Here is a 105,851-nt window from a genome sequence, read left to right on the forward strand (position 1 = left end):
CTCCCCCCGCTGGAAAGATCATAGCATCCAACTGAAAAGACGCCGCCGTCACTCGCATCTCGGCCGCACTTCGGAGGCGGGAACACCACGGCACGAGCGCGGGGCTCGAACCCGCGGCATTGGCGGGGAGGCGGGAGCGGCGGCTCCCGGCGTGCCCCGCGCGCGCTTCCCGGCGTGCCCCGCGGCCGGCCTCTGACCCCGGCCGTCGCTGCCCATCCGGGCTCTCGGCGCCACACGGGGAAGATGGCGGCGGCGGCGGCGGCGCTCCCTGCCGACTGGATAAAGAACTGGGAGAAAGCGGGCAAGAGCGAGTTGTGAGTGCGGGCCGCTGCCTCCCCTGCGCGGCCGGGCTCCCCGGCTCCTCTCCGCCCCTCCCCGGCAGCGGCCTCTGCCCTTGTGCCGAGGCCAGCGGAGCTGCGCGGGGCGGGGGCGCCCGGATATCGCAGCTGCGTTTCATTGTGTTTCTGAGCAGCCCCCTGGTGTCACCACCCGGACCAGACGCTCGCGGCCAAACGCGCGCGGCTCTTTTTAGGAAGCCCCTTGCCCCCCTTCCCCCTCGCCCCCGGCTTGCTTCTCTGCCCGCCCCCGCCTGCCCCCCAGGTGAGGGGAAGGGGGCGCGGCTGGCTCGCCCTGCCTCCATTTTGGAGGGGGGAGGAGTAGCCTGGTCGTCAGGTCCCTGCATTGTGCGAGTCCTGGTCCCGTCCAAACTTTTTTTGTTTTGGGGAGACCAAAAAACTAGACGAGGGAGAAATCGTAGGTCTCTGGCAGCACTCGGAGTCTAAAGCGACGCTAAAGTTCAAATTACTTTTTAGCTTCCCCTGTTTTGGATTACGTCTTGACAGCTGAATTCATAATCAGATTGAGCCGGATTATGTCCTGGGGTAGATAGGTTTGCGGCCCTTTTGTTACAGATCGCTTATGTTCTGCTGTCGGTGGAGGAGAAAAGTGGATAGAGAGATGCTTACGAATGGGTATAGCCCACCTGGTTGCATAAAAAGCGTAGATGTAGATATACTTACACTTTAAATCTGCTGTTCCCAAACTCTGACAGCACACCACCGATTTAAAACAATACAACCTTAAGTACCACCCAGCACATTTTTCAGTTCGACCTTAAGTACCACAAGCAAAGTTTCGTCGTATTTCTATAAAATACATATTATGATATAATTATAGTACATCTCTTAATGCGTACCATATAGATAAAAACGCATGTTATAATATGAAGTAAATATGAAGTAATTATAGTACATCTCTTAATGCGTACCATATATAAAAAATGCATGTTAAAATATGAAGTAATTATAGTACATCTCTTAATGCGTACCATATATAAAAAATGCATGTTAAAATATGAAGTAATTATAGTACATCTGTTAACATGTACCGCTGACGGGTTGTCTGCTATGTACCACACATTGGGAACTGCTGCTTTAAGTCATCCATTTGAGTTAGGAGCTGTTTCATATGACTCGATATTGAGCTAACTGACTTGACGTGATCATATCTTCATTATAATTATTTTAAGATTGTGCATCAGTTGAATTTTCAGCAGTTGCTGTTGAAGAGATCAGGTTAGCCCGGCCTTTGCCTACTGAAGAGCTCAAATTGTAGGCCATTTGTTTAACACACACTAGTTTGTCTTAACTTTTTAAAATGTACTCTAACCTAACCCTTGGTACTTGCAGATAACATGTATACAAGATTTTGGTCCATTCACGATGATATACCAGTTTAACTGGGACAGCGTTTAAACTGTGTTTAAATTTTGTTTGGCAACTGTGTTTAAGGACTCCTTTAAAAAAGACCCCTTAAACTGAAAGTGATCTCTGATTATCTGTGTGCTTGGGTAATGAGGTTGTACAACATAGTTTCATCCAGTGTTTTAAACGTGTGTAAAACTTTTTTTAAAGTGAAAAAAGACAATCAAATATTTGTGAAGATTCAGTGAACAATGAAAAAGTCTGGTTTTGTTTAAAGTCTTTACCAAGTGATTTCAGAAACTGCTATCATTTTGAAACACTGATTTACCACCTCTGCTAACAAAATTAATTATTGAATGTGTTGACACTCCAAAATAAAATAATACTAGAGATGAAGGATTAGTAACTCAATCAGTTTTCCAAATGCAGTTCTATTTTATTTCTATTTGAAGACATGATTTCAGCTTTAAAAGAGCTTGCAGCTTAAATTTAAGGCTCCTAAATTGCACTGCACTGCTTTTGCTCTCTTTTCAGTTAAAAGTTTGCTCGTAAAGGGTGGATGGCATGTGAAATTTTGAGGGTCAATATGATGGTTCAAAACATTCGGGAACCACTGACTGAATTAAATTAAATTGTGTAACGGTAGGAAAAAGAGAGAGGTATAACAAGGATTAACCTTACAATTCTAGCAGGTAAAGTTAAGTGACAGATCTTTAGTTTATTTTTTTAAGAGGAGGCTTTTAGTTTCCAAGCAGTTTGGAATTCTGTATTTAAACATGATGAGACCTCTCACAAGAAATGCAAAATATCAGCCTTTACTTAACGAAAAACCAGAAATGAACAAGATGACCAAGAGTTGGTCAACAGGAAGAAAAGCTGAGGGTAGACAGGACAATTTTAATTGCTTGTCTGTAGGGTAGCATATGAAGTCTGACAAAATCAGTTTGAAATGGTATGTTAGTGAAGTTATTAGTTATCTAAATATGTTACTTCATATGCTGTAAATTGGTGACCTTAATTGCTAAACTGAAGCAGGGTGAACAGTTCGTCTTGCTTAGTGTTTTGACTGTGACCACTTCTTGTTGATTCTGTCTCTTTGCTTGCTTTCCATAACTTCTAGCAAGGAGGTAGTAGTCAGTTAGTTATTCTTTGAAACTGAGTGGGGGTTGGTGCTTTCTCATATATAACATTGAATAAAAGGGTAGGGATCTGTTATGCTCTAGATCTAGAACTTATATGTTGATGGCTCTTATAACATTATCTTAGCTTCTACAGCTACAAAAACTTTTGTTTTTAACTTGTTTTGATAAGCAAAAATGCCAAATGTGACAATGGAGCGTTCTAATACGCTCCAAAATGCAGCACCTGTAAACTGTTTTGAACTATATAATCACCTATAAATTTTGTATATTTTAAAGAAAAGTAATATTAACTTTAGCACTGACATCAGGTAACTGATGATAACAATTCTGGACGTATCTGTGGATTGTCGCTATTTAGCGTAATAATATCACATGGAGTAGTCTGAGTGGTCACAGGCATCCATGTTTTAAAATTATTATTTAGAGTAGTAAAAAAAAGTAAGCTTGTTTTAATGAGCTAATTTCTGACATGTAATAGTATGTCCTCTTTACATTTTCTATGCTGTTTGGCTCAGTCCGTCTCTGGCAGTTTTCCTGTTGAGCTGACCAGTATTGTCTCCTTGAACTTTTTCATCTGTATATGTATCTTGTCTTTAAATTGTGAGCTCACTGGCTTAGAGACTGCTTTTTTGCTGCACTGTATCTGTACAGCACCTAGCACAGTGAGATCCTGCTCTGTAACTGGGACTTCTGGACATGACTCAAATAATAAATATGAATAATGGCATCTTGATTTGTTTTCTGATAGGCTACAATGTATCCTGCTCTTTCAGTGTAGCTTTAATAAGCCTTCTTTGGCCAGCAGCTTATGCATTTTGTTCATCTTCAAAATAAACTAAAATAATTTATCAACCCTTTGAGTCCAGTGTTTGAGAATCCATCCTGCAGACACCTTAAGCTTGTCTGTGACCACTCACAGGAAGAGTATGAATAGTCTTGGTTAGTGCTTTATGCACAGTACTAAGGGTCAGAAAAACAGAGTTCTGGTCCCAGCTCTGCCATTCTACGTAGAAGAGCTATGCTGTTACTGTGTTGACAAAAGGACTACCCGCAAAAGTAAAGTTACGTATCTTTGTAGGTTTAGGACCTTTCTGTTGATTATTTCCATACACAATTTTTCTTCAGGGTAGGCAGGAGTGTTTTTCAGTGGATAGGACATTGTATTTTGTGCTAAGAAGTCTGAGTCCAATTCTGCCTCTGTAGCCTTCACTTCTGTTCTTCATATTTGCCTGTAACATGGAGATAACAATTCTCTCTAAAAGACTTGAGATCTGTAGATAGAAAGTTATTTATAAGGACTGCTGACATCTTCTTACAAAGTTCATGGTTCTGTCTGTGTTCATGGTATCATTAAAGAGACTACCCTATCCCTTAGTATTGTTCCTCAGGGAGTCTGTGGGTTTTATTTTTTGAAATTACTGAGTCTTCTGATTTTTAAGTTAAATTCAAAATGTATAATACAGTTTTAAGACCTGTTGCAAATGAATGAACACATGCTTTAGTGGAATGAAAGCATGGATAGACTTTAGATTTGTTCAATGCACTACAAAAATTATAAAAAATTCCTAAGGGGGTTTAATGTTTGTGTGCACTGGTTGGAGGCAGTACCAGTAAATTGAAGTGAGACCTACTTTCCTTTTAAAGCATAAAAAAAATATTAAAATACTTGGCTTTTTGTTCCAAAAGTCTTGGCTTTAGTCCCTTCAATATTTACTTAACTTTTGTTACATAAAAACACAAGGTTAAAATTGACCTAGTTGGAGAAAACTTTTGGGTTTGAGTATTAAAAAAGATTGTTTATTCCACCTTCCCCCACCCTCACACCCACCTTTGATCTCCTGTAAACCTTATATCTCTTTCACACTACATATGTAATATGTTCTTGCAATACAGCTCTTTGGTATAGGTGTATTGGGGGGGAATTTTTTTTTGTGGGGGGGACTATTTTGGATTGTCAGTCCCTAAAAAAATAATGAGGTGCATCACTTTAATAGTGACACTAGGTCTTACATTATTTATGCTATTCAGTTATTTTAAAATAATTTACACATTTAAAAATTTCCTTAGAAAGGGCTTTTATCTGTCTTGCGTTCATTGCATTTATTTGACTTATGCTTTGTCTCCTGTGTTCCTTAACCATAAAAGTAACCAATTTTGTTGACATCATTTAAACCAGGCCGTTATGTGCAATTTTCATGGCATCTTTGCAGCTTCTGGACTCTGTTCTTGCTATATATGCCTTCTGTTGGCCCAGGCCTTGCTCCTTTCTCCATTTGCTTTCTTCTTCTTAACATTAAAAAAAGAAAAAAATACTATGGTGCTTAGTATGTTTTCATTTTAAAGTGTTCTTAAATTTAGGGTGCTCAAAGATGTCAAATTCAGGGATGTGGGTAAAACTTCACTTCTAGCATGGCTTTTTGTATGTACTGCTCTCCCTATCCAAAGAGTAGCTTTTCTGGTGTGCATTTGCTCACACTAGAAATACTTTGGTATATTTATGCTGGTAGAGCAATACTAGTGTAGATGTGACCTGGTTTGTATTTTCAGTGTCTTAGACTTTGTCTACAAGGGGAAGTTTTATTTACCACCCACTTCCCTGCTCTCTCTGGAATGCTCTTGCTCTAGTAAAAAAACCCCACGAAAATAAATTTTATTTTCATTTTAGCTCAAACTCCTCCCAGACATTGTAACCTAATTTGAATAAAAGGCTTCTCTGTTGGAGCAAGAGCCCCTACATGGTAGGATCATTCTGGTTTAAATTTACTGGTATAACTTTTCCATGTAGACAGTTCCTCAGAAGAGAGTTTTGTAGCTAGTAAGTGCTAAAAAGAAATTGTGGGATATTTTGTTTTTATTTTAACAATCTAAGTTGCTGTTGTAATAAGGAGTTCTTTGTATATAGTTTCTTTTCAATGTATAAGTCGGTTTGATGGTGGTAGAATATGATTGATGTTGAGGCTTCATGTTTATGTTGTAGTCTTTATCTGTGAATACTCTGTGAGATGGAGATTAAAAATCGGGTTTCTGCTTCTGCACACAATATTATTCTTAGTGTCCTGATTATTTGGGAAGAATTTACTGCTGCCTGTACAGAACAAATTGAAATCCTTACTCCTGAATTAGGTATGCTTTGGTCTGGTAGGACCTATTAACAGTACAGTTGTGACTTGTCATTGCTAATGTCAGAAAACCTTTGCGTGTGTGGGCTGAAGGTTTGCCCAAATGAATCCTGTTGTCAGATCTAGAATTTAATTTCATTAGCTTTAAACAGAGCATAGCAGTGAATGCATGTAGCATTTAAGAAAAACTTAAGTAGGCCTAGATTAGATTGAGATCTAATGACTTAAAAATAGTATGCTTGATGTACCATTTTCTGTAAAAATTTAAAAAACCTATTGATCTTAGTTTTATAATGAATAGAAAAAAAATCAGCAGTGGTGAAAGAATAAAATAGACCGCCCTTTCAACTACCTTTAGAGCTAGACTTCCATATATGTTGTGGATTAAGTTAGAAACAATCTATTGTATTCTGTTCTGTAACTGTAAGACAGTTTGGGGTAGACTCTCACTTTTTGCAGCAGCAAAGCTCCTACAACGTAGTTGCTCTCTGTGCCTGCTGCTTGCATTATATTTAAATATGAAACTAGCCATTTTCTTAATGCCTTACTCAGCATGTACACCTTTTGGTTGTTAAATGGTTTCCTTTGATTGATGGAACAGCTGTTTGGGCCAGATTGCAAGGCAGTGGTATACTGGTTACAAACAACATAACTGACTGGCTACTTGCTAAAGGAGCTCTCTGTTTAAAAAAAAAAAAAATAGTGTTATTGTTGTCATGATATCAGGCATTGTTAGTATTTCACCATATAGGTTTATATAAATCAACTAGAAGAATATATATAGGTTTATATAAATCAACTAAGAGAATACAGTGATAATTTCCAGTAGGAGAGAATATCATAATTATACCTTCTACTACAGAGAAATGGCATAGGACTGATTCATTGTTCACATTCCTAAAAAATGTTGGAGTGGGATGTACCATACAAGGACTTGTAAGTTTAACATGTGTGTGTTTCATGAAATGTCAGGAATCTGATGTGTGTAGTCTTTTTTATAGTTTTATAAATGTAGAGAGTTACCATTTTATTCGTAGGTTGCTGCTTTTAAATATAAATTACAATCCTAAAGCCTGATGTCTCAATGAGAACATGTGATCACTGCTGCCTTGAGGAACTTCCTTGAATCAAAATCTGGCTTGTCTGCAAAAGTCTGTTGCACAGACATTTCAATTAACACTGTGCATATTTTAAGATGATTTTTTTTTTTATCATCCACCATCCATTTTTGTTTTTTACAATGCATACAGGATACAATGACAATTTAGAAAGCTGTTTGGGTAGACTTGCATTTTCTTTAATGCATTTCTACAAAATACTGTGGGCATTTAGAGGGTAAAACTGATCAGTACGTACTTCTCTTTCTATATTTTTAATTTCAGGTAAACATAAAGGCTTTATCAGTGTGCTTACTGAAAATGTTCATAAGGAAATCATGCTGGTACTTTTGTATTAAAAAATAAACACATTCTAGGTATTCATATGGTTCACAGTTCAATAACATCCATCACAAGGCTACCTGCTTGTCATTGTTTAATCATGTGTTAACGTAATATTCCCTTGCCTTCATTTATGTCTTTATGTTGCCTTAATTTCTCAGTTTTCTGCTACTGAAACTGAGAAAGTATAAAGATGAGGTCTGGAAGCCCTGGTTGTATATTGGAGGGAGATCCTGTTGTTCAACACTGACTGTTCTAGCTTTGTTATCAAATTTTCTGTTCAGTTTTGAACTTATTTTATAGTCAGTATTATCCAAGTGTATGGGGCAGTGCATTTTTGTAGCTGACATTTGGTCCTGATTTTTGTAATTTGAATTTCAAACAATATTTCTCTTATTTCAGTTTGCAGCTATGCCGCACTCTCAGTGACAGTAAAAGCCATGATATGAATTTCAGAGGTAAACTGATTTTTTTTCTTCTTGAAAGAAAGCTTCAATAATCTTGTAGAGGATATGTGTATAAAATCCAATCGTTCCATGGGTACATGTGCCTTTGTGACTTCTGTGATTATTAATGCACTCTAAGGAGGGAAAATATACAAATAGCAAAAGTTACTTGCACAGTTTCACTGTACCCCAAATCCTGATGAGAGAGCAATGCCAAGCTAGTGGTAGACAACTATTCTAGTCCATGGGTTAGAGAAGAAGGAAACTATCCTTCCTGTTCAGTGCCAAGTTCCGGACACACGGCTTTCGTTTTTTAGAAAACAACTGTTCCCTCAACAAATGTTCTCTCTCAAATTTGTGTGCAAGAAATTCTTGACATGTATCGAGGTAGCTACGTAATTCAGAGAGCAAACATTCGTGCATGTATTCAGTTTACTGAATGTTGAGAAATAATTCTCAGTTCCAAATTCCAGGAGGGGAAAAAATTAAATTTAAACATAGAATTTGGATAACTAAAATGGCCAGTAACAAACGATAGCAACAGTTTTGAAACATAAGTGAGAGAAATTGCATATTTGTTTCATTTCTGCTCTCCTCCCTTGGAAGAAGCTGCTCCACGTAACTGAGACCATGAAGGTGTTTGCTTTGTTTGGATGACGTCTGGGGATCTCGTTAGAGGAGTAGTTTTAGGAAACTATAAAAGCAGAGGGAATTCTTTATTGTGAAAAGCAAAGGGTCATTATAAATAACTTAGTTGAATTAAATCATTTACTCTTAAAAAATAATTAAAATTACAAAAAATAGTCCCCATGTCTGTCTAGCATAAGACATTGTTTTAAGCTTTGTAAGCTTAATGGCCTTAAAATCTGTTGAATTCTAGGCAATCCCTTTCCTGTATTGATTTTTTTCTCCCCCTCCCCCCACCAGTAAATTTGAATTTCAAACTTTCCCTGAATTTTACCCAGTTTAGGAGCTTATTTTATGTTTGCTCTTGCCTGAAAAACCTAATTAGATTCTGGGAAGTAATTAAGCATTTGAAGTTCAAACAAAATGTACAGTTGTAATCGTAATACTACCAATAAATGATTCAAACTAGAGACTCAGAGGATAGCAGTTGCTGTGCTGGCTTCTACTTGAGGTTCATGACTGTGTTTCTGATGATGACCATTACTATGCACTTCAAAAGAAGGTGAAAGAAATATGTAGTAGGGTAATGTTGAATATCCTCCACATTAGTGTCATCTTGATTTCCGTTTTTTAGAGATTGATTTAAACCTTGATGAATTGGAGTTCCGTCATTAAAAATATTAGAAGTGCACTGATATATTGGTGGCATATCAGATTGGCACCAATAAAGGGGAAATTAACCTTGGCGATTGATATTTTTGACTGGTGTAGCTGATAATGCCACCGATAAACGCCGTGTGCGTGCACACAGCTGCAGCAAGTGCACTGTCAGGAATGCAGCCAGGCAGCTTGGAGAGCTGCCTCCTGCTGGTAAGTCTGTGGGGGGGAGGTGGAGTGGGGGATGATATCTTGAGATCCCCGTGGTGAGGAAGGGAATGGGGCAGGGGCAGGTGCTGCCCTGCCAGGGCAGTGAATGTAACCCTGGGAGTAGGACAGAGCCCTCGGCGGCTCATCTGGGAGGGTGTGGGTAGGTTGGGAGGGAGGGCGTGGTGGGGAAGAGAAGAAGGCTCGCTGCTGCTGTGCACACCTCCGGGGAAGGCATGGGGGCATGTTTCCCCCTCGGATTTGTGCATGGGGTGAGGGCATGCTGCTCACAGTGGGCTTGGGGCCAGAGGCTGCACCAGCCTCTTCCTGGCAGGGGAGCTAGGCCATGGCTGTGTTTGGGGTGGTGCTGGGAGGGGTGGCTATGGCATGGGCTATAACGATCCCATAATTACATGTAGCCACTCCATAGCCACTCCTCCCAGTGCGGCCCAAGTCAGCCCCTTGTGGGGAAGAGGCCGTTGCAGCCCCCGGCCCTGAGCCTGCAGTGGACAGCCTGCTCACTGTGCACAAATCCAGGGGGCACGTGCCCGCATGTCTCCCTCAGAGGGTGCACGCAGTGGCAGGGAGCTGCCCCCACTCCCCTGCACACCCCTGGACAAGCCATGCGCAGCTCTGTTCTGCTCCTGGACTCGCATTCACCACTCTGGGTGGGCAGCGCTTGCCCCTGCCCCACTTCCTTCCTCACCGTTCATCTGCCCATGTCCCTTTTCTTCCTTCCTCCCTGCCCCTTACCTTCACAGACTTATTGTCCAGATGCTGTTCTCCAAGCTGCTTGACTGCATTCCTGTAAATTGGCTATTGGCTCAGCATTGGCCGATATAACTGGTTAATAAATCGGCCATTGGTATCAGCTAAGAAAATCTTTATCGATGCACCCCTAAAAAGTACTGTGTCAAAGTTAAACATTTTTTTAGAGGATTTTTTTGCCCAACCCTGAAAGTAAGCCATTTCACTGTTAACATAACTTTAGGTTAGAGGTTTGCGATCCCAAACTGATTGGTTTAGTTGGGTTAGATTAAGAAGATCCATGATCTTGAGAACTCTTTCAGAATGCAGCTCTAGGTAAAAGACCATTTTTCACTGTGCAGTTGTACAGTGCCTTGACCATTGAGAGTCCACTTCTCAGTTGGAAGTTCTAGTTACAAATTCACAAATAAGCTTATGGTTGAAGGAGATTTAAAAAAAACAGCAGCAGCAAATTCTCTCTGATCATTAACTATAGTATCCTTGTTAGAAGTACCGAAGAGCTAAACCACAGATTATTTAACCTGTTCTTAAACTCTTTTATGTTTAGCAGACATCCAGCAGGCTCTATATGAGCTTGCATATCATGTTGTCAGGGGAAACCTAAAGCATGACCAAGCTGCTAATGTTCTCAGTGATGTCATAGTAAGTATCTAGTTTTGCTATTTACTTTTGAGTATTTTATTTAGCCTTGTTGCTTATGCAAAGTTGGTGTAAATACGGACCACATGTGCAAGTTTAATTCCTTAACTTTTTAATGAAGTTATTTTTAGCCTTAACATTGTAAGTAAATTGGATAGATGTTCTGTAACAATTGTATCCTCTTTCCTTATTGGATGTGACTTTAAAATTAGAGTCCCTAAACTTAATATTTTTCAGTTGGCTTTTAATGTAAGGAGCAATTGCTCTTTCACTTTTTTAAAGATTTTTTTTTTAATTTATGGTAGTTTCGGTCAGCCCATGGTGTTTTTATGATCATTATCCATTTGTATTTGACTTGCTGGACCAGTATGAATATTATGCTCCCTAATGTCTTCTCCAAGTCTGATTTCTAAAATGAAACACTATATATATATATATATATATATATATATATATATATATATATATAGCCTCTTCTTGGCATATGGGATGAAACAGTGCAATGTGCCTGTGTAAACATGCATTAAATTGCTTTTTAAAAATTCACTGCTTTAAACAGTGCCTTTAAATTGTTTAATACATGTTAAAAATTTGAAGGGAGATATAATTTTCCTTCCTACTTTTCCATTTCTTTTTCTTCAAACATTTACTGAATTGGTGAGGGATTCTTTCTTAATTCCCATGATTTTATGTCCAGCCCAACTTTCTTTTACTTTATCTAAGTTCCTTATATTACTTTTATTACCGTAATATATGAATCTTCTCCAGTATGGCATTAAGCAGTTTGTAAGTAATATCTGCCACTTATGATTCATACTTTCATATTCTTTTCAAAGACAGAGAATTGTGCATGTACTACACTATGTTGGTTTTGATTTTTTTTTTTTTTTTTTAATGAAAGTACTGCTGAACCTTAGTCGGAGAAACCAAAATTACAGATACATCTTTCAGTTGGAGTAGAACTTGTTGAGGTTGTCAGTTCCTGCTTTTTTCAGCAGAAAACTAATATGAACTATATTTCTCATGTCTGGGATGTTTAAGTTTATTTATAGGAAGTTGTCACCTTTCTTCATCTGTAAAGTAAATGAAACTGTTAAAGTTAATTCTGAACAGACTTCTGCTCAGGAAAAGAGCAGATGAGGAAGCTGAGTAGAAATTTTTAAGAAAATAGAACATGGGAGCAAGGGAGAGAAATGTTCAAAGGACAGAATGTTTTATTGCATCTGCTTGCTAAGTCCTGTCAAGAATTTAAGATCGCTCTTTGATTTCCGTTAAGCAATAGTAGCATTATGAAAGTGATTGCTAGTGATACTAAAAAGGTTAGGATGCATTAAACATTTCTTTAAACATCATGACTGACTCATTTGAAATGTTATATGAAGAATGAAACCACTCCCTCAAGTCTAGTGATAACTGGGTTAAAAATGGCAACTTTTGGCAGTGAATTATTTTCTGGTCTTGCAGTCCTTAAATTATTGATTATTAAAACCTGTATCACCATTTATTTTTTCTAGTATTCTAGATAGACTTATTCCATCCTACTTAATATAGGCATGCTCAGTTCCATTATCAGTGACACAGATGTTGTGGATTGACTTCAACAAGGTTGAGTCTGTTGGAGAGAGAACAGTTTTGTTTTGTTTTGGTGGTCAGGGTTGCTTTTTTAACTTCTCCTTTTTCACGTAAACTGTTCAGTTAAAATCATCCGTTCAGTTAAAATGCGCTGTAATCAGCAATTTCCTAAAACAAAACAAAAAAAGGTAGTTATAGAAAATATATTGAGGATCCTCTGGTGAAAAGCAAAATGTCATTTACCAAATCATGGCCTTTGAAGTGTTTACTGAATTCTGGGAAATTTTACGTGTGTAGTCCTATATCTTTCTGCTGGGTGGTTATGGAAAATGTGGTTCCCAAAGTTGTTTCCCTTCCTGGAAGCACCTGACAGCAGGCACTGAAGTGTCTTTTCAATCTTTACCAAAGACATTTCTAATACAGTGCACTTCTAAAACGTATTGCCTTCAGACTTGAGTTTATTTAAGCTGTCAAGATTGATTGATTGATTGATTGATTGATTGATTTTTACAATTTTTAATATATTTTTAGTTCCATTGTTAATGGCTGTTATGGTCTTTCATATATCATTATATATTAAACATTTTATAATTAAACTGCTTTAGTTCACTGACTTAAGATAGGCAAAGTTAGTAGATTTAAATTTATGTTTTTATCAAGTGTCAGGTTCTTTACTAAACCTGTGGGCTAAAAATATTGTAATTGCAGCAAGTGGAATTTCTATTCTTACTATTTTTCCCTTCTTGTTAGGAATTTCGGGAAGATATGCCCTCCATTCTTGCTGATGTATTCTGCATATTAGGTATGTTTGTTTCATTTCTTTTCAGCGATATAACAGATTAATGGAAATGTTTCTGTCTTAGCATCTCCATAGAAAATAGCCTTTTAAAATGCAGTTCAGTATAGCCAGTAGTGCAAGAAAGCAATTAATTTGTTTATATTGTATTCTGCATTATCGCAACTACACATTCTTAAACAATTCATAGTTATAGTACATCTCTTTCTATAAATGAATATACAAGAATATAAAAAGCACTTCTCATGCTTTCCCAAGGTCCAAATAAATTATTTACAAGTTGCCATTACCCCAAATCTGATTGTGGGGTTTACTTGGACAAGCAGATTTGAAGTTTTTACCAGTAATACTAATTCAGAATGTGTTGATGCAGTGCATCAGGCAATCCGAACTTCTAAAAAGGGGATTCAGATTACTGGCTTTAACCATTTTAGTATTCTTAACTATGTACCAAAGATTTGGTGATAGTTTCACACCCAACATTCATTTTAATACTCCAAAGGAAGAGTTCAATATGTAAACTTCTGTCCTGAGTATGCAGCCCTCATTTAATCCATAGGCTTGTTAAAGTTAGTGATACCATATGTATCAAAGAGAGGTACACAAGTTTGCTTTTAAATATGTATATCAGTAGGCTATTAATTATTATTAGAATTAATTATTTTACAGATTATGAGAACTCTTAATTACAGTTTTTTCTAACCAAAAGCTGTTATAAACTGGTAATACCAGTGCAGTTTGTAAATAATAAAGCTGCTACTATAGCATTATTTGTGTTAACTGTTGTTAATGAAGTGGGGCTTAGATTTACCTATTATTTGAAAATACCTTAGGGCAGCTGGGAAAATAGTGGCAGAAAAATGTTAGTAAGCTATTTGAGCAGACTTTCACAAGAATATGCAACAGAAAAAATAATCTCTGCTGTTCTTTTACAATATATAAGATGACCAAAAACTTCCTTCCCTTCATCCTCTAAAACTTCTTATGTTACATTTTATAATAGAAAGATGAGTCATCATTTGTCTTGTTTTTAATAAGACCTTTATTTATTTCCCCTTTGCCATCTCCCATCCTTCAACATCCTAGATAAGATATTGCATGCCTGAAAGCACATTACTGTTGCAAAGCTGAGCACAGGGGATAGGAAATGTCAGAATTTGGGTTGATTGTGCAATTTTAATGGCATTTGTTATGCACTGCAATGCAGTTTTTAATTAATTATGATCACATAAGGTTTTCCATGGGGAGTCTTGCCTCATTCATTATAGAAGATGGAAGTCATGAACAGGTGTTCATTTATACTGGTAGAAATCTTTCCTAGAGAGTGAGCATACAGGTGTACAGCCTGTGACTATCCCCTTTCCCACTGCTGTCTGTGTTTTCATCAGAGCAGGGTGATTGTGATCTGGGGAAGATGGGAGGAACAGTGGCTGCTCCATTGCTCTTGAACCCCAGGATCACCCTGGTCTAGGAGATTAGCAGGGAGGGGAGCTGTGGGAGCAGTGGAACAAAAGTTCCAAGCTAGGCAGTGCTCAGTTGGGGGAAGAGGGAAGGAGTTGTGGCGGCTGTTCCCTTACCCTCCTGGACCTGTCTGGGAGTGGGGAGCGGGAGGACTGGAGCATTCTTTCTCACAAGAGATTTGCTTGCACAAGCAACATCTTCCATTTAGACACTGGAAGATTTTTTTCCCAGAGGAATAGTGTTTGTATGCTCCTAGTTTCTACCAAAAATGTGGCAACTCTTCCAGTAGAAGCATAACACCTGTACATTTCCAGAAAGCACCTACGTAATTACCAATGCTTGTTTGCCCCAGTGATCCATAGACCCCTATTTAATATGTTGTCTTCAATCCTTATCTGAAGACAGAATTTTTTAACTTTTATATGGCCTTTATATAGTGCTCATCACTTTGGTATTTCAGGGCAGAGTCACAAAAATTAGTACATTTATTGTCACAGTTCCCACTGAACTCAATTACTGCATGGTCCTGTGTAATCTTTCAGTTATACAAATAATGAAGTGAAGGACACCTTGATTGAGGGTAAAGTATCCACAAATTTTTGGGTGCCCAGAGAGTCAGATTCCACGTATCAATTTTTTCGAGTACTTGGTATAATAATGGTACTTTGCTTTCAGATCACAGTTCCCATTGACCACCTTTGCAATGCGAGTGCTTAGTACTTCCACAGGCAGACTAGCATCTCAAATTGGGAAGTCAGATAACAAATAGTATACCAGGACCTAGTGATCAAACTGATAAAGTGACTACCTTCATGTAAGAACTCTGGCGGAGGCTAGAATGTAATCAGGCTCTCCATGGCAACATGGAACTGGGAAGCATTTTTTTACTTTCTACAATCCTATGCTGTGTTAACTGTCTTTTAACTTCTGTGACAAATAATGCTAAATTCTTAGACACAACATTCCCTATACTGCTTAGATTCACCATTCACTATACTGCTTAGATTCATTCCCAGATCTTCTCCCTGTGTACTGAATGAGGCTGGTGCCCTGCAGAAATAATACGATAATTTCATTAAAAGGTGTACCAATGCATCGGTCCATATCATATCGGCACCAATAAAAGGACAGTTGACATTATTGGCAATCATCTTGTTTTGGCTGATGCAGCTGGTAATGTTATCAATAAATGCTGTGTGTATGTATGTAGCCTCAGTGTGCCGGGGGCCAGGAATGCTGCCTGGAAGCTTGGAGAGCAGTGTCTAGCCAGTAAATCTGTTGCGGGGGGCCCCTGTGGTGAGGGAGGGAGGGAGTGGGGCTCAGGCAGTTGCAGGTGCTGCCCAGCTGGGACGGAGTGAGGTGTGGGATGGAGCCGTGAATGGCTCCGGGGGGGGGGCGTGGCTTCCGCCACTATGTGCACCCCCAAGGGAGGCATGGGGGTCATGTGCTCCTTGGATCTGTGGGCAGGGCGAGGGCGGGTAGCTGCTGGAGGCTGAGACTGGGGGTAGCACTGGACTCTTTGCGGTGGGGGGGAAGAGGGGGAGCTTGGGTTGTAGCTGAGCCTGAGCTGGGCAGCAGCGGTGCTGGAAGGGGGGCTATGGGATGGGCTGCAGCCACCCCAAAATGTAACAAACCCTCTTTCCATCGCTGCTGCCACCCTGTCTGCCTTGAGCACAGCCCTGGCCCAACCCCCCCTCCAGGAAGAACCTGGCGCTGCCCCAGCTCAAGCCCACAGCAGCAGTCTGCTCTCGCCCCACGCACGGATCCAGGGCACACATGGCCCCCATGCCTTCTCTGGGGGGGTGTGCAGCAGTGGAAGTTCCCTTTCCTCCCCGCCTCCCCCACCCAACAAGCCATTTGTGGCTTTGTCCCGGGCCTCACCCCGGCTGGGCAGTGCCTGCCCTAGCTCCAGCCCCACTTCCTCCCTCACCATGGGGGCCTCAATCTGCCCCCTAATGCCCCTTCCCTCCCCTCATGCCCTTCCCCCCAACAGACTTACCAGCCAGACACTACTTTCCAAGCTCCTGGGTGGCATATCCACAATCAGATAAATATCGGCTGATTATTCTGGCATACCTTAACTTTTAAACATTTGACCTTATAATTGTGATGTGTTGGTTTTTTCACAGTATGATTGTGTACTGTTTCCTAGCTTTTTAAAACTAACTGAAAAAAATTGGAATCCCTCAAGTCCTATCACCTGATTCGTGAATGGGGTTAGAACATTTCGATCCATTGCAGAGGCCCCCCCTACACATTCTGGTAAAGACACGATTGGATCTAATGCATGATCCACACAATCTCCTATCCTGCTATGCTACACATGTGTAGCAAGATGCATGATTGTGAGATTTCACATTAGATCCAGTCATGCCTTATTATTACCTGTCAGTCGTGGGACTCTTGGTCCCAGCTGTGTGCGAGTTGTAGCCAGGGCTGAGAGCCCTGTGTGCATCTGGCATTTCAGACACCTTCGGACATTGGGAAGCATAGCAGCTGCAATCCCCAGGGCTTGGGGGTTTCATGCTGGGCATAGTGCACCCCTGCATTTGGTAGCCCTGTTAGCTGATAGGTCTCCCAACTCCAGGGGACACCTTACTGTATGTGCAAATTAAAGTTCAGCAGCAACCAGCTATGAAGTTAGTAGACACTTTTGAGGTCTAATTTTATAGCTGGTTGGAACTTTTTATTACGTGATAACTATTTTGCATGTATTGCTGGTCTTGAAGTAATTGTATAGTTAACTGCATGATATCTGTGATGTGTAGAGGCGGTCTGAGTAACTGCTTGTATTATATGGTTATCATCTGGTATGTGGATGAGCATTAGTGGAGAGTGGAATGTTTCACAGTGCCTTCAGAGAATTATTGGAAGGGGCCATTGTCTTAAAAATAATGGGCTTTCACTCTGGAGGTTATCCAAGGAGAAAATGCAGAGCACCCTGGGGGCCAAAGGTATGGGATTAGAGTGGGAAAGATAGCATCACTTACAGGCTGGCAATTCAGAAGAAGGCAAGAATGCATCCTCTACACTGGCAGGTAACTACCTGTTTTAACTCAATTTATGTGGAGGAGAGTTGTTTTTGCCCTAAGATATATAGTCCTACTGGGAGAGAACAGGAAAGTTGTGGACAAGGGGTTAGTTGGCAATCAGTGAGCTACCCCGAAATATGCGCAGTGGTGGAAAGCCAGCCCCCCTGCTGGCCCCTGGATGAGCTGCCTGCGGCTTTGTCCTACTCCCTACCTGGGCCCTGCGTCTGTGCATTCCCATCCTGTCCCTGGGCCCCAGGCTTCTTGCACTGCCCTAGCTGGGCAGTAGCCTCAGCCCTACCCAACTCTCCCCTCCCCACACTGAGGGGACCTCAATCTCTTCCCTGCTCTTCCCTCCCCCCCCCCCCCCCCAACTTACCTGCGGGGAGCTGCGGGATCTCCTCTCAAGGCTGCCTAGTTGCTACTTGCATGTGTGCGTGCACATGTACATATGGCGCCCCCTGCCTGATTGCCCTCCTCCCACTGCTCGCATTCCAGTCTGTAAGGGGAAACCCACCATTCCCGCGTTTTTCTACTTCAAAGGGGAATATCTGCGTTTTTCTCTTTAAAATAAGAAAATCTGTGGTGAACAGAAAATCTGGATACGTGGTCATGAATACATTGCATCAGAAGAGTCACTTGATTTAAGGAATTACTACAAGAGTTTTCAAACTACTTAATAAAATATGTCGCTTCTGAAGAGAGTATGCTTTTTATCTGCATTTCATTTCTTCATCCTGTATTTGTTTATTTTTTAACATATTTGAGTGAAAAGAAAATGCTTTCCTCATGTGCCCACCATTTATTTTGCCTTTTGAAAGTCCCTGTTGTGTGTAATATCACATTTAACACATTGTTTCTTATTCTGCATTCTAAATCCACAATTATGGAAAAAGAGTTGCAGAACAATACATGAAATTTTAACGGGGGACTTTGTGAAGTGTGTTAAACGTGCTGTAATACAACCATAGATATTTCTGTCACTTGTAAGAGGTGGGTTTTTTGGGTGTGTTTTTTTTTTGTTGTTTTTTTTTTTTTTTTTAGCTAGACTCAGAAGATCATTTAAGAATAAGCTTGTACTGAGAGCAGGATAGCCTGAAGACAAAAGACAAGAATGTGAACCAAAAGATAAAGATGAATTTAGGATACATTTTTGTGGTTTACCATTACATGCTTGCATAATTCTATAATAATAAATATATCCAGTTATTCATTAATAAGATCAGAGTATTAAAGCAGTCCTCCGCTATGGTTATGAATACCCAGCTCAGACTTTGTCAAATTGAATTAACAGATTGTGGTTCTGGTTCTGAAGTATTATAATTAAAGCCTCTGTTATGAGTGAGTGGGCAGTCTGCCTGTCTGTGCCTTCTTGCCATTTTTTCTGTTACTGTGTTTGTGTGATTTTTTTTTTTTTTTGGCTCCTCTGTTTTGTAAGTTTTCCCTGTTCCTCTCCAGTAATTCCAGTAATTTCAGAAGTTTGAACTGCTCTGGGCAAGAGTAGTTTATTTTATGTTATGGATTGTTATCTTCCCACAGGAACTGATTAACTGCCTGAGTAGCATTCAGCAGCTGACTACAAAAATAAAAAATGAAAACACTGGGTTAAAGCAGAGGGAAAGCAGACATATGATTTAAAGAAACTGGCAAGCTCTTTTTCTATCTTCAGACAGTGACATTTTATTTATAGTGGCAATAGGTTTTCTCTGTTGATTTTCCTAACTCCTTCTATTATTTGCTTATCCGTTCCTCTTTATATTTACTGTTGGCTATAGGCCCTAGTCAGACATGTAGGAAGACTAGAAAATAAGGAATGCTGTTTTGTTTTTCACTCATCTCCATCTTTTCCCATAAGTACTCAGAATGACTGGATTTATAGATATGCAGTGTAAATTTCTTTTATCCAGTGTGTCAGCTTTAACCATCACAGTAGGTCTGATTGGCTAGACTGATACAAAATTAGAAAGTTACTTGTTCATAACAGAATCCTCAACGTTAATACATTATACAGATGCATTTTTTTTTATTGGTTTGCAGCATAACAGGTAGAAAAGGTCCTCTGCATTGGGGTGGAGAGATTAGAAAGAAACCAGAAATGCGTGTTTCCATGATCAGTGATATGTCTCTCTTTTTTCTCCTTCTCTTTCTCCGACCCATTCCTTTCATAGATATTGAAACAGGTTGTTTAGAAGAAAAAAGCAAGAGAGATCATTTTACACAACTGGTGTTAGCTTGTTTGGTAAGTTGCACTTTTAGTTTTTGTTCAGTTAAAAACCTGTTGTGTCAAAACATGACAGGAAAATTGGATGTTGTGTCTTTATATTGGAGATTTTTTGAAGAAAAAGTATTAATGTAGCATGTTGTTGAGTGTATCTTAAAATAACTGCTTAGAAATATTGGCAATGTACAGACAAACATTCAGTTTCTCTTGGGAGAGTCTCAGCTTTCCTAGGAGAAACCATGAGTGTACAGGTGTTCAGGATTTTTCTCCTAGAGCAAAAATGACTGCTAGGGGAGAAAAATAAATTGGAAACAATCAGGGTTAAATCATTCCCAGGTGAATTTCTTCTGCGAGAGAGAACATTGTACACCACCTCTCCATAGGCTACAGCACAGTCCTTCAGCATCACAGGATGCTTTGCTCCCCACACTGCCAACCCAGGAGACTTGAGTTGCTCACTGGACTCTACTGCTCCAGCCAGGCAGGGAGCAGAACATGCTCTCTTCACAGTTCTGCTTTGTGCTGTGGGGAGATGCAGTCTGACCCTGAGGAATCTGGGTCAATCAATCAGGGCTGCCTTGCGCACTGCTGCCATCTGTCTCTGGGCAGACTGAGGGATCCTGAGATGTGTTCATGGCTGTGCAACATCAGCACTGCAAGCTCTCTCCTCTTCTGGGACTTGGAATTTGAATGTCTGTTCAGGTGTTTCAGGGTGAGTTTTTTTTCTACCAGGAGAACAAACCTGGAAGAATTCTCCCAGATCATTTAAACACGTGTGTGCAGCTGCTGACTTGAACATTTCAAACCCCACATTTTATTGCTGAAAGAATAAGGCTACAGCTTTGGAAACGCTCTTCAGCTTTGCTGCCAGGTAGTTTTAATGAGAGTTAAAGTAGCTTACTGGACTAGATAGACGAGTTGTCTCATCAGAGATAACGAGTCTTATGAATCATCATTTACACTAGAAGACAAGTAATGACTTGAAGTGGATGCATTATAATTGCACAAAACAAGTAGTCATTAGTAAGTTCCAGTTTGAGCACAAGTGTGTGCACATTTTCTTCTAAAACTTAAGTTCTTTCTTTTCCACAAGGCAAGAATGGTAAAAGGAAGATTTGAACAATTTAATTTATCATTGTTTTGAGACCATAATAAAAATGAAATGTGCAAAACCAAAAAACTGTCTATAACTAAGTTTAGCTATAAGTATATTTTTCTATAAAGAATTGTGTACCTTCTCCCTCCTTCATGTAGCTGAACAAAAGAAAAATTATGCAGCATGATTATGGTCAATTTGTGCTTGTGTCATATGCCTTATTGGGATAAACAGCAGGTCTTTCTCTTGGTATTGTGAGTTCAGTTTATGTAAGATACTATATAATTGCATGCATTTTGCATTCAGATTTTTGCTGAGACTCTATCAGCTAATTTTTGTGTAGGTTTCTTTTTCATATTTAGGATTGTTCAAAATACCTAATTTCCTAATGATCACCTGAACACTTAAATTACTATACAGCTGAAAATATCCTTTATAGCAGTCATTCTGAGGTTTTGTTTAATTGTAGACCACATCTTGGGATCTTTTTGCAGATGCCTCTGCCTCTGATTCTGCATACTTTGTGCTGCAGATACAGTATATGATTAGATGGGATTTTTAAAGAACTTTCCTTTCCCTTGCATGGTTTAAGTATGCAGTTTTGATTTTGCTGTTGGGACAGTGAGGGTCAGCAAACTAAATTTGGATCAAAATTTAGGATTCTTATGCCCTAACAAAGTAGAGGTTTTGAGTAGCAATTTTTCTTTTTAGGTGCATCACTAATAAGTAGAAAGTTTCCCCACGTTTCCAGCATCCTCCCCTGTGATAACTCACAATAACAGACGCCTTCCCTGTCCTTGTAACAAAAGCCACCTTGCAGCTGCTCTTGCAGCAATGCTCATGCCATTAGTAGCTGCAGCTTGGGATCCACATTCTATAAGCCATGACGTAAGAACCTCTCTGACTCGGTCATAACAACATGGTGGGAGCTGTCAGAAACAATTATTCTTGGAAACAAAGTGTCTCAAGTACTTTTGATCCAGATATTTGTATTTCAATGTGGATTGAGACTTCACTTCCAAGTTCCTAATTATAGCCATAGAGATACTTTCCTTCAGGCTAAAAATGTTCTGTTTTTCCAGTAAGTATTTGCTGTACCAATAGGAACTTCAATAAAATAGAAAAGAAAATGTTAAATTTTAGCAGTTATTTTAATTATTTGTAACGGATGATTTTCTATTGATTTCCCCCCCCCCCCCCCCCCCCCCCCCCCAAATAATGATTCAGGAATATCTAGAGTAGATGTTAGCGTCTATGAATTGGCCTTCACCGCCATGTACAATAAAGCTATAAAAGTTGTAAAAAACTTCGTTGTGTGAAATTAAGCACTTGTCTCTTAAAAGCAGAAGAGGTCAATCTAGTGCTTTAGTAATAAAATTTAAAAAATCGAATCTCTTAATGCCAAATGCCTTTTTAAAAGGCTATTATGAGTGACTTCTGCAGTGCTCTGTAGATTTTCCATGTTTTTAGAATTCTAATTTTGGTTAAGTAACTCCTTAGCTGCTTTCAGCATTCTTAAAACCTACCATGCAAACTGGGTTTCAAATGTGTATTGCCTTACTTTCATAGGTGAAAAATTGCATAGATAACTCAAGGTCAGGGTGCAATGCTGTTTAGCTTAATATGATTATCAAATGATATGTAAATTACATTTTTTTTTGTGCAGTACTTCGTTTCAGACACTGTCCTAAAGGAGCGACTAGACCCAGAAACATTGGAATCTTTAGGACTTATCAAGCAATCTCAGCAGTTCAATCAGAAATCTGTCAAAATCAAGACCAAACTTTTGTAAGTGTGTGAGAGCGCTGGATATAAATATATTTGGTTATATTTCTGTTAATTTGCTTCACTTTCAAAAATGCACACCATATATTATTTCATGTATTATTAGAACATTGGAATGTGTGCGCTTTTTTGGGAAGGAAGGCAAATTAATATAAAAAATCGGTATTTTTAAATCCCTACAACCCTGCTTATTGATGTATGTTTACACTTCTGTGTGTGTATCTACCAAGTGTAATTTTCATTCTGATTTTACATTTCTATGAAATACTTAAAGGTCTTTTTAAAGCAAAATGTTTTGTGGTTAAATGTCGGATAATAAAAGAACCTCTAGCTTGGTGCATTTTTCCTAGCTCAAGTCTCATTTGTTTTTATTACTGCCAATTACTGTAGTATTTGCTAAACTGGTTTCAAATTTCAAATAAATATTTAACCTTTTTTTTTTTTTTTTTTTTTTTTGCTGATTGTTAACTTGCAAGTAAATTACTGCTATTGCATCAAGTAAGCATAGATTTGACATTTCCATGAGCAATCTAATGTAAGGGCCTTGGAATGTAAATTAGTGGTTCTGCCTCTGCATGTCTGGTGCTCTATTTTCAGTGTCTCTGTGGAACTTTTAAAATTAGTTTAGGCCTTTTAGGTTTTTAGGTACTCAACACTTTTGATCTCTTGTGAGCAAGGACCTAGAAACCAGCTTAATTATAAGCATATGCCTAATTCTTTTGATTTAAATGGGACTATAGTTAAAGGTAAATATGGGGATGTTGCAAGATTAGTATTGTAAATAACTACTAGATTTTTGTACTAGCTGGAAATCATGAAAAGAGAAGTATACCCAGAATTGGAATTAATAAGTTTTTGTACAGGTTAAGTGGGTAAATATTAACTATTCTTTATGCAGCATTGTGTTCAACTGTGTATCCTGATTTTATGTTTAATTTCTAATTGCAGTTATAAGCAGCAGAAATTTAATCTCTTAAGAGAAGAGAATGAAGGCTATGCAAAACTGATTGCTGAACTGGGACAAGATTTATCTGGAAATATCACCAGTGATTTAATCCTAGAAAATATCAAATCTTTAATAGGTAAGAAATTTACTGAAAAAAATATAGCTAAACTTTTTCCTTGCAAAAGAGTCTGGGCACATGAATAAGTTCCAGCTAATTAAAGGAAGGTGTAGCTTCATCATAAAATAACCAGCTCTTGTGCCCCCTTTCACCCCCTGGTAAATGAAAGTTGATCTGTGATGAGTTACCTCGCAGTAAGTGAGTTCTAATAGGATCTACTGAATTATTTTTCAGTGGAAAAAACTTGGACGATAGGACGTGTGATTTTTGGGATCAGGCATACAATTCCTCACATCCCAATCACATGATTATATTAATGTCTGTTAGGGGCCTCAAGGTCATCAGTGTGGTGATTTTTTCTTGGTGGACTTCAGTCGTATAATATAAGGAATTGGAGATTTCTAGCTTTTCATGTTATCTACATCTCAGTTCTGTTTCTAAATTTCAGAATTGTCATGTTTAATATTGATGTCAAGGTCAATTTAAAATTATAAAACCAAACCACACACATGATTATGTGTAAATGACAGAATATTTTCGTACGGTGTAACTGGTATCTCTTTAAAGCATGTAGCTGAAAGGATTTTCTTTTTAATAGTACTTCTCCAGTTTTTTTATTTCCTTTTTGGGTGTGTATTGGTTTATAGGAAGTGAGAAGTAGCAGAAATGAATTGAACTTTATTTTCTTCCCCATAGGATGTTTTAACCTGGATCCCAACAGAGTTTTGGATATTATCTTGGAGGTGTATGAGTGCAGGCCGGAGTATGATGATTTCTTTGTACCACTGATAGAGTCTTACATGTATATGTGTGAACCTCAAACCCTCTGTCATATCCTTGGGTTTAAATTCAAATTTTATCAGGTAATGCATTTTCAGTACCCTAGTACTTTTTTCTTTCTTGCTAGTTCTTATACCTTGTATGGGTTTGCAATATGTAGGATTTGGATGCTTGTGTTAGTAAGGAAAATAAACAAAGTACAGTTGTAATATAAAATTCTACTTTTAGAAGTAACAGATGCTATGGTTTTGAGTCAAACTGCAGGTTCTCTCTCTCTTTGAACTTATTTAATGTGGAACATGTTGTTTCACTTAATTTTTTTAACAGTATGTAATATTTCAAAATGGAAATGCAGCTCTTGAAATACAGGACTGAACTAAGTGTTATAGAATGCATTTGAAAACTGTGGACAAATTTATCCACCATGTGAACTTGTAAATGAATTCTGCAAATATTTTCATTAATGAAGAAATTATATACATTCTAACAAATAACTGATTAAATGAAATGACTGATGTTTGATACAAAATTTCACTCTTAACTGAAGATCTAGTAATCAGGATTTTCGTGTTCTTCATTCAGGATTGGCCTAGTATTAGGACTGTGTTCGCTAACTATAGTATATTCGGTAATTTGGTAGTAGAGTGAATTTCTGTTAAGCTATCTTTTTCTCTATTTAAATTGGCCATTTACACTTCAAAAATACTTTTGTGTGTGGTGTTCTGCAAACATTCCCATTTTTGGTTTTTCTATAAATAGTAATACTTTGCCTTTTAGGAACCAAATGGCGAGACACCCTGCTCCTTATACAGAGTCGCTGCAGTGCTTTTGCAACATAATCTTATAGATTTGGAAGATCTTTATGTACATGTAAGTTGATAATTTGTCTGTAACTGCTATCGGCCTGTGTCAGTGCTAAAACGCACCAATTTAAGCGCATGACATTTTAGAAAGTATCTGTGTAGCGTTTGTTTTCTAGCATTCTTTAGAAACTTCAGTTACTTTAACTTGTATAAGCATAAAGGCCTTTTTCAAGGGTTATGCAGCAGGTGAACCAAATTCCCATGATACCTAAATATTTATATTAGGAGACTTATGTAAACTTTGTGTGACAATTTGGTTTGAAAGACGTTTTAAATATTTTGTTCAGTGTGTTGTTTTTTTCCTTTGTGTTGGCTATAGAGATGATTTGTGTGTGTGTTGCTTTTAAAAATTGTCAGATATGCAACAGGAATAATTATTTACATGTTAGGAGTTTGGTGTTTTACCTTTCAGTTTTGAGAAAAGTAGATTACTTAAGTCCATACAGCTAGATAAATAAATACATTTGAGAAACAATCTGCCGAGCTTTGTTCAGCATTACAGCACACAAGAATTGATGACAGAATTTATCTAGTGATTAGGGTTAAGACCATAACCAGGCAGTGAACTAATTGAGCTATGTTGAATTCATTTTCCAGGTTCTTATTCACAGAAAAAATACTAGCAGATATGCACATGCACTCACATCTGCACACAGGTGAATACATGTGCACACATTCCCACTCACTCACCATTATTTTTTCAGAAACAGGAATTGTAAGAACTTAATCACAAAAAAACAAATTAACAGGTGTTTCTTGATTAATAGCATTCCTCAAAATATAGAGTCACTGGATTGGCTAGTATTCCTTTGTTTTGATGAAATATGAAGTATTTCCTGTATGTAGTATTATAGACTTTGTTAACAGGGTACAATTTATGATTCCTTGTAGCTATTCATTTCCTTTAAGTGACTTAATTTTTTTTGTACATTTTATCCTCAAGGAACGGTGTAGTCTTATTTGGATATTAAAACTTTTTTTGGATTATTGATGACTGAGGAAAACATACCATATAATTCCTCAATACTCCTAAAGTTTAGAAAAGTACATTGTGTCAGTGTTTGAGTGTTGCTGGGAAGAAAAAAAACCCTTCCCTTCTAGAAAATTATTTGATCTACTCAAGTGGAAGAAGAGATGTAGGTTTTTCCCTTGAAACTCTTTTGAAGAAAGCATAGTTTAAAATTTCTTTTAATTTTCAAACGTATCTAAAAGTTGTCCCTGTTATATTTTTAGCTTCTTCCAGTAGATAATGCCATTCTCGAAGAACACAAACGAGAGATTGTGGAAGCTAAGCAGATTGTTAGAAAACTTACAATGGTGGTTTTATCTTCTGAAAAGACTGAAGAGAAAGAGAAGGAAAAGGAAAAGGAAGAGGAGAAAACTGAAAAGGTACTCCTCATCCCCCCCCCCATAAGGGGTTTATTACAATTGTGAGCCAATGTAGTCATTGCTGTGAAAACAACTTAAAAAAATCCTTGTGATACCTTATATGCAATTACCCTATGAAACATAGGCTATTTATCAAAAACCAAAATCTGTACTTGAACTGGTTTGTTGCATGGTCCTGTGTTATATACACCCTTTGGCTTCTCCTGATGTCATTTTTTTCAACACTAAAAACTCATCACCCCAGAAATGATGCTTTCAAAATCTGTATCACAATTTCTGTGGTTAAACAATTTTTAGGGGTTTTTTGGTCTCATCACTGGGAGTAAGTGTTCCACAACGTTTATATATTTTTATATGAACTTTAAAATGTTCTCTTCAATTGTCATATAAAGACTGAAAGAGAACAAAATCTGGTGCTACTGTGAGCAGACGGTGGGAAGAAAAGGGATGGAACACTTGTAACTGGGAATAGAGAGAGAATTTGCATATGCTTGTTTCTAGTTAGTGCTGTTAATGTTTCTCTGCTAAGATTTTAGCAACACAGCTCCATTGTATTAACATGAGGTATTTTTTAAGTATACCTCTGTGTATTTTGATTGTGGTTCTCACCAGTAGCCAGTATACCAATAAATCTTTTCTAAACCAGAACTGATGTTGGATGAAGAAATGAGAAGTCATACTTTAATTGCTGTGAACTAAAGATTACTTTAAAACCAGGAATAGAGATGCTCATTATTTAGATTTAGCTGCCTTTTCTCATGCTAGAAATAATTATTGCCTTAAAGGTTATTGTAAAAAGTCAGTTGTTTAATGCTGGCAAAAAGCACTGTTCTACTTTGCCTGCAGAGCTGAGTTTTCTGAATGACAGCTGATTTCAGAATAAAGGTGATCGCAGTCAAATGCTCAAGAGACCAAAGGAGCTAGTAACTTGAGTTATGACAGCAACTCCAAGCTGTGAATTGAACTCCTCTGTGGTGAAAACATAAGCTGTACTGTACAGCCCTGATATTCTACTCTGTGAAATTTTGGAAGTCGTTTAGTTTCGGAGGTTTTCATAGATTTCATAGACATTAGGGCTGGAAGGGACCTCGGAAGATCATCGAGTCCAGCCCCCCGCCCAAAGGGCAGGACGTCAGCTGGGGTCATAGGATCCCAGCAAGATAAGCATCCAGTTTCATCTTGAAGGTGTTCAATGAAGGCGCTTGAACAACCTCCGGCGGCAGGCTGTTCCAGACCTTGGGGGCTCGGACAGTAAAGAAATTCTTCCTTATGTCCAGCCTGAAACGATCTTGTAGTAGTTTGTGACCATTCGTCCTCGTCATCCCTTGGGGCGCTCTGGTGAACAAACGTTCCCCTAGATACTGGTGGTCACCCCTGATAAACTTGTAGGTGGCCATCAGATCACCCCTGAGCCTGCGCTTTTCCAGGCTAAAGAGCCCCAGGGCTCTCAGCCTGTCATCGTAGGGTCTGCTTCCCTGACCTCTGATCATGCGCGTGGCTCTTCTCTGGACTCTCTCAAGCTTCTCCACATCCTTTTTGAATTGTGGAGCCCAAAACTGGACGCAGTACTCCAGCTGCGGCCTCACTAAGGCCGAGTACAGGGGGAGAATGACGTCCCGGGATTTGCTTGAGAAGCATCTATGGATGCAAGCCAGCGTTTTGGTCGCTTTACTAGCCGCAGCATCACATTGCAGGCTCATGTTCATCTTGTGGTCAATGATGACCCCCAAGTCTCTTTCTTCCATAGTGCTAGCCGGCGTAGCACTGCCGAGCCTATAAGGATGCTGCAGGTTTTTCTTCCCAAGGTGGAGAACCTTGCATTTATAGGCGTTGAACAGTATCAAATTCTTGTCCGCCCACTTGCTGAGCCTGTCCAGGTCAGCCTGGATCACCTGCCTCTCTTCTGGTGTGGATGCTTTGCCCCAAAGTTTGGTGTCATCGGCGAACTTGGCCAGTCCGCTTCTGACTCCAGTGTCCACATCATTAATGAAGATGTTGAACAGTATGGGTCCAAGGACAGAGCCCTGGGGGGGACCCCACTGGTCACAGGACACCACGATGAGTGACTTCCATCAATTACTACCCTCTGGGTCCGACCCCGGAGCTAATTTTCCAGCCAGTGGATCGTGGGGGACCCAAGGTGACAATTGGCCAGTTTCTCCAAGAGACGATCATGGGACACCAGATTGAAGGCTTTTTTGAAGTCAAGATATATGACATCAATCTCATCTCCCTTGTCCAGGTGATAGGTCACCTGGTCGTAGAAGGAAATGAGATTGGTCAAGCAAGACCTACCCGCAACAAACCCGTGCTGGCTATCCCTTAAGATGTTGGCGTGGGCCAGTCCATTAAGGATGGCCTCCTTAATAAACTTTTCTAAGATCTTCCCCGGGATAGAAGTCAGGCTGATGGGCCTATAGTTAGCCGGATCCACTTTCCTCCCTTTCTTGAAGATAGGCACCACGTTGGCCTTCTTCCAGTCTTCGGGCACTACACCAGAGCACCAAGAGTTTTCAAAGATCCGCGCTAGAGGCTGGGCTATGATGCTCGCCAGCTCCTTGAGTACCCTGGGGTGAAGATTGTCAGGGCCGGCTGACTTGAAGGTATCCAGCTTCTCAAGATGTTCCTTCACAAAGTCAGCATTAATGGAGGGCAGGGGATCACCCTCACCCGGATTTCCTGGCCCTGTAGCGGGCACGGGCGTCCCATGGGGCTGATGAAAGACCGACGCAGAGTACCTATTTAATAGGTTGGCTTTTTCCTGGGCGTCAGTTGTCAGTTGCCCCATCTGGTTCAGCAGGGGTCCACCGTTGCCCCTGCTTTTCCTCCGGCTCCCCACATATCTGAAAAAGGACTTTTTATTGTCCTTGATGCTCAAAGCTAGCTGGAGTTCAGTTGCAGCCTTGGCTTTCCTGGTCTGCTCCCTACAGGACCGGACCAGTGCAGAATAATCCTCCTTGGAGGTGACTCCCATCCTCCATCCTTTGTAGGCCTTTCTTTTTAGCCTCAGGAGGTCTGCTAGGTCCCTGGAGAGCCACGGGGGCTGCTGTGCCCTCTTGCTGCCTTTCCTCCGAGATGGAATAGACTTAGTTTGTGCATTGAGGATTGCTCCCTTGAGGAGCAACCACTCTTCTTGAACTCCCCTCTCCCTGCGGTCACAGTCCCTTAGGGCCTCACTGACAAGCCTCCTGAGCTTGTCAAAGTTGGCTTTCCTGAAGTCAAGGACTTGCGTGTTGCTGACTGACTTGCCAGCTTTTCGGCGGATGGTGAAGGTGATCAGCTCGTGGTTGCTGTCACCCAGCTTCCCATCGATCACTAGGTCGCCGACTAGGTCCTCCCCAGTAGCCAGCACCAGGTCGAGCAGCGCTTTGCCTCTCGTTGGCCCATAGACTTCTTGAGCCAGGTAGAGGTCATCCACGCACGAGAGGAAGCTCTGTGACCACTCAGATTTTGCTGAGCGATCCTCCCACGAGATGTCTGGGTAATTGAAGTCACCCATGACAACCATGGTCCTGGAGCAAGCTGCCTCAGCCAGTTCCTGGGCAAACTCCTGGTCTAGCTCAGGACTTTGGGTGGGAGGTCTGTAATAGACTCCCACCATTGTGTCCCCTGTGCCGTGTTCCCCACGGATTTTAACCCAGAGGGTCTCCAGCCGTCCACCCTGGTCGCCAATATCGGCTTGCAGGGACGCGTAGCTTTCCTTAACATAGAGAGCTACACCCCCGCCCCTTTTCTCTACACGATCCCTCCTGTACAGGGTATAGCCATCTATCCCCGTGTTCCAGTCATGGGTGGAGTCCCACCAGGTCTCCGTGATCCCTATGACATCGTAATTGTTTGCAGTGAGCAGGAGGATGAGCTCCTCCTGCTTATTCCCCAAGCTCCTGGCATTTGTGTACAGGCAGGCAAGCGCCCCCTGGGGGGCTCCTTCCTTGCCCACAGATTTTACCAGGGCTGGGGCTGGGGCGGGCTCCCTTGAGTGCCATGATCCGCTGGCTTTGCAAGGATTGCTCAGCGGGCCAGCAGTGGTGGTCGTCCCCCCCGTCCCCCAGCGGGCTTAGTTTAAAGCCCGGTGGAGCAGGTCAGCCAGTCTAGCTGAGAAGAGCATCCTCCCTAGGGGAGAGAGGTGGAGACCATCTCTTCCCAGCAGCTCGCTGCCTCTCTCGCCAAAGAGCGGGCTGTGGTCATGAAAGCCAAAGCCTTCCTGACGACACCAGCGCCGCAGTCTTTGGTTGACCACATAGATCCTCCTGTCCCTTCTCAGCCCATAGCCTGAGACTGGGAGGATCGACGAGAACACCGCCTGTGCCCCCAGACCCTTAAGCCCCGCTCCCAAATCCCTGTAGCGCCTCATGACCTGGCTGGGAGTGCTCCGAGCCGTGTCATTGGTGCCCACATGAATAAGGAGCATGGGATAGTGGTCTGTGGGTTTGAGGAGCTTGGGGATCCTCTCTGCAATGTCCCGGATGTGGGCCCCTGGGAAGCAGCAGACTTGCCGGGCTATAAGGGGTCAGGGTGGCAGATTGGCCCCTCCGTCCCCCTCAGGAGGGAGTCTCCCACAACAAACACCTTACGTTTTGTCTTGGGGAGAGCAGGGGCGGGAGTTGCAGTTAGGCCCATGTTGCCTGTGGGGGCCGGCAACTCAGCAGGCTCTGCTGGGGCAGCAAGAGGTGCATACCTGTTGCTCAGTTCTGGCGGGGGAGGGGCCTTGGTGCGGCGGGCCTTAGGCTGTTTCATCACCCAAAACACCAAATCCGTATCAAAACGGAAGGTTTCAAAACGTTTTGGAAATGTTTCGGAGAAGTTTGGAGCTTCAGAGCTGGGCTTGCAGGGAAACAAAAACTAAGCAGAGGAAGGGGAAAGAGGGCAAGAAGGACTGCTTTGATATTGACGTCTAGCTCCCTATTAGTTTCCTCAGTCCTCTGATCATTCCTCCAGCTCTTCCTGGGGCATGTGGGCCCCCAGTCTGTGCAAGGGGTTTCAGCAACCCCACTCAGTGCTGTCGCTGGCCCTAATCTATAGTGGCAGCCTGCTGAAACGTGGCGCGCAGATCCAGGGGCCCACAAGCCGCTGGGAAGTGCTTGGGGAATCAAACTGGGGGCTAGGCAATCTCTGCCATGTGACCTGGCTCTGCAGAGAGCAGAGATCTGCGCTGGGGTCTCCTCGCCACCACTGCCCACCCTGTGCAGCCCCATGTCGCTGGGGCAACTCCGGGTAGGCAGGGGTGGCGAGGAGACTCCCAGCGTGGATCTCTGCTCCCTGCGGAGCTGAGCCTCACAACAGGGACTAGCAGGCTTGCTCGCTGCTCTGCGCTGCTTCCCTATCCTGCGACCTGGCGTGACAGGGGTCAGAGATCTGCGCAGGGGTTTCCCTGCCTGCACTGAGGGCAGCGGCCCACCCCCAGAGGAGCCACCCATGGCCCCATCCTGCTCCTCGCTTGGGGCCCTGTAGCCCCTGGCCCCAATCCCTGCCCAGCTGGGTAGGGCTTTGTGAAGCTGCCCTTGCAACCCGTTCAAAACAGATTCGGAGAAGATTTGCAGAGCCGAATCTCCAAAACAGATTCAGCTGAAACGAAACAGGACAGTGATCTGATCTGAATTATTGAAATGACTCTCTGTCCTCTGAAATGGCCAAATCTGAAACCAAATCGAAACACAGCTGTTTCGCACAGCCCTACAGAATCCTGGAAAAGAACATTGATGTGAAGGCAGAAGCATTTTGGCAATACGCAGATAATAACTGCTGTCTTGGAAATGTGCTACAATTGCGAGAGAGACACAAGATGGCACAGGACTGACACATGACTGATATAATCTTGAATAAATCTTGATCGTGGATGATCAGTCCACTCAGAGACAGTGTTACAGTGACACAATTTTATGCTTTGACTTGCATGTATGCACCAATGGGTAGGAATGTATTTACCACAAAATGTATTCTCCTAATAGTAAGTGATATGCAGTTTACCTAAAATTAGGTGTATTTGTTTACTATGTGTTGACTGCTTGATTCTGTTTGGATCAGGATACCAGTTTACTAGCACTGTACACTACACATCCATTTATAAAGGACAGCCTTTGCTGTCAAACTAAGCATGTTGATGAGGTGCTGTTAATATTTTGAATTATAACACGTGAAACTGTATTGATATTCCTTTTGGTTATCTGATGCACATTTTTTATCTTGCTACGTGATTATAATATTAAAACATTAATTGGACTTTCCATTCATGTAGCAATTTTCTCTGAAGTTTCTGTCCTACGTGCAAGGGTATACAAGTGTACTGACAGTCTATCTCTACACGCGTACTGACAGTCTATTTCCTTTTAAAAAGTCCTGTACATTTCCAACATATTAAAGCATTATAAGGTCTTCAAAGTCACAAAAGCACAAAACTTGATTCTGAACTCTTACTTAACACCGTTTCCCTTTCGGCCCTTGCCAAATTGCCTACATTGCAAAATAGCGTATTGAGAACTAAAGTTTTACTTGTCATAGATTTTAAATTTAATATATTATTTCTTTAAAATGGGTGCTCATAAAAAAGCTGTTGTATGTAGCAGTATAGGAGATGCAGGTTTCATCTTCTATTGAAAGGGAAACATTCTTAAATTTAGCCCCTGGCTTAGAAAATGGATTCTTGGCCTTGTCTTTCAGAAGACAATTTGGTATACATAGTAAAATCTACTTAATGTATAGATTTTTCACGCTTTCAGTGATAGTTGTACATTGTACCTAATTTGTACAGCACCTAATGATGGGTAGCTTGATATTTATACTACTGTGGAACTGCAAATATACTCCTTCAAGAAGAAGTACAGAGTTAGTTTTTGGATTGAATTATTGTATTGTTGAAGAGGTGTTGTCATATTTTACAAAAATGTAACTGCTTTTGGGTGGGGGGGGTTGTAAAATATAATAAATATAGGTGCTATAAAAATCAGTTAAATTGTGCAAGAAACTAACTCTGCTATCTTATAGATTACAGCTATTCTGCTGTTTAAGAGAAAGTAAACTGAAAGGTGCGCTACATTTTTTCATACCGATTATTTGTTTGCTGTGTTTTTCAGCCACCTGACAACCAGAAACTTGGCTTATTGGAAGCTTTATTAAAAATTGGCGACTGGCAGCACGCACAGAGTATTATGGATCAGATGCCTCCATTTTATGCCACTTCACACAAATCTATTGCCATTGCCCTCTGCCGGCTTGTACATGTGACCATTGAACCTCTGTACCGGAGGTAAGGTAGACAAAAGCACTGTGCTACCAGAAGTTGAGAAGCTGTATAGGAGAATGTATTAATCACATTTATGGAGTCCACACTGATAAACATTCATAATACTTATGAGGACAAGAATGAAACACAGTGTGATTTTTTTTTTTGGGTGGAGAAGTTGAACTCGTGGGCAAATGCAAAGCAGTTCCCTAAAGTGAATTTGCTTCTCCCTACATAAATGTCAAGTCATTGGGTTTTATGCGCAAGGAGGAGAAAAAAGAAGGGAAATTAAGTACTAAACTCACCATTCAGGCTGGATGTATCACTCCCAAAACAAGCATTCTAATAGTACTGCAACTTCTGAGTTTGAATAATGCCTCCGTACCTCCTCCAGTAGATGAGGATTCTAGGGGTCTTGAGAATATGCAGATCTTGTACACCTCAGTTTCTGTCTAGTTGAAGCTGGCATGTAGACCCTTTTAATATATTCTTCTGGCTGCATGTGAATTGTGCCCACAGAAACGAAGTCAGACGTAAATGCTGTATTTTATCTACACAATAATACCTTATTTACCTGAATCTAAGATTACTTTGATTTTAAGACAACTCCCCAGTAATTGGAGTACATACATGGCAGATTTATAAATTTGCTATAATTTTCCATGTATTCGGAGATCATCTTAAATTCATCCCTTCCTCCACTACAGTGGGGCAAGCAGTGGCGGGGGAAGGGGAAGTAGCCTGACCCTGGCCCCTTGCCCCCTACTGTCTGCCATGGTGAGGAGGCAGAGGCTGCAGGGGACAGAGTGAGGGCCAGGTGGCCACTGTCACTCCAACTCCAATCCTGGTTTGGGGCTGCCCCCCTTCCTCCTCCATTTCTTTTTGAATTCAAGATGGGTTTTTGCCCTCATTTTGAATACCTCAGCACTGTGAAACTTTTAATCGAAAGAAAGAAATCTGTGGTTGGGTTTTACTGCCAGACAAAAAAAAATGTGTAAGTAAGTAAAATAGATGAGGTTGGTTGATCTGTTTTCCTTAATAATAGTAGAGATCATTTAGAATACTGGCTTAGAGTAGAGTTTTCAGTATATCAGTTTAAAGAGAGTAGGAAAAACCTAATTAATTGCTTTGTCAGCACACCAGTCTGTAAGAGGGTTTTGGGCAGAAGACAGTGTTTTCTTATTGATACTCACTTAATTTTGCCCTATATGCGAAGGTACAACACCTATTAGCTAGTACAGTTTACACTTACGTTCATCTAAGCTAGATTTGATCCATGTTACCTATAACCAAAGAACAACTGTTAGAACGTAGCCTACTCCACAGTCTGTTGCTAGTGGACCCAGTCTCTGTGTTTCACCACCTCCAAGTCCACTAGGTTTGGGACCAAGGCATGTCTTACTTTCAGACTTTTTGTCCAGACACTGCCTTGGGAAATGGGATTGCAGAACGTGTCTGCCTTGGCCTCCCAAACTAATGCCTCAGAGTCCCCTGCTTACATAAATAAGCTATCCCAGATTTTCACCTACCTTTGGGCACTTTGGCTCCTACTTTAATCTGCTCTGGGATAGTGACAAGAAAACAGGACCATGGTCCTTTATCTTAAAAAGAAATTAGAGTTACAGATATTTACAAAACACTGTAAGAAACCTTGAGTTCCTTAAACAAGACTGGGTAAATCAAGTTAGCATTTTAGGTTTTCTCTTCCCTATTGCATTTGGTGACAGATCAGTGGTTCTCCTAGCCCAGAGGTTCCTAAACTGTTTCTTATAGTGTTCCTTCTTACTGTATACCCCCTTCCAGATTTACCAGCTGCCTGGATACCCCTACCAGCATACATTTTATATGATAACCCCTTATATATCAATTATTACAATGAAAATTAAATCTATCATTACAGAATTTCTCCTCTGTACCCCTTTGAGATGCGTTGCATACCCCCAGGGGTATATATACCACAGTTTGGGGGAACCTCTGCTCTAGCCCTTATGGAGAAAAATATCTCGCGCCTTTTTTTTTTACCTGAATTCCAGTGGCATTCTTTTTTTTACTCATCATCACTACCTAAGTACCTTGGTTGAGAGGCCATGGAGTTCCTTGGGGATGGGCTTATGAAATCATTGGGTTGGAACAGACTTCAAGTGTCATCTGGTCCAGCCTCCTTCATGAATGCAGGAAGTGACAATTCAGTGATAATTGAAGGGCTGTCAGTCATATATTTTGCTTTACTGCCTTATCAAAGATCATCCTACATTTTTTTGAGAAAGGTAAATTAATGACATGCTATAGCCTTACGCTGGGCAAGGTTAATTACATGTTCAGTGTATCACGTTTTGACTTGGAATTATTTTGTTCTGCCACCATGCCAATATTAATTTTTTTCTAGTTTTTTCTGGTTTTATTTTAATACTTCTTGGAAGGTAAAGCCATTAGTATATTATAATGACTTCACTACAGCAGGTTTAGACAAAAAAAGTAACGTAGTAAGTAGGAGTTCCATGCAAATAATAAATCTTTGCCTTTTGATGATCTTAAGTCATTAATATTATCTGTCTGTTCTATTATAGCAAGCTTTACATTTAAGAGTTAAAAGGTCAAGTGTTATTAAAGTTAGAGAATACTTCAATTAGTATGCATTTAGATTTACTTTAAGACTAATATTAAGGTATGTCTTTTTATTTCATCATGTTTAAAAAGGAGCTTTTTCTAAAGTAGTTTGCATCTGCTTTAGTGGTGCGTGTTAATTTTTTCCCCTTTCATGGCATAGCAGAGTCCATATGCCAAGAGGATTGACTGCAGTGGGATCAGGATTCTGTCTTGGGTATTAGTTCAGTAGGAATCTAATATACTGCACTGCATTGTAATTCTGTTGAGGAATAGAAGCTAACTTATGTAAACAATGTAAGATAGGTGATTGTGTTTTGCCACGTGTACCATCATGAGTGTGTCTTGTTCTATAAAATATCAAAATTTGTGCTTTCAGAGTTGGAGTACCTAAAGGGGCTAAAGGGTCACCAATTTCCTCTTTGCCAAACAAGAGAGCACCAAAACAAGCAGAAAGCTTTGAAGACTTGAGAAAGGAAGTGTTCAACATGCTTTGTTATCTTGGTCCTCATCTTTCCCATGATCCCATTCTTTTTGCAAAAGTGGTACGCTTGGGAAAAGCATTTATGAAAGAGGTTGGTAATATGTACAGCAACTTGTCTAAACTTTAAACCAGCCTGTTCCCAAATTGTTTGCGTTGTGTGTTCATATGCAGAAGCAGGACAATGAATCCAAACCACATAAAAAAAAAAAAAAGAGAGAGAGAGAGAGATTCTTTACATCTTCCAAATGAGTTTTCATCTTTAATTTTTAGGACCTATAAAAGATGTGCTTTTATGGCAAAAGTAAATAGTTTCATTGATGTTAGGTGCTGGAAGGGACCTTACAGGTCATTGGGTCCAGTCCCCCCTGCATTTATAGTTTGGTGTCATCCACAAACTGCCAGTTCACATTTTATGAAAGATAATGCCAAATGCATGTATGCCAAGCTATACAATCAAGCTGATGCCTTGTTCCTCACTCCAGCCCTTCACATCTACCCACCAGCTGACCTAATTTGGAACATTCTTGCAATGTTATCTTTTCTATGAGTAGATTTTAATGAAAATGCATTATAAAATTGCAGTGAAGTTCTTGCATTGGAAAAGCTTCTGAGGGCAAATGTTAGCACTCTGATACAGTTCCAGTTTTATTTTTGTTTTTTCTTTATACTCTATCTGTTGGGTATCCTAATGAACAGGGGCTAGTGTATGTCTTTATATTTCCTCTGAAAGTAATACAGGCTTCCTCTATTTTCCCAGTTGAAATGCTGCTGTTTTCTAGCTGTGCTCCCTCTGCTGGTCTCATGGTGCTGACTTGCTTTCATAGTATACCTATCTGTTTCTGACTTCTAGAGTAAAAGATTGGGATTTAAATCAAAATGTGTTGCATATTATCACTGAGACCAGATATTAGGCTATCACCACTGAATTTAGAGTGAAGGATATAGTTTACTGTGATCAGAATCCCATTGGGAATATCTAGATTTTCTGTAACCACGGTTTTAAATACTGAATATATAACAAAATCCCTTTTTGTCACACACTTTAATTGAGGATTATACAGTTCACTGTATATTTCTAGCTGATCTGGTTTTAGATCAGTTACTCCCCTAACAAGGAACCAAGTTTTATTTTGGTGTCCTGAATCATCAACTTCCCTTTCACCTCTCATTTGTTGCCAGATACTTTAAAACAAAACTAGACATTATGTAGTCACTGGAGTGAGAATTCCAGTGTGTGAACATGGAGCGTTTTCTATGCCCTCTTTTCTGTGTGTAGCAATCCTATTTACTTGGGTAAAAAGCATCACTTAAATAGCTTACATACTGCACGGCCGTATTTTCGTACATACTGTGCACCCCTAAATAAGATGCCTTGTTTTTGGAAGGAAGAGGGCACGTCTACGTGAGACATTTACTGCAGAGCTGCCTAATTAGCTGTGCAGTAAACGTCTCATGTCTACACATGCGGCCCTATTAGGCCACAGGAAACTACTTAACTGCTGCAGAATTTTTTTTAGCGCACAGCAGCACACGTGTAGATGCTGGTGGCTGGCTGTGGCATGAGGATGATTCAGTGTGGTGGCTGCCTGCAGGCTAGCCCTGCACTGAAACTCCTTTGTGTTGCAGCCAGCCCCTCTGCAGCATGTTGAGCCAGGTCCGAGTAGCCCTGGCCTGGCAGGCTGACCCCTCCCCGGGCTCCCTGCCAGCTAGGGTACTTTGCCAGCTCAGGGTGCTGCGGTCCCAGGCGCAAGTTCAAATGGCATGCATGGGGACAGTAAACACTAGTACAGTATTGCTGCAGTTTATTGTCATGTGCTAATAGGAAGTGTAGACATGCCCAGAATGTAGAAAAAAAAATTCCAGTGTTGTGGCCCAAAGCTGGCTTTTTCTTGAAGATGCTGTGCTACAAGATGGCTGCCAGCTTCTCTGTCCTTGCCAGAAAGCAAGAGAGTGAGGGTTAATGTGAACCTTTTCACAGCCTCTTTCATGTTGGTACCAGTTTTATCCCATCACAAGTTTTATCCCATTACAAAAGTAGGGAGGCCATGTAGTATCACCTCAATACCCTTGAAAAAGTTAACCCTGCCTTTTCCTGCTTCCCGGCTGGTGGCCATCTTGTAGAACAATGTCTTTATCCTCCTGTGCCTCCGTGCAGTAAGTTCTGGCAAGATGCAGTACTGCAAAATGGTCTTCACCACTTAATACATGCTCCCCAGTTTTCGAGAGCTGATTTCGGTGTGCATGTAGATGCAAGTAAATATAGTATTTAGAGAAGGTTTAATCAAGTTTTCAGAGATTTGGAGATGTTTGTCATATATTTTTATGTATAAAATATTTCTCAAAAAAGTCAATACTTTCTGAGAAATGCACAACCCATGATGCTTTATAACAAAATATGAATAGCTCAGTTATTCCTACACAGCAGTATTGTGCCCCACTAATGCATTTTAAATATAGGATACTACTTGGAAAACCATGCTTTTTACTTATGGAGACATCTTTTCACATAAGGTCAATGTGGGCTCTTTTTATACAAAATTATTGATGTTTTCTGCCATCAGAACTTAATATATGGTTCAGTTAATGAATCCAGTGTTTCTTATGTAGCTCTGCTGTGAAAACCGGAGTGAAGTAGAGTAAAACCTTTTACCCGCTATTTAACTGGCAGCACAGAGGTGTATTGCAAGTAGCTGCATGGTTGGGTACTAGCCTCTCGTATTTCGGGTTCATCCCTGGCTTAGCGCACGGTTAAGCTTAGAAAAGATGCAGCGGACATACCTGCACATGAAATTAATGTGGAACAATAAACTGTTACTCATCGCACCAGAGTTTATTGCTCCCAGGAGCTGTCTCTTCATGTGTGCTTGGGATTGCAGCATGTTGAGCTGGGTTGGAGCAGCCCTGGCTAGCAGGGAGCCTAGGGGTCAGCATGTTAGTCCAGGGTTGCTCCGACCTGGGTCTGTGTGCTGTGGAGGGGCTAGCTGGACACAAAGGCACTCCATTGCAGGGCTAGCTGGCAGGCAGTCCCTCACTGATGCACCCTCGTGCCCCAGCCAGCGGGGTCTGTGTTTGCATGTGCCTTGCTGCGCACTAAAGAGCACTGCCGCAGAATAGTACTTGTATTTATAAATATCAACCTGTGGTAAAGAGAGTTAGTTTCCTGTGGCCTAATAGTGCCATGCATGTAGTCTTTAGAGTTTACTGTGGAGCTAATTGGGCAGCTGTGCAGTAAATGTTTTGTGTAGATGTGCCCAGTGAGCATAACCTAGAGATCCTTTAATCACTGACACCTGGCTGATGACACCAGAGGGGAGCGCGCAGAAACCAGTCGGATTCCAATGATCACATAAGAAAACCAGTCACTGCAGATACGCATATAGGTGTACTGTATTTCACTACTTGGGTACATGTACCAGTTAGTTGTCCTCTTTTATTTTTGCTCCTGCCTTCAAACTCCCATATGCTCCTGGAAGGTATTGCTTGACTTAACATCTTCAGTTGTGATCTGAAAGGGCCTTGAAACTCCTTGCCAGTCATATTTTTGACAGCCCAGCCAAACCTGATCCTGCTGTCTAGAAAAGGGGAGTGAAAGGGAGGAAAACTTGATTAGAAGCTGAGGCCTTATTAAACAAGAAAAAGCAGGGCTCAAGGAAGAGGGGAACCTGCTAGAACCTGAGGCCCTGTTGAGCTAAGGTTTTGCTGAAGCCTTAGCACGGGGGTGGCCAACCTGCAGCTCTTCGGAAGTTCTCTCTGCTGAAGCCATCCCAGACAACTGCTTGTTTTACCTTAAATGACAATGATAGAGATTCTACAACCTCTCTAGGCAATTTAGTTCCAGTGTTTAATCACCCTTGTTGCAGTTTAACATGTATAGATACTTTTACAGCATCACTTCTCTGAATAACATGAGTCTTAAAGCAAGCATTATATAATATCTGCTACAGTAACGTTGTAGTAGTGGAGCAGACTAATGAGCTGTAAAATTTAAGATTAATGTCGATTCTCGATAAACATTATTATACTGGAGGAAGAATCATATCTTTCTAAGTGGTAAACTTTTTTGCAACAGCTTTTGACCTTGTTCTTAAAGGGTCAGTGAAGTCAGTATGTGGAAAAAAAAAGCAAATTGTGCATCTCCATTTTACTTTTAAAACTGGCAGTTAAGAGACGGTAGTTTTTGGGTTTTGTTCTTTTTTAACAATCAGACTTTATAAGAAGACTGGTATTAAAAAACAAACAAGCAAAAAAACCCCCCTGCAGACTCCTCCTGGTCCATTCACGCAGAAAAGAAAAAGGTGCACAGTGCTAGTGGACGCAGATATGGGGTAATAATGGATTTCTGGCAGTCAGTCTAATTGAACCCCATAAACAGTAGCTTTATGTTAACTTGACTGGTAATACAAGATAAGTTTGACTTAGTGTGGCTGGCATGTGTTGAAATGGCAGATTTTATTGTTCTGGGATCAGTGTTATGAAACATGACTTTCCATTGACCTGCAAAGATATCAGTAGTAGAACCGTGGAAACAGTTGCAGTGACATAAATGTTTTTCATTTCAGCATTACTGTATCACTTCATTGTGATAAGAAAAAAATCTCAAAGCATCAGCAAAGGAACAAAGATGCTTATAACAACAGAGAAGTAAGGAAGCCTTGTTCCCTCTCAAAGCTTCAATGACATCAGGGAATTGGTCAAGCATTAGATGTCAAATCCAAAATTCATCAGAACTTAAAAGTTCTCTTGATGAATCTGACATCCTCTGCTGAAATTGAGCTGTGGAAGCAAAAATAAAACCTAGTAAAATCGTATCTCATCTACTGGTGTACTGGAGTAACTGAATATGTATGCAACCATAGAAACATACATGTGCATCCTAAATTGCAACAAGGAAGGTTTAGTTTAGTTATAGGGAAGAACTAACTATGAAAGTGGTTGAGCACTGGAACAGAATACCTAGAGAGGCTGTGGAATCTCCATCATTGAGGGAAATGTCCTTGCATGAGCTGGAAAAATAGACAAAAATGGGTGTGGGGGATTTTTTAATGCTGTGTATTATAAGCTGACCATAAGGACATTTAAGACATTTCTAGCGATGACAATATAAATAATGAAATTGAAACGCAACTATTTTTCACATGTCAAGATACATGAGATGCTGTAAACTTCGCATATAGTTTTAGGTAAAAATGTGATTATAGTAGCTTCTGTAAAGTGAGAACTTTACGTAAAGCTTTCAACTATTCTGTTTAAAAATTGATTAATTCTGTTAGTGTGCAGGTTGGTCCTTCCACAGCAGTGGTTCTCAACCTTTTTAGGCTCGAGGCACCCCTTGGTAGACTCGAGGTACCTTTGGGAAAATGTCAGCTCTAAGTTTTTACTTGCTTTTTTTCACTTCAGAAAAATAATAGATCAATTCGTCTGTTGCAAAAAACTCAAAAAGGCCACAACAGGTCAGAATTTTTTTTTTTAATGTTCTAGGGCTGTTTGCAGACATGGAGGGAAAAAAAATCCCAAACGGTGCATTACTTTAAACTGATCGTGCACCCCAAGCCCAGTGCATGGACAAAAGAGGCAACACATTAGTTGCACCTGCCTTTCCCAGCGTCTGTATAAATTGGGTACTTTAGTGGGGCTTTTTTGGCGATTTTATCTAATAGCTGATTGAATCAGCTATTAGGTAAAAGCATCAAAAAACCCTGCTGAGGCATGTGATCTATACAGATGCTGCAGAACCAGGTCAAACTAACATGCTGCTGCTTTCAGTAAAGCATTTCCAACCCTCTCTCTTCCCCTGCCTCCTCCGCGGCCCGCCCCCCCCCCCCCCCCCCAGCCAGCTGTCAGTGCCCTTGATTTTAGGAGTGTATGAAATGGGCTGTATTTGATTTAAGATTTGGATTCAGCCTGAATCAGGGACAGTGATTCGATTCACTGATTTGGATTACTGTCCCCAATTTTCGATTCGGCTGAATCTGAAGATACGATACTGATTTGGAGAAGCAGCGATTCAGCCATAAACACAGCTTTAAATGTTTTTTCTATATACCTCGAGGTACCAGGCATGGCCTGTGAATGCTGCGATGGTGGGGTGGATGGAGCGTCCCACAGGAGCGCGGGGGCACCCTCCATGTGCTCGGCAGCAGACCTGGAAGTACTTCTAGTCCACTTCTGGGTCTGCCACTGAGCGCACAGGGGCCCCTCCCATGCCCTCCCGGTTCAGCGATTGGCCGTGGGGGCACCCCCCTGTGTACTCCCTGGCACACCCAGAAGTGGACCAGAAGTGCTTCTGGTCCACTTCCGGATCTGCTGCTAAGTGCTCTGGAGACCCCCCCGCACTCCTGTGGAAAGCTCCATCCACCATCTCACGAGCTGCCTGATACCTTGAGGTATGTAGAAAAAATGTTTAAAGCTGTGTCTATGTCCGAATCATCAAATCTTTCCAAATCGATTTGGAGAGTTCCAATTTGATTCAGAAACATGAACGGGTCTCCTGATTCGATTCGGAGATTCAGCCACCGAATCGAATCAGCGACTGAAGCTTCGCACAGCCCTACTTGATTTCTGTTTGAAATCTCTATATCTATCTTGTGATTTATGTTCCCACTCCTGAGTGAATCTCAAGACACACTAGGATGCGGGGGCGCTCTGAGAAGCACTGTTCTCAGTCATAAAGTATGTGGATTTGGATCCAATATAGTAACGTTTTGGATGTCAGTCTTTTTTTCTTGGAGCGCACAACATTCATGTAATACCTGTCATAAATTATGAAAAGGTATACCTAGGGTAATGCCTGCTGTGATTGTATTCTCTGGGTGATGTTCGGAGTCATGCTCTGCTTCAGGCCTTTTATTTCACAGTTTCATAGTTTTTAGGGGCTGGAAGGGACCTTTAGAAAACATTGTCAAATTATTCCCATTCTGTCTTCTAGGTCTCCTCTCCTCCTTCTTCCCATTGCCTTCAACTTGTTTTTGGTAGTTTCATTGGGTTGGGTTTTTGTTTGTTTGTTTGTCTGTTTTTCCCCTGATCCCCCAAAGATTTTGTGCAGTCTTGGCTGCTGTTAGTGAATACCTATTTTTCTTAGTTATCCAAGTTGCTAGTCCGAATAGTAGGATAATGCCCTATCAGACAAATCAAGCAAAACTATAACGCCAACCTCTTATAAAAGGAATTCTGCAGTTATTGTATTACTTATGAGCTACTAAACATGCATTGCAATCATGAGGTACTTATTAGATATCATTTCACTTAAGTTTAGACAGAAAATGAAGGAAGTGCCAAGTCTGTTTTAATGAGCGTGCACATAACCATATAATTTAATTCTTAGCAAAACAGAATGATAGTCTTGTATAGTAAATTCCATGTAATCAGAGACTTGTTTTCTACACTGTTCATATTAGTTCTGATAATTGCAAATTATGGAGCTGTTCATCACTTAGAGCCTTGCATTTGTAAATTTGGATTTAGAATTTAATATGTATATATGATTCAGGTAAACATAACCTATGCTGTCCAAGACTTGGTGCTGAATTAATCTCCATGTAATTGAAAGATAAAATACTAAATTGTCTTCAGAAATATGGTGATATAGCATTGTTGGGCTTTTCCTTTTCATTTTTTTCTTGTAGTCAACTTTAAAAATTGGCATTGTTGATAGAAAACCTAATTTAAGTAAGCAGACTTTTTAACTGGGTAGTTTAAACAATACCTGCTTATTCTGTTGGTTCATTTGTTTGAAGAGGCTAATCATTATTCTTAAAAAGGCTGCTGGAAGGGGGGTGGATTTTAAAAAATGTAAGACTAGTATATTTTTGTCTAAGATCTGCACTTTTGTTAAATACTTTGACCTTCCTGGAAAATTCAGTATTTGAAACTTGCAAATATAATAGCTGGTTGCATAATGTTTATGACAAGGATGAGCAACATTATAGCTGTTTGCTTTAGGTGGGAACTGCGAAGAAACTCAGCAGTGATGACAGAATGGTAAAGGTAACAAAGGGAAACTTTATTTTTAATGTAGTACTTTCATCAGCATGTTTATACCAACAGCTGTAGTTATGAAATTTATATTTAACACACATGATTGAAATATTGATAACCCATGGTGGTGGTTTGACTGCCAGCTGATTAACCATACTGTAGTTTATAAAATCAAGCTTCTAATATTGCACTCCAGCTTTGGTGTTCAAATGTTAACCTGTAAAATTTTAAGTACTTCAAGGTACGTTAATATAATACACATTCCAGGTGAGTGGGGCAGAAGAAAGAAGGAAATTTGATAATGAGGGCTAAAATGCTTGACTAGCTATTAAGTTCACTTTATTTTTTGGCTGTAATTTGTGTTGCTTTAGATAGACTGTATAGTTGGAATGTTAGTTGTGTTGCATCTCCTTCCAGTAAGGCAGTTAAGTTTATTGTATAGTATTGGGACATCTACATTTTATTTCTTTTAGTCAGTGTATACCATTAATCAAAAACAATGCACAGTTCAGTTATTCTAATAGGTACGTTATTCCATAGGAGGCAGGATAGAGATGCACCTTGCAGATCTCTGATTTAGTTAGTCTATAAGCCTTTGTGAGGCTGAGCTCACTTTATCAGATGCTACATATGCACCTCTGATTTAATTAGTCTGTAATGGCATCTCTACCCTTCCTTTTGCCTGACACCAGACTAACACAGCTAATTACTTCTCTCCACTTTATTCCATATATATATATTTTTTTTTTTTAATTTTTGAAAAGATGAACCTACTTGCTGCTATTTTCTGGTGGCTCTTGTTGATTTTTCTTTTTGTCTGTGAAAACAAATACATAATTTAAAATAAAATATGGAAATCTCACAATAACTTCTATAGCATAAAAAACTGATAGGGACTAAAATTAATCTTTAAAAAAAGCTAGCATATATGCTAACTATATAAAAGGGTTTTTTTCCATTTATTAGCATGGTGGTTCTTTTGTAAACTCCTAAATAATGTACTTTGTTGTTTACCATGCCAGAAAATTTAAACCTGTGATATAGTAGAATTCAGCATGTTTTCCATATTAGGTGTTTTGCAGTGTAATGTGGAAGACAGGAGGCATGCTTCATGCAGTTTTCAAATTAGTGCAGTCTTAAACTTGAAAGTCATTGCCAATCTGAGATCTTTGACTTTCTTCTCATATGAAAGTCTTGTAAAGTTTAAGATGCTCATGCTCAGTTTTGGATGATCTTAAGCTTTTGGAAAAATAAAAGAACCCAAGCCCAGCCCATTGGATCAACACACCCACCTATTGATGTGCATGCAGCTTTAATTAACATTAGTTTGAATAACCCTATCCACTGTGTGTGGCTTTAAAAAAAATGCACCAGAAATGGTGATGCACAAATGCTTGCTTCCAATACTGGCATTTGGTTTTTGACTGTTAGCATTTTCCTAAACAAGTGAGCTGAACATTTATTCAGTGAATGTATTCATTCCTAGCAAAATGTATAGTGTTGAAAAGAATGAGTTAATTTTGGTGACACTTGCTGCATTTGACTTAAAACTTTTAAAAGGTTAGGGGGAATGGTAGATGGGAAGCATCTTTGCCACTGTGAAGTCCATGGAGTTCTGCCATTGACTATAGTAGAGCTAGGATATTATTTGGACTTCAGTGTAATAAAAGAATCTAAGTATATAGCATTAATTTTTAGGATTAGGTTATCTGGAATGTTTAGTAGTAGTTTTGAAAGTCTGGTTTCATTTTTAGTTTTAATAATTAGAGTATTTGTGCATTTCAACATTTTCTATTAAATTTTCAGTTTTCTTTAGCAGATCCTTATAGCAAAATATTTATGTAAGATGCAGAGTGGTAGATAACTGACATTTAATTTAGAGTACAGTGAATGTGTTAATGATACTCATGTTTGAGTATAAAATGAACTTGTATCAGAAGGTTAAGTTATCTGGTACACAGCTATAAAGGGAGGATTTTAACCATACACACTAGTAAGATTAAGCATTTGTGGGCCTATGTCTTCAGATATAGATTTTTTTTGGAGTGAATTCAATTTGCATTTATACCTAGTCAGTAGTAGTAGTGTAATAAGGTTTTACAGTTCTAAAATTAATGCTGTTTTCTTTATAGTTTCAGTCTGATGGAAGCAAACAAGAGGAAAAAGAGAAAATGGTGAGTTTGGGTTTAGTCCTGAAGAGTCATGTAGCATGAATATCTCTGTTAGAGACAGCCCCTACGGTTCTAGGAGTGTCATACAGTTTTTAATATACAACTCTTTAATGATCTCTCTCACTGCTTAGTACTTTTAATTTTGTACCGACCAAAGAAAAATCAGTCGCAGGAAACTTTGTACATGTTCCAGGATCTCAGTTTATCTGAGTTATTCTCAATACTGCTTTTTCTGACTCATGAGGAGAGAACTCTGCAGGAAGAAGCACATCTAATGATGCATTATAGTTGGAGAAAATGTTACACGTCAATACATTTATCACATTCTGTATGACTTGCTTTATTTGTGGATAAAAATTCGGTATACATTGTTAAACTAGTCTCTGCATTGCTCTGTTAGAATTACCATTTCCATACTTTAAAGGAAGATTCTGTGCGTTTAGCATCTGTTAAATCCACACTATGGATTTGTAATCTCATTGGCTGTGCTTTGTATAAAAACAGCCCCTAAGAAGATTTCCATCCTAGCGGACTCTTTTCTTTCCAGGTTTTTTGCACGTTCAGATGATTATTTTTAGTTTCGCTAGTCTTTCTGTAACAATACTATCTTGGCTGAGATCTGCTTTGTAGTTTTGTTTGTTTGTTATGTTTTGGTTTTTTTAGGGAAAAATACAGGAAGATCAAGGAAACAAATTAGAAATAAGAGACCATGTTATAGTTGGATGAGCAGTTTCTCTATAATAGAATAATGTAGTCCAGGAAGATTAATTTACCGTCAGATTTAGTGATTTCTCAGTAACATACAATTAGTTATAAACCACAGGAATTCACCTGCAAAATTTCTGATATTGAAACAGCTCAGTTAGTTATGTATGGTATCTATTCCTACTGGATTTTTTGCACATTTTTCTGTCTTCCTGAGGTATTATGTCAGGGGAAGGATTATGCAACCCTGCCCAAAGAGGAGGGTAAACATGAGTTACTGATAACTGTTTAGTTTAAAAGAGAAAATCAACGTTTTCTTGAGATCCTGAGGAACTCCACTAGCATTCATGATTCTGCTGTTTCTGACCTCTGAAAATGTCTGAGCTCAAGTTAGAGGAAAAGGGGATAATCATCACTTTCAAAGGAGCATTGTCAAGCTGAGTATCTTTGTCCTCATCCCCTGCAAAAGACCTTTTTGTAGAAGAGAAAATTGTTTTTGTGTTCAGTGTGCTTTCACCGTCTTCATTTCATGTAGGTTCTCTGCTTAGATTATTTGGGCTATTTCATTTTGTTTGACTTCCTCCATTATTTCCCTAAGCAGTGATATCTCGGGGTGTACCTTATAATGGCAGTATACCATTCAGTCATGACTGACATCCTGGACAATGAAGCTATTGTTAAGTTGGAGCATGCTAAAAATATCACAGGGTTTATTCTAGGTATCTGCTAATCATTGGGAAATCTGGCCCCTTGAGTATCTAACTTTTTTTTTCTGATTTAGAAACATTTTAGTGTCATCAATGACTCCTTTTGATTTAAAAAGGAAGTTACAGCCTTGTTTTGTGGTACCAACCATAATAGTGTTTTAAGAGCTTTATCAAAATAAATAATTTTACTTTGACAATTATGTTTCCTGGAGTGTCTCTGATATGCTTGTTGGCTCTCTTTTGTATTTTTTTTTGTCTCAGGAGATTTTGTTTAGCTGTTTGTTAAGTATTACCGACCAAGTGTTGCTTCCATCTCTTTCTTTGATGGACTGTAATGCATGTATGTCCGAGGAACTCTGGGGAATGTTCAAAACTTTTCCATACCAGTACCGGTGAGTAGTGTCTGATCAGTTTTCATTTTACCTGGCATATTGTTGTTTTATTGTTTTGTCATTTTTTTTTAAATTTTCAGTGTTAATGAGGAACCTTTTTTCTTTCTCTCGCTCTAACCTTTCAAGGTATCGTCTCTATGGACAGTGGAAGAATGAAACATACAACAGCCACCCACTTTTAGTGAAAGTTAAAGCTCAAACTATAGACAGAGCCAAATATATCATGAAGTAAGTTATGCCAAATTTCTTGATTTTTCAGTTTAAAAACAATTGGATTTTTAGAAAGCAATGTTCACCTGTTTCATGTAGGTATTACATATGATAAATATCACTACAATTAATTCTCAGCAAAGGTGCTCCCTTTTAACAAACCAATTGAGTCATTAAAGCCTTTATGAACAGGAAAGTACTCTTTAAATTAACGTCTTCTGGTTGATAAAAAAGTTTGTGTAAATGATGAATAAAGAAATAATTTGTCATATTAATGTCCAACAATAATGTTTTCACTGCTGTCGAGACTGTCTAGTGGAATTATTTAAAATATCCATGGGAGTACATTTCTTTGAACTAAATTGCCTTGCTTAGAAGAGCTTTCTGATTCATGAAAGATTTTTCTTTGGGTACAGTCAATTTTACATAATTTCAGATGCTCTTGATTCCTGGCAAAATCTCAGAAATCCTTCCCTGTAGGCATTTACATTTGTAATAGTTTCTGTTGTATAGCTTTATCCAAATCCATACTTGGAGGGCATCCATTTGTCGTCATCCTCAAATGAACATGTATACTTTTGAGGGGTGTAGGTTGTAGCCGTGTTGATCTAAGGACATAGGCAGACAAGGTTCTTTGAGTAGTACTAGACCATGGTGCTGTAGCAGTGTTGCTGTATGACAACGCGTAGACGAGCCCATTGTTTCCTAGCGCACGACCGATTAGGGTGTTGAACCCCCTTAGGCACAGAACATAGGTCTCCTAGGTTGTGCTTACTTGCTTTTTAAATGTTAAAAGAAATCTGTGATAGAACAGGGATTTGACCTAGTAGGTTAGCTTTCAGGCTTCGAGCCTAATTGCTTACAGGTTTATGCTAATTTACCTCTAGATTTTGAAAAAAGAAAAGTTTTATTATGATAAAGGATATAAATGCAAGAAGTTAAAACAGTACAGAAAAATCAGGAATTTCAGCTTAAATATAGTTAGAATATGAAGGACCTAAACGAATATTTTTCTATACAAGGTAGTGTATTCAGGTAGCATTAACTTGGAGAAAGCAGACTTTCTTTCTATATGCACTGTTAATTGAATAATTAAAAAATTACAACATAATTTTTTCTCTTTAAATAATTGCAGCTGTTTGCTTTAGTTTTGAGATGACCACACTTTCATTTGATTATGCCCTAAATGATTGTTTTTAGTAAAGCTAATTTGAAATAGAACAAAATAATTTATGTTAAAAAATGACTCAAACACTGTACTATGTTCTGCAATTGATTTGGCTTCGAAAGCAATGAAGTCCTTGAGAAATTAGTAGGACACTCGAACAGTAATGTTCTGACCACTAAAGCAGAAGTGATGCCCACACATTTTTGCAAGTTAGACTGGAAACAAGAAAAGCTATGGCATCTAAAGTGATGACCCTTCTGCTTTAATATTGATATGTACTATTTACTTTGTTTCTGCATAGGCTTAAGATCAGTGATAAGTTTGCAGGTTCAGTATTGGAAATGTTCTTGAGATAAAAATGCTGAAATCCAAGAATGCATCTTCAGTTAGCTGAGTATAAGAAGAGTTTAATTATGCCAATTCATTGCTTTCATTTTTTAAAGAAAAGTTTGCAGAAATGAAGCCATGACAAAAAGTTAAGTGCTTTTTTTCCCCCAAGAACAAGCTGTGTGCTTGTATAGAGTATCAGACTGAAGTGCTCTATTTAGGTGATAGCTATAACACAAGCTGTGCCAGTGTGGGGAGAATTTTAGTATTGTATGGCTCTATATTGTAGAGAAGGTTTTTTTGAGCGCAAGGACATTTCAGTCCTTCACCCTTCTACCTAGATATCAATTCAGTTATCGCCAGTTGTGATTGACATGCAAAAGTATTAGGCAGTATATTGAGGATGCCAGTTCTGTTCTGTATAGGTTGTACAGTCTATGTAAATTTCCACAGTTCAAGCTGGGTTCAGGCCAGTAGTCTGCAGATGAGTTTCCACTATTATCAAATATCCTTTTTATTTTCCATGGCACTTTTGCTCTATCTTTTGATCAAATATATCCTCTCAACAGGATTTATTTTGCATAATTGATGATTATGTTACTTTATCACCACTAAATGCTAAGTTGGTGATACACAAATTGAAATGTATAGAGAAGCAGTGATCAACCTTTCCAGTGCACAGACTGGATGAGTGGAACACAGCTCACCTGTGGGCCAGATCTGGTATGTGGGGCCAGCCCTTCATGTTGGATAGGACCCACAGATTGACCCAAAGTGCTGGGTCCAGGGCGAGGTACTGGTTCTGACTCCTTGCACTGGGGCTGGGTCCAGAAATGGCTTGGCCCTATGTGCTAACCTGATCCAGCATGTGGGGCCATGTTATCCAGCCTGTGGGACTTCCAGTGGGTGGCAGAGGGAGTGGGGGCAGCCTTAATTGCTCCAGGGCTCCCAATGCGATCATCACTCCTCTGCCGCAAAATGTCTAGACACCTGGGAAGCTCTGTGGGTCAGATGACTTTGAGCACCACTGATACAGAGGTTTTAATTGCAATGAAATATCTCCTCTTTTATAGGCGTCTAACCAAGGAAAATGTGAAGCCTTCTGGAAGACAAATTGGGAAGCTGAGTCACAGCAATCCAACTATCTTATTTGATTATGTATGTTGTTATGTTTGGAGGTATATTTAAATGATAGATTGACCCAGTCTTTCCTGATAATATGCAAGTCATTTCTTGAGCTGTCAAGGCCTAGTATAAGGAAGGGGGTTACAGAATTGTAAGTGTATGTATTAAAAGGGGGAACCTGCCTTTTTTGTGCATGATATCTTAAATCAAGGAGGAAGAAGCCTAACTTTACTATACTAAATTTATGTTGTTTTTTTATGCATAGTTATTCAATAGGTGTATGAAGTATACCCAAATTGTAAGAATTGACTAGTGATTCTTGGATCGCCAAATCGAAGCTTTAATGTGACCTAATTTTCAGCAAGTAAAGATCATTCCCCTTTCCCACATTTAAAAACTTTCAAGTTGGACACGCAGATTAGGGCCCTTAATCGCTATCAGTTTTGTTGGGATTTTAATTTAATAGCAAATGATATAAAGATAGTCCCCCATTTAAAAAAAATTTAGAAATGGTTTGACATGTTCAGTTCACTAATACTTTTAGTGTAATATAGAAACAGAGAGAACCTATAAAGGCATTCAAAATGTTGTAAAAGTCAGTTTTTAAAGATCTTGCTTTGAAAAAAACTGGAAGACCTTTCAGTTTAGTAGATGCTAGGTAAACCATGACATTTTATAAATTACTATGAAGGGTAAGTAGCCCTCTCTTACCAGTGTGAATACATTTGTATCATGTTTTTTGTTTTCAGATTTTATCACAGATACAGAAGTATGATAATTTAATAACACCAGTCGTTGATTCATTGAAATACCTCACTTCACTGAACTATGATGTCTTGGCATGTATCCTCTTTGTGTAAACAGTTACATCTGCTAGTTGTATGCCTACACTTGTGTCTTAATCCTGGATTAGCAATCCTTTCAGTAGGTATTGTTTTGTTGTGGCTGCACTGCTTTATAAATCTTTCTGTCGTTTGCTGATCTTTTGTGATAGTTCTCATTTTGTGAAACTTGCTTTCTAGCTCTTTCATCCTTTTTTCCCCTTTCTGGCATTATTAGGAAATGCTGTGTTTTGGCAGTGGTTTACTCTTTAATCATCTGCCTGTGTAGGATTCTTGTGCCTGCTAAATGATGAGATGGTAACTGCTGGTATCTAGATAGTAGTGTGTCTTTTATCTTAATGGATGTTGTCAGCAATCCTAATCCCAAAATTTATATATATATATGATTTGCTTTCTAACTACTCAAGTATATATATATGATTTGCTTTCTAACTACTCAAGTATAAGACTCCCACATTACAATTTTTGCAGCTAAATGTACCGTTCTATATAGCTCTTACTTTGATAAGTCACCTAACGATCTTGATACTGGTAGATCTCTTTCTGCAAAATGGAGATGCCTTACAGGCATGTTTTCAGATTCGAATAATGTTTGTAAAGTGCTTTAAAATATAAAGTATGATAAGTTGTTCTTAATGCTTACAGCAATTTACTTAAGGAAAAGTATTTTCTTTAACTTTGTAAAAGATTGCATCATTGAAGCACTGGCAAATCCTGAGAAGGAAAGAATGAAGCATGATGACACTACAATCTCTAGCTGGCTGCAAAGTTAGTATTTCTGGGGTTTTTTTCATAAATTGGTGTTTAAAATGTATATCACTTCTGTTATTTTGTACTGCCTATGTATTTTTTAAAGGAGAAAGCAACATGGCAAAAGCAATAGAAATGTATTCTTGTCTTGTTTATGAAAGTGTAAGTAGAAAGTTCACAATAAGTTGATTAATACAGCTTTCAATCGTGGCTTTTTGGGTTTTTTTATTTTGTCCTCCATCTTCAGGTCTAGCTAGTTTTTGTGGTGCAGTTTTTCGAAAGTATCCAATTGAACTTGCTGGCCTTCTTCAGTATGTGGCAAACCAATTAAAAGCTGGGAAAAGGTAAGTCTGACGTAGTTAAGCTGTATATTTCTGTATTCTAAAATGTACTGATTTAGCAACTGCCTTTTGCCAATACAAACACAGGCACATTTTTATTAATAAAGATGTAGTTATTATACTAGTCAGACAGATAGAGAGCTTCAAGTACCATCTCCTCTCTGCGCTACTGTCTGCTCAGGTTTGGGAGAGCCTGCCTAACGCTGCTCCAGCCTGGCTCCCGGCTGTGCTGTGCTGTGCTGCTGCTCCCAGCTGCACTGCAGAAGACTGGAGGGAAGCGGGCTGGCTCTGACCTGGCTTTGCTTGGCAAACTCGCGAGTGAGTGCCTGGTCTACTGCCACCTGCCTAGGCTGGCGCAGCGTGGCTGCCCAGAGCTGGTTGCAGCAGATATTTGGTGTGCAGGAGGCAGTGAGTCCTGCCAGATAACATAGTCCATGTGAAGCTGTGGGTAGCAGCAGCTGGCAAGGGATTTTCCCTCTTTCCCTCCCTCCCAAGTCAGCAGTGCACTGCAGGGAGAGGAAGGCAGAGCCGTATGCTGCAGCAGGCAGGCGGTATGCCTGCCTGGCTGCTTTGCTGGGCCGCTACACCACTTCCCTTCCCTGCTGGATTGTATTCCATGATAAATGCTAACTGTAATGCATTACCAGTATAAATATAGTGGTTTTAACTGTTTAACTTTTCACATTCCTAATTAGCAACTCATGCTTTAATGTAGTTAAGATCTTACCCTTTTGCTTAAAAAGAACCGCTGATAGGAAGAGGCATTTCAGCACACTTTTCTAGGGTTTTGAGATTTTGAAAATTTTCAGTCTTTTCCCTTCCCATCACACTTTTCTTTCACTGCGCACCAGTTAACACCTTATTATGTAATCTGGTGATGGCACAGTTCATTGACCACCAGAAATAAGGTAGGTAATAGTTTCTCTCGTTCCATAATATTGCACAAATATATAAGTATTAATTGTTTATTTCAAAATTTAACTTAAGATGCAATATAAAATAAAATTAAATAGATTTTAGCCTGATAGTTGGACTCAATTGTTCCATTAATGGCTGGGTAAATTAGAGTGTGTGGAGTAAGGATGCAGTTGATTCCCAAAGCTGAAATCTGGGTATATACATCATGATTGAAAAATGACAACAAAAAACATCATTAAATACTCTGAGGTTTGTTTTGGGGAGTTCAGATCAGCATTTGCTTTAAGCAATATTTCTTAGGTTTTTGCAAGATCTCTTTTAAGAAGTCTGTTTGGGACAATTATAGTACTACTCTGATTTCTCTTAAAAAGCAATAAACGCATAGCAAGTAGTCCATTTTCTTGGTTATTCAAATCAGGGGGGAAATCTAATTTTGGTAACTAGGGTAAATTGTTGATGTAAAAGGTTAAAACGAGATTGGAGTGAAGTCTTTGGAAGAAGCATGCAGTTAGTCTGCCAACTGTTTTTCTTGAAAACTAGATCATCTGATCACAGAATTCTTGATGTTAAATGTGCCTTATGATACTATATCGAATGTATCACACTGGATATAAAATGTTTTGTAATGTCAGAATTTTGGGTATGAAATGGCAATAGAAGAGTTTTATAAACATATTAACGCGTGATTTTGTACTGTAAGATGTGGTTTGTCCTTATTTGGCCATTTAATTTGCTCTCCTTCTTTTGGAATTGAGCATATCAAAATTAATCTGAAGGTGGTGGCTGTGTTGGCATTTCTTACTTTTTGCACCTTAATTTAAACACATGGTTACTACAGCAAAACAAGCTCTACACTCAGAGCAAGTACAAAAATGCTGACAGCAAGTGCCTTAGTCTGCACAGAATTTAAAAAACAATTTTCATCAGAAAATGCTCGTTTTATTCTTGGCATTGTAGATCATGAGCATTGTACCCATTACTATTTGCAGAACTGGGTCCTAATATATTACTTTTTGCAAAGATCTTTGAGGTCCTGTTCTTTATCCTATGGAAGTTACTTTCTTTTAAATGTAATTATATTGCACATGTTAACATTAGCAAATCCGTTTGTGTCAGCGTTTAAGTGTTTCTGGATCTTAATTACCTTTTGAAAATAAATTAGGTATTGCCTACTTATTACAGCAGTTTTAACATGCAAATTGCATTCCATTTGTATTGATTATTTTAAATAACAATTTATGTTCTTCATAGTAGGTCTCATATTTATGTAGTTCTAATTTTTGTTCTGTGCAGCTTTGATTTGCTTATTTTAAAAGAGGTGGTACAAAAAATGGCTGGAATAGAAATTACAGAAGAGATGACAATGGAGCAGCTAGAGGCCATGACTGGTGGCGAACAGCTAAAAGCTGAGGTGAGAAAGAAGGTTAATTTATTGCAAATCCTAGTAGCACCTAAACAGTAATGCATCTATTTAAAGACACTTAACAATCTCATTTGGAAGCAGCTCTGATACCTGAAATGTGAACTAAAAATTCAAATTTTTGCATTACACAGAGATGATCCTAGGAGGTAGCTGATACAGATCTAAAATGCCTTACTAAATAAGCAAGATCTTTGACTTGCTGTAGTCCTGTGTAAAGTATATGTATTCTGATTTATCTCCTCGGACAATATGAAGGGCAGTTGGGAGTGCACTTAGGCAGAAAGATTAAAAGTCGCTTGCTAATATATGTGCTTAGGAATGTTGAACTAGAAGAGACTTGCTGGGCCTCAGATCCCTGCAGATGGACTAGACAGAATGTAATAAGGATTTGTCCAGAAGAACATCTGTTCTGGCAACCTTGCATGGCATGACCAAAAAGCACATGATTTTAAAAAAATATATAAGAATCCTACAGTGCCACAAGACAAGAGTAGGAAGAACTAGTGTTCTACCAATATTTGGGTGAGTGCATTGGCAGAGAATTTGTTAGGTAAAGTATGTCAAGAACTGGACCATCCCTTATATTATGGAGGGAAGGCAAAAAAAAACCCAACCCAACAAACCTCCCAAAACACTACTTTGCAGTGATAGATCTTCAGGAATGTTCTATTGAATGAAAAGTGATTTGCGCAAATGTTACATACAAGGTCCAAAATCATAATCTTAGCCTATATGTGTTATTTTCTATAATAGCAGTTTTTAAACCTCTTGTTTTCTTGGCTTCTTTGCAGGGTGGATATTTTGGCCAGATCAGAAACACAAAAAAATCTTCTCAGAGATTGAAAGATGCATTATTGGACCATGATCTTGCCCTTCCACTGTGTCTGCTGATGGCTCAACAGCGAAATGGTGTGATCTTTCAGGAAGGAGGAGAGAAACATCTGAAGTTGGTAGGAAAGCTGTATGATCAGGTAAGCACAAACTATTACAAGTTTGCTTTTTTAAAGTAAGGGTTTAATTCTGGGCTGTTAGTTTGATAAAAATATCACACAGCGGTTTTTATTGGTAAATTAATCTGTTTGCTTTAAAAATAACAATAAAAATTAGGGCTGTACAAAGTTTTAGTCGATTTGATTCAGAGGAGATTCGGCCCAATTTGGCAGCTGAATCTCTGATTCCGAATTGAATCAGGAGATCCGTTAATCTCTCCGAATCGAATCGGAAGCCTCTGAATAGATTGAGAGATTCACCAATTCAGCCATAGACACAGCTTTATGTGTTTTTTCTACATACCTCGAGGTACCATGTGCAGCTCGTGAATGTTGAGCTAGCAGATGGAGTGTCCCATAGGAGCACGGGGGGGAGGGGTGTTCCCCTGTGTGCTTAGCGGTGGACCCGGAAGTGGACTAGAAATACTTCTGGTCCACATCCGGGTCTGCCACCGAGCGCGCGGGGGAACCCCTCAGCTCGGCGACTGGTGCCTCCTGAGTCTGGGGGGCACCTGGGGTCCCCCGTGGCCGATCACCAAGCTGGAAGGGTGCTTGGGTGGGGGCACTGCCAAGTGCGCGGGGCACCCCTCCGCACTCCTGTGGGATGCTCCATCTGCCCCACCATCTCAGTATTCACGAGCCACGCCTGCTACCTTGAGGTATGTAGAAAAAACATAAAAAGCTGTGTCTATGTCCAAATCGCTGATTCTCCGAATCGGAATCAAATCTTCGGATTTGGCCAAATTGAATTTGGACAGTAATCTGAATCAGCAAATCGAACCACCGTCCCCTGAATCAGGCCGAATCTGAATTGAATACTGCCCGCTTTGCACACCTTTTAATAAAAATGGCTATCTTTTTTTTATAATTAGAGAGGCAGAAATGTAATTTTTTTTAGGTTGTTTACTAAAAAAGTGACCTTGTAAATTTGTGGATTGAGATTGTTCAGTGTACTTCGTACAGAGTTTGAAAGGCTGAGGCGCCTAGTCTAATTTTGATTTTTTTTTTTTCAAATGTTTTGCTTATACAGTATATAACTATTTTGGTGTCAAAAGGAAATAATGTAATCTAGTCTAGCAGGGGGTATGAACAAACAAATGATGTACAGAAGTCCAAGAAATACACACTTGACAGTGAAGGCCTGTGAGACCTCCTAGTCTCACCTGCATTTCAGAGGAGAAGTGGACAAGTTGCCTCACCTACTTAGTACTTTTAGGAACTAAACAGAGACCATGTATTCGTGCCTTCTAAATTGATTATAAGCCAGCAGCTTTTATAATTGCTTCCAATTCAATCTAGAAGACAAGTGACTTATTTGTAGGTGAAAGATTAAAACAAGTTTTTTTTCCTCCTTATGAGGAAATCTGAACACGAGCAAACAATTTTACGTTGAAAGGTTTCAGGCTGTTCTCTGCACCCATTCCGTTGACCATATAATCCGATTCTTCGGAAACTTAATTTAAAAAAAAAATCTGTTTTTATCTTTTTGGAGTCAGAAACAGGAAGGTCTTAAGTCATCATACACTCATCTGAGATTCCACGTTTCCCACTTTGGGTCTCAGTGTTAAGAGGCATTAAATAACAATTTATTATCTACTGGAAACTATCAGATGTGTACGGTTAGAATTTTTTTATGACCTCCTTCAAAATATCTTCAGTGGACAATTTATACATTGATAAGTATTCATAGATGTTAGGGTCGGAAGGGACCTCAATAGATCATCTAGTCCGACGCCCTGCATAAGCAGGAAAGAGTGCTGGGTCTAGATGACCCCAGCTAGATGCTCATCTAACCTCCTCTTGAAGACCCCCAGGGTAGGGGAGAGCACCACCTCCCTTGGGAGCCCGTTCCAGACCCTGGCCACTCTAACTGTGAAGAAGTTCTTCCTAATGTCCAGTCTAAATCTGCTCTCTGCTAGCTTGTGGCCATTATTTCTTGTAACCCCCGGGGGCGCCTTGGTGAATAAATACTCACCAATACCCTTCTGTGCCCCCGTGATGAACTTATAGGCGGCCACAAGGTCGCCTCTCAACCTTCTCTTGCGGAGGCTGAAAAGATCCAGTTTCTCTAGTCTCTCCTCGTAGGGCTTGGTCTGCAGGCCCTTAACCATACGAGTGGCCCTTCTCTGGACTCTCTCCAGGTTATCCGCATCCCTCTTGAATTGCGGCGCCCAGAATTGCACGCAGTACTCCAACTGCGGTCTGACCAACACCCTATAGAGGGGAAGTATCACCTCCCTGGACCTATTTGTCATGCATCTGCTGATGCACGATAAAGTGCCATTGGCTTTTCTGATGGCTTCGTCACACTGCCGACTCATGTTCATCTTGGAGTCCACTAGGACTCCAAGATCCCTTTCCACCTCTGTGCCACCCAGCAGGTCATTCCCTAGGCTGTAGGTGTGCTGGACATTTTTCCTCCCTAGGTGCAGCACTTTGCATTTCTCCTTGTTGAACTGCATCCTGTTGTTTTCTGCCCACTTGTCCAACCTGTCCAGATCTGCTTGCAGCTGTTCCCTGCCCTCCGGCGTGTCTACATCCCCCCATAGCTTTGTGTCATCTGCAAACTTGGACAGAGTACATTTGACTCCCTCGTCCAAGTCGCTGATGAAGACATTAAAGAGTATCGGTCCAAGGACCGAACCCTGCGGGACCCCACTGCCCACACCCTTCCAGGTCGAAACCGACCCATCCACCACGAATCTCTGGGTGCGACCCTCCAGCCAATTCTCCACCCACCGGACTGTGCAGTCATCCAAGTCACAGCCTCTTAACTTGTTCACCAGTATGGGGTGGGATACCGTATCGAAGGCCTTCCTGAAGTCTAAGTATACGACATCCACCCCTCCTCCTGTGTCCAGGCGTTTCGTAACCTGGTCATAGAAAGAGACTAGATTGGTCAGGCACGATCTGCCTGCCACAAACCCGTGCTGGTTTCCCCTCAGCATAATTTGTCCTGCCGGGCTCTCACAAATGTGAGCCTTGATAATTTTTTCAAAGACTTTGCCAAGGATGGAGGTGAGACTGACTGGCCTATAGTTGCTCAGGTCCTCCTTCCTCCCCTTTTTGAAAATGGGGACCACGTTGGCCCTTTTCCAGTCCTCCGGGACTTGCCCTGTGCGCCACGAGCGTTCAAATATTCCCGCCAGTGGCTCTGCAATGATGTCGGCCAGTGCCTTCAGCACCCTCGGATGGAGCTCATCCGGGCCTGCCGACCATCTCAGGGTCTACGCATGGAAGTCTGGCGCCTTGCTGCTGCCTCTCTACAACTCCAGTGAGAGACTTGTCGTGCCCCTCGCTTAGGAACACTGAGGCAAAGAACTCGTTGAGGAGTTCAGCCTTGTCCCCCCTGTCTGTCACCAATTGTTTCTGCCCATTTAGCAGGGGTCCTATTCCTCCCTGGGCCTTCCTTTTACTCCCAATATATCTAAAAAACAATTTCTTGTTGTCTTTTACTTCGGTTGCCATCCTCAGTTCCATGGTAGCTTTGGCCCATCTAACTGCCTCCCTACAAGCACGAGCAGAGGACGTATATTCATCTTTGGTGATCTCTCCCTGTTTCCACTTTCTTTGTGCTCCCCTTTTGTCAATTTGGCTGCTCTGGATTTCTCTGGTCAGCCAGGGAAGCCTCTTGGCCCCTTTCCCTCTGTTGCCTTGCTCGGGGATTGTCTTGTTTTGTGCCTGAAGGATCGTTTCCTTAAGGCACAGCCACCCTTCTTTATTGTTATAGTCCATTGGCTCAGTCACAATACACTGTGCACAAAAAGTCCGTTGACATCTCCATTCAATTATGCTTCTCCACCAAGGAGCATTGTAGGATTTAAAATACGTATCAGAGTCTAGAATGGATTGTGATGGTTCTTAATGGAAATCACGTAGATACTGTTGTGCTTTTATTTGTTTTCTTAGCGTTCTTTCCTTCTAGTTTTTTAGTTCAGGGTGCTGACGAAAAGGAGAGACTTGTTAAAGACTTAATGTAGCAACAGATGACAGGTTATTTTGCTATATTATTCTAACTCTAAGAATCTTTAGGTAAGGGGTACAAAACCATTGAGTAAGCCCTAAGTTTACATACTTCTAATAGGGTAGAGTATTTGCTATTTCTTTTTTGCAAGAAGCTTATGTGACCAGTGGTTTGTTCCCCAAGCGCATGTGATTTATCTTTTTAAAAGTTGTTGTCAAACACTGACTAGTCTGTAATTCTTTGTTTTTCAATTCAGTGCCATGATACTCTGGTACAGTTTGGTGGGTTTTTAGCATCCAATCTAAGCACAGAAGATTACATTAAGCGAGTGCCTTCTATTGATGTTCTCTGTAATGAATTTCACACACCCCATGATGCTGCATTTTTCCTGTCAAGGCCTATGTATGCACATCATATTTCGGTAAGTAAAAGGATTGTGGGGGTCTATTTTCTGCTTTCTGCAGCTGCAGTGTTAAGTTATAACCTAACTGCTGGATACAACTGCATGCCTTTTTTTAGCTTCTCACTGGAAATTTGCTGTGTCTTTTAGGACAGTGGTTCCCAACTTTTTTGTGCCATGGACCGGCACGGGAGTGGCGGAGCCAGCTGCTTCCCTCCCGGGGCTGCTCTCCCCCCCAGCTTTAATTCCCCATGTTGCCACCGGTAGTGGAAGCTGCTTGCCTTTAGCTAAAATGATGCAGCAGTTTGAGCTTTTCGAGTAAAACTTTTTGTGTGGGCTTTCAGAAACTCAAGTCCTTATATCTGTTTCATTAAGAAGCTCTAGTGCCTTTAGTTTATAACAGGGACTTGAATTGTTGCAGTGGCATCATTTTGTTCTCCAGAGGTTTGTTCAGAGATCCGCAGACATTTTTTTTTTCTATTTTATGTATATAAATAAAATTGTGTGCATCGGTATTGAACTCTACCATGTAGAAAAGTTGGATTTTTTTCCTTCGAGTGTTCAGTGCCTTCATGTAAGAAATTTAATTGTTTAGAGATATTGATTATTTAGATATAGGCAAATGCTACAAATTACTAATAACTTTTTAATCCTCAGTCAAAATATGATGAACTTAAAAAAGCCGAAAAGGGGAATAAACAGCAGCACAAAGTTCACAAATACATCACATCGTGTGAGATAGTCATGGCTCCTGTTCATGATGCTGTGATCTCCTTGCACCTTCCCAAGGTTTGGGATGACATCAGTCCACAGTTCTATGCTACGTTCTGGTCACTGACAATGTATGACCTTGCTGTTCCGCATAACAGCTATGAGAGAGAAGTCAATAAACTTAAAGTACAGATGAAAGCTATAGATGACAATCAGGAAATGGTATGTTTTTTCTTACTAACTCTAAAAAAAAATAGTTTTAATATTTTAAATTTGCTCTAACATTTCAGTTCAAACCTATAAACATTTCTAAGTATAAAAATGGGTTTTCAGGAAACCTTGTAATGGATGGTTGTAATCTCAGTTCGAAGCAGCATAACATTTAGTTTTTGTATTGTTACTATTTCTTATTAGGATTTTCAAAACAGCAGCATACAGGATTTGGTTTACTGCAGGTGCTGTTTTTGATAGTGCATCTGGTAACTGGTTTAATGCATTACAGGAAATACGAAGCACATAAAAGGCTGTTCACTTTGCTTAAATGTACTTCAGCATGGGAGTGGAACAGATTTGGTCTCTGCTTGTGGTACTAACATAACTGACAGTCAGTTACATAACGTTTTTCAAATTCTTTTTAGTTCTCTCCCTGAGTGGCAGCAATAAGCTGACTATGCATATTGTTCCAGGCAGGACAGTCTTTTCCTCATGGTTTAGATGGATTTATAGTGTTGTCTAAAAAGAATAGCAGAAACCCACTTACACTTAAATACCTCATATTACCAAGATAAATGAACTCGCCCGCTTGCTTATCCAGTTTTAATAACTTTCATGAATTGAGTGAAACTGAATTAAGTCCACTGTAATTCTAAATTATTAATTCACTTCTAATTATTATTTTTAAGTTAATTTAGATTAACTACTGAGCATCCTTGCATATACAAGCCCATGGACATTACTGAATAAGGGCTATAAGGCAGGTCTGTGATTAGAAAATAAGATTGTCATTTGTGTTCTCAGTTCAATATAGAGGCCCTGAATATCATGTTTAATGATTAAAATTAGATAATGATCTGTTAATTAAAGTGGGATATGCACCCAAGTAAAGAGGCTGCTAGAGGAATACATGATTCTTATTGTGCTAACTACCATTTTTTTAATATAGTAAGGGGTAACAAAATATTAAAGTGAAATGCATTAACACTTGTAGCCTCCAAATAAAAAGAAGAAAGAGAAAGAACGTTGTACAGCTCTTCAGGACAAGCTTCTCGAGGAGGAAAAGAAACAGTTGGAGCATGTGCAGAGGGTGCTACAGAGGCTGAAACTGGAAAAGGATAGTTGGCTTTTGGCAAGTAAGTGTGTGAAACTTTGGCTGGTTTCCATAGGCCCTGCTTTTTCTGAATTAGTTCTGGCAACATTAACACTGTAATAGTTTAATAACAAAAAAACAGATTTTACAAAATAAACCATGTTATCAAGATAAATCACTTTTTTAATTTCAAGGGATCAGGTTTTATTTCAAACACTAGGTGATTATTTAGTTGTGATAGTGGTCACTTCATAGCTGGTTAATTTGCTGGACAAAAAGGCAAATTAAAAACAAAATTCTTGCCAGTACAAAATGCCTGAATACCTAACTATCCTGAACTGAAGTATTAAGGGTAAGAACCCATTTGCATAAAGTTGAAATTAATTGTGGTTTAGGAAGTATCTTTATTTACAAGATTTCTGTGGGCGTTTTTTTTAAGTGATTTGACCATAATGCATATGTTGTCCTAAACTGGTGCAGAACAATGTAGTTACCCAAAAATTACGATCAGATTTTTCCAGTTAAATTCTTTGTTAGGGTATCATTCAATTTTGTCCCAAGAGCTGCATCATAATGAGCATTTCTGCTTTTATTGAGTCTTAGGCAGTTGAGGAAGCTATATGTTCATATACATGTTTTTCTCGCTGGGCCATGGAATCCATGGTTAAGCTTTCTCTTTGCAACAATATAGACTTGTTACTGTAGTAGTTTGTTCTTGGTTACATCAGTATAATAAATCTGATTCCTCTGCTCCAGCCTAGGATTTTATGACTGCCATGGAAAGACTGTTCCATGTGGATCTACATGGGCATAATTTCCCGAGCGACCAAGTCTTGGTTCTAACCTCTTGTTTGGATTGGAGTTTTACAGATGGTCATTACTTCCCTGTAATAAGGCCGATATTTACCTCCTTTGATCTGAGGTTCAGATAGTTCTTACGAAGCAAGATGAAGTCATTTTTAGGTTGAACTTAAAAATCAGTAGATCTTGTGAACTTCCAGAGTATAGAATCATAGAAAATTAGGGTTGGAAAGGATCTTAGGTGGTGATCTAGTCCACCCCCTGCCTCTCCTCAGAAGTCATGTCTCCCAGCTTCCTCACCATTTTTGTTGTCTTCCACTGGACTCTCCCCAACTTGTCCACATCCTTTCTGTAGTGGGGAACCCAAAACTGCACACACTGCTCCAAATGTGGCCTCACCAGTGCTGAGTAGAGGGAAATAACCACCTCTCTTGATCTGTTGGCAGCACTCCTACTAATGCAACTCAGTATGCTGTTAGCCTTCTTCATCCTTGCCCCCTCCTCCCCAAAGGAGGGACACTAGCAACAGATCGTCAGTCGACATTTGCAACAAATTGTTATGGTGTTTTAATCCCTTATGTTCATTTGCTTTGCTAACTTACAAAATTTGATATTCTGTACAGGTCTTTCAGTCAGTAGAATAAATTAGCGAGGTAGTTCTGAGCCATATATCATCCGTTGTGTATAACCGAGAAAAATGTGCACAGTTAATGAATAGATTACATCTGTTAGATAAACCTCACTGAGCTACTAAAAAAAACTGTTGGATTTGAGTTTTCCTGAGTTAGAATGAGTAGATGTCTGAGATGTTAAATGTTCTAATTCACAATGTATTTCTGAAGCACATAGATGAGTGATGTGGAATCTTTTTGTGGAAGAATTTTGAGGGCTAGCTGCCTTATGTAAAACTTGATTTTGTCATAACACATTTTTATATTTTCTTTCCCTTTGTTTTACAGAGTCTACCAAAAATGAAACTATCACAAAATTTCTACAGCTGTGTATATTTCCTCGGTGCATTTTTTCTGCAATTGATGCTGTTTACTGTGCTCACTTTGTAGAACTAGTACATCAACAGAAAACTCCCAATTTTTCCACACTTCTCTGTTATGATAGAGTAAGTAGCCGGAGTTCTTAAATGGTATTTACAAGTTTTATAAAATAAGTAGTTTTTTCTTTCAGAAACTTTTGCATATTCTTCCCACTAAAAAGAAATGTCTGTATGCTTCAACAAAACAACTAGGTGTGTCCATGTTCCAGAATCTGTATTTATCATTATTACCATAGCATTTTGAAGGTCCTTATCAGGACTGGGGTGCTAGGCAATGAGCATATGAAAATGCTGTCCTTTCCTAGATCTTGATGTTGAGAGAGACCAGGTAGGCAACATAAGTTGAAAATCAAAGGAACATCATTTTAAGTATTTGTTTTAAAAGGCTTTCCTAAAGACCCTTCCCTCTCCTCTTTCTTTCTGGCTGCCAGGTCTGAGCCAGGTATTCCCTTAGTTCTGAGCCAAGATATCATCCTCCAGTTGATCTGCCCCCCATTGCATTGCAAAAGATGGATGATAGTTATAGAAAGCAAGAACAGAACAATTCAGATCCTGTTGCAAAGTTACACTTGCACTTTTAGAAACGAGTTTAAAACCTTATAGCACTGATTTTTTGTTTGGTTTCTTCTTGGAAGACTGTTTGGTCTTCTGGGTGCCCATTTGAATTGGCTGGTGTTCACAGTCCTGTTTCTGACGGAAGTACATTTTTACTGCTTATCATCCCCCAACAGAGTTGGAGAGCCTTCACAAGATTCTAGTTTTTCTTGCAAATCACCAGGATTTTTTGCTAACTTATTGTTTCTGGTGTATTCTACCTGTTGAAGGCAGTGGGGTCACACAGCATCATTGAGGGCATAATTTACCCTCTGAAAATAGACAAGTATCCTATTTAACTTTCAGAACTGGGTCGAGTTTGAAAGCTGTGCCATTTGGGAAAAAACCCCTCACTTTTAAGTTGAAAATACTTGATTTAGATGTGATCCTTCAAACTACCTCTTATAATGAATGTTCTGAGTAGAACTACATTTCAGCTACAGTTTATAGATGTCTCTGGGTATGGACAAATGAACCAAAGATGAGGGGAAGCTTCTGTTTTGGAGCATGCAGTAGTTGTTAAAATCTGTTAGATTTGCATGATACTTTTGGGATAAAAGCTAGCTAATTACTGTTAATATTTGGAGTAGTTTTGCTACACATTTCTAGCTATAGAATCATACACATGTAACAGCTGTATCATAAGAGCTTTTATCAGTGTCCTTTGATAGTGATAACAGTGATGTGTGTGTCTAATACCTTCTCTAGTGCTGATTATTTAGGAATTAACAAAGATGCTGATAAAAACAATGTAGAGGAATTTACAGTTCAAAATAAATTGTTCCTCTATATTTTGGTAAACCAGCTATTATGGCCATGAAGCAAGAAGACTGAAGCAGTTGCATTTGATTTTTAAGACATCTTTATTTTCTGTTTTTCCCAGGTTTTCTCTGATATAATCTATACAGTAGCAAGTTGCACTGAAAATGAAGCCAGTAGATATGGCAGGTTTCTATGCTGCATGCTAGAGACTGTAACTAGATGGCACAGTGATAGAGTCATATATGAAAAGGTACGTAAAGTTGTCAAATAATCTGCTTCATGAATAGCCCTACAGATTAAGCCAAGCCAAATAAGTGGGTTTTAGTTGAGCTTTAATGCTGTAAGACATTAAGTATAATTGAGTGTCTAATCTCGTATTCTGATTTTAAACTGCATGCATTATTAATAATGCTCAGATGTGGCATTTTTGTAATTGTAAAGGATTTCTGTATAATGCTTTCAACATTCAAAATGTTACACAAAATTTTTACTGGCTCTTACCCTTTTGTCCATTTATTTCTAAGATGAATTGGGCAAGGCCTAATTTATTGAAGTCTAATGCCATTGATAAAAATTCATATAGAATAGGGGGTAAAGTAAAAAAGTATATCTCAGATTGACCATAGGCAGTCATGTAGGTAACATGTGAGAATGAAGAAACCTTCTTTATAGCACCAGTTAAAATGATTTGTTCTCATGCCAGACCTCAATAGCCAGGTATTAATTTGGAATGAATTATTTTAGAAAAATCATATAAATCTTGCAATGTATGAACAAGGTCAATGTCTGTATAGTCAGTTTTTGAAAGCAGTGTGGTTCAGTTGCATTTTAACTCTTGAAGTATTATTTTTAAAAATGCTCCCTGAACAAGTTTGGTTTTGTTCAAAATCAACCTTTTTTTCTCTCTTCTAAATGTGCAGGAATGTGGCAACTACCCAGGTTTTCTTACCATCTTACGGGCAACTGGGTTTGATGGTGGAAACAAAGCTGACCAGTTAGATTATGAGAATTTTCGACATGTCGTCCACAAATGGCACTATAAACTAACAAAGGTAAATAAGGAAGTTGAAATGATATGACACACTTAAATATTGATGAAAACTATCTTGATAGTCTTCAACAAATTGTATTCCAGGCTTCTGTACACTGCCTTGAAACAGGAGAATATACACATATCAGAAATATCTTGATTGTGTTGACCAAAATCCTTCCGTGGTATCCAAAAGTGCTGAATCTGGGCCAAGCCTTGGAAAGAAGAGTACATAAGATATGTCAGGAAGAGAAAGAGAAGAGACCTGATCTATATGCATTGGCTATGGGGTAACAACATCTTACTTTAAACAGTGATTAATATACATCATGAAAGGAAAGACTTGGAACTCTGTCTTGGCATATTTGAGTTCTGCCTTATCTTGGAAGATCTTACAGGCCTGTACCTTGGGGCTGATGTGAACTGAAGCTTTCACTTTGTAGCACGTGATGGTTAAGTGTGCCAAGAACTTCATAGGGCACAAAGAAAGTCAAGATCCCCCATCATGAAGCACTTAACTTTAAACAGAACTGGTAGAGTAGCAGTTGGCTGGGAGGAATGTATGGTTATAAGATGACAAAGGTACTCCACCTAGGCACATGCTGTTCTAGAGCAGTATAGTATACTTTTAATTTTGTTTTTCACTTGATGAGCACACCTTTTTCCATGTACATCTTAAGTGCTTGAAAGATATTTTTTTCATCATAGTAGCTGTAGAATTGTTAGAATTAAAAATAAATAAATAGCCGTGATTTTTCAGTGTGTTTTTGAAGGCAGGATCTGGAGGATCAGGTTCTTTTAAAAGCCTGATTGAAGTAATAGAAGGAAGGAATTGCAGACCATTTTGGAAAAAGTGCTAAACACTTAGGTTTTAATTGACCTTTTTAAACCCCAACCAATGTTTATGTATCGCTTTATGTCTGTGCATATTTAACACTCTGTGCGACTTTCAGCTATTCGGGGCAGTTGAAAAGTAGAAAGCCTTATATGGTACCTGAAAATGAATTCCATCACAAAGACCCTCCTGCCAGGAATGCTGTAGCTGCAACAGTGCAAAATGGGCCAGGTGGTGCTGGGCTGCCTGCATCACTCGCAGTTAATACAGCTAAACTGGAAGAAAGCACTGCTGAGGAGACTGGTAAGATATTTGTTTGCTATAAGCCAGTAGTGCCTAATGTTTTTGTCCGGTGGACTGGATGGGCAGTGCCTGGTCTGTCTGTGAGCTAGATCTGTCTGGTGGTCCCTATCCAGTCCCTGGGACAGGTGCAGCGGGGCTGGGGATTGGGGAGAGGCCAGTTTCAGCGCAGCCCCATGGGACACAAGAACTTGATGTGGACCAATGGCAGGGAAGGGCATGGTCAGGCCTCAGCCTGGCCTTGTGATGGGGGGAAAGAGAGCCTGCCCAGGCTGCAGTCAGGCCCCGCTGTGAGAGGGCAGGGAGGGGACATGGCCCAGCCCCAGTCTGGCTCCACAGCAGGAGAAGTGGGGGCATGGCCTGGCCCTGACCCAGAAGTGGGGGTGGAAGGCATTGACCAGTCCAGCAGAGGAAAGGGGTGCACATGAGGCGTGGGAATTTGGCAGGGGGGAGAGTGACTATAGTTATGGCCACTGCTCCCCTGCCACCACATTTTTGGACCTGTGGAGATCCCCATGGGCCAGATGAAATGGCTCCACAGGCTGGATGCACCCGTGCCATACGTGAATTATTTTAATACTATAAATCTAACCTTTGAAAAAGTGACTATAGGGATTGCCTAGTTTAACATCACAATGAGAATGTTAAATGGGAGCCATCCATGCTTTAAAACATACTCATGGTTTGTTGCTTGTAGCATTAATCCTTCATTACTAGAAAATGTACCATGATCTACGTAGCTGTCAATCAGTTAAACCCAGTTTTATGTGTATTTTGAAATACAAAATCTATTGGGGGGGGGGGGGGGTGCTAATAGCATTGAGCCAAAGTACAAGTTTAGTGGATTAAGTTTTAGTGTGTGTTTTTTTTTGTTTTTTTTTAAACAGATAAATTAAAGGAGAAATCTCAGGGTGCTATGAAAATTATTAGTAAAGCAGTCAATACAACACCTAAGGTGACGACAAGCAACGGAAACAGTGCTTCTAATAGGTGAGAAATCTACTCTTCAGTTTCCCCAGTGTCTTAGTTCAGTATTTTACAATTATATTTGAATGCAGCTTACCCTTGTAAAGAGTATTTAGCAAGAAGTGAAAATAAAGTTGTCCATTTTGCTTGGTGTAAAAGTACAAGTTATGTTCTCTTGATCCATAAGATGGAGAAGTTGAAATGGATTTGAATAACTTAGACTGTTTTCTTCCAAAATATGCAATGAAATTCATTTTAGTTCCAGATTACTTAATGAATGATGTTGAACTAAAGAAATACCTGTGTTAAATGGATTAAGTTTAAAGATTCATTTAAGCACTGGGAGCTCTGGCCATGAAGAGCAGAGGGCTCTAGACCTCTCTATGTATGTACCTAGTTCCTGGTCAGGTTGGGCACATGAAATTGGTATTGCTCTTTGCCTGCCTACTAGGGTAAAATAACCTCAGGTCCAAAATGAGGGTTTTGTAATGCATGCTGTATTTGTAATGCTCTAGAACCCTGCCAGTCCCTTAGAAGTATTTTGTTCCCTGCTTCCCTGTTGTTGCTGTGAAGAAAAGGAAAAAGGCACTGAGGGACTGAGAAATGTGTTGTTCATTTTGTCATTTTGAAGAATTTTTCGTCTTGTAGTTAAAAGGAAAACTGATTTGAAATTTGTGATGAAACCTGATATGAGTATTTACTGTGTTTTGGGTTTCTTTTTTACACAGCAAAGTTATTAAAGAAAAAGAAGACAAAGAAAAAGGTGGGAAGGAAAAAGATAAAGAAAAAAAAGAAAAGACTCCAGCTGCCACTCCAGAGGCCAAGGCACTTGGAAAGGATGGGAAAGATAAACCAAAGGAAGAACGGGCAATCAAAGATGATAAAGCAAGAGAGACCAAGGAAAAAACACCAAAGTCTGACAAAGAGAAAGAAAAAATCAAGAAAGAAGAGAAAACCCCGAAAGATGAAAAATCCAAGACAGTTGTTATCAGCATTGAGTCAAAGTCAGCTGCTGAAAAGGAGAGAGAAAAGGAGCCGTCCAGAGAAAGAGATGTAGCGAAGGATATGAAATCCAAGGAAAATATTAAAGGAGGAGAAAAGATGCCAGTAGTTGGGTCCTTGAAGTCACCTGTTCCCCGATCAGAAACATCAGAATCTGAAAGGGGTAAAATCTTGTTTTGTTTTTTTCTTGTTTCTTAAGCTGCCTTTTGGAAAATATACAGACCGTTGGAAGCTTGCTGACTAGTTAAAAATACTTACTAAGTGGGCTTAGGAGAATACGTAAAGGCTAGTTGGAATGTAATCTTTTACAACCCTTTAATTTTGTGGGGCAAAGTTTGTGACGGATCTTGACTGCCATTATTGTGCAAACTGTGAGGATAGTCTTTCCCTTGCTGTGAGGTATTCAAAACTCCCACCAATTTCAATGGGCACTGAATATTACAGGACCCAGTAATGTAATTCATTGTAGGCAAGTGGGGCATTAGTCCTGGGCACTGATTTAGAGTAGGCAACAGACTGGCATCCCCTTGAGAGCCTGCACTGTGGAAGCAGCAGCCTGGGTGTTGGAAGTTTTATGCTGCAGAAGCCTCAGCAGCCAGGGTCAAGGAGGACTGTCCCATGTTCAATGTCCCCCAGCTCTCCCTCCATTGTAGCATCTCTGCCAAGGGTGCAAAAATTGGTAATTACACCTCTGACAGAGCCCATTGTTTAAGAATTTTAAATACGGTTTTATGTGCATGTTTTATAATCCTTATGAAGATTCTAAATCCGCACTTTCATCGTTTAAGCTATAGGTTTACATAGTTTGAATAGTAAGAATGATCTAAATTTTGCAAAACTTCTGTTTTGGGCATGTATGGATCCATCTGGGCTAAGTACAGACAGTCAAAAAGCTTGAGGCAGAATCAATTCAGTCTTTGCAAGTTTATCTAAGATGTGTAGATGGAACCGATAAGGAAGCTGACCTGACATCCAGGGTGCCTAGACAGGAGCAGTGAGGCTGCTTCGTGCTGGAATTCCAGTGTGTCAGAGCAGATTCGATTAAACTGCCATGCTCCTGTGTCTCGTGTATCGGTGTCCCTGTGCTGAACAACAGTGCTTGAGCTAAAGCTCGTTTTACCTGGGAAGCTTGGGGGAGGGACAGTGTGCCTGATCTGGGCCAGCAGGAGAGGGGGGCAGACCCCAGCTCTGCACTAGGATAGGGGCTCCTTCCCTCTCTCCTGCAGGTCAGAGACTGGCAAGGGACGGTGCTCAGCAGCCAATCTGATACTCTCACAGCTGGCCAGATATATGCTGGGGGCAGGGGGAGCAGGCATGGGCCCCTCTCCAACACGGGCAGACCCTGGCCCAGGGTGCTGGTCCAAGGATGGGGAAGTGCTTCTCCCCCTTCCCCCTTACACTTCAGTGACTTGCGGTGGCCCTGCTTCAGGATGGGGCAACCCTTGCAGAGGAGTGGGGGGCCAGGGCTGGTGGCGGGGGGGTCTCTCCCTGCCTTCCACCAGGCTGACAGTACTGACAGGACACAGGCTAGGGACCAGAGGCTTTGCTGCCTTAGCTCTGTGACAGCCTGGGGACGGAACCAGCCATGCTCCACTGGAGCATACAGCTTGGACCAATTCTAGCCTGCCCACACTGGGGGAGATGGAAAGAAAGCATCCTGGGCTGTTGAGGGGCCTAAGAGTTAACTTGAGTCAGGAAGGGATCTAGAACAGAAATGCGATAGACCAGTTTATCCTAAATCAGTTAAGTCTGATACTACATTAATCCAGCTGTATCTTAAACTGGTTTCAGCTGTTTTGAAACTGGTTTATGTGCATTGAACTTCTGTTCTGTTACAGGTTTAAAGTTACAGTTTCCAATCACATATACTGGTTTATGTGTAATTTCTGTCCTTGGCACTAAAGGGGTTTTGGGTGGGGAAGAAGAGAAGCGTTTGATATCTAGTAGGTTAAAAGGTGGGCTTTTGGGCCTTTGCAGGGCACAGAGTCATTCTGGTAATCAGGAAGATGGTTAACAACTTTGTCATTTAAGTCACTTTTGAGGTTTGGCATGAAAAACTGCTGAGGTGACTGAAAAAAATCATCTCCTTATTGCTGTTGGCTTTTAGTGAGCTCAGAAAAACGGGGTTGCATCTGTTTCCACCGTACCCTTTTCCCCACCTCACAATCTTGCAGGTTATTAACACGTTATTTTAAATGAACATTTAAACTCCAGAACAGGTTCTACAGCAAAGTTAGGGAAATTGTGGAATAAGAGGAACCCAGACTTGCTGATTTCTCTAAATGATTAAAGAAACTAAGCGTCTTCTATAGCAAATCTTTAGTTCAAAATTTAAATTCCTTTTGAGTTTTGAAATTCCCTGCTTTTGTTAAGCTTTTATTGCTCACTGTTTTTTCTGTTTTCTTTTGCTCCTCTAGAACAAAAACGCCGCAAAGTTGATACCCATTCTTCTCCATCACATTCCTCAACAGTAAAGGTTAGTATAGCCTGAGGAAGGCAGCGCCTATGTTAGGCTCACGAGTTTGGAATGCCAGTGTCCGACTTCCTTCAAGTTTTGTGCCAAGTTTACCCTGGAACCACTGGAGGTTTAATATTGCATTAGAAAATGCATTCCTTTTCTTTATTGGTGGACTATTTTTTCTATTAAATATTTTTTATTAGAAAAAGTAAAGCTTCAAGGACCTAGCACAAATTTTGTAAATAGTGTTTGAAAATGGCAAGAGAATTTTTACACAGAAGTGCCTCATTGTTTTAAGCAGTCAGTTTTTTTGGAGTGCAATGGTAGCTACAAGCAAATGAGTCTTTGCAGCAGAGTGGAGCATATTTTTCTGCACTAATTGAAGAATCTATAGCACTGAAGATTTCCTGGATGATACGGGATATACAATACCTCTGAATTCATCAGGCTTCTTGATGAGCATCATACCGATGTGTGCCTTCTAAAGGAGGAGTCTTGAAAAGGAGTTCCATTTTAAAGTCTCCTTGGTGATCAGTTCTCCTGTAGTTGTGTATATTCAGTGAGCATGCAGCTTCTGTTGTACCTTCCCTTCGAGGTTTGTTTATATTCCAATGGGTTCCCACCATGTTGAGCCCTGCGTTACGATAAAACCAGATGTGGCAACCAAGCCTACCACCCAGCAAAGAGAAACCCCAGGCATTCAAGCGCAGCACAAAACCGTGGGTGTAGCCTACTTGAAGACTCAGGGTAGCCATTCCTTGCTCCATATTTAATTTTATTTCTAAACCATCTATGTACATGGAATCTTTGAATTTGCAGTACGTTGAACCTTTAAAACTGTAAGTTACTAATACTTCATCAAGAGCACTGTGATGGATTATGTGGGATGTTTAAACTTCACCATCTTACCAGCTTAAAAACACAATTTAAAAAAAAATTTTTTTTTGCTTTGTTTTGTTTCCATGAAAAAAAATTATTTTCTGTAGAAGAGTTGCTTTGACTTAGATTAATTTTGGAAAACCGAAAGTAAAAAATGCATAAAATCAGTTTTGAGAAATTAAGTGATAGTGATAAAAACTTAAATGTAATTTTGAATAGTTCTTACTCTATCTGTTACTTTACAAATTACAACTTTAATACCATTCGAGGGTAACTTCTACCACTTTTAACCATAAGTGGAGAAGACAGATGTAATATTTTGAAGTACTTGTTTCACCCATGATTCTATTAGGTTGAGAATTTAATTTTTAATTTTTTCAAAGATTTTTTAAAATCTTTGTGGGGAATGTGGGTTTCTAATATTTTATGAAGAATTGAATTTAAACAAATTTAATTTTGTACTTTTCATTATTGATATAGACCAGTCTTATTATTGATATAGGCCAGTGTAGAAATGAGATGTGAATTTTGCTGTTAGTTTTTAGCCCTGTTCAGTATAAAGTATTAACATCAGATTTATTCCAGAAGGAGTAGCTGTTTTTTGTTTCGAGGGTACGGCCATGCTTCCCAGAGTTCCTCTGGTTTCTGAAAACTATACCAGCTTACGTGTCATCTCCGTTCATTTTCTACAGGACAACCTCAGCGAACTCAAGGACTCTTCAGCAAAGGTTTGAACCTTTTAGTCGCCCCCAGAGTTTCATTCTATGTTTGTTGTGGCGGGACTTTAATCTTGGGTGCATGATTTATTTATCCATACATGACCAAGTAAACCATTAAAAGAACTCCAGTATTGTACATGCTAACTTAGCAGTAGATTTTTTTTTCATTCAAGACTTGTATATATGGGCTTATTGTTTGTGCATTTAGTTTCTGAACACCAGAATGAAATGTGCTTGGTACAGCGTGATCAGCATAGACTTTTGTGACAGATCCTTAATTAACCATCTCTTAATGTTCCTCAGATGTGTTTATTTTGGAGATCTTAATTGTTCCAGTAGTTTTGCTTTGTATGAAAGAAACAGCAAGGCAGTTGCATTATTCTTATTGCCAGTGTCAAATTGCTAGTTCCTTTCCTTTTTTAAAAACAGTTGCATATTTTCTCTTTTCTTTTTCTCTGAGCCCACAAATATATTCACCTAATATAGTTTATAATAGTAACAGGATGTCATTAATAAATATACTTGGCCAGGCACGTAGAATAAGTGTGCTTTTTGCCTTCATGCATCTCCATAAGTGCTGTCATTTACCATATTTCCAAACACAGTAACTACTAACTGGGTTGTCCTACTTTTATGTTTGTTTTTTATTTAAATGCCTTTCAGATTAAAAAAAAAAAAAATTAAACAAAACAACCAAAGAATTGTAGTTAAAACAGGTTATGTTCTTTGACATTAGCTACATTTTGATATTTTTTGGAGAAAGACCCTAATACCTTATGGTCTTCTTTTTTAAATACAGGACAATTATCTCATTTGCTCAGCTACAGTAGTAATGAATATCATAGCAATTTCGTAGTTACAGATATACTAATTTCTTATAGCCTCTTGGGACATATTTAATTGAGCATGGGTATAAAAGTGAATTGAAACTAAAACTGACCGAGCCATTATGGAGATTGTTTTGGCAAACTCGCATTAAGTAACAGAGATATGTTAGTTAGCAGAAGTGTTGATCATAATTTTAGAATTTGTGGATGGTTCCCAGTTAGTTTATAGTTTGTCTGGTATTATGAATTTATTAATTATAAACAAGCAGACTAGTTGAAAATACAGAATTTGTTGCTCACTCTTCTGTAAGTTATGCCTCATCAACTATTATGCCATCTAAGTGCAGTTTGTTTAAGTAAGCTTTAGGTTAACTTTGTGTTTACAATATTTTAAAACCGTATCAATAATTCTGCAGCAGTCAACTGTTAGTGTATTTGTTTGTTTTCAATATTAGATAATGTTGTACATTATCTAGGTGTATTTTGGATAAGAAGGAAGAAGTTCAAGTTTTTTGGGGCCCCAAATTCTTTTTTATTGTTGACAACATAATTCTGTGTAACAAACCCAAGAATTTTTTTTGAAATCTTGTTTTAATGTCTTTTAAAAACATACCCATCCAGCTTCAGAAATCAATGACATTTTGTCTTTTTTTCAAATCTGGGACAATTGGGGTGTATGGGGTCAACTTCCCTCTCCCCCCGCACCAGCATATTAGCTGTTATCAAATTATTTTCTTAAATTTAAGTTAGCATTATCTAATTATTTCTATAATGACACATTTATATATATATATGTAATTAAGAGAAATAAGTTAAATGTATGCAAAATATTCTACAAATTCAAAGTGAACAGTTCCGTTTCAGTGTTAGCTGCTGACTGTTCATATAGATTGGTTTGCAAGTTACATTTTTTTCCAATTTTACTTTTCACAAAGTACTTTTCCTCCCAGCCCTACTTAGCCACTTCTCTTCCGGTTGTTCCTTCCTGCTCTGATTAAAATGAACTGTCCCGGACCCTGTTTATGAAGTAAGGCAACTCGAGCCGTCCTGTTCCCCAAGTGTAAAAATAAAGGATGGGATTTTCGGTAGCTCCTAAGAAATGTAATACGTAAGTCCCATTGAAAGTTAACAGGAATTGAGTGCTGAACTTCTTTTGATGCTTTTATAAGTGTTGCATTAAATAGTCAGCACTTCTTTCAATAACTTCCCTCTTCGATTATTTTTTCCAACCAGAATGAATAATTTAAGAGGAATTCTAGCTGATGATTAAATATGAGGCCATTGGGCATGTAGGTGTACTCTGGTATAGAAAACCTAGAAGTTTACCTAGAGCAGACTCCATGTTTCCTGCTGTGGAGTAGGTGCTCCAGCATCTCGTTGTGCTGTGAGCAGTCTGCACTTCTTGGATGTCAGGGGAAGAATAATCAGCCAGTGCTGAAACCTCTATAAAAATAACCCATGCTGAAACCTCTGTAGAGGTTTAAGACATTGACACTGAATCTGATTAATTCATAAAGGCCCATTGCTTATCCTCTTGCAACAATAGTACGAAATCTAAACATTGAGTTAGAAGCAAGTTCAAATACTTTATTATAACATCATAAAAGTTCTAATAATGAAGAAAACTTCTGTGATTTAGTATGTTAGACTAAAACACTTAATACTTCTGTGTCTAGTGGCAGTTGCTGTGTGATTTTTAGCAATGACAGTGAGGAAAAAAGCAACACAATCGATCAAAGTCTTGGAAATTGTGAGAAGCAGGTGACAGTAGGGTCCCTGAGGGTAGTGGGCATGGTAGAGGCAGTGTGGGGGAGAGGGTTCAGGAGGAAGGAACAGTTGTTGCCTGGCACTTTTCATTTTAAGGAAACATTGGGATTTACCAAGTGTGGGGCTAGCTTAAGAAAATGTATTTAGAATCTAATGGATACAAGTGTCATAGCAGAAATGATATGCATGAATAGGTTTGCCTAGGGAATAAATGTAGGAGGGCAGAAGAAAAACAGGTGAGGACACTAACAGAGAGAGTAAAAGAAAAATAGTCAATAAAAAGGCAGGTTGAAGGTACAGTAATTGAGGTAGGAGAGTGAGCGAATCAGAGTCCCATAAAGGAAAAGCAAATTAAAATACCCACAGTAAAAGATGCTTAGTACAAGAGTGACCAGACCAGTATATATCCTGTTTTGATATAGAACAAACTATTTAGCATGGCTTGTTTAAAATGCACAATTATTAATATCTTTCAATTTTATTAATAAACTAGTTTTAATTGTACCCTAAATTGTGCTCATGTCCTCTAAATGTTGTTAGGAACATGCTCATTTTCAGCAAGGGATTAACTGTAGGAGAAAACTCTCTAAAAACACTTTTAATCAAATAGTTCCATCTGAATTCATATGCATTGATGATCTGTAGAAATAGGACTGCACAAATATTAGCTACTGGTTTTCACATACGTATGTGTATCAAAATGCATGAATGCGTATTTTGTGCATAAAATGTTAGGAATGCATTTTAATCGCTCAGAGGTTTTTATACAACTAGAACAGCTCTGCCATAAACCTTAGAAAAAAACGATTTTAGTAATAGACCTAAATCATGCCTACAGTAACTTTTAATATGAAAATTGTTGCTTTTAAAGACTATCCCACATTATGGTTAATGTAAGGATATGACATTAACAATTCAAAAAAATAATTCCACAATGCTTGTTTTTGCTTTTCTTTCCCTGTCCCAAAATGGTCAGTATATTAAAAACAGACCTGTTGAGCTAAAATGTTTCCATTAAGAGTGACTGAGATGTACTTCTCTTTTAAGGCACTGTCATTCTAGTGTGCCAGCCTGCAAAACAAGCTGGCAAGGATTCTCTCCACTTCTGTAGTTTTAGCATTTGGGGCCTGGATGAGATGCTACCATGCTCATGCTTCTTTTTACAGTAGTGTAGCTGGAGAACTCATTCATTTGTTATGGCATCTTCCAAAGAGTTAACGAACACTTAGTAGTTTCAGAATGCTGTTTAAAAGCAATTCATATACCTTAAAAAACTGATACTTTGCTGCATTTTTTTCATGCAGTAGCCAAAATTAGACATTTCTTTGGATATTGATGTAAAAAAATATATAATTTTAGGGCAGCTGTGCCTGTTAACTGAATGAATCAACAGTTACCGATGTAAACTGATGTTATCATTAACTCTGTAGTGCTGAAAGTCAGCATTTCCATATGATAAGTGTTCCATAGTAAGGCCAGGTATATGTGCTGGCAGCATCAACCTTGATTGCTTTGTGTGTGTTGCTATGGGTATACTGGTTAAAAAAAAAAAAAAAGAAGGAAGAATGTTTGTTTTTAGTATAACAACATTGTATCTTCTGCTCAAACCAGTGCTGATTCTTCTCCATGATGGAAATTGAATAATTGCCAGTTTTTAAATTGATACTTTTAATAAGCTTTGGAAAAAATATACCATAATACCTCAACAAATGGATAACTAAGGTCTTTTTCATATTCTTTACCTGTGAAGTAGTAATGTTTATCTTCTATTCTTTAAGTTAGGTACAGTAAATAATAGATTTTTTTTCATGTGCACATGTGGCAAGACCCATTAATTTTCAGTAATATTGCCTTAATTTAACAGCACTACATTAACCACACTACTCCAACATTGTCCAAGAGTAAGGAGAGAGAAGTGGACAAGAAAGATTTGGACAAGTCAAGGGAAAGATCCAGAGAGAGAGAGAAGAAAGATGAAAAGGACAGGAAAGATCGGAAAAGGGTTTGTGACCTTTTTTATGAGCTAGCTTAGAAAGTTGGAACATCCATGAATAACTTCTGATTTTGGGACTGTATCTGTACTATCAAGGACTGCCAGAAAGATTTGTCCGTGAGGGACAGCATGACTGCTTTCCTCATGTTGTAGCCTGCAATTGCGGTACTGGCCACATGCCAGTGAATTCATTCTCTTCTGGTGTGTTTATTGGTGCATGCCCAATGGCAGTCTAAGGGAAGATGCATTGTATCCATTTCGGGATGTAAAGCACGCCATGCCTGTTACTGCGTTCCTTCTGACAGTGTAGACATGCTCTAAACTATAACGTTAGTAATGGGTAATTGTGTCTACAGAAGCAGAAGTGACTGACCCTCTACCACGTTTATTCTTCATTTGCTCTATTCCTAGCTTGAGGGGGTCAGTGTTTGATATTATCAGATTCTAAACTGTACTTTATTATTCTATTTCAAGATGATTAATCCCAGAAACTTTAAATAACCTTCACTAATTCAATTGTCTTTAAGCATTTTTAAAATGTAGCATGTATAACAAAACAGATTTTTTAAAAGAAATCTGCATGTTAATGTCGTAACATTCTATAATTATATTTGGCTTTAGGATCATTCAAATAGTGATCGGGAGGTGCAGCAAGATTCAACCAAAAGGCGCAAAGAGGAAAATGGAACAAGTACGGTTTTTTTTATTTTACTTTTCTGTCCTTTATTTCATTTTTCTGTTCCTAGTTTGTTATGAATTAATATTTGCTTGTTTGTGGTTTTTCAAAGCTGGTTCTTCCAAACATAGTAAAAGTGAAAGTCCCTCTGACTCACCTCGTTCAAATGAAAAGGAAAAGGAAAAGAACAAATCAAAATCTTCAGGGAAAGAAAAAGGTGATTCGATCAAAGCCGAAAAGATGGAAAAAAGTTCCTCTGGTAGCAAAAAGGTAAAAGGAATTAAGCCGTAGACATTTTTGTTGAAACATTTTGTGCTAGTTCATTTGGAGTTTAAAAATAACTTTTGGTTGTCACAGTATGTTTACGGCCTGGATTAGAGACAGATATTGTGAATGGCAGGGGCTCAAGTGGAATTTTTGGCCAGCTAGCCACAACAGCACTATATTCACAAGGCACCTCTGACAGAATGACTCCTGAGGGCAACTCTTCATGGCAGCAGCAATAGTAGAGGCGATGTGCATCAGAAGATACTGAGAAGTTATTTTTAAGCTTTGAAACACTGTAGTATATGCTTGTACACTGTAAAAAAAATAAGTAAAGGATAAAGACTTTCTGTGGAAAAAGGAACCTTGCTTAAGTATATCTTCTGCTGAAGTTACCATAGTTGACTAAGAAATGTGTAGGACAAGTTTGCTTTTAGCTGGCCCATGAAATGCGCATGTTATATAGTTTGGGATTAACTTTTTCTCATTTAAATGTAAAACAAGCTGATTTGACCCATAGCGCAAGTACAGATCTCTATATAACTATGTCTGTAAAGCCACATGAGCATCTCTTTAAATACTGGTACAGTTGTCTCCCCAATATGATAATTTTCAAGGGTTGCAACTTTCACATAATAGCAGCAAATAATAACCCCTGTATGTACCAGATATTTGAAGATCATTGTTTATAGTATATCATAGTGTTAAATTGCTAATTGGAAGCTGCACTTACAAGGACACAGTGAATATTAGAGTATGCAAGGAGAAGTTAAGATATTCAGGATAAGTGATCAGCTATGCTTTTTGAAATAAGGATGTGCATACTACATTGCCTTTCAGTATTTAATAGCATCTCATTTAAATGATCATTTTTAGAATCCAGAATTTGTTAATCAGCTACAATGATTGTAGCTAGCATAGTTTATCATTAATTTTTTTTGTGCAGTCAGAATAATTATTTGCCAGTAATAATGGAGCATAGTTTTTAAACTGTTTCCCGGCAACGTGTTTTTTACAGGAGTCCAGACATGATAAAGAAAAAACAGAAAAAAAAGAAAAGCGGGACAGCACGGGAGGGAAAGAAGAAAAGAAACAATATCCTTTTTATTATCTGAAATACCAATATTAGAAAAAGAAAGTAACATTATTTCTAATTTTTAAGGGATTAAAAAAGCATTTTTCCTTAATTCCTAATCCACTCATAAATCTTCAGACAAGCACAGATAATGAAGACTGTTCCAATCAAGGTAAGAATTATTTTCACAAAATTGATTGCATCTGTTAAACTCTGGATTATCCCTATTGCTCTGGTCTCTCATTATTTGGCAGAAGGACCAGAATGGTTTCACAAAGGTATAGAAACCTTAGTGGCAACCAAAAGAGAACTCCCTCAGCACAGAAAAATGAAGGAGACAGCTGTTCCCTAAGCTGTTTTCAAGGTTTTCCACAAGTCTCACTGTAATGGAAGTGCTGGGGCAAGCGAGAAGTATTGATGGGTGGGATTGCAGCAAATGGAAATCTAGAGATTAGGGTCCTAAGGCAAGGTGAAGACAGGCTACTATAGTATAAGTAGCCTTGGGAGGCTGGTAATCCACTTGCTGTGGACGATCTCTTAGTTAGTTAGCAGCATAAAGGATACAAAATTATTTGCAAGCACTGGTAAGTTTCATGCTATATTTTTATATAGTCTTTGGTCCCTTCAAAGATAGGACATTAAGGGAACAATTTATGTATAGTTGTTGTACAGCTGTAAAAATGAAAAACGACTTCAGAATTTATTTTTGTTGCCTAAATTTCAACTTGACTTTAGGTTTGAGTTGAAATATAAGCTGAGTTCCAAGAAAAGCAAATTAGTCTTCCTAGAGTCCTCTTCCATATGCACACCATTTTAATACATTTTTTATTTAACCCAAGAAAAGCTGTTGAAATCAGGCCTAGTTCTGGAATTCAGAGCTGAAGGCTAAAAATCAGACTTGAATTCTGCTGCTTCAAGGTATTTCAGGAGCCTCAACCCACCATTTGTCTAAATTATTTTGTAGGGAGCGAAGAAGGGGGTGGTCTCTTGGATTGGAAACCAGTTAATCCATCTAACTAGCCAAAGATGTTACCTGTCATGTCTGCCCTCTTTGTAGTGGGTGGGTTTAATTCTGTAGAATGCGTATTTGTGGTTGGTAAATATTAGCACTGACTGATTAATCTTTAGCAAATTTATTCAAAGAATGTAGCCTTTCTCTTTTTACAAATAGTCCATGAGCAGTTTGTAATTATCTCCCATTTGTTCTCCATTCAGACTTACTTGATGAATTGTTCCTGTGTCTGTAGATTAATTTGAAGTCTATGCATTTGCAGAAAGTGAACATAAGGAAGAATTTGGTTGAAGTAGACACTTTTTTTTGTTCAGTTAAATGTTTTTAGAGTTTTTAGGTATCTGCAAAACAAGATACCTCACCCCTTGCATGCCACAGAAATTATTTCCCTAGCTTTCTATTCAGGCCAAACCATACAAGCGAGAGGCTGGTTTTTGCTGTGTTAGCCTAAGAACATAGGCAGACAAGGTTCTTCGGATAAATCTGATATCTTTTATTAGACCAGCTCAAATAGTTGAAAAAATAGTTGGATACAAAAAGTTATGGACTAAATGTAGACGTTGGATTTGTGACACCTTATAACTTGCTTAACATCTGACTCCCCAGGTACCTCTCCGCTTATTTAGCAGCTACATTCATCCCCGCAGCCCCCAAGCTGTCTCACCCACTGATTCCTCAATTTACATCTTTGCTGACTGCCGTTCTTGCATGTGGATCAGCCTCTGGCTTCTTTTCTATTCCTTCCATCCAGGAAGAGCACACACCAACTGCAGAGACTTCCTCAGCCTGACGAAGGGTGTTTCAACCCAAAAGCTTGCTTAGAAGTATTTCTCCAACTATTTGAGTTGGTCAAATAAAAGATATCAGATTCAGATTTACCCAAAGAGCCTTGTCAGGCTGGTCTTGACACCTTTTCACAGGAAGTCAGTAAACTGTTTCTTAACCCTAAAATTCATTATAAGAACATCTGAGATGTTTTACTGGAAGCCCAGGAAATTCAGAGCTGAGGTGATATTAAAATGGAGAGACTAGATATGAAAGGGTGGGAAAATATTGTCATTGGAATGTACTGTACACTGGTGACTACTTTTGAGAGGCTGAAGACTAAGCATAAGGCCCTTGTTAGGGGGAGGTGTTTTTACGATACTATTAGAGAATAAAACATTGTCTTCAGCTGGCTTGGAACAAACCACCCTTTAAAACAAAAACCAAAAAAACTATCACTAAGGGAGGGATGGCAGCCTTTTTTTTTGGTCCTAGAGTCTGTGATAGAATGACACAGGATAGCTGCTTTCTTTTCTGCTTTCCACAAATTAGAAAAAGGGCTATCACTTCTGAAGTCATTTTATCACTCAGCAGTGTCTTCAGAAATTATCTTCCACCCAGGTGCTAAGCCAAGAGTAGATATCTTAAGGGTTTTCTTGGTAGCAAAGAATATGCTGCTGCACTGTACCAGTTAGTGGGGCCTGGGAGAAAGGAGAAGTTGCCTAGAAATTACAGTTCAAGCTGTTTTGGGACTGTTGCTTTTTTTGTTATGCCATCTGAGAAATAAATGGAGGTATTGTGAGCAGTCCCTAGACTTGCAGGATTTTTGGTTGTAGTCATGTTGGTCTAAGGACATAGGCAGGCAAGCTTCTTTGGGTAGAGGTGATATCTTTTATTAGACCAGCTGAGTAGTTGGGGCAAAAAGGTCTTTGCAAGCTTTCGGGCACAAGCACCCTTCAGGCATAGGGAGTCTCTCTGCTGTTCTGAGATATCCAAGGAATGTTTGTCTAATAAAAGATATCTCATCTATGCAAAGAAGCGTCCCTGGATTTGAACATTTAAGAGTTGATGGGACCCTCATTTTTACCCTTCTTGAAGAGCCCTTATTTTATTGCATTTATTTTCCCTCTTGGTGCACCTGAGGCCATGTTTGACTTCCTTGGAATGAGGCTAAGCATAACAATTTGCTTTTAAGAGTTTTTGGGAGGAAGGGTGCCTTAGCAGATCGCAATCTGTGCCTGGGATAGTTGCAGTAAGCTGAATATGACACAGAGATTCACTTCATATTAACAGCTGAAATGCATTCCACTTTGCCTGTAAAATATAGTTTGTGTGTCACGGTTTAAGAAACAAACATTTTTATGTAAATGCCAGTTACACATCACATTTTTGCAGGGGTAAATTAATGGTACATCTGGCAAAACGTATGCACCTTACTGTCTTTAATTTGCATGGCTAAATATGCAAAAGTACTTTTACAGCCACACAGAATTGTGGGGGCTAATTATATTTCTGCCGAATGCTTAACTGCTTCTACTAGATTCTTCCTAATGTGTATGAGACTTGATTCACTGCGTTTTATTGCTCATGTCTCATTTAGGGATATTAATCTGTTTGAAATAGTGCACTTTTACAACAGCTTTTGAATTTGACAAGTCACTATTGTTCGTTCCTTGTATTTTTATCCAAGTTAAGCACGAGTTTTTATTACAACCCAATGCCTGATTGTGTTTAGTTCCATTAGTGTAGTTCTCATTACACAGTAGTAAACTGCTATAATTGTCAATAAATCAGAGTAGCCGATTAAACTGTTTCCCATTTTTCCTCAGTCTTTGGCTTGTGAATGAAATAAATTCTAGTAAGTTCTGAAACCCCTAGCTCTTTAGAAATGGCATCTAAATTCATTGGTTTATATTTATTGTAGGTGAGGTTGAAATTGGAAGATATTCAGCTGTGACCAGAAATGTATTTTCCAGAATATAGATTGCACAGAAATTTGTGAATGAAGAGGACCCATCTGCATCTCCTTAAATTATTCAGTTCTCTGCTTTATTTCCCCCATGCTGAAGATTTAATTGTTGAGTTGTACATTACTGTATTTTAACTTGTTGCTTAGTTTCTTACACATTTATTTTCAGTACCTGGCTGAAAGTGTTACCTATTCCATATTTTAGCACAATGTGCTGCAAACAAACAGTTGCCATAGTGCAAATGAGGTTTCATGTGTACAGAGTTCCACTTTAGGTTGTCTGAATACTGCCTGAATCTAGTAATTCTTTCAATCTGAATTGCATTCTTTTAGATGTTTGAAAATCACAAATAAACAGTTATTGAACCTTTTTTGAATTTACCTCATTTAAACTCAAACTCAGTTTTTATTTATTACTTGGCCTGTTTTTAATATCAGTGACTAAAACCAAGTGGGAGCACTGTTTTCATGCAACGCGTAGGAATTATTTGTATATTATGTGTACAACGTTGACCTGTTTAAAAAAAAAAAAAAAAAAAAGGAAAGAAAAAAAAAAAAGAAACAACCTGCGCTCCATTGTCCCTTGCCACACCTTTTGTTTGTCATGATGTTTTTAGATGAATTGGAAAATACTCTCTTCAAAACTGAAATAAATTAGGTTTCAATTCTACAGCTACAGGAGCTTTGTATCGCTGATCTTTAGTCTGAAAAGTTTCACAATGACATTTTAAAAAGAAAAAAAAAGAATTTTTTTTATCTGCTGAATTCTACCAGTGTAACCTTTTTTCTAAATAAACAATAGTTTTCTCAATGGGTCGTAAATCATTGTGTGTGTGGTGTCACTTTATTGGCTAAGGGTAGTACTAATGAAGCTTGGTGTGTAGACTTATTTCCTCCCTTAAAATTCTTCTGTTATGACTAGATACGTTTTCAGTTTATCTGCTATTCAGATCAGGTCACGACAGCTGGAAAAGATACACGAATCACATATGTCCCTCTCCACTACAGACCAGCCTTGTCCATTGCTGTAGATCAGGTCTGATGCTCGTGATTTCAGACCTGATCTACAGCAATAGACAAGGCCGGCCTGTAGTTATTAATTAGACTGTTTCGGTGACATCTGTAATCAAATAGATCTACTAATTGACCTTAACCGTGAATTATGAAAAGTAACCTAATCTAAATATCCTCTTTCAAATTCAGCCTTCCTTATCCATCTTCAGTATTTTTCTACCCTGTAAAGAAGAGGATAAGAATTTCTTTTTGTATCAGAAGAATGTGTTAAAGAAAATTGTTACTCAAGGGAGTGGTCTTTACTTGGCTGAGTATTACTGAAATGAGCCACAAACATAAATAAAAATGTTCAGGATTGGCTGTTCTGTATACATCAGGGAATGAATCCAGTAAGTGCAGTGACTGAATTGATTCTTGTAATTTAACAGGAGCTAGATCTCATTATGTGTGAATAGCAGTAATCTGTTGGCCTTCTGCCTTTAATTCCGCATTTTTAATAAACTTGGTATTAAGGGTCTTGTTCATTAGAGATGCCACCATATCACATTCCTTCTAATATCTTGCAGGAAAGATAGCTTAATGGTGTGTTGTTGTTTTTTTAATGCAAGTAACATTTCCAGAGCAATGTTACCTCTCAAAGCCAAAAATAATTCAATTGCTTTAAAAAAAAAAAAAAAAAAAAGGCATAATCATATAGTAGTATTTCTTGCTAATTTAACAAAATGTTGTAAATGTTTACTAGAAACATGCAAATACTGCAGTTTATCTATGGCTGACTTGGAAATAACTGTTAATGTAAAAGGAGGGCTTGAAAACAATTTGATTGATGACTGGATAACTTTCTTAGTGTCTCTATTGCAGGTACAATTATAAAACTATAGTTTAAAAATAATATTATTAACTAATGATTACATAAGTACTTGATCACATATGTCAAGTGTTCCAAATCCAGATCTAAACTGGATGATTACATGATTTATTAGTGAAAAGATGTATGGACAGAAAACTCCATTTAAAAACAACTGCGCTACAAGAACAGAAGTTGTCAAGGAATGATTCAAAGCAGGAATTAAGTTAAATTTACAGGCACAATTCTAATTTTGCCCTTTTGTGCATGCTATAATGCCTTATTTAGAGCATGGGCTGATGGATGCTGAGTGAACAGGATGGTTCTTTTAATGCTCCTTAGTGTGCACCCTGAAGCTTTGGTTAGAGCCTAATCCAAAGCACATTTGCTTCTGTTGACTTCACTGGGATTTGAATAGGGCTCTTACTAAATGCTGCAAATTACCATGGAATTGAATCAGAAATATTCTTTAATCTCCTAAGGTCTGTACTTATACTAAATTGTCCCTAATACATTGTTAGGTTCTCCACAGATCACAGTTACCTTTTGTTTCCCATAGATATTGATTTTTGTAGATTTAATCAGTGAGTTTGATGTCTTTTGCTGGGTCATTCTAGTTCTGACTCAAAGCCCATTAAAACCAATTGCTTTTAGATTTCTTAGTCTAATGATGGTAAGATAGTGACTTGTTGTCTCTTGGACTTAATTTAATTTAATATCCTTTTATATGAAGGGTGGAGTGGGCAGCAAGGTGCACAGTTGGCAGTCCAGAGGTTGCAAGTTTGAGGCCATAGCACAGGGATGCTTATTTAGGGAGGCAGGCCATTTACCGAGTTTTGGCAAGCTGTCGAGGGCTGCATAAGTAGCCCTGCCCCTTGACAGGTACCCTGCCCCCTGGTCACCATCTTGGGACCAGAAGTCCCACCCCCTAACCCAGGGGTGGGCAAAGTACGGCCCGTGGGCCAGATGTGGCTTGTGAGGCCATTCTATCCGGCCTGCGGGGCCCCTAAAAAATTTTTGAAAATTAAAATTTATCTGTCCTTGCTTCCTGTCAAAAATGACAGGAACCAGGTGCAGTAGGACCCATGGGAATCTGGGGAGGGGCTGCTTTACCCCCGCACTCAGCACCAGATTGTAGCCTGGCCCCACACCGGCTCCGGACTCACCCATAGGGGCTGCACCCTGGCAGCAGTAGCTCCCCACTTGCTGCTCTGGGCAGTGTTTGCTGCTGCTGCCCACCCAGAGCTCATGCCATGGTAGGCAGTGGTGAGGCTGCCACTGCCAACTCTTGGGTGCCCAGTGTGTGAGCTCTGGGCAGGCAGCAGGGGCAGCAGCAGCAAACAGTGCCCAGTGCAGCAAGTGGGGAGGCCGCAGCTGCTGCTGTTGCGGCACAGCTCTTATGGGTGAGCCTGGAGCTGTGTGGGACCCAGGCTGCCAGCGGGGGTGGGTTACAAGCTGGTGCTGAGTGTGTGTGGGGGGGGGGGAGTGGCTCCCTGCCCCCTACCCCCGTGACCTGTACTACAGCTGCTCGCAGCCCGCGTGGGGCTGGCTGTCCCTGCTCAGGACAGCCCTGTGTGGGCTGCAAGTGGCTGCAGCAGGGAGCACCGGCCATGGGGCAGGTGAGGGGCTGCTTTTCTCCATGCTCTACACCAGCTCCTTCCCTGCCTGCGAGCAGGGGGTCAGGGCTGTGTGCTGCCCCTTGCCTGTACTGCGGGGCTGGGGAGTAAGCGGGTGCAGGAGCACAAGGCCTACACTAGTGACCTGGGCCCAGAGCAGGGCAACAGGAGTACAGGGGTCCTAGCTAGCAGGGGCTCTATGGAGTCGGACCAGCTCCCCTCCCCCCCACTGGTGCAGCCCAACCCAGCTCCACAGACCCCTGCTGGCCTGTGCCCCCGCTCTGGGCCCCACTGGTGCTGGCCCTGAGACATTAGTCCCAAGACGGTGATCAGGGGGCGGTGTACCTGTCAAGGGGTGGGGCTACCCATGGAGCCCTCCACAGCTTGCCAAAACTGGGTAAGTGGCCCTCCGCCCAAAGTAATTGCCCACCCCTGCCTTAACCCCTGACATTTACCACCAGAAGTCCCTCCCCTTGCCCCCAGAACTACTTTCAGCAAGGGGTTTTGTCATCCCAGAACCAGAAAAATACCAAATTATATTCTAAAAATCAAACATCTACAACATTCATTAATTTGATTTCAAAAAATATTTTTGTCCTGATTTACACGTGTTTGTGTACTGTAGACAGGTGATCACACAATAGCTTAAAATGAAGTCTTACTCTTGTATGCTGTGGGGGGGGGGGGCGGGATGGGTATAGGTTTGTGGGGGGATGTGGGTATTGTGAAGTATGGAGAGGTGTGGGTGGGGTGAGGGAGCATGTGCATGTGTGGGTGGGGGGGGAGGGTGGTTGGGGGTGAGAGGGCATGTGGGGGTCTCCATGTATGGCAGTGCAGAGGGGGTGTGGGTGCATGTGTATGGTGGGGTGTGCACGTGGGATTCACCCTATGAAATCTCTCTGTCCTTCCCTCATGACTCTCTCTCTCTCTTCCTCCCTCATTGTATGGACACATGCACACCAGTCCTGCTTCTGGCCCCGGGGTACTGGCGTTCCCTGTGCTCCCACGGTCCAGCGATGCAGCCCAGGGCCACATGGTGCTGGAGCGGGCATGCAGGGAAGCAGTGAATGCTGGGGCAGGCAGAGGCTTCCAGTTGGGGGGATGTGGCTGGGCCCGCCTTGCTTCTGATCCTACTGACTTCCTCTGGGTCCTACTGCCCCTGGCTCCCGTCATCTTTGACAGACAGCTAGGAGCAGATAAATATAATTTTTCTAAACTTTATAGGTGCCCCACAGGCCAGATAGAATGGCTTAGTGGCTGGATTTGGCCCACAGGCCATATTTTTCCCGCCCCTGCCGTAGCAGAAGTGCTCATGGCACAGCCTGTTAGATTCCAAAGAAATATGAAACTTCTGCTAAATACCTTGTGACAAGGACACAAAAAAGCAGATTTGATGGATTTTATGGGTGCTTTTAGGATGGCAGTAGGAAGGAGGGAAACCTTATTCCTTGGTTGACATTATGCTGAACGTAGGTTTGTTTTTTTGTGAGGATTATTTTTCTTATGATCAGGGATCCTAGTTTTCTGTTTACAATGGAAAAATGTGGATTTTCTCATTTTAAGGAGAAAGATGTGGCAAATGGCATGTTTCCCCTTGCAGGCTGGCAGAGTTCCAGCCTGCAATGGGCTGGGGGGAGCAGGAGGAGGGTGATCAGGCAGGGGGTGCCATGTGTGTGTGTGCATGTACGTGGCAGCCATGCAGCAAGAGAGCAGCTCCTGGCAGGTAAGTCTGGGGGAAGCGGGTGAGGCCCGTATAGTGAGGAGGAATGGAGTTGGGGAGGGCTGGGACTGGAGGTGGTTACCAGCTGGGGTGGTATCTGGGATTTGTGGTCTGGGTCCAGGGTGGGTATGTATGGCCCCAGGGCCCAGCTGGAGAGTGGGATGGAGCCACAGGCAGCTTATGGCAGGGAGGGGGGGCAGTGGGAGGGCTGGCTCCCTGCCGCTGCACACACTGGGGGCTTGAGTACGTGTCCTGCAGATTTTTGTATGGGATGGCAGTGATCGTGGGCTGCTTGATGGACTCTTGGGGCTCCCCACACTGCTGCCCTCCCGCTGGGGCCTCCTCAGCTTAGGACCTGGCACAGCAGTGCAGAGCGGGACAGGGAGGCTCGATGCCCACAGGGAGCCCTATGCCACCATGGCGAAGCAAGGTGCCCCAGTGCCTGACCAGCAGCAGCGGCACAGAGTTGTTCCCCCTTCCCTGCTGCTGGGTGGGTATGGGGTGCCATGGCAGCCAATGTGGGAATTCTGGCAGCAGCACTGAGTGTTCCCACCCTCCACTGCCCTGCTACACTGGGTCCTGCCCACTGAGCTGCGGAGGCCCCTGGGGGGGAGTCCAGCAAGGCGGGGAGCCCTGAGCCTGCAGGTGTTAACCTGCATGCAACCCCTCCAACTCGGGCTCTGCTTCAGCAGTGCCACCCACGGGGCAGGGGGAGTTGGGCTCCACGCTCCGTGCTAGCCACAGCAGCTCCCACCTCCCATGGGCAGCAGCCAGGGCTCAAGCGCTGCTGATGGGGGCAGGGGGATGTGGACCTAGGTCCCTGGCCCCATAGTCCTGGCAGCTGGGGGCCCCCTCTGGCAGGGCCAGGGGGCTGTGGGTGGGGAGTGAGGGGGGCACCAGCATATCAGGTTTGTTCAGCCCCACAAGACAGTGATGGGAGGGGGTGGGGGGGAACAGGGACAGCTACAGCTGGACCTGCATCCTGGTGAGTGAAGGGGGCAGGGGGAACTCTGATTTTTCCAAGATAAAAAACACAGAATCAAATACCAAAATGTATAGATGATCAGAGGCACTGATATATTTACAATTTTAAAACAATTTGGAAGGTTATCAGTAAAACATGTACAACTGGTACATATATATAAAACAAAAGGCTACAGTATATTGTAGCATTTCATTTTAATCACAGAAAAACATGGATTTGAGGTTTTTTTAATTGGAGAATTTGCGATTTTTAAACAGAAAACCGGGATCCTGCTTATGATTCATCTTGGTCTCGCTGAAGTCAGGAAGAGCTTAGCTGCTGACTTTAATGAGCTTAATGCCTGCTGACCTGCTATGGTGGGCCCACTGTTATGGTGTGAATCTGCACTGGCATTTCTTACTTTCTGTATCACACCCTGGTCATTAAAACCTTCCTCCTTAGAAACATTCTTCCCCCCCACAGTGTTATTTCACCTTATTGTGTGCCCTGATGTTCTCTGAAAAGGGCTCCTAGAAACTATTTCAGAGTTTGTAAAAGAAGCATCCATTTACATCAAAAGGAAGGAACACATCTGGTCCTTCATTGTTAGTTACAATGTCTCTATAACCCATGTACATTGGGTTTTAACATAAAATTAAACTTGTTTTTTATCAGTAAATGTCAATAAATGGCAATTTTATCTCACACTCAGTCTGACAACATTTTCCATTGTTAATAATTGAGAAGAGGGGAAGAGCAGAAGGGAGTCACAGGCGGGAGTACACCAGGTGCTTTCTTTGCACAGACGAGCTGTGGGCAGCTTAGTAGGGGGGTGCGAAGCAGGCCCTATTTGATTCGAATTCTGGTTCTGCCCAAATTGAGGACAGCGATTCAATTCACTGACTTGGATTACTGTCCCTGATTCAATTCGGCCAAATCCGAATCTGAAGCTTTGGTGCTGATTCAGACATAGACACAGCTTTAGAAAAATTTTCTACGTAGCTTGAGGTACCAGTGTGGGTTGTGAACGCTGCGATGCTCGGGCAGATGGAGTGTCCCACAGGAGTGAGGGGAGGGGCCCCCGCGTGCTCAGCAGTGAACCCAGAAGTGGACTGGAAGTGCTTCTGGTCCACTTCTGGGCCTGCTGCCCAGCGTGCTGCTCCCTCCCACCCCCCGTGCACTCCTGTGGGACGCTCCATGTGCCCCAGCATCGCAGCACTCACGAGCTGCCTGCTACCTAGCCGTATGTAGAAAAATATGTAAAGCGGTGTCTGTCTGAATTGCTGAATCTTTCCGAATCTCTTTGAATCAATTCAGAGGGTTCCGATTCGATCTGGAAAGATTAAGGGTCCTCCAACTCGATTTGGATTCAGCCACCGAATCGGGCCAAAGCTCCACCAAATTGAATCGGGGCCTGAAGCTTTGCACAGCCCTACAGCCTAGTGACTCGTCGATTCATTCTCAGGTGCCGGGCAGCGGACCAGCCCTGCTGCCATGGCCAGGCACCCCTGCCCACCTGGCAGCAGCAGCAGAGGGCATAACTGCACCACCACCGCTGCTGCTGCCGGCGGGGAAGGAGGTGCCTCACCATCGTGGTACAGCTGGCGTGGGGCTCCTGGCAGCAGCACTGAGCCTCCCTGACCTTTGGGTCCCATCCACCGGGCCACAAAGGACCATGGGGAGGGGGGAGGACAGCAGGGTGGGCATCCCACATCTCCCCCCTAGCCCCCCTGCCCATGGGCTCCACTCTGGCCATGTCGCCCATGGGGGCAGAGGACGGGGGAGCCAGGCTTTGCTCTGGCCCCAGAAGCTGTTGCCTCCCACGGGCAGCAGCTAGGGCTCGGGTGCTGGTGGCGGGGAGTGAAGGGGCTGTGGGTGGGGAGTGGGGGCACAGGCAGGGCCAGGGGGCTGTGGGTGAGGCAATGGGGTCATAAATGGGGTTATGCTGAGAAAAGTTTGGGAAGCAGTGATCGAAGGAGAGCACGCTGCTCTCCAGAACCAAGGGCAGTGCCAGGTAGTCCTCAGCCGGGATTCTCTGATCACAAGCCTCTCCCCAAGTGTGCGCCTCCGCTCTGTACAGTAGTGGATCTTCCCAAGAGAGCGCATCCTGCCGCTGCCAGTATTGCCCTCCTGGCTGAGGTCTGTGCTGTGGCCTTGTGGACCATGCCTGTGGGGTGACTAGAGTGCCAAGGACCTCTTGGTTTACTTTTCCCAGCACTTACATTAAAAGAAAGTAAAAGCATATTGCAAAGTCAAGTGTTGCCAGGTGGATTGTTCTTGGAAACATGCTGACCTGTGCTTGCTACAGATAGATTTATGCGAGTATAACTTCATTAGGGATCAAACTCAGGCAGAAGACAGGTTATAACTTGGGGTGAAGGCAATGGAAATAATGTGCATCTATGAAGCAGCATTGGTGTTCAGTATTTATTCCTGTTGACGCTCCTGGAGTCCATAGTACAAGGCCAGGTCTTTCATTAGAAAGATGAGAAAAAATGATTCTCTGCTTCAAGACCATGGATGAATATGGCCAGTTGTACCACAGAGTGAATCCTCTTGTCTAACATCTCAGTTCAATGGTGATAGCTGCGACTTTGCTACGAACTGTCGAATTAAGGTTAATTTTTCAGGCAATGAGTTACAGGGACTCAATTTAAGAATTTGATGCGTGTGAAAGACAACACTCGTTCTATCCACATGCACAACCCCCTGTCTAGAAAATATCTTTTGAATGGAACAAAATCTTTTGAAGGAAAGAAACTACTGAAATATCCATACTGTGTCTTGGAGCCATTTGCAATTATACATCCTGTACTGCAGTGATTCTCAACCAGGGTGAAACAGCAGCCTGGAGTGCCCGGAGATCTTTTTATGGGTGCTGTGTGATGCCATGCAATGTTAGCACTGCTAGGTATGCAAATGTGATTCACAAGATAACCCAGAGATTTCAAATAGGAACCAATGTTAAAATCATTCTGCCCTGTTGTGGTTTTTCTGAGTTCTTTGCAAGTAAAGAATTGCTCTATTGTTATTCTGTAGTCAGAAACTGAGTGAAAACTAAGAGCTTGTGACTGGTTTGTTTGCTCAGTGATCACCAGAGGTATTTACTATTCTTGGCCTTTGATTACTAACAAGATGATATTTCTTTCTCCCGAATGGCTGACTTCAGTTTTCCAGACTGGAGGCATTCTCCTTTGTTCTGTTTTACAAATTGTCCGGGAACATATATGATTTTATAGCTATTGTGCAAACAACATAAAGGTCTTTTTGAAGATGGAGGCAAAACTAATTGAAATGCTGTTATGCATGTTAACCAGCTCTGAGATTTGTGAAGCTAGTGCTTTCTGAATTGTTACAGATCCAAACTATCATCTGAATCTAATGATGACCAATGAACTAAGGCCAGCAACTTCAAAAGTGACCAATAAGCATTGGTGCTTCTGTTCTGGGATTGTCAGTTTGATATGCATTAAAAGAGCGGGATGTTGAGAGGAGGCTGAGCACCCTACCTATTGAAAATCTAGCTCCGTGTGTGCCTCTCAACCACTGATACACAAGATCATTGATCGTTACTGACAATCTTAGCCCAAAGAGGCTACTAGCGCTTGGGAAGAAAATGGATTATTTTTTTCCCCCCAAAATACTCACAAATACTTCCTTTGCTGTGTTCATTTTACTCTATTGAAAACAAAACCAGTGTGATATGAATGGACAATGTATAGACTATTATTATGAAGTCATAACACTTAATTAACAAATATTCCCTATCATTAAACAAAGACGCTAATATTTAGATTGTGAGCATGGGTAAAAAGGGAGACATGGCTTTGTACCTATTTTATCATAAAGAAATTAAGTCATCAGTGGTGCGATCTTGTATGTGCTGTGTTCCAACCAAGTGACATCAGCTGGGGGGGCTCAAGGGACATGATACAGGGACGGAGATGCTGAATACTCCAGGTGTTGCATATTCATGGGTTTGAGCTGCAAAAATCCACTAGTTGGATTTATTCTTATTGGTCAGATGTTATAGCTGAAGGAATTAGGCACAGGACAGCTCCAGGTGCCCCAGTTCAAGAAGGGTATTGACAAATTGGAGAGGAATAATCATCATCATCATCCTGTTGTATCCAGAAAGGTTCTGGGTGGCTTCCAGTAATGACAAACGAACCCCAGGTAAGAACAGCAGTAGGCTCCCCAAGCAATACCCCCGAACTTGAAAACGACCTCACTTCTGCTACCCTGCCTGTCACCTATAAGAGCTAACTCCCCTGGCCACCCAATGTCAATGCCGTGTCTCACACCCAGGGAAGATCCTTACACTCTCCCCTAATATTTCTTTCATGCCTTTGTTCCCTCTCCTAATAGGGTCTCTGGCTGTCTCCAGAACCACATCGTTCTTCCCCTGCTCTCCAACAAATACAGCTGGAACAGACTGCCAATGTGGGCTCACCAGATTGGCTTGAGGTACTTACCCTGGGCTAGAAACAGTGCTGGTGAAGTCTGAGCGACCCCAAGGGTGGAGCAGGGGAGCCCTGCCCCGTGGAAAAGGAGAAGCCAATCGAAATAAGGGGGTTTCAGTCCCCCCATTCGCATGGAAGGGGGATGGCCGGGGTTGGGGGCCAGCCACCCTAGCCCTGGTTGGCCAGTTTGCAAGCCGGGGACGGACTGCTGGAGGGGATAAAAGCAGGAGCCGAACTGGCGCGCGGGGGCTGTTGACAGTGACTCTGGGGAACGATGCGGGAGGCCTAAGAAGAACTGGGGTGAGCTGACCCAGCCAAGGGAGCAGAGAGACCCCTCTGAAGAGCCTCGACGGCCCTGGGAGAAGAAGGCAGAGGCAGTCGGCTATGCCTCCAGCCCTGCAGCAGAGAGGGAGCCGCAGCCAGGGCTTGGGGCAGAGAGCTGGTGCCCCAAGGCCCCGTCGCAGTGTGCTGGACATGCTGGGCATCCTGCAGGCTAGGGGTGGCAGTCGGCCCCCCACTTCACTGCGGAGAAGAGGCAGCGGCCAGGAGTGCAGGCAGCATCCTTATCCGGAGCAGGGAGCTGGGCTGGCGAGTTGAGGAAACCCCTCACCTTCCCTGGGGAAGCAGGACAGCAGCAGGCAAGGCACTGGGATCCTGAGGAGCAGCAGAGTGCCAGGACCAGAGTCCCCCGGAGCTCGGGGCACAGGCTGGCACTCGGAGTGGGACTGGCAAGCCGCGAGGCGTGTGGGGCACCCAGCCAGTCATCTGGAGCACGTGTTTGGAGCAGCGACCCTGGGAGCTGCCTGTGCTGCTGACCCTTTGCCACTGACTGCCCCAGAGGGGACTCAGTCCTGTCCCTTATTCTGCAGCTGATTGTCATCAGATGGAGTCCCTGAGCTTTGTGCTTGGGTCATGCTGATTGCTGCAGGAACCTGCTCTGTTGCTTGCCCTTTTCGTTGCCACGGAGGGTCACCCTTCAGCCTCTTTGTGGAGCTGGGGTTTGATGCAATTTGATTGCTGCAGACCGAAAGAGCTTAACCTGTTGCAGCCTGTCGCTTATTGGGAAGCCTGTTGGAGCTGCTGGAAGTGAGCACCCTGCTTCCTTCCTATAGCATCTCAGCAGTGGCTGAAAGCTGCCAGTTACCCTACCTGTGGGTCTTGAGTCAAGGGTTGACTAATGCATTCTGGTTGGTTTTGTGATTCTGGTTATGCCATTTAAGTTCACATGTAAATAATCTATCCTATTATTCTTGTTTTGTAAGTAAAGTGTAAATAGTTAAATCAGTTAAGTGTTAGACCTTCTCGGGACCACGGGCTGCTCTGTGGGGAGCAGAGGCCGGCTGGAAAGTAAATTGGTGCTGGCCGGAAGCCCTGCCCCACTCTCGCCACTCCATCCCTGATATTGGGCAGGGGTGGCAACTATTGGGCCGCCACCTGGGTTACACAGCATTAAAGTCAAAAGTATCATAACAAGGACCTAACAGAAAGACCCTCCATCCCCATCTGTGTCTTTGCCAAAGGGCGCCCTTGAGCATCATCCTTTGGTGCCACCTGCCCAGAAGGGCCTGTCGGCTCTGTAGGGCCTGCTGGCTGTTTTGGTCCTTCTCTCCCAGCTCAGGAGGTCAAGATGGTGCCTGAGCTGGGCCCCAGCCCTCCCCCAGAGTTATCAGCCTGATTGCTAGCAAGGACAAATTGCTAAAAGGAAGATTAACCAAACTAAATCCCCAAGCGAGCTCAGCTCCAGCCATGTAGATCTGCAGCAGTTTGTCCAGGTTTATACCACAGTAAGTGGAGTCTGCACCTGTCCTGTAGCCTGCATAAATGACAACTTCCATCATCCCTTGCACCTGCATATATTAGTGGATGTCTGGAAGGGAGCTGCTTGCTGCGGGAGAAGAGCTGTTTAGTGCTCTTACTCGCAGGAACAGGATTAAGTTGAGCACAGATAAAAAAATTGCAGTGGGGTCTTTTGCTATCAATCTGCTAGAGAAAATGATGGATGCCCCATCATTTCAGACATTTAGTAGTGATCTAGAAAACCACTTAAAAATAACCTGTCACAAAATATACCCATAATGGAGGAGCGTGGCCAAGGAGCTGCAGTCTTCATCCGGGAAGCCTACATGTCTGTACAGTCTGGTTGCAACGGTCACCGAGGCAGCAGTCCCGAGAGAGGAAACTTGAAGTGGAAAGCTTATTTTCTGAAGCTGCACTTTGTTTGAGAAGTACGGTGTTAATAGCAAAAACAGAACAGCTGCAAATTGCAGCCGTCATATGAGAAGAGAAATAGTTGACAGTGTAAGAGATAACAGACCAGGAATTAATAACTCAAGGAGTTTTCTATAAACACCCGAGTTCTTGATAATGGCCATATTAACAATCAGCAGACTCGGGTCTTGAGGCGAGGGAGTGATTTAAAAAAACATGTTTTTTTTAAGTGAAGGAATGTAAAGGAAAGATAATGTTCAGACTCCTGAATATTGTAATTCAGGCAGGTGTTTGGAAAGGTCAATGCGAGCTGACAGATGCTGGAAGGAGAGACTTGCACGTACGGTAGCTTTGGGAGAGAAGACCTTGAGAAGCAGGTGGGAGAGGGACAGTAATGCCATTGGGGGTGAAGCGGGAGAGAGAGGGAGGAGGTAGATGGCATGTAGGAGCAGGAGCTCTGGGAAATGGAGCCAGGAGGGTAGGGACACCCAGAGGAGGGATTGCATAGTCAAGGTAAGGGTTGGGGTTTGAGCAAGGCGATGCATTGGAAATGGCAGTGGAGTGGCAATGAGGCGATTAGCAGTCTAGTCCTGGCCTTGCCACAGGGAGAATTCGGGCAAGTTCTTTAACTTCTCTGTGTCTCGACTTTCCTTCCTGTAATATGAGTGTAACACGGTCAGCTGGGGATGTTATGAAGCAGCTTCAGAGGTGCTCAGATACCACCAGTGCTGGGAGGCTGTAGAAAATCCTATCCATAAATATAAAATTGAATACCAGGGACTCAGTGGGTCCATCCAGACCTGGCTTTGTGGGGGGGGACCAGCCCGACTGAATATAGCAATCTACAGCACCTGTGACAAGCCACTGTTGTATCTGTTCCATTATAAACTCTTTTGCTGAATCTGGCAAATTGCAGGCGTGTTTAAAGGGCAGGAGAGTCTTGAATAAATACCATTCGTATTTATTTGCCTCCGATCAAGATGTGGCTCTTTCATTAATTCTGTAGGTTCTTAGTAATCAGCCCATATTTGGAGTTCCAAGTCAATATTTGTAGAACAGCTTCAGATCATATTAAAATATGCTCAGTGGCATCTACCAGAAGCCAATAACAAATACCTCTCCTTTCTAGAAAATGTCAGCTTTCAGAGTGAGTTTGCTTCTAACACAGCATCGAGGAAAAAATGATTTAGCTCTACGGGTACAATCGCAACGTGGTCTGGGCTCTATAAGGTTGGTGCCAGGTGGACTCCTTTGCAATAGCGCACATGCCACATACCAATGGGGATAGCCTTTCTACCAGGGCTACATTGGATCTGAAGTAGGAAATATATGCTGAACGTGGACGCAGGGATTGTCATCAGGGCTAAATCTTGCTCGGTTCTGAGTGCCTCAGCTCCTTTCTGGCTGTGTTCAGCATCTCCCAGATTCAGGCCTATGATGGGAAATGCATATCCCCTACTGCACAGATAAGCATAGGGAATTAGCACTTCTTGCCACCCTTCCTGGCCACTGAATGTCAGTATTGCTCCAAACAAATGCAATCGAAAGGAACATTCATTTGAAAGGAAAACCTCCGAGCCTGACAGTCTTATTTTGCATAGATTGAAAGGACTAGAGATTGCCGTCAAAGCTGCACATTACTTGCAATCTCTCTTACATTTAATTTAAAATAAATTCAGACACACCACTATGCAGGCTATCGGTCAAAATATGAGATGGGGGGTGGGAAGAGCTTTTCATGCAGCTGGTTGAAAAATTTTTGATAGACTGTTTTTTTTTTCTGTTAGAAAATGTCAGTTTGTTTGAAAGCACGACAATTTGTGGAAGCATGGTGGCTTGGCGAAAATAGTGCAAAGCAAACAGAGAAAAAAGTGGTTTGAGAAGGTCGAAATGTTCAACCTTCTTAGAGCAGAGCATTTATTTTGGCTTGAAACAACTCCTGTTTCCTTTTTTTTTTCCATTTCATAAAGTAATTCAAATTAAGAAGTCAATTGGAAGGAAATGCTTTGATTTTTGTCAGTGAAATGTTTTGATCAACCCAAAACATCATCATTTTTTTAAATTGTTTTGTTGGAGTTGTCTGCTTTTTTTTCAGTTCCATTCTGTCTGAAATGAAAGACATTTCAAAATGACAGAATACCACCCCCCAAATCTTTACCTAGTTACTCTTTCGAGTCAAGCTGAGATGATGTACCATCTCTTCCATCTGCTCCCTCCCTTCAGCATCCTTTCCAGTGCTAACCTCAACTACCCACTACCCATTCCTTTTTATTCAATAGAAAAGCAAAACCTGAATCTAAAACAAAATAAATTATCTTTTAATTGGCTCCTCGGGGCAGCAGAGTAGGCACAGCTTATTATGTTTTGAATCATACATATATTATGATCTTTACCCGCTGCAGTAAATTAACTCTGAGTTCACATTTAGGTGTGAATTTTGCCTGCCTACCTTGAGATGTCAACAGCCTCACCACCATTTGGAAATAATGTTCTCCCAAAAGCCCTTTTCTTTTGTCCTTTGTCTTCCGTTTCTCTTCACCCCATGGTCCGTCATGTCCCGTTACGTGCACCTTCTAGCTAATGGCCCCATGCTACAGTTCCATTGACTTCTATTAGTAATTGTTCGGGACAGGGATCTTGTCTTCTCGCTCGTTTGTAAGCACCCTGTCATCTGGCAATGCTGGAGACGTAATAAATAATTTAGTAATAACAGTTCAATATTAGAAACTGGAATAAATAAATGTCTGGGATAAGCACAATGCTTTCATTATCTCCTAGTCTCTGCTGTCAGGCATCTGATGAACCTATGTGGAGCACTCTCCAGCTCACTAGCCTGCCAATGCAATGATGTCAGATGAAAACTCACTGCAGAGTCACTTGCTAATAGATGCTTAATTTTCTACACGAAGTATGCTGAGATGGTCAGTACAGCTGGTTGTGTATGGAGTTATGCTGTTGAATGGGCTATGGACTACTGTTCAGTTAAACCTGTCTCCTGTTTAAACCCTACTCTCTCCCTGACTTGTATCTACACGAGACACTTTACTGCTCATTGGACTAATCTACTGCACAATAAAGCATCATCGTCTATACATGCAGGCACTTAGTGCACAGTAAACTAGTCTGCTGCACAGTAAATTTAACTACCTACCTATGCATGTGCAGGTAGTTAAATTTACTGCTCGGTAAAGCCAAATAGTATTAATTGCACATGTAGACACACCCACTGCCTCTTTATTTAACATGTGTTGATTGGCCAGACTCTGGTCTAGCAAATGAGCAAGCTCACAACCTCCATGGTTGTGGGAATGGTTTGGAAACACCTAGACAGCTGCTGCTCTGGGTATATGAATAGTCATCACTGTTCCAGTTTGGTTGTCAACAGTCATCAGTAATTGCTGGCACAAATTTTTCTTTATAAACCAAAGGCAGGAAATTAAAAGCTGAGCAGCTTTCTGCCATTGCTTCAGCACCTGTGGTGCACCAGGCACTGTACAGGATGCAAAAAGACGCATGTTCTGTCTCCATTAAAATTAGTAAATGGGTAAAACCCCCGCTAACTTCTGCAGGGCCAAGGGTTCACCCAGAGTTCCCATCCTTATAGCGTACGTATAGCACATGTCTTTGCATACTTGCATAACCGTACAGACCTTGAAGAGGTCTCTGATCAGAAAGAAGTCCAATTGAGATGGGATTCAGCATTGCCAAAGAAGGCGGTTAAAAGTGTGCAGAGAGAGGAGGAAAGGCAGATGAGGTGGGAGAGAGTAAAGGATGGAAAAGAACAGATGAGGTCTGTGCCAAACTAGGAAGAGAATGATGTACCGTGCAAACAGCTGCAGAGGAAAATGGATGGACCCCACCACATGGCTCTTCCACAGAACGAATCTATGAACCTTGGTCTCCAGCAACGTGGTAGGTAGTCAGACAGCTACTGATATTCCTACAGGTTGTGAGCAATACCCCATGGAAAGGTTTTTGGGGTGGTTCTTTTTTTTTTAGTGATATTGCTGGATCATCCTTTGTAGAGGTGGCTAATTCAGAGGCAGACAGATGGCCTGGACTTGAACTCACCAACCTCAAACTGGTTTGTGAAGGCTTCAAGTCTCCACTGCACCAGAATGTGCTGATCCTTAATGTTTCTGGTAGTAGAGGAAGGAAAGCGAGAAATTTAGAAAGTGGAGAAAGATGATGAGAATTGGTGGGGGGAGGAAACAGCACCTAAAGATAATGGCAAGAAGAGGAGGGAAATGGATGATTTATTTTTATGTATACAAGAGATGAATCTGGACCTCTTCACCAGTGCCAGCATCGCAACTGTCTTAACGCACTGATGGAGGAAATGCTCTTATATCCAGCTTCATGGAGACATGTCTTTCTGGAATGATGCGATTTTTTTTCCCAATCATATTTATTAACCCAAACTAGAAGAGCATTAAGATATGCTGGCCTGACCATGCCGCAGCCAGAGACGCTAGTGAAGTCTCAAGAGTATCTGGGAAACTGCTTTTTGAGTGCTAGCAAGGGGAACTTGCTAGTGAAGCATGCAAAGCCATAGATGCCATCAGCTACATATGGGAAATGATGAAATTAGCTTCTCTTTGACATTTGTTTTAGTATTGGCAACAGTTTGTGGATCTCAGTATGGTATTAAAGATTCAGCATTGGGGGCAGGAAAACATTATGTTAAAACGGCTTTTTTAATTTGTAGCTGAAAGGCTTAAATGTTATGGGGTATCTTAATTTTAGCAATACATACTGCATTTCACAAGCTCCAGGGATCACCAATAAATTGAGATCAGCTACATAACCCTCTGAAATGATGATGATCGTCATGACTGTGTGCAATATTTTCTTTGTAAACCAATTTTAAATATATTATGCTCTGAATGAATATTACTCTGAATTTTATAAAATCCATGAAAAAAATATCTATGTACTTAAATTCTTTAGTTTAATTGACTAGAACTATCATTACCCAGTGCTTGTTTATATATTGCGGTCTATAAAATAAGCATCAATTTTTTCCCATACTGAGGCAATGAATATGAACACCAAAATATTTTGGTAATCTAATTTTAATGACCACAAATAATGATTACTTTAATACCTATGAATTATATATACCTATGAATTATATATAAAAGCATTGTGCTGTGTACCAAATCTTGGCAGGAAGGCCATGGCAATATAAACAATTCTTGAAGAAGGGCCACAATTAATTATAACTGCCCTTATTATTTTATTTTAGTGTCAAATGTGTTCTTTGCTGTGAAGGGAAATGCTTGTGTTTACGTATCTGGTCCTGTCCAATGCTGCCCTGTCACCTTTCCTAAAGACTTAACTGGTAGTTGGGATGCTGTGAACTGTACTAAATCCAGTCTGATATGGTGCTAAGGCAAGGGATAGGTTACAAAAGAGTTGCTTTTACATATCATTTAATATGATATACATTACATGGCAATTGCAAGAGGCAAGGATTTCTGTGAATGTAATCTCTTATAGGCCCAACTGCATGGTTGGGGTAGAAGTAGACAAGCGTTTGAATGCAATTTCTTGTATTCCTTAGTCAGGGAGCCTCTATAAAACTGAACCCTAACTGTAGTCTGAGAACACTTAGCAGCTATGGTTGGGCCCATCAGACTAACCAGAATAGGGTTAGGATCTGAGCAAGAATGTGTCCTTTGGTTAGGTGGTTTTGGGCTAACCTAAGGGTTAAACATGGCCCCAGTAAACTGCTGTGGTTAAGATTAGGACTTGCTGCTACTATGGTATGGACTAGGGTGGGGTTGGGACTAGTCAGTCTTTTTGGCTAGGGACAGACATTACACATAAACTGGTTTAAGTGATCAGAAACTGGTTTAAACCTGTAACAGAACAGATGTTCAGTGCACATAAACCAGTTTGAAAGGGGCTGAAACCAGTTTGAGATAAACCTGGTTGAATGTAGTATCAGACTTAACTGATTTGGGTCAAACCAGTTTATGCAACATCTGTCCCAGACCCCTTGCTGGTTTAAGATAAACCAGACTCCCCCAGCATCCCAGCATGCTCTTTGGGCTGGGCAGGGCTCTCTGCTCCACAGCATGGCTGACCCCATACCCCTGCTCTCTGGCTGGAGTGCTGGCAGAGACTGCAGGCACAGCAGGGTCTGCCTGGCTTCCCCCTGCCCTACCCCCCCCCAACTGCTCACTACTCAAGCAGGAATCCCGCCCCCATCTCCCACAGCATGGACCCTAGCCCCATGGACCCTAGGCATGTGGGTATGCTAGCTAATGCTGAGAGGTGTCTGTGTGTGAACGTCTCCAATTTCACTGGGACAGGAAGACAGAACAGCGACCCCTTAGGGCAGCGGTTCCCAATCTGTAGTACATGTACTACCAGTGGTATGCAGAAAACTTGTCAGTGGTACATGTTAACAGGTTTATTATTATTACTTTATATGACAAACATTTGCTGGTGGTACTTAAGGTCGTATCATTTTAAATTGGTCGTGCGTGATCTGTCAGTTTGGGAACCACTGGCTTAGGGCATTTGGAATTAATCAACAGGTCAGCTGGTAAGCTGTTTAAGGAAAGTTTGAATTAATGGAAAGAGGCTATTGTTTTGCTGATGAGGTGATAAACACTGTTATCAGCTCCCTGCTGGCTTGTGTGCCTGTCAGTTTGCTGCAGACAGTATAAAGAAGCATGGCGAGGGAGATTGAAAAGCTCTGTATCATCAACAGATGCTTGCAGTGTGCACCCCCACTTGCCTCAGAGTGCAAGCCCAGGTCTGGGGTCTGGTAACACTCCCACCTCTTGAGCAGCAATCAAGAGGGAGCCTGGGATGGTGCAGGCAGATTTTTCTTAATCAGAGGTCCGGCCATGCCCTCCTCAGCAAAGTACTGTGGAAGGAAAGGATGGGTTGCTCTAGTGCCCCACCGCCCCCAGTTTCTAGCCTGAGCCACTGCAGGCATGTGCCTGCATTTCCTCAGCCCAGAGAGAAAGTCTGTCCAGTTACAAACCAGCTCAGCTTAGCCAGGTTAGACCAACCTGCAAAGATTGAATCAATTCAGGCTCAGGCTTTTTTAATGTCTGTCCCTAGGCTTTGGGTTCAGGTTAGTTTTGGTATCAGGTTTGAGTTGGAAGCCACAATCACGTCCTGGCCTGTTTTGAGGTTGTTGGAACTTAGGTGGCCTATAGCTAGGGTGGGGGTTTCGTTCATCTCCAGGCTAGAGACGAGGTGTTTTACACTAGGTGGATCCAGCTAGGGTAAAGGTTGGAGCTGCCATGTGATCTCGGTAAAGGGACATGGGCTAGGGTTAGGGAGAGTTTGATCAGAAGGTGACATCATGGCTGGTTGTTGTGGGGTGGAAATTGGCCAAGAATAGGATTAACCTGGAGTCTGAAAGATGAGCCTGAAGTAGGATTGGGGCCAGTATATGTCCTCAAGCTACAGGATAGACTACTCTTGGACTAATTGGCTGTTGGTTTGGGGACCAGGTTCCTAGCTCTGAACCTATTGTGTATAAGCGCAGAACAGAGTTCCTGCCCAAAGAGCTTACAGTCAAAGACAAGCTACAACCATCCAGACATCTGTGTATGAAGAGACAAGGAGATATGACTGGACAGTACACTACAGGCAGTGGTTTCAGCACACCAACTGCCTAACTGATGTCTGCTTTCCTGTAGGCAGCATGGAAAAAAGGAGGGTTTGGACAGAAGTAATGAGTTAGTTCTGCAGAGGTTTATAGCGCACAGCT

General features: G+C 40.8%; 1 protein-coding gene across 4 annotated transcripts; it reads left to right on the forward strand.

The window, feature by feature from the left end:
• Positions 1–206: 206 nt before the first annotated feature.
• On the forward strand, positions 207–86,100 carry THOC2 (THO complex subunit 2). Of its 4 annotated transcripts, none has more exons than XM_059732834.1 (40): positions 207–314; positions 7,806–7,861; positions 10,656–10,750; positions 13,070–13,121; positions 19,774–19,844; positions 22,589–22,710; positions 23,656–23,789; positions 24,468–24,634; positions 25,329–25,421; positions 26,648–26,803; positions 33,874–34,046; positions 37,006–37,201; positions 45,049–45,093; positions 47,217–47,258; positions 48,929–49,059; positions 49,186–49,287; positions 51,838–51,922; positions 52,639–52,732; positions 53,419–53,499; positions 53,729–53,825; positions 56,034–56,151; positions 56,955–57,134; positions 61,373–61,537; positions 62,174–62,449; positions 63,435–63,576; positions 65,294–65,451; positions 66,863–66,991; positions 67,662–67,793; positions 67,877–68,061; positions 68,725–68,909; positions 69,794–69,896; positions 70,601–71,037; positions 73,292–73,350; positions 74,904–74,939; positions 79,389–79,526; positions 80,139–80,208; positions 80,306–80,463; positions 81,476–81,552; positions 81,657–81,704; positions 85,234–86,100. In XM_059732834.1, exons 1-39 carry the CDS (start codon positions 244–246, stop codon positions 81,682–81,684), a joined length of 4,839 nt encoding a protein of 1,612 aa, XP_059588817.1. In that variant the 5' UTR covers positions 207–243; the 3' UTR covers positions 81,685–81,704; positions 85,234–86,100. The 4 variants fall into 4 exon arrangements, with proteins under 4 accessions (XP_059588817.1, XP_059588818.1, XP_014462671.1 ...); XM_059732835.1 differs by having other exon boundaries at positions 10,659–10,750; XM_014607185.3 differs by lacking the exon at positions 45,049–45,093.
• Positions 86,101–105,851: the final 19,751 nt, after the last annotated feature.

The sequence above is a fragment of the Alligator mississippiensis genome, chromosome 8, assembly GCF_030867095.1.
Source record: "Alligator mississippiensis isolate rAllMis1 chromosome 8, rAllMis1, whole genome shotgun sequence".
NCBI classification, from domain to species: domain Eukaryota; kingdom Metazoa; phylum Chordata; order Crocodylia; family Alligatoridae; genus Alligator; species Alligator mississippiensis.

What these genes read in the sequence shown, in the direction of transcription:
- THOC2 (XM_059732834.1), top strand. Translation starts at nt 244, where the DNA reads ATGGCGGCGGCGGCGGCGGCGCTCCCTGCCGACTGGATAAAGAACTGG. An exon ending in CCATGATATGAATTTCAGAG is followed by an intron (nt 7,862 to 10,655) that starts GTAAACTGATTT and finishes TTTTATGTTTAG; the next exon opens with CAGACATCCAGCAGGCTCTA. An exon ending in CTATATGCATTGGCTATGGG is followed by an intron (nt 68,062 to 68,724) that starts GTAACAACATCT and finishes TGCGACTTTCAG; the next exon opens with CTATTCGGGGCAGTTGAAAA.